The 144,179-nt window shown below is 45.0% G+C and overlaps 1 protein-coding gene across 1 annotated transcript; it reads left to right on the forward strand.

Moving 5' to 3' along the window:
* The first annotated feature begins 138,826 nt into the window (after positions 1–138,826).
* LOC145804321 (uncharacterized) lies at positions 138,827–139,841 on the forward strand. The gene is made up of 3 exons (XM_082898007.1): positions 138,827–138,927; positions 139,008–139,106; positions 139,315–139,841. Exons 1-3 carry the CDS (start codon positions 138,832–138,834, stop codon positions 139,705–139,707), a joined length of 588 nt encoding a protein of 195 aa, XP_082754133.1. The 5' UTR covers positions 138,827–138,831; the 3' UTR covers positions 139,708–139,841.
* Positions 139,842–144,179: the final 4,338 nt, after the last annotated feature.

Raw genomic sequence — 144,179 nt, forward strand, 5'->3', positions numbered from 1 at the left:
CACTAGGCTCCCAAACGCAACCAACCTGTAACAAACCTGCCCAACACAACCCATAACTCAAAATACAAAGTAAAGAGGATGCAAACTAGGAAATAAACAACTACCAACCTTCACGGACACATGTCCGGATCATTGTACAACAAGGGTAAACCCGGGATCGCTATACTCGAAATACGTGCACACGGGCATGCACTATGCTGTAAAAAAGAGATGCCTCGAAATGTGTGCATACGGGCACGCAAACCAAGGAAATGCAGAATGCGATCTAAGATACAACCTAGTATGCACTATGCTGTAAAAAAGAGATGCCTCGAAATGCGTGCATACGGGCACGCAAACCGAGGCAATGCATGAATGCGATCTAAATGACATGGAAATGTGATATGGGCTTATACCAACATGAGTGAGCCTCAGCCACACTCGTATAGGATGCCGACGGATGAAAATGGAGTGCCTTGAAATGCGTGCACACGGGTACGCAAACCGAGGCAATGGCAGAATGCGATGCAATGACATAGAAAATGTGATATGGGCTTATACCAACATGAGTGAGCCTCAGCCACACTCACATAGGATGCCGGTGGATGAAAATGAAGTGCCTCGAAATGCGTGCACACGGGCACGCAAACCGAGGCAATGGCAGAATGCGATGCAATGACATGAAAATGTGATATGGGCTTATACCAACATGAGTGAACCTCAGCCACACTCACATAGGATGCCGGTAGATGAAAATGAAGTTCCTCGAAATGCGTGCACACGGGCACGCAAACTGAGGCAATGGCAGAATGCGATGCAATGACATAAGAAATGTGATATGGGCTTATACCAACATGAGTGAGCCTCAGCCACACTCACATAAGATGCCGGTAGATGAAAATGAAGTGCCTCGAAATGCGTGCACACGGGCACGCAAATCGAGGCAATGGCAGAATGCGATGCAATGACATGAAAATGGCAAGCAATCATTCTAATGGAATTTCAGCACTAAAATATGGGGGAAAACAGTCCCGAAATGAGGCGAAATGACACCAAATGCATGAAATAGTTCCGAAATGCGAATTTAGGCACCCGAAATGGCCTATAGCTATGCAATGCGTGCACAATATGGACATGTAATGCAAAGACAGAAGCTAGGCAGTCCCAAAAAAGGCACTTTCACAGTTATAAACATGGCCAAACAGCAAGCATAGGTATGGCAAAAATGGCATGCAAGAATAGGGGCCAAGAGAGGGTTAATGAAGCAAGTGATATAAGAAAAATCCAAACTGAAACATTTCCTTCTACAACATTGAAGAGGGACCAAAAATATGAATGTTTATAGTATATGGCAAGCCTCAAATCAATACACAAACATGCTAAAAAAATGGCACAAGATTGAGGCTCAAAAGGTGCTATAACATGAAGTATAGAAAATAATCACCAAACAGAAAAAAAATGTTAATGAAACATGAATTATAGGCCAAAATAAGGCCACTTTCAGTTCTGTGGAAAAGCCAAAAACAGAAGCAAAGGGGGCTGCCAATTTATGCCAAAAATGGGGCCAAATAAGGGATATAACTACAAGTGGCACATGGAAGCATCAAATGGTGAGGGGCCCTTCAACAATGTTGAATAAGGGCCCAAAATAAGCACATTCACAGATTACATCATGCTCAAAAACAGATTACTCATGGGCCAAAAATAGCATGCAAGATTATGACATATAAGAGGATCAATGAAGCAAGTGCATCATGGAGGGCTCAAACAGGGTTGAGTCCTTAATGAAAAGTGAAAATGAGCTTAAAAGAAGGCCACTTTCAGTTAGGGCCGGAGCTTGAAACAATAAGCATATAGGGCTTACAAATGGATCAAGAAAAAGGGTCAAAAGAGGAGAAATGTCACTCACCCTTGAAGACCAAAGCTTTTGTTTCTTCTTGGACCAATTTGCAGCTCCTTTAGCCTTTGAGAAGCCCTCCTTGTTGCTGGAAATGAAGTGGTGATGGTAGAGCTTGGTGGTGATGAAGAAAACAAGGTGTAGGACTTAAGGATTTTTAGGAAAATGAGAAGGAAGGAGGGAGATATGGATCTTGAGGCTTCAAGACAATTTTTTCTAACCCCAAAATGTGATGTTGGCTGCTGGTTATATGGCTCAAAAAGGGGGTGTAAAGGTGGGGGAAATGGAGGCCAACTTTCCCCCACAAAATATCCCCCGGATATAGATATTTTCTGGGAGATAAAGCCATACAGCTGTAAAGTGAACAGTGTGAGGATCTCGGCCGGCCAGTTATTTTGGTTGCAGGTGGCCGGCCGGCCACACCCCCTAGCCGGCGGGCTAGGGGTCAAAAGGGTCAAGCTGATTTAGTGGCCGGCCACCACATGATGGCGTCCTCCCATGTGTGTACAACACAACCCTGTGGTTCAAAGTCCAAGAAAGTGGCTCAAGGGTGTTCAACATTAGCTCGGAAAGAGGGGTTCAAAAGGGTCAGGTGGAATTACTGGCCGGCCACCAACTTTTAGGGTCCTCTCATGTGTGTACATCACAAATATGTGGTTCAAAGTTCAAGAATGTGACCCCAAGGTGTTCAACATTAGCCCGGAAGGAGGGGTTCAAAAGGGTCAGGTGGAATTACTGGCTGGCCACCAACTTTTAGGGTCCTCTCATGTGTGTACATCACAAATATGTGGTTCAAAGTTCAAGAATGTGACCCCAAGGTGTTCAACATTAGCCCGGAAGTGTGAAAAACGGGCGCCGGAGGGCGTCGGAGGATGTATAACTGGTTGCTGCAACAATTACTGGCCTCCCACCCTTCAGTGACCTCCCTGGTGATAAAACAGAGGTACCTGCCCAAAATGAACGAAAACCGTTGCAAAACGAATGTTCGGGGGCCAAAACACGCAGTTCGGGGCCCCGGAAAACTGCCCGTTAAACACCGAAAATGGTATTCGACCTCGAAGTGGGTTTCTCAGACCCTAGTGTCCCTCAAAAGGGATTAAATAAGATGCATGCCAAAAATCAGAGCAAACGGAGATGGTTAGGCGGTCCCGAATCAAGGCACACGGCCAACGATCCCGAAAACCGGGAACCAGACTCCGAAATGGGCAAAATGGCCTACGGCCACCAAATGTAGCCTACGGCCACTGAGAGATGGTCTACGGGACCTCTCCCTTCCCTCGGGGAAAGAAACAGAGAAAACCGAGCCTGGTTCGCAAACCGAGACAAGGCACAAAAGAGGATTCGGAAGTCCGGAGGCAGGGCTCACGGCCGCAACTCTGAAGGTTCTGAACAAGCACATTATGCAACATCACCAAGCGCTCAATCGGTGACGTCTGAGTCTTAAGGTCGGTCAAAAATGGGGTGTCTACACTTGGAGAATGAGGGAACCTTCAGCCGTTTTGTGATCAGCCTCAGTGGTGCCCTTTTCTGGCGAATATGGTGCCCTTTCGGTAAGTAGAGTTCCCTTCCTGGCAAGTAAGTTGACAACAGGAGGAAGACAGAACATCTGACTCAACTGTGCCCCTATTTCATCATTTTGACCATTTTTTATTTTGGTTTTAAAACAATTTTGACCAACATGAAAGTTAGATTAACATGCTTGTTCAATTTTTGATTTGAAAATCATGCAAGTCAGGCTATGAGCACTTAAAATTTTCCTTTTTTGGTCCAAGAAATGGTCCAGTTTTTGGAAAAGATGAAACATTTTTCGAGAAAATTAGTCAACCTCAGTAAAAATTCTCAAAAACTATTTTCGCAAACGGCCGATGCTTAACAAGCGCGGAACTTACTCTTGAGACGTACAACCTCGGATCTGGACGAAAATTGCCCCCCTTGCTCGAAGAGAGCTGCATGGCAACGGAAAGTTGCCCCTTGTTTGAACGGCGCCACGGCGCATTGAATGGCAACGGAAAGTTGCCCCTTGTTTGAACGGCGCCACGGCGCATTGAATGGCAACGGAAACTTGCCCCTTGTCTGAATGGCCCCGCAGCGCATTGTAGTCCGTCCTCAGAGTGATGAACACAACCAGACTCTCAGATACAGAGAAGACAAAGATGATCAGAACCATCGCATGGACACAGTCGATTTGGAAGTGTTTATGGCTGGACTTCAGAATGAAGTTGCCTACGTATCCCAAAGATGGGAATCAAGCCTCACGTAGTTCGGGGTTAAGGTACACTCGGGTATTAACCTCTCCTTTTGAGGCTCTAACTTTTGCCAAGGTGCCTGTTGCGGGTTTTCGACCTTGCGAGCTTTGTTTTTTTTTCTTTTCTTTTCAATTCTTTTCATTTCTTTTCTTTTTTTTTGATATTCTTTTCTTTTCTTTTCTTTGCATCTTTCTTTTTTGTTCTCTTTTTTTCTTTTCTTTTGCATTTTTTTTTTCTTGCTTTTTTATATTTTTCTCTTGTTCTAACTTTTGCCTGGGTCGCCTTTCCGGGTTTTCGGCCCAGCGAGCCTCTCAAGGGTAAAAGTGTAGCTTTGTCCATGTCAAATGGTTTTGAGATCCTGAAGTCATCTGAATCCAGGAGAATGGCTGCTATTTTGCTTTGTAAGCTTCTTCTGATGAGATCTGATCTTCTTGACCTGACTTTCCTGGCCTCTTGTTCGAGGGCTGCTTCAAATCCGGCCACACAGGCCTCACATCATAGTTGACCGTTGAACCTTCTGAATTCAAGTTTCAAGGTTTGGAAGCGAAGGGGTTGAGTCTCGAGGCTGAGAGCGATCCTAGGCTGCACGATCTCAGGAGTGATTCCACATAGGTCTTCGCAAGGCCGCGCAAAACATTTTGTTCTTTTTTTGAAAATTTTTTAAGAAAGCGACAAATCGCTCATGCTGAAGGTAGTGTGGAACCAATGTGGATCAAGCCAGGGTCCTTCTCAGTGCTCACGCTAACAAGCATGATTTCATTCATTAAGGGCTTAGCACGCCTCTCTTTCTCTCAATTTGATCAAAGTTTCACAAATCCCGAGGAATTCATCCCTCTTTGTTTTCACCGCAGTGTTCAAAAAGTTTTGAAAAACTTAGGTCGATACAATGATTTCAAGGCACAGAAAAGACAGAGTTCTCGTCAGATACTGCCATTTCTTTTGGAATTTCTGGTACAACTGGCACATGGCAGAAGCAAGCACAAAAGCATGAAAATTACCGCTGTTCTATTCAAATCTGTTGGTACAACTGGCTCCAAGGCAGAAACAGACTCACAAGGAAGCGAAAAGACAGACGCAAAACAAAATAATGATATCCGAGGTAACACCCCCGGAATCATCCGACTTCTGTACAACAGGACTGACTCGATACAACAAGACAGACCCTACTGACTCAGTAAGAAAAGACTGACTCTGTACAAAATAACAAGACTGACCCAATACCCATGTCAGAAAGCACAAAAGCTAGCATTCGCAAATGCTCAAAACAGTGCATGCCATCCACCATATCTGGAGTAAACTGAGCGCTGCCCGCAGGTGGTTCATCCCTCCAATCACATCACATTATCCCCCAAGTTCACTGATCAAGTGCCGATAGACTTTGTAGGGCCTGGTGCGGGGATGACCCCGTTGTCGATCAGATCTTGTATTTCGTGGCGGAGACGAAAGCACATGTCAGTGTCATGGCCAGCTCGCTGATGGAAGGCACAGTAGTCGGCTGGGTTGTGCGAGAGAGGGAGGTTCTTTGGTAATGGATGCGGCTCCAAGGGCTTCAAATCCCCCTCTCTAATCAAGATCCTAAAGGCCGCTGATAGAGACATGTATAGTGGTGCGAACACCCTCTGGCCTCGAGGTGGGTATTTTGAGGTTTGTGGATTTTTACTGGGCGCACCAGCAAAGGGATTGGCAGGTGCTGGCCTGGTTTGCCGATCTCTTCCGAGTGGAGGATTAGAGATAGCAGGATCGTCTCTGGTATGACAGTCCTTCTCCCGATGTTCCCTTTGATTCAGACCGCCCCCAACTTGAACAGCGAAAGTGTCATCCACAGCTTTTGCAACAACTGCGAGGACTTGCTCTTTGTTTAGTCCCTCGGCTTTCAAGGCCTCAACAGCCAACAGAAGACGTTCATTGAGATCCATGTCCGCCCCTATCTTGTTCCTCCCACTCACCTCCACTCCGCCATGGGATTGGCTTTCCTCAAATGCAGCCCGTCCCAACATCAGGGAGTCTTTTGACATGAAGTTCCCGGTATGTGGTGTGGTCGATGATGGAGCCAATGTCCCGGAGGCCAGATCCGTCACGGTTTTTTGAAGATCTTTAATCATTCCCATCAACTCAGAAGTAGTGGGTTCACGGGTTTGAGATGGTTGAGGTTCAGGTGCACCCATCATGCATAAGTCCATGCTTTCTGGGATAAACACCTCAGGCTTGGGTAGATGGGCCAGGGTGATGTATATGCTGGGGTCAAAGGTGGATGGCAGTATGTGGATGTGATTGAGGTAGGTAGGAGATGTTTGGTCATTGGGGTCTGAAGGTGGAGCTATCGTCCGGTTGTCGATGAGATTTTGGACCTCATGACGAAGGCGGTAGCAACGGTCGGTGCCATGACCGCGCTGCTGATGGTACACACAGTACTTGGCGGGGTTATGCCTGGCTGGGAGTGGGTCGGGAAGAGGTTGAGGATCGAGGGGTGTGAAAGTTCTACCCTGAGCTCGGGCTGGGCCAGCTGTTTGTAGGCTTGGTTTGGCAAAAGGGTCGGCTGTGGCGACTGTATTGATTTCGGTGGGTTTGGGAATAGTGCTACTACCAGCGTTGGTACTCCTTGAAATCACCTTCCTTGTCAGTTCCCTTGTCCTGGGAATGATCCCGCTGTTGAACGCATTTTCGACTTGAACCCCCAGTTCATGCAAACTTTTGAAAGTGAATAGTGGAGCGACTATCAACTTTTGCAACATATCATGCTCAAGGTTTCGGACCATCATCTGCACTTGATCCCTCTCAGAAGGGCGACGATCTGTCATTTGTGCTGCCTTTGCTCTCCACCTTGCAACAAATTCCACAAAAGGCTCTGTTGGGTTCTGGCGAGTTGCTTCAAGCTCTTGGATGGTCATTTCAACTTGGGTATTGTAGGAATACTGATCGACAAAGGCCTCAGCCAGTTCTTCCCAGTTTTGCTTCACTGTATCCCCCAATTTGGCATACCAAGTGGCTGCTACACCCGACAGGGTTCTTCCATACAGAGAGAGTTTTTGTGGCTTAGTCAGACCCATCGGCTTCAGGACATCTAAGAAAAGTCGGATATGTACCATTGGATCTCCAGACCCGTCGAAACGGTCGATATATGGCATTTTGAATCTGTCTGGGAGCCGGATGGCAGCCTTGGTGCGCCCATCCTCAATGTCAGGAATGAAGTTAAGGCCCTGTGCCTTTTTGAATTGCTTCTCAAGGTTTGCAATTTTCACTGTAGTCAGATTGAACTCATCAACATGAAAGGGTTGAGTTCTCTCATTAGGCTGCACCAGGGGTCTGAGCACCTGAGCTTGAGCCAACCCTTCTCGCGGATTCAGACACTGCAAATCTTCAACTGGCGGAATTGGGTCAAAGTTCGGCTGGGGTCCCAAAGCTGGATGTGAGGCAGATGCCCCAGATGGGCGCTGCGTTTCAATAATGGTCTCAGCCTGCATGGCAGTTCCCTGATTTAGCGCTGCTATCACGGCCGCAAATTCTTCCGAACCTTGTGCCATCACGGTCTGCTGAGTCTGAACAAAGGTGATGTGATTGGCAACTGACGGATTAGATGAACAGATGAGCCCTGACCGGCTTTTCTTTACCTTGCCTCAGCAAAAGAACACTAGTTGCCCTTGAATTGAATTTCTGACCTAACAAAGTCTATCGACACTAGTCCAATGTACCCGGGGGATATCGAAGCCTTCTGAAGCTATGGTTCCAAGACTACCTAGCAAAAGAGAAAACAGACAGCACCTCAGCCTGATTTCACGATAACCCACATGAGCAAAGCTGAGTGAGTGTACTCTCTACTGAATTCTGCCCCCAAAATTCTGCCCCGAATCTGAGTCTGATACCCACAGGTAAAGCTGACTCCCAAATACTGATAGTAATGCCCGCAGGCCTGATGCCCAGACTTCCAAACTGATACATGCATTCCTGTAGAGACGCACTCTAAAGCACATAACAGATAAGTGAGAGTCAAAACACCCCTATGTTGGGGTAGGGTTTCCCTGTCCTATTTTGTCAGGAGCTAGGGTTTCACTACGCACACAGCGGTTTCAAACAACCTATAAACGGGTAAGCAACCTGTCCTAGTTTGGAATGGTCACTATGGATCCGAATATGCACTAGGTCGAATGGTCAAAGAGGGTGCCTCGATAAAACCGGGGTTTGTGTTCCCATACTGGCAGAGCCCACAACCGGTCAGCCTTATGGTCATGCCTTGACAAGACAAGCCTCCGGCAAACCGTTCAGGAATAGCAGATGGCAAACACGGTGTCCTAGGCGCATCAATGCAAATGCAAATGCAAAGAAACACACAAGTGTAGTCAAAAACAGATATCAAGAGTTCGAGTCAAGTTCTCTAAATCCCCAGCAGAGTCGCCAGAAACTGTAGACGTCTCCGAACGCCCCGGGAGGAACGAGCTCCCGTTCTGTTCATTTTGGGGTCACTACAACTCAGGACTCTCCAAATTTGTCACGGTTCTAAGTCTGAACCAAAGAGTCCAAATCCGGCAAATCGTTTTGAGAAAAACAAATTTTTGAAAGAAGTGCCAAACATGGACTGCTTTGCCAGATACAGAGTCGCCACCTAAATATTTTATTTTGGGAAATTTAGGAAACCCTGACTCGTTGCCAAAGGCCACGTGTCCGTCATCACCAAAGTTGCCTCGGCTCGGGAACTTGGGTACGATTGGGGAAGGTCACTTCGTGAGCACCCCCGCTCGCCCGGTCATAGACCGGCCTCTACTAACCATGATATCTATTTTTGAAAACTTTCTATGTTCTTATTCCGGTTATTAGCCTAGGTTACTATGTGATACACACAGCATATAAGTATAGACTGGGTCGCCCGAATTGGAACAAAACATTTCATGCTTGTTTATTTGAAAGATGGTTTGCTACTTGCAAGTAGGCTTAAAATGCAGATTTTGCCACCCGCAGGTGGGCTTAGAGAAGATGGTTTTTGCCACTATCTAGTGGGCTTAAAACTCGCAGTCAATGATTTGTTCCAATCCAAACAACCCAACCTTCACCCACAGGCATTCAGGCAGATATATCACATAAGCAATTAGCCTCATGGTAAGCATGCTATTCATGGCAATCACTCACACGCATGCAAGGGTGCTAAAGCATAAAAACTCACCGAGTACTCCGAGCCAAAACAGAAACTACATTAGAAATCTATGCATGAATCCTAAGTATACAGAAATGCCTCATGCAACACATGCAAGAATGCAAACTATAGCAGGCTCGGCTATTCTAAACATGGCATATGGAATGCTACAGCTAACATGTATTCAACTTGGAATTGAAATACAAATGCAGTTAGTATGATGCGCCGAGCCCGGTGCATGCAAAACAGATGAATGATGCAAACATGCTGTCATACTGTATGCTAATTGAAACATGCCCTAATCTAACCATCACAAGCAGGTAAATAAAAGGGAAGAAAGACGTGGGGTTGGAAGACATACATCACACTCACCCACACTTATTACAGCATTGCCCTCGCGCAGAGGGTGCGAATAAATAATACAGTCCCAAATGAAAGAATAGTACAGTCCAAATAATACAGTCCGAATAATATACAAATTCCTAATTAATTAACAAATTAACTAAGAAAATAAATAAAACTGGCATGCAAGCCAGGGACTGCCTCGCTTCTGACGGATGATGCATGTCCGGGTTGTCTTGCGCGCAAATCCACCAGGATGCCCCAATTAGCCTCTGTTTAGCAGTTAATCTTGGAAAGCGTGCCGAGCTCCGAAAAGTTTTTGATTCTTCATTTTACAGTAACAGAGAGCAGGAAAGGGGCATAGCAATGTATTTTCACAGATATATGCATGCCTCGATCCTCGTGCCACCAATCACGCATACCGAGGCATGATGGCCGAGGAGTCGAAATGCACAATTCAATATAGGATGAATGCACATGAAAACACAATAAAACCTAACTCCATCATGGGTAATCCGGAGTGTCGGTGGCTCGGGAATTGAGACACATTCCGTCACTCGGAGTACGAAATGCACCTCGTTTCCCGCGCCCGGGCTAACTCCTATCCCGAACACGATGCAATATGCATGATATGTATGAAATGCAACTAAGATATAATCCAGTATGCACAATGCTATGAAAATGAGATGCCTCGAAGTGCGTACGCACGGGCACGCAAACCGAGGAAATGCGTGAATGCGATCCAAGATACAACCTAGTATGCACTATGCTGTGAAAATGAGATGCCTCGAAATGCGTGCACACGGGCACGCAAACTGAGAAAATGCATGAATGCGATCTAAGATACAACCTAGTATGCACTATGCTGTGAAAATGAGATGCCTCGAAATGCGTGCACACGGGCACGCAAACCGAGAAAATGACATACACAATGCAAATGACATGGAAATATGATATGGGCTTACACTAACATGAGAGAGCCTCAGCCACACTCACATAAGAGGCTGATGGATGAAAATGAAGTGCCTCGAAATGCGTGCATACGGGCACGCAAACCGAGGCGATGGCATACGCAATGCAAATGACATGGAAATATGATATAGGCTTACACTAACATGAGAGAGCCTCAGCCACACTCACATAGGATGCCGATGGATGAAAATGAAGTGCCTCGAAATGCGTGCATACGGGCACGCAAACAGAGGCGATGGCATATGCAATGCAAATGCATGGAAAATGATATGCAAACATGTTAATGTATTTTCAGCAATGAAATGTGGGGGAAAACAGCCCCGAAATGAGGCGAAAACACACCCGATGCATGGAATCTCTCCCGAAATGCAAAAGTAGGCACATAGAATGAACTACAGCTATACAAAGCATGCACAATTGGTACATGGAATGAAAAGACAGAAGCAAGGCAGCCCCAAAATAAGCATTTTATCAGTACAAATCATGGCCAAACAGCAAGCAAAGATAGGGCAACAATGGCATGCAAAAATGGCCCTAAACATGAGATTATGAAGCAACTCACAGCTGCTAACTCCAAATAGGTTAGGGCCCTTCAACAACATTGAAGAGGGGCCAAAAATAAGCCACTTTACAGAACTGTAAAAACCCTAAAAACAAACATAGATATGGCTAAGCTCTTATGCAAGAAAAAGGGCCAAAAGGTGGCCAAAGAGGCAAGTGGTATATGCAAAGCCCAAACTGAAAAATTCCCTTCTACAACATTGAAGAGGGACCAAAAATATGCACATTTACAGAACTGTAAAAACCCCAAAACAGTATACAAACACGCTAAAAATGCAATGCAAAAAGAGGCTCAAAAGTGGCTTATAACACAAAGTATACAAAATATTCATCAAACAGCCAAAGACCCCGAATGAAACATGTTAATAAGGTCAAAATAAGACTACTTCTAGGCCTGTAAAAAGACCAAAAATAGAAGCATGATAGGCTGCCAAAGCATGCAAGAAAACGGTATTTAAGGAAGACATTGAAGCAAGTGCAAGATGGGGGGCTCAAGCAGGGTTGAGCCCTTAAGAAAAAGTGAAAAAGGGCTCAAAAAAATTCCCTTTTCAGTTTTGGTCGGAGCTCAAATATACAAGAAAGAGAGGCTAAGAAATGTTGCAAAAATGAGCTAGAAAAGAGGGAAAGTGAACTTACCCTTGAAGACTTGACTTTGGTTGCCTCTTGGCTTGAGTTTGTGGCTCCTTAGGCCTTGGAGAACACCTTCAATCTTCTGGAATGGAGGATGGAAGGGTGGGGGGTGGTGGTGTAGAAGGAATGGTGGTGTAGGACTTGGAAGTTTTTCAAGGAAATGAGAGAGATGAAGAGGGATTCTTGTATTCAAGCTTGAAGAGCAAATTTTCTAACCCCTATCCCCAATGCCACCTGCTGGTTATATGAACAAAAAAGAGGGAGCAAAGGGAGGCAAAAGGTGGAGGAAAAGTAGGCAAGCTTTCCCCCACAAAATATCCCCCGGATTGGGATATTTTCTAGGGGAAACAGCTATACAGCTGTAAAGTGTGTTTGGTGAGGATGATGGCCGGCCCATTTTTGGGCTTGCATGTGGCCGGCCGGCCATCTCCCCTAGCCGGCCGGCCAAGGGTCAAAAAGGCCAAGTTGCTTTAATGGCCGGCCACCACATATTGGTGGCCTCCCAGGTCTCCTCTTCACAACCCTGTGGTTCTAATTTAGAAATTCTAAAACAGGAGAGAGAACAAGCCACTTCTAGGGGGGGTCAAAAGGGTCAGGTGACATTAGTGGCCGGCCACCAACTTTTAGGGTCCTCCCATGTGTGTACATCACAAATATGTGGTTTGGGGTTGAAGAAAATGGCTCCAAGGTGTTCAACATTGGCTCGGAAGGAGGGGTTCAAAAGGGTCAAGCAACATTAGTGGCCGGCCATAAACTTTTAGGGTCCTCCCATGTGTGTACATCACAAATATGTGGTTTGGGGTTGAAGAAAATGGCTCCAAGGTGTTCAACATTGGCTGGGAAGCGCGAAAAACGGGCGTCGGAGGGCGAAAATGGAATATAACTGGTTGCCGAGATAATTGCTGGCCTCCCCCCCTCCAGTGACCTTCCTGGTGATAAAACAGGAGCACCTGCCAAAAATGAACGAAAACCGATGCAAAACGAATGCTCGGGGGTCGAAACACGCAGTTCGGGGTCCCGAAAACTGCCTGTTAAGCACCGAAAGTGGCGTTCGGCCACGAAGTGGGTTTCTCAGGCCCCAGTGTCCCTTGAAAGGGAGAAAATAAGATGTATGCCAAAATTTAGAGCAAACGGAGATGGTTAAGCGGTCCCGAACCGAGGCACACAGCCAACGGTCTCGAAAAACCGGAAACCGGGCTCCGAAATGGGAAAAATGGCCTACGGCCACAAAATGTAGCCCGCGGCCACTGAGAGATGGTCTACAGGACCTCTCCCTCCCCTCAGGAAAAGAAACAGAGAAAACCGAGTCTGGTTCGCAAACCGAGGCAAGGCACAGAAGAGGGTTCGGAAGTCCGGAGGCGGGGCTCACGGCCGCGACTCTGAAACTTCTGAACGAGCACATTATGCAATATCACCAAGTGCTCAATTGGTGACGTCTGAGTCTCAAGGTCGGTCAAAAATCAGGTGTCTACAGTTGCCCCTCTTTGACAGAACTCGGAAGTCATAAGAACGACGGGAGTGAATGTCAAAGCCCAGAGACGACCCATTTTTGACAAGGCCGAAGACTTAGACAGAGCAGACAGGATAGACAAAGATGTGCCCGCAGGCATGCCCGCAGGGAGGGGCAAAATGCAAATGATATGCAGAAAAAATTTGAAGATTGGACTTATACGCTACGCGAAGCCGGTTCGAAAATTGAGGATTCATGCAATGCACTGTAATGTAGTGGCTAAAATGCAATGTAATGGCTAAGAGGTAATGGCGATGACTTACCTCATGCTGCTGGGAATCTTTCGCTTCTTCTTGGTTGAACTGCAGGTACTACTTTTCTCCCTAACTATGGTCGCAACTTTCCCTATTCTCCGACAGGGTGACAAACTAGGTTGGTTCAGTATCCAGAATTGAGGTGCATACAGATGCTATCTCAATCTATGGGGCTGCCATACAGATTTCAAGCCGAGGATATACCCCTGGGTATTTAAACCAGACTTTAATCTCGGAAATTCCGAACCTTTGCGTTCTAGACATAAGCCATTCGAACTCTAGTTTCCACCGTCTCAGTTGGTCTCCTAGGAACTCACCGCAAACACAGGCAGGTGGCTATACCAGACCATCGAAAGTCGTTCGGGCATGACAAACACCAAAGGAATTGCACCTTTAGAGGATTTAAGGTCTCCTAGACCGGGGAGTGCACAAGACAGTGCGACGCAGAGTGAATGCACAAAACAGTGCTAAACAGATAAGGTGCGCGAGATAGCGCGATACCATGCACTAACAAGTACAGGTGAGATGCGCAAGATAGCGCGATGGAATGCGTGCAAAATGCAAGTAAGGTGCACAAAACAGTGCAATGCGCAAGAAAACGCGAGTGATTTTGAAATGCACTAAACAGTGTGATACACTAAACAGCGCGATTGAAATGCACTAAACAGTGCGATACGCTAAACAGCGCGATTGAAATGAAATGCACTAAACAGTGCGATACGCTAAACAGCGCGATTGAAATGAAATGCACTAAACAGTGCGATACGCTAAACAGCGCGATTGATTTGAAATGCACTAAACAGTGCGATACGCTAAACAGCGCGATTGAAATGAAATGCACTAAACAGTGCGATACGCTAAACAGCGCGATTGAAATGAAATGCACTAAACAGTGCGATACGCTAAACAGCGCGATTGATTTGAAATGCACTAAACAGTGCGATACGCTAAACAGCGCGATTGAAATGCACTAAACAGTGCGATACGCTAAACAGCGTGATTGATTTTGAAATGCACTAGACAGTGCGATACGCTAAACAGTGCGATTGAAATGCACTAAACAGTGCGATACGCTAAACAGCGTGATTGATTTTGAAATGCACTAGACAGTGCGATACGCTAAACAGAGCGATTGAAATGCACTAAACAGTGCGATACGCTAAACAGCGTGATTGATTTTGAAATGTAATGCACAAAATAGTGCGAGTGAGATACAACCACAAGATGCACAAGACAGTGCTAGTAAGATACAAAGTGTAAGTGCACAAGATAGTGCGAGTGAATGCATGTTCTATGCGAATGAGGTGCATTTTCTATGCAAGTATGGAAGAGTGCATTTTCTATGCAAAAGATACGAGCATTTTCTATGCAAGAAACAGGAGCATATTCTATGCAATATTGAAAGCAAATTCTATGCAGAATCGAAAGCAAGCATATTCTATGCATAAATCATAACGATGCGCGGCACGCATGTCACAGAAGTGTATATGAAAGTGCACATTCTATGTAGTAGAGGAGCATCAAATATGTACTCTGGTGCCTCTGATTTACCTCTTAGAGGACTTTGCAACACACTCAGCTAAAAAAGGGCACACCCTGTTCATATTGGCGAGAGATAACATCTGCTGCTGCTGCTTTAATTGCCGTTCTGACTTGAAGCATGCCTAAGCTTGGAGTAGAGGCGCACTCATTCTTCGGGGCACTGGCAAGGCCTGAAGAGGTACATATGGAATGCAATCTCAGAATTTTCTGAAGGTGAAACACACTCAGATGCTCAAAATTTTCCCTATTTTCTTTTGCTTCATAGTCCGGAACTTATATAGCTTCAGATAGGTCCTTGTTTTACCGCTCACACTTATCGGGGGTGGACCCTGCAGTTTTATGAAAGAACAAATCTTGTTTTGTAGAAATGTGGAGAATGGCACAGCACTCTAAGCACAAAAAGATTTATGGAAATTGAGAAATAAGTTCTTAACCGGGTATTGAGCCTACGACTGCATACAGTGAAAAAGACTCAGCAACGGAAAACAAAAGGTAAACAACCTAAACACATCGAGTAACACTCGAAGCGACTCACAACAAGAAACGAGACAGACAAAATAAAACACAAGACTCAAATGTGCACATGGAGCCTGTTTCCCCGGGTATTGTTTCCCACCCTTTCTCATTTGTGATCCTCACATCACTCAGCCCTCAAGCTCTATTTTTCTGAAAAAGTCCTCTTCTCACTTTTTCTCTCATCGCACATCTCTCTATTCTTCAATCTCTCATTTTTTTTAATCCCTCCCCCGGGTGGTTGATGGATAAACAGCAAATTGTGGGCTCTTGCCTCTAGCATTCTGCTAGATTCTCTTTCTTCCACTCACAGCTAGTGAATTCCTCCCGCGGAAAGGTTGCGCTACAACTGGGTGTGTAGCAAATCTGTAGCTAACATCAGTTGATGATGCCTTGCTGGGGAGTTTGGACGTGATAAGATCTGTCCAGATGATGGAGTGGAATATCTTGCCCCATTCCGGTTCGTGCTTCGCACTTGGCTTGATACCTTGTTGCTTGGTGTAACAAGCCCGCGGGGGACCTCGCTACATCTCGGACTCGACTTTGTAGTCACGGTTCTAAATCTGAACCAAAGAGTCCAAATCCGGTAAATCGTTTTGAGAAAACAGATTTTTGAAAGAAGTGCCAAACATGGACTGCTTTGCCAGATACAGAGTCGCCACCTAAATATTTTATTTTGGGAAATTTAGGAAACCCTGACTCGGTGCCAAAAGGCCACGTGTCCGTCATCACCAAAGTTGCCTCGGCTCGGGAACTTGGGTACGATTGGGGAAGGTCACTTCGTGAGCACCCCCGCTCGCCCGATCAAAGATCGGCCTCTACTAACCATGATATCTATTTTTGAAAACATTGTATGTTCTTATTCCGGTTATTAGCCTAGGTTACTATGTGATGCGCTCAGCATACAAGTATAGATCGGGTCGCCCGAATTGGAACAAAACATTTCATGTTTGTTTTTGAAAGATAGTTTGCTACTCGCAAGTAGGCTTTAAAATGCAGATTTTGCCACTCTCGGGTGGGCTTAGAAAAGATGGTTTTGCCACTATTTAGTGGGCTTAAAACTCGCAATCAATGATTTGCTCCAATTCAAATAACCCAACCTTCACCCACAGGCATTCAGGCAGTTATATCACATAAGCAATTAGCCTCATGGCAAGCATGCTATCACGACATTCACTCACACCCATGCAAGGATGCTAAAGCATAAAGCTTACCGAGTACTCCAAGCCAAAACAGAAACTTCATTAGAAATCATGCATGATCCTAAGTATACAGAAATGCCTAATGCAACACATGCAAAAATGCAACTATAGAAGGCTCAGCTATTCTAAGATGGCATATGAAATGCTACAACTATCATGTATTCAATTTGGAATTGAAAATACAATGCAGTTAGTATGATGCGCCGAGCCCGGTGCATGTAATACAGATGAATGATTGCAAACATGCTATCATACTGTATGCTAATTGAAATATGCCCTAATCTAACCATCATAAGCGGATAAATAAAAGGGAAGAAAGACGTGGGGTTGGAAGACATACAACACACACACGCACACTTATTACAGTTGTGCCCTCGCGCAGAGGGTCCGAATAAATATACAGTCCCGAATGAAAGAATATTACAGTCCAAATATTACAGTCCGAAAAATATACAAATTCCTAATTAATTAACAAATTAACTAAGAAAGCTTAATAAAATTGGCATGCAAGCCGGGGACTGCCTTGCTTCTGATGGATGATGCATGTCCGGGTTGCCTTGCGTGGAAATCCACCGGGATGCCCCAACTAGCCTTTGTTTAGCAATTATTCTTGGAAAGCGTGTCGAGCTCCGAAAAGTTGCTGATTCTTCATTTTGCTGCAACAGAGAGCAGGAAAGGGGCATAGCAATGTATTTCACAAATATATGCATGCCTCGATCCTCATGCCACCAATCACGCATACCGAGGCATGATGGCCGAGGAGTCGAAATGCACAACTCAATATAGAATGAATGCACGTATAAACCCAATAAAACCTAACTCCATCATGGATAATCCGGAGTGTCGGTGACTGGGGAATTGAGATACATTCCGTCACTCGGAGTACGAAATGCACCTCGTTTCCCGTGCCCGGGCTAACTCCTATTCCGAACACAATGCAATATGCATGATATGCATGAATGCAACTAAGATACAATCCTAACATACGCAATGCTATGAAAATGAGATGCCTCGAAGTGCGTGCACATGGGCACGCAAACCGAGAAAATGACAGAATGCGATCTAAGATGCAACCTAGTATACACTATGCTATGAAAATGAGATGCCACGCAATACAACCTAGTATGCACTATGCTGTAAAAAAGAGATGCCTCGAAGTGCGTGCATACGGGCACGCAAACTGAGGAAATGCAGAATGCGATCTAAGATACAACCTAGTATACACTATACTGTAAAAAAGAGATGCCTCGAAATGCGTGCACACGGGCACGCAAACTGAGGAAATGCAGAATGCGATCTAAGATACAACCTAGTATGCACTATGCTGTAAAAAAGAGATGCCTCGAAATGCGTGCATACGGGCACGCAAATCGAGGAAATGCAGAATGCGATCTAAGATACAACCTAGTATGCACTATGCTGTAAAAAAGAGATGCCTCGAAATGCGTGCATACGGGCATGCAAACCGAGGCAATGCATGAATGCGATCTAAATGACATGGAAATGTGATATGGGCTTATACCAACATGAGTAAGCCTCAGCCACACTCATATAGGATGCCGACGGATGAAAATGGAGTGCCTCGAAATGCGTGTACACGGGCACGCAAACTGAGGCAATGGCAGAATGCGATGCAATGACATAGAAAATGTGATATGGGCTTATACCAACATGAGTGAGCCTCAGCCACACTCACATAGGATGTCGGTAGATGAAAATGAAGTGCCTCGAAATACGTGCACACGGGCACGCAAATCGAGGCAATGGCAGAATGCGATGCAATGACATGAAAATGTGATATGGGCTTATACCAACATGAGTGAGCCTCAGCCACACTCACATAGGATGCCGGTAGATGAAAATGAAGTGCCTCGAAATGCGTGCACACGGGCACGCAAACCGAGGCAATGGCAGAATGCGATGCAATGACATAGAAAATGTGATATGGGCTTATACCAACATGAGTGAGCCTCAGCCACACTCACATAGGATGCCGGTAGATGAAAATGAAGTGCCTCGAAATGCGTGCACACGGGCACGCAAACCGAGGCAATGGCAAAATGCGATGCAATGACATGAAAATGGCAAGCAATCATTCTAATGGAATTTCAGCACTAAAATATGGGGGAAAAAAGTCCCGAAATGAGGCGAAATGACACCAAATGCATGAAATAGTTCCGAAATGCGAATTTAGGCACCCGAAATGGCCTATAGCTATGCAATGCGTGCACAATATGGACATGTAATGCAAAGACATAAGCTAGGCAGTCCCAAAAAAGGCACTTTCACAGTTATAAACATGGCCAAACAGCAAGCATAGGTATGGCAAAAATGGCATGCAAGAATAGGGGCCAAGAGAGGGTTAATGAAGCAAGTGATATAAGAAAAATCCAAACTGAAAAATTTCCTTCTACAACATTGAAGAGGGACAAAAAATATGAATGTTTACAGTATATGGAAAGCCTCAAATCAATATAAAAACATGCTAAAAAAACGGCACAAGATTGAGGCTCAAAAGGTGCTATAACATGAAGTATACAAAATAATCACCAAAAAGAAAAAAAATGTTAATGAAACATTAAGTATAGGCCAAAATAAGGCCACTTTCAGTTCTGTGGAAAAGCCAAAAACAGAAGCAAAGGGGGCTGCCAATTTATGCCAAAAATGGGGCCAAATAAGGGATATAACTACAAGTGGCACATGGAGGCATCAAATGGTGAGGGTCCCTTCAACAATGTTGAAGAAGGGCCCAAAATCAGCACATTCACAGATTACATCATGCTCAAAAACAGATTACTCATGGGCCAAAAATAGCATGCAAGATTATGACATATAAGAGGATCAATGAAGCAAGTGCATCATGGAGGGCTCAAACAGGGTTGAGTCCTTAATGAAAAGTGAAAATGAGCTCAAAATAAAGCCACTTTCAGTTAGGGCCGGAGCTTGAAACAATAAGCATATAGGGCTTACAAATGGATCAAGAAAAAGGGTCAAAAGAGGAGAAATGTCACTCACCCTTGAAGACCAAAGCTTTTGTTGTTTCTTGGACCAATTTGCAGCTCCTTTAGCCTTTGAGAAGCCCTCCTTGTTGCTGGAAATGAAGTGGTGATGGTAGAGCTTGGTGGTGATGAAGAAAACAAGGTATAGGACTTAAGGATTTTTAGGAAAATGAGAAGGATGGAGGGAGATATGGATCTTGACGCTTCAAGACAATTTTTTCTAACCCCAAAATGTGATGTTGGCTGCTGGTTATATGGCTCAAAAAGGGGGTGTAAAGGTGGGGGAAAAGGAGGCCAACTTTCCCCCACAAAATATCCCCCGGATATAGATATTTTCTGGGGGATAAAGCCATACAGCTGTAAAGTGAACAGTGTGAGGATCTCGGCCGGCCAGTTATTTTGGTTGCAGGTGGCCGGCCGGCCACACCCCCTAGCCGGCCGGCTAGGGGTCAAAAGGGTCAATCTGATTTAGTGGCCGGCCACCACATGATGGTGTCCTCCCATGTGTGTACAACACAACCCTGTGGTTCAAAGTCCAAGAAAGTGGCTCAAGGGTGTTCAACATTAGCTCGGAAAGAGGGGTTCAAAAGGGTCAGGTGGAATTACTGGCCGGCCACCAACTTTTAGGGTCCTCTCATGTGTGTACATCACAAATATGTGGTTCAAAGTTCAAGAATGTGACCCCAAGGTGTTCAACATTAGCCCGGAAGGAGGGGTTCAAAAGGGTCAGGTGGAATTACTGGCCGGCCACCAACTTTTAGGGTCCTCTCATGTGTGTACATCACAAATATGTGGTTCAAAGTTCAAGAATGTGACCCCAAGGTGTTCAACATTAGCCCGGAAGTGTGAAAAACGGGCGCCGGAGGGCGTCGGAGGATGTATAACTGGTTGCTGCAACAATTACTGGCCTCCCACCCTTCAGTGACCTCCCCGGTGATAAAACAGAGGTACCTGCCAAAAATGAACGAAAACCGTTGCAAAACGAATGTTCGGGGGCCAAAACACGCAGTTCGGGGCCCCGGAAACTGCCCGTTAAACACCGAAAATGGTATTCGACCTCGAAGTGGGTTTCTCAGACCCCAGTGTCCCTCAAAAGGGATTAAATAAGATGCATGCCAAAAATCAGAGCAAACGGAGATGGTTAGGCGGTCCCGAATCGAGGCACACGGCCAACGATCCCGAAAACCGGGAACCAGACTCCGAAATGGGCAAAATGGCCTACGGCCACCAAATGTAGCCTACGGCCACTGAGAGATGGTCTACGGGACCTCTCCCTCCCCTCGGGGAAGGAAATAGAGAAAACCGAGCCTGGTTCGCAAACCGAGACAAGGCACAAAAGAGGATTCGGAAGTCCGGAGGCAGGGCTCACGGCCGCAACTCTGAAGCTTCTGAACAAGCACATTATGCAACATCACCAAGCGCTCAATCGGTGACGTTTAAGTCTTAAGGTCGGTCAAAAATGGGGTGTCTACAGTTGCCCCTCTTTGACAGAACTCGGAAGTCACAAGTGACGGGAGTGAATGTCAAAGCCCAGAGACGACCCATTTTTGACAAGGCCGAAGACTTAGACAAACGTACAAGATAAACAGAGATGTGCCCGCAGGCAGGGGCAAAATACAAATGATATGCAAGAAGCCGAACATAACTCAAAGATCATGCAAATGCAACAAGCTGTAATGAGGCAAATATTCGTAAATAGATGCAACAGTTTTAAGCAAGAATGCAAAGCAACAACTACATTTCATGCAGTTAAGAATGCGGAGGATTATTCAATCCCCGCCACATCTCACACGGAGAAGATACGATACCTGCGCGATTCGTCTGGTCGCACCAGCCTCAATTGAACCGTACATACAATATCGTGCCTGCAAAAAGAGAGAAATTGCAACAAGTACAATATGCTACCAACATATATTCAATGTGATTCTGGAAGTTTGACATACGCAGTGCCGGTGAGTGAATGCATCGCAATGCAAGAGTGGAACATGTGTGACAACGCATGCTCAAGCACAGAAGTATGGTCAACATCAAGGAATGTGCATAAAAATGAGAGTATGCTCATGAGAATGCAAGTTATGTGCATGATAGTGCGAAACGAGCATGAATCAGGGTGCCCGTTTGTCATGAAATAACGAGTACGGAAACGCGTGTTTCGGCGAAGGCAACTCGATCACGGCCTCCGATCCGTTTCCCGGAAAGGCTACAACTCATTCAAAAAGGATACACTTCGATTTCGATGAATGATGATGAGACATATGTCAGAACTTGAAGCTGAAGTCCCGGCGGATCATTTCGCGACCGGAAGTGTACTTTTCTAGAACTTTTTCAGGTCCCGGGAACTCCAATCTTCCTCAAAATTTGCAGAGAGCTAGGTGAGCCTGTGAGGGATATGGCCGGCCGGTTTTATGGGAAGGGGGAGGTGGCCAACCGGTTTTCCAAAAAGAAAATGGCTGGCCGGCCGGTTTTCCAAAAAGGAAATGGCTGGCCGGCTAGAAAAGGTGGCCGGCCGGCCATATGCCCAAATCCGAGGGCATTTTGGTCTTTTCACCTCCTTCTTCATGCTTATTTATCCCATGACTTGGAGCCTATATAATGCAGCCGAGATCTTCTCCTCTCTTGCCTCCTACAACACTTTCTTCTCCAGATCTGAGTTCCATACGCGTTTTCCAACGCCCCACGCAAATTGTTTTCGCAAAAATATTCAGTTTCAAGCACTTTGAAGCGATTAAATTTTGGTTTCGGAGCTTCTTTTCTCATTTTCGCCACTTGAGGTAAGTTTGTCTCAATATTTGGAAGATTTTCTCGGGAGTTGACTTTGGTTGACTTTTTCATTTCCCGAGAGTTGACTTTTGTTGACTTTTTCCAATTTTGGCTCATTTTCGCTCATTTTGCAGATTCTTTGAAAATGGCGGGTAATTCTCCCCACGGCGGAGGTTTTCCGGGTGCCGGGGACGATTTTGATCCCATGACTTTGCCCCCGAGGACCCGACCTTTTATTCTTGGGAGGTACAATCCGCCAGCACATGTCCTTCCGCGTGCCGTTTTCCGTCACTTCACTAGCTTTGACGAGCGAGCACCTAGGGATCTGCTTCTCCGAGAGCCGGAGCATCACCTCTCTCATGAGGCCCGAGAGGTATTTACATCGTTTTCTGCATTTTTCGTACATTTCGCACCTTTGCCATGCTTGAACACGCAGTTTAGCTTATGACATAGTACTTTGCTTGCATCCTGAACATGTAGTTTAAACACTCGAATTTCTGAACACTCGGCTTATTAATTAATTGCGAACACACAGTACACTAGTTAAGAAATGAACACACGGCTCAATACGCTTATTTTTCGAACACACAGCCCGAATTCGAAAGTGAACACACGGCCCACACTTTAAATTTTCTGAACACACAGCCCAGATTAGAATAGTGAACACGCAGCCCACACTGATTGAAAGTTGAACACGCAGCCCAAACTTAAATTTTCTGAACACGTAGCCCAGATTAGAATAGTGAACACGCAGCCCACACTGATTGAAAGTTGAACACGCAGCCCAAACTTAAATTTTCTGAACACGCAGCCCAGATTGATAGTGAACACGCAGCCCACACTGATTGAAAGTTGAACACGCAGCCCAAACTTAAATTTTCTGAACACGCAGCCCAGATTGATAGTGAACACGCAGCCCACACTGATTGAAAGTTGAACACGCAGCCCAAACTTTAAATTTTCTGAACACGCAGCCCAGATTAGAATAGTGAACACGCAGCCCACACTGATTGAAAGTTGAACACGCAGCCCAAACTTTAAATTTTCTGAACACGCAGCCCAGATTAGAATAGTGAACACGCAGCCCACACTGATTGAAAGTTGAACACGCAGCCCAAACTTTAAATTTTCTGAACACGCAGCCCAGATTAGAATAGTGAACACGCAGCCCACACTGATTGAAAGTTGAACACGCAGCCCAAACTTTAAATTTTCTGAACACGCAGCCCAGATTAGAATAGTGAACACGCAGCCCACACTGATTGAAAGTTGAACACGCAGCCCAAACTTTAAATTTTCTGAACACGCAGCCCAGATTAGAATAGTGAACACGCAGCCCACACTGATTGAAAGTTGAACACGCAGCCCAAACTTCAAATTTTCTGAACACACATCCCAGATTGATTGAAAGTTGCTTATACTGAACACACAGTTCGTACACTTCACTTTTGAACACACGGCTACTTCATTTTATTTGCATGCAGCTTATTTCACTTCATCGGCACACAGCCCATTTCATTTCATTGGCACGCAGCACAGTTCATTTCATTGGCACGCAGCCCTTTTCATTTCATCGGCACACAGCCCATTTCATTTCATTGGCACACAGCCCATTCATTTCATCGGCACACAGCCCATTCATTTCATTATTGACACATGTAATGTATTCATTCTGAATGCAGGTTGGTTCTCGCAGTGTGCGGGGGTATGGCTCCACCGCCGCGCGGGACTGGTACGCTGAGCTCCCGGAGGGTGTCCGGGATTTAGTAGACTTGGCAGGATTCGGGGCTTTCTGCGTTGGGTTGTCACGTTGTTCCGCCAGGAGGACACTGATGGCAGCCTTGGTAGAGAGATGGTGGGACACCACCAACTCCTTTCATTTCTCTGCTACTGGAGACATGACCATGACGCCTCTAGATTTTGCCGTACTGACCGGCCTAGACATAGGAGGCTGGCCCATCCCCTATGACGAGGACATGGACGAGTGGGAGGCTGCTTGGACATATCTATTGGGGGCTCGCCCGCCTGTTGACAGGGTTTCTGGGAGAGTCCGATACACTTGGTTCTCTTCCCACTTCCGGCGGGCGGAGATGGTGCTCGAGACTCCTGAGGAGACGGAGCAGTACGCCCGTGGTTTCCTTATGTTCCTCTTCGGGACTACCCTGTTCGCCGATAGAGGGAACACAGTCGGGTTATATCTGCTGAGCGCTCTGGTTGACCTATCACAGGTCAGTAGATATGACTGGGGTGGCGCCGGCCTGGCTACCCTTTACTTTTATATGAGCGCGACCTCCCGCGGGCGGGGCGATTTACTTGGCGGCTACTGGAGAGCCTGGGAGGTACTTTTCTGTCCCTTTGATTTACATTTCTGCTTTTCATTACTTGTACATTGCACACACAGCGCACTTTTACAGTCCGTATTTTGCTCTCAGCATTTCGTACTTACATTCTGCACTGCTTTTCTCACCTATGGGTCTATGTATACTTCCCAGCATTAGCCCCAGAGTTGGAGGTGGCAGGGCTTCTCATGACCCCATATTCACTAGTGTTCGAGGGCCCGCACCGGCCGAGAGCCCGAGAGACTCTCATTTACCTGCGACAGTATTTTGACACTGTGCGGCATTCGGAGGTACTTCAGAACTTTCAGTTCCTTTCATTTTCATCTTTGATTTGCTCTGTATATTCTCGATTTCTGATTGGTTTATGCATTCATCATCCGCAGATCTCATGGCAGCCTTGGGCGCCCCTGGGTGATGGTCTCCGACTTCAGTATACCGGAGGGTCAGACACTTCCCAGTATAGGGTCCTGCTCGAAGGGCCGGTTGGCAGGGCATGGTTTCTGGGGGAACGCTTTCTGCGTCAGGTATGGGGGTATCTTTCTCAGGATCCTCCCGCAGTCCCCCCAGTCAGTATGCGGACTGCTGACAGGCTCTCTTTCTCGGAGGTAGTCGGCGCCATGCTGGGTAGCGATGCTTTACTATATCTTGAGGAGGGGGACTATGCCACTTACCGTCACATATATTTGATGCCTCCATTGACGGGAGCTCGCACCCCGATGACGAGGCCTGCTGGTATGTCATCCTCGGGCCAGGCCCGGGCTCGGGCTGCAGACGCCCCTTCCGCCAGCGGGGCTGGTGCATCTAGAGGTGGGGGCAGACCGGTTCCTCCGATTCCGTCGACCTATCCTCATCCTGGATGGCCAGACATGCCCACTGAGTTGATGGCGTGGTAGTATGGGGCTATTTCCCCGACTCCGATCCCGCTAGAGCCTCCGATGCCCAGTGATCGATACGCCATTGATCCTGACTCACCGCTGGTATGCTCCACTGTTTTTCATTCATCATTCAGATGTTTAGACATTCTTTTGTTCACTGATGATTATGAGCTCATATTTGCAGCCACCGCGAGGGTACATGGAGGAGGTGGTTGGACTGGTGGCCACACTCGAGGGCATGGTCCTGCGGAGGGAGGCACAGTTGTCTGTCGCGGGCATTCAGGTACCCTTCAGTTTTCTGGCATTTATCATACTTCTGATGACATGCTGATTTCTACTGCATCGATAGACTACTTGTGTAGAGCACATCTGACACACACCCCACTTGTACACTGTATTTACATGCACCTACTTCACGTAGCCTTTGCTTGTATCTGCATCTGATGTATATATTTGGACTGATGTATTTGAATTGAACTCTTTATTCTGAGATGCCTTCATGGTCCAGTCAGCCGCAGACCAGGCCACCTGGGCCTCCTTGGGGAGCTGGGCCATCTGGGCCTTTTCAGGGAGTTGGGTCATCCGGGCCTTTTCAGGGGGCTGGGCCATCTCGGCCTTCCCGAGGAGTCGGGCCATCTAGGCCTTTTCGAGGAGCTCGAGGAGGGCCTGTCCGCAGACGCAGGGCTCACGTTGTAGAGGTGGAGCCTGATGAGGAAGAGGAGGAGGATGATGAGGAGGAGGAGGAGGCTACCGACCATCAGTCAGAGACATCTGCTGAGGAGGGGGGCTCCGGTCTTGGTTCGGGGAACAGAGGTGAGGCTGAGGGGGATCCTGAGGATGACAGCTCTGACTCAGATGATGATGATGGTGCAGAGGTTGTCCCGCAGAAGCGGATGAGGAGTGGTTCTCATTCCCGTTCCCGAGGACATTGATGCTGCTGTTTCCTGCTTTATTTTTCTTTTTGCCAGTAGTTTGTAGCACTTTGCACATTGTTAGGTAGTTTTATTTTTCGTAAAACTTGTACCTTTGTTCGTTGTAAAGCATGATGGAATGAAATAGCTTTTGAAAAGGTGTTTGTATTTTAAACTTTTAGCATCGTATCGCATCATTTTATTTCGTACAAAAAATGAATTTGAATGGGAATGTGCATTGTGTAATCACCAAGTCAGGTAGTGAACCGACGCAACAAACTAAGCAACTCAACCTACTAAGATATAACAGAACCTTAGGAAATTTACAACTCGATAAGCAAAATGCAACAATGTTGACAACGTAAATAAACAAGACTTTAAACAAAGATTGTTTAAACAGAGAACAATGACTCGAAAACACGAAACACGTCCGCTCGACAAACAACTCGATGAGCAAAACAACAACTCGATAATCAAAACAACAACTCAATAAACAAAACTCAGCAATAACAGAGTGTACTTCGGACGACCTGGGCACCGGAACGCATCCGAAACGGAGGGAGATGAAGGCCTTTGACTCTCCCGTTGCATGGAAATGCTTGAAACTTTCCCTCGAAGAGTAAAACAGGGCCAAGGAGATACACTGCAGCATTGTCGGCCACCTTTGGGAGCCGGCCGGCCAATTTTGTGGAGAGAGACAGCTGGCCGGCCATTTTTGAAAAAGAGAATGGCTGGCCAGCCAGAAAAGGTGGCCGGCCGGCCACTTATTCCTGCAGCCACCTAGTTTTTGACACGTGTCCCCGTGAATAGTGTTTTTCCTTTTATAAAAGCCTCAACTTCGGGAACATTCATTTCATCTTAGTTTTAGACAAAGATGGAGGCGTTTCTCGCGGAAAATCTCACATCTTGGATCTCTTCTCTAGATGGTTCGGAAAAGCTGAACTTCCGGGGTTTTGGTCTGGATGCACTATTCACACTGAGCCGTACTCTGCTACATCTCCCTTTTCTACATGCCGCGGCAAGGTTCTGGAACCTAGTGACGCACGTTTTTAGCTTCGGCGGCCAAGAGGTATGTCCCACTTTCGAAGATTTTCAGGTTTTGATGGAGTCTGAATGCTCTGAAGTGATCTTGCCCCAGCTCTGTTTTGGCCATGCCCAGGCTTTAGGGCGGATGTGTGGGCTCACGGCGCATGACGCTCGATCTCTAATCTGCAGTGGGGAACTGGACATCCTCGGCTTGATCCATCGTTTTTCCGACGCCGGTGACCGCAGCAACCATTATTGGCAGGGTCTCCGGCAACACGCCCTCTGCTTATGTTTGTTGTCTCACTTTCTGCTTTCCTCGGGCTTCGGCGGGGCTAGCATTCGCCTGATTGAAGTCGCCCAAGGCTTGAGAGAAGGAAAGAGCTGTATTGCCATGACCTTGGCCGAGACACTGATGGGCTTAGATTCTGTCTATCGCCGGGAGGCGACTAGGTTTGCTGGAAGTCCACTGCTGCTGCAGGTAATGTTTCCCACCCGACCTCACATATATATTTGCTCACATCACTCGACCCTCAGGCTCAGTTTTTCTCACAAAACCCCTGTCTTACTTTTCTCTCATCGTACATCTCTCTGTTATTTATTCTCTCATTTTCCATCCCTCCCCTAAGTATGGTTAATGGATAAGTTGCAGGTTGTGGACTCTTGCCCGGCCTATTCAGCTCGAGGCTACTTCTTTCGGCAGCGCCTAGTCAATGCTCTTGACGAAAGGTGGTGGTTTGATTGGATGTGTAATTTGTCCGCAGACCACATCGCTTGGCGTTGTCCTTGGCTCAACCTCCCAGCAATGAGCTATAGTATGTCTCGGCTGATTGGGATCCAATTGATTGGTCTAACCCACTGCGTATTTTATTTTCCGTTCCGGTTCCTGCGTCAGTTTGGTCATGAACAGACCTGCCCACCTGAGGGGATTGAGTACCCAGCTGCTTTCCCGGTCCGGGGTGCACAGCTTGCCCGATATGCCACAGCATGGAGGACTAGAGAGCTCCTGGCCCCTACTTCTACTTTCAGTTGCACTTTGTCCGATGAGTGCTTGGATTGGCTCAATGAGGAGGCACAGGTTGGGCCTAGCTTGGCATCAGATGCTTCGTCTAGCTTTGGGAGGGGACGCAGAGATACTTGATTCAACTATGCCCCAAATTTATTGCTTATTTAGCATTTTCAAGTTTTCTTTATGAATGTACTAAAAAAAGCAACCTCGATTGTAATGCAAGAGCAGGAGAACTCAGTTTTGAAATCAATGAAATTGAAGGTTAGGGTACTGAAAATTTTTCGCTTAGGGTCCAAAAATGGTCTTAGTCGTAAAAAGATTAATTTGAACAAAGTCAACTTTTATCAAAACTTTTGAAAACTATTTTCGATGTGGATCAGAACTGGACACGCCGAAGATCTGTCACTGAGATGCACAACCCCAGATCCCTGCAACTGGAAAGTTGCCCCTAGTCTGAAGAACAATGCGGCACTTCATGGCAACAAAAAGTTGCCCCTAGTCTGAGTAACTTTGCACCATCGCGGCAACGGAAAGTTGCCCCTAGTTTGAACAGCACTGTACCGGAGATCGCGATAAATGCTGATGGATAAAGATGACTGAGATGATCGAAATGGACAGAGTTGATCGGGGAAAAGTTTATGGCTGAACTTCAATGTGAAGTTGCCTACGTATCCCAAAGATGGGAATCAAGCCTTACGCAGTTCAGGCCAAGGTTCACTCGAGTATTTTCACTCTCCTTTTGCGCTCTAACTTTTGCCAAGGCCGCCCTTTGCGGGTTTTCAACCTTGCGAGCTCAGTTTTTATATTTTCTAATTTTTTGTGCTCTGACTTTTGCCTAGGTCGCCCTTTCGGGTTTTCGGCCTAGCGAGCCTCTCAAGGATAGTATTTCTTCAACTTGTCCATATTGATCGGTTGTGAGAACTCCAAGCCATCTAGATCCATCAGAACCACAGCTCCACCTGACCAGATAGCTTTGATGATGTAAGGACCAGTCCAATTGGGTTTGAACTTGCCCCTTGGGTCGTGGATGGGAGCTCGGTTGTCTTTGAGCACCAAATCTCCTTCTTTCAGATTCCTGGACTTAACCTTCTTGTTGAAAGCCCGGGCAATTCTGCGTTGATAGCCTTGGATGTGGTACAGTGCTTTCAGTCTTCTTTCATCAAAGAGCATGAGTTCTTCGAATCTGCTTTGCTGCCAATCTGCTTCGGCTATTTGGCAATCAGCCAATACTCGTAACGACGGAACCTCGATCTCGATGGGTAGAACAACCTCCATTCCATAGACCAATGAATATGGAGTCGCCCCAGTAGAAGTTCTGATTGAAGTCCTGTAGCCCCACAGAGCAAATGGCAGCTTGTCTGGCCAATCCCGATAGGTTCCCACCATCTTCTGCAGTATATGCTTGATATTCTTGTTGGCGGCCTCAACCACTCCGTTGGTTTGCTGCCGGTATGTAGATGACTTATGGAAAGCCACATTGTATTTCTCCAACAAGTCTATCACTTCTTTCTTGAAGTGGGAACCATTATCTGAAATTATCTCGTTTGGCACCCCGTAGCGACAGATGATGTTGTTTCTAATGAACTTTGCGACGTGCGACGCCTTCAACACCGCGTATAATTGGGCCTCGACCCACTTTGTAAAATAATCTATCGCTACCAGGATAAACTCATGCCCGTTTGACCCCTTCGGGGTAACAGCTCCGATCACATCAATTCCCCAAACTGAAAAAGGCCATGGTGAAGTCATGTTGTACAGCTTTGACGGCGGGATGTTCATGCGGTTTGCATGAATTTGACACTTGTGGCATCGCCGAACAAAACTAATACAATCCTCCTCCATGGTTGACCAGTAGTAGCCCTGTCTGAGGATCTTTCTGGCCAGCATTACTCCATTCATGTGTTCACCGCACTCTCCCCCATGGATGGCCCCTATCAGGCGCTTTGACTCTTCAGCTTTTACACAAAGCTTATGCATTCCCAGATGACCCCTTTTGTACAGCTTACCCCCGCAGATGATAAACTGAGCAGCCATTCTTCTGATGGCCCTCTTATCCTTGGCATTTGTCCCTAGTGGATAGGTCTCCTTTTCCAAGAAGTTCCAGATGTCGTAATACCAAGGGTTGCCGTCTTGAGCCTCATCTATGGCGGAAATCGACTCGTATGCTGGCGCAAACTTCTGATCAATAATGACTGGACGCATCCGGACTCCGGACGGGATGTCTATCATAGAAGATAGAGCTGCTAATGAATCTGCAAACCTGTTGTTCTCTCTTACGAGGTGGGTGAAATTTAGCTTCTCAAACCGAGGAATTAACAGATCCAAGGTTTGGTGGTAAATTATCATCCTTTCCTCCTTGACTTTCCAATCTCCTTTTGCTTGAGATACAACTAGGTTTGAGTCCCCAATGATGTCCAACCGTCTTGCCCCTAGTTCTAGGGCTGCTTCCAGACCAGCAATACATGCCTCATACTCTGCCACATTGTTCAAGACTTTGAACCGGAGCTTGAATGCTAAAGGGATACGGGAATCGTCAGGCTCTATCAGCAACACCCCTATCCCATACCCATACTGGTTTAACGCCCCGTCAAAGTACATCGTCCAAGTTTCATCTTCGACGTGCAGAATGGCTTCATCTGGAAATAGATACTCAACCGCTTCATCCCCCTCAACCGGGTGGTCGGCAAGGAACTCCGCTACCACTCTCCCTTTTACTGACTTGCGCGTTACATACTTCAAATCAAATTCGGAGAGCAACAGCAGCCAACGAGCTAGCCTACCCGTAAGTGCTGGTTTCTCGAAAAGATATTTGATGGGATCCAAACGCGAAACCAACATTACAGAGTGAGCTAACAGGTAGTGCCGCAGCTTCCTGGTAGCCCATACCAAGGCCAAACAAGCCTTCTCCAGCGGTGTATAGCGGGTCTCGTAATCCAGCATCTTTTTGCTCAGATAGTAAATGGCTTTTTCCACTTTGTCTTCTGACTCCTGCGCGAGCATGCAGCCCATGGAAGTCTCAGTTACCGAAAGGTACAATATCAACGGTCTCCCCGGCTCTGGTGGTGACAACACGGGTGGGTTCTGTAGATACTCTTTGATCTATTCAAAAGCTGCTTGACATCGGCCGTCCCATTGGAATTTCTTTCCTTTCTTCAGGAGACCAAAAAGTGGTTCACAAGTCAAGGTTAATTTAGAAATAAACCGTCTTATGAATTACACTTTAACCAGAAAGCCTCGCACCTCCTTTTCAGTCCTTGGTGGTGGCATTTCTAAGATGGCCTTGATTTTAGAAGGGTCGACCTCGATGCCCCTTTGTGTAATCAGAAACCCTAGCATCTTCCCTGCTGTAACACCAAACGTGCACTTCTGGGGATTCAATCGCAGCCGAAACTCTCTGATCCTTTGAAAGAATTTTTGTAAGGCGGTGTAGTGGCCCTCTCTATCTTTGGACTTGACAATCATGTCGTCCACATACACCTCGACCTCCTTATGGATCATATCATGCAATATTGTAGTTGCTTCCCGTTGATACGTAGCTCCAGCATTTTTCAACCCGAATGGCATCACTCTATAACAATATGTACCCCACGGGGTAGTGAATGCAGTCTTCTCCCGGTCTTCGGGTGCCATTACTATCTGATTATATCCTGAGAAACCATCCATAAATGAAAGCAAGGCGTGTCCTGCCGTGAAATCTACCAATTCATCAATGTGTGGCAAGGGAAAGTCGTCCTTCGGACTGGCCTTGTTCAAATCTCTGAAGTCTACACAGACCCGAATTCTGCCATCCTTCTTTGGCACCGGAACAATGTTGGCCAACCAAGTTGGGTATTCAGATACCAAAAGGAACCCTGCGTCAATTTGCTTGGTGACCTCTTCCTTGATCTTGAGGGCCCAGTCCGGGCGGATCCTTCTGAGTTTTTGTTTGACAGGTCGGGCCTCGGGATCAAGAGGGATCCAGTGCTGTACAATCTCAGGATCGTTTCCAGGCATGTCTTCGTAGGACCACGCGAAAACATCTTTGAAATCTTTTAATAAAGCGACTAAGCGCTCGCGCTCCTCCGAAGACAACGTGGACCCGATCTGGACCAGCCGCGGGTCCTTCTCAGCACCAACATTCACAGTAGTGATTTCATCCATTAAAGGTTTAACAAATCTTTCCTGCTCTTGATCAATTAACCGTTGCAAAACTGGGGGAATTTCTCCCTCGTTGTTTTCATCAAAATTTTGAAAATCCTGATTTAAGCAATAAATCAAAGGCACAGAAAAATACTCAGAAACCACATCCACATCATTCTCATTAAATATTTCCAAGCCGTCAGATTCCTCTGTTACAACAGACTCAAAAGAAAATGAAAATGACGACCTAGACAGGACTGTGGCATCCGGGTTATCACCCCCAGGAATACCGGACTCAGACTCAGTCGAGCTGGAATCTGATTCTGACGCACAAGATTCGGTAGAATCAGATTCCGGCTCACTACCTGACCCGGAGCTGTTAGATAAAAAGCCTTCTTCATATTGCCAGATGAGAGAAGGTGCGATAGATGCATCCAAGATCGGCGCCAGAAAGCCCGCAGCTATTTCATCTCCAATCATAGAAACCGAAGAGTTATCCCCCAAGCACTCTTGGCCGATCGGAGGATCTGATAGTAGACACGCCAGTGCTACCCCCATTTCAAGCTCTGTGCTCTCAGGATCCACTGCTTCACACTGCTCAACCTCAGTTGGTGGGTCTGCCTGCGCTTCGGCAACGTCATCCCCAGATAATTGTATGTTGAAGAAGATTTCAAAACCAGGCACGCGCTTCCCCTCCGCGTTTAGCCACGGCTCCGGGAAGCCGCAGAATGGAAAATCTTCCCCCTCCCGGACGAAGCGTCCATTTAGGGTACCCCAGATGGGCCTATGCATTAACTCAAATGGCTTCCCGGCCTTCTTTGCCCTGGCTCTTCCGGCCATTTCTTTTCCTTTCCTCACCCAGTCCTCTTTGGTGGGCAGATAACCCAGTCCAAAGGTGTGAGGGTTGTGTGGCACTTCGGCCAATACTGAGACGCCCTTCCGGCCGCTTCTCCCTAATCCCATCCCGGGGGTATGTTTTAGCTTGTTCATGAGGTAGATAGATTGAGCACTAACGTACATACCCTCATTCACAGCCATGACATTTTGCACAATTCGGGCCTCCGCCAAAGTGAACCCCGATAAAAACACATCCTCCGTGCCGTGCTCGATCTCCAAGACAAGTGTGGACACTTCCGGCGGCGGATGGATTGATGAATTCCCAAAAACGATCGCTACCCCTTTCCCGTGAGGGTACTTTAGCATCTGATGTAGAGTGGAAGAGACTGCCTTGACCTGGTGCAACCACGGTCGCCCCAAAAGTAGGTTAAAGGTTGTGGGAACGTCCAAGATGTGAAATTCAATGTTGTGTTGTCCTGGACCTACCTTGGTTTGAATTTTAACAGTCCCCATCACTTCTCTGCTGGTATTGTCGTATGCTCTGATCACTGGGGTGGTTGGGACGAAATCTACGGGCTTCAACCCGATTGCATATGCCGTTCTGGTCGGGCAAACATTAATCGCAGACCCTGTATCGACAAGTACCACCGGTATCCACTTATCTCTACACTCCACAGAAATATAGAGAGGGTTAATGAAGCAAGTGATATAAGAAAAATCCAAACTGAAAAATTTCCTTCTACAACATTGAAGAGGGACCAAAAATATGAATGTTTACAGTATATGGCAAGCCTCAAATCAATATACAAACATGCTAAAAAAACGGCACAAGATTGAGGCTCAAAAGGTGCTATAACATGAAGTATACAAAATAATCACCAAACAGAAAAAAAAATGTTAATGAAACATTAAGTATAGGCCAAAATAAGGCCACTTTCAGTTCTGTGGAAAAGCCAAAAACAGAAGCAAAGGGGGCTGCCAATTTATGCCAAAAATGGGGCCAAATATGGGATATAACTACAAGTGGCACATGCAGGCATCAAATGGTGAGGGGCCTTTCAACAATGTTGAAGAAGGGCCAAAAATAAGCACATTCACAGATTACATCATGCTCAAAAACAGATTACTCATGGGCCAAAAATAGCATGCAAGATTATGACATATAAGAGGATCAATGAAGCAAGTGCATCATGGAGGGCTCAAACAGGGTTGAGTCCTTAATGAAAAGTGAAAATGAGCTCAAAATAAGGCCACTTTCAGTTAGGGCCGGAGCTTGAAACAATAAGCATATAGGGCTTACAAATGGATCAAGAAAAAGGGTCAAAAGAGGAGAAATGTCACTCACCCTTGAAGACCAAAGCTTTTGTTGCTTCTTGGACCAATTTGCAGCTCCTTTAGCCTTTGAGAAGCCCTCCTTGTTGCTGGAAATGAAGTGGTGATGGTAGAGCTTGGTGGTGATGAAGAAAACAAGGTGTAGGACTTAAGGATTTTTAGGAAAATGAGAAGGATGGAGGGAGATATGGATCTTGAGGCTTCAAGACAATTTTTTCTAACCCCAAAATGTGATGTTGGCTGCTGGTTATATGGCTCAAAAAGGGGGTGTAAAGGTGGGGGAAAAGGAGGCCAACTTTCCCCCACAAAATATCCCCCGGATATAGATATTTTCTGGGGGATAAAGCCATACAGCTGTAAAGTGAACAGTGTGAGGATCTCGGCCGGCCAGTTATTTTGGTTGCAGGTGGCCGGCCGGCCACACCCCCTAGCCGGCCGGCTAGGGGTCAAAAGGGTCAAGCTGATTTAGTGGCCGGCCACCACATGATGGTGTCCTCCCATGTGTGTACAACACAACCCTGTGGTTCAAAGTCCAAGAAAGTGGCTCAAGGGTGTTCAACATTAGCTCGGAAAGAGGGGTTCAAAAGGGTCAGGTGGAATTACTGGCCGGCCACCAACTTTTAGGGTCCTCTCATGTGTGTACATCACAAATATGTGGTTCAAAGTTCAAGAATGTGACCCCAAGGTGTTCAACATTAGCCCGGAAGGAGGGGTTCAAAAGGGTCAGGTGGAATTACTGGCCGGCCACCAACTTTTAGGGTCCTCTCATGTGTGTACATCACAAATATGTGGTTCAAAGTTCAAGAATGTGACCCCAAGGTGTTCAACATTAGCCCGGAAGTGTGAAAAACGGGCGCCGGAGGACGTCGGAGGATGTATAACTGGTTGCTGCAACAATTACTGGCCTCCCACCCTTCAGTGACCTCCCCGGTGATAAAACAGAGGTACCTGCCAAAAATGAACGAAAACCGTTGCAAAATGAATGTTCGGGGGCCAAAACACGCAGTTCGGGGCCCCGGAAACTGCCCGTTAAACACCGAAAATGGTATTCGACCTCGAAGTGGGTTTCTCAGACCCCAGTGTCCCTCAAAAGGGATTAAATAAGATGCATGCCAAAAATCAGAGCAAACGGAGATGGTTAGGCGGTCCCGAATCGAGGCACACGGCCAACGATCCCGAAAACCGGGAACCAGACTCCGAAATGGGCAAAATGGCCTACGGCCACCAAATGTAGCCCACGGCCACTGAGAGATGGTCTACGGGACCTCTCCCTCCCCTCGGGGAAAGAAACAGAGAAAACCGAGCCTGGTTCGCAAATCGAGACAAGGCACAAAAGAGGATTCGGAAGTCCGGAGGCAGGGCTCACGGCCGCAACTCTGAAGCTTCTGAACAAGCACATTATGCAACATCACCAAGCGCTCAATCGGTGACGTCTGAGTCTTAAGGTCAGTCAAAAATGGGGTGTCTACACTTGGAGAATGAGGGAACCTTCAGCCGTTTTGTGATCAGCCTCAGTGGTGCCCTTTTCTGGCGAATATGGTGCCCTTTCAGTAAGTAGAGTTCCCTTCCTGGCAAGTAAGTTGACAACAGGAGGAAGACAGAACATCTGACTCAACTGTGTCCCTATTTCCTCATTTTGACCATTTTTTATTTTGGTTTTAAAACAATTTTGACCAACATGAAAGTTAGATTAACATGCTTGTTCAATTTTTGATTTGAAAATCATGCAAGTCAGGCTCTGAGCACTGAAAATTTTCCTTTTTTGGTCCAAGAAATGGTCCAGTTTTTGGAAAAGATGAAACATTTTTCGAGAAAATTAGTCAACCTCAGTAAAAATTCTCAAAGACTATTTTCGCAAACGGCCGATGCTTAACAAGCGCGGAACTTACTCTTGAGACGTACAACCTCGGATCTGGACGAAAATTGCCCCCTTGCTCGAAGAGAGCTGCATGGCAACGGAAAGTTGCCCCTTGTTTGAACGGCGCCACGGCGCATTGAATGGCAACGGAAAGTTGCCCCTTGTTTGAACGGCGCCACGGCGCATTGAATGGCAACGAAAACTTGCCCCTTGTCTGAATGGCCCCGCAGCGCATTGTAGTCCGTCCTCAGAGTGACGAACACAACCAGACTCTCAGATACAGAGAAGACAAAGATGATCAGAACCATCGCATAGACACAGTCGATTTGGAAGTGTTTATGGCTGGACTTCAGAATGAAGTTGCCTACGTATCCCAAAGATGGGAATCAAGCCTCACGTAGTTCGGGGTTAAGGTACACTCGGGTATTAACCTCTCCTTTTTAGGCTCTAACTTTTGCCAAGGCGCCTGTTGCGGGTTTTCGACCTTGCGAGCTTTGTTTTTTTTTCTTTTCTTTTCAATTCTTTTCATTTCTTTTCTTTTTTTTTTTGATATTCTTTTCTTTTCTTTTCTTTGCATCTTTCTTTTTTGTTCTCTTTTTTTCTTTTCTTTTACATTTTTTTTTCTTGCTTTTTTATATTTTTCTCTTGTTCTAACTTTTGCCTGGGTCGCCTTTCCGGGTTTTCGGCCCAGCGAGCCTCTCAAGGGTAAAAGCGTAGCTTTGTCCATGTCAAATGGTTTTGAGATCCTGAAGTCATCTGAATCCAGGAGAATGGCTGTTGTTTTGCTTTGTAAGCTTCTTCTGATGAGATCTGATCTTCTTGACCTGACTTTCCTGGCCTCTTGTTCGAGGGCTGCTTCAAATCCGGCCACACAAGCCTCACATCATAGTTGACCGTTGAACCTTCTGAATTCAAGTTTCAAGGTTTGGAAGCGAAGGGGTTGAGTCTCGAGGCTGAGAGCGATCCTAGGCTGCACGATCTCAGGAGTGATTCCACACAGGTCTTCGCAAGGCCGCGCAAAACATTTTGTTCTTTTTTTGAAAATTTTTTAAGAAAGCGACAAATCGCTCATGCTGAAGGTAGTGTGGAACCAATCTGGATCAAGCCAGGGTCCTTCTCAGTACTCACGCTAACAAGCATGATTTCATTCATTAAGGGCTTAGCACGCCTCTCTTTCTCTCAATTTGATCAAAGTTTCACAAATCCCGAGGAATTCATCCCTCTTTGTTTTCACCGCAGTGTTCAAAAAGTTTTGAAAAACTTAGGTCGATACAATGATTTCAAGGCACAGAAAAGACAGAGTTCTCGTCAGATACTGCCATTTCTTTTGGAATTTCTGGTACAACTGGCACATGGCAGAAGCAAGCACAAAAGCATGAAAATTACCGCTGTTCTATTCAAATCTGTTGGTACAACTGGCTCCAAGGCAGAAACAGACTCACAAGGAAGCGAAAAGACAGACGCAAAACAAAATAATGATATCCGAGGTAACACCCCCGGAATCATCCGACTTCTGTACAACAGGACTGACTCGATACAACAAGACAGACCCTACTGACTCAGTAAGAAAAGACTGACTCTGTACAAAATAACAAGACTGACCCAATACCCATGTCAGAAAGCACAAAAGCTAGCATTCGCAAATGCTCAAAACAGTGCATGCCATCCACCATATCTGGAGTAAACTGAGCGCTGCCCGCAGGTGGTTCATCCCTCCAATCACATCACATTATCCCCCAAGTTCACTGATCAAGTGCCGATAGACTTTGTAGGGCCTGGTGCGGGGATGACCCCGTTGTCGATCAGATCTTGTATTTCGTGGCGGAGACGAAAGCACATGTCAGTGTCATGGCCAGCTCGCTGATGGAAGGCATAGTAGTCGGCTGGGTTGTGCGAGAGAGGGAGGTTCTTTGGTAATGGCTGTGGCTCCAGGGGCTTCAAATCCCCCTCTCTAATCAAGATCCTAAAGGCCGCTGATAGAGACATGTATAGTGGTGCGAACACCCTCTGGCCTCGAGGTGGGTATTTTGAGGTTTGTGGATTTTTACTGGGCGCACCAGCAAAGGGATTGGCAGGTGCTGGCCTGGTTTGCCGATCTCTTCCGAGTGGAGGATTAGAGATAGCAGGATCGTCTCTGGTATGACAGTCCTTCTCCCGATGTTCCCTTTGATTCAGACCGCCCCCAACTTGAACAGCGAAAGTGTCATCCGCAGCTTTTGCAACAACTGCGAGGACTTGCTCTTTGTTTAGTCCCTCAGCTTTCAAGGCCTCAACAGCCAACAGAAGGCGTTCATTGAGATCCATGTCCGCCCCTATCTTGTTCCTCCCACTCACCTCCACTCCGCCATGGGATTGGCTTTCCTCAAATGCAGCCCGTCCCAACATCGGGGAGTCTTTTGACATGAAGTTCCCGGTATGTGGTGTGGTCGATGATGGAGCCAATTTCCCGGAGGCCAGATCCGTCACGGTTTTTTGAAGATCTTTAATCCTTCCCATCAACTCAGAAGTAGTGGGTTCACGGGTTTGAGATGGTTGAGGTTCAGGTGCACCCATCATGCATAAGTCCATGCTTTCTGGGATAAACACCTCAGGCTTGAGTAGATGGGCCGGGGCGATGTATATGCTGGGGTCAAAGGTGGATGGCAGTATGTGGATGTGATTGAGGTAGGCAGGAGATGTTTGGTCATTGGGGTCTGAAGGTGGAGCTATCGTCCGGCTGTCGATGAGATTTTGGACCTCATGACGAAGGCGGTAGCAACGGTCGGTGCCATGACCGCGCTGCTGATGGTACACACAGTACTTGGCGGGGTTATGCCTGGCTGGGAGTGGGTCGGGAAGAGGTTGAGGATCGAGGGGTTTGAGATGCCCTTTTTCCATCAAGGCTTTTAGTGCGCTAGTCAGGCTCATATAGAGGGGGGTGAAAGTTCTACCCTGAGCTCGGGCTGGGCCAGCTGTTTGTAGGCTTGGTTTGGCAAAAGGGTCGGCTGTGGCGACTGTATTGATTTCGGTGGGTTTGGGAATAGTGCTACTACCAGCGTTGGTACTCCCTGAAATCACCTTCCTTGTCAGTTCCCTTGTCCTGGGAATGATCCCGCTGTTGAACGCATTTTCGACTTGAACCCCCAGTTCATGCAAACTTTTGAAAGTGAATAGTGGAGCGACTATCAACTTTTGCAACATATCATGCTCAAGGTTTCGGACCATCATCTGCACTTGATCCCTCTCAGAAGGGCGACGATCTGTCATTTGTGCTGCCTTTGCTCTCCACCTTGCAACAAATTCCACAAAAGGCTCTGTTGGGTTCTGGCGAGTTGCTTCAAGCTCTTGGATGGTCATTTCAACTTGGGTATTGTAGGAATACTGATCGACAAAGGCCTCAGCCAGTTCTTCCTAGTTTTGCTTCACTGTATCCCCCAATTTGGCATACCAAGTGGCTGCTACACCCGACAAGGTTCTTCCATACAGAGAGAGTTTCTGTGGCTTAGTCAGACCCATCGGCTTCAGGACATCTAAGAAAAGTCGGATATGTACCATTGGATCTCCAGACCCGTCGAAACGGTCGATATATGGCATTTTGAATCTGTCTGGGAGCCGAATGGCAGCCTTGGTGCGCCCATCCTCAATGTCAGGAATGAAGTTAAGGCCCTGTGCCTTTTTGAATTGCTTCTCAAGGTTTGCAATTTTCACTGTAGTCAGATTGAACTCATCAACATGAAAGGGTTGAGTTCTCTCATTAGGCTGCACCAGGGGTCTGAGCACCTGAGCTTGAGCCAACCCTTCTCGAGGATTCAGACACTGCAAATCTTCAACTGGTGGAATTGGGTCAAAGTTCGGCTGGGGTCCCAAAGCTGGATGTGAGGCAGATGCCCCAGATGGGCGCTGCGTTTCAATAATGGTCTCAGCCTGCATGGCAGTTCCCTGATTTAGCGCTGCTATCACGGCCGCAAATTCTTCCGAACCTTGTGCCATCACGGTCTGCTGAGTCTGAACAAAGGTGATGTGATTGGCGACTGACGGATTAGATGAACAGATGAGCCCTGACCGGCTTTTCTTTACCTTGCCTCAGCGAAAGAACACTAGTTGCCCTTGAATTGAATTTCTGACCTAAGAAAGTCTATCGGCACTAGTCCAATGTACCCGGGGGATATCGAAGCCTTCTGAAGCTATGGTTCCAAGACTACCTAGCAAAAGAGAAAACAGACAGCACCTCAGCCTGATTTCACGATAACCCACATGAGCAAAGCTGAGTGAGTGTACTCTCTACTGAATTCTGCCCCCAAAATTCTGCCCCGAATCTGAGTCTGATACCCACAGGTAAAGCTGACTCCCAAATACTGATAGTAATGCCCGCAGGCCTGATGCCCAGACTTCCAAACTGATACATGCATTCCTGTAGAGACGCACTCTAAAGCACATAACAGATAAGTGAGAGTCAAAACACCCCTATGTTGGGGTAGGGTTTCCCTGTCCTATTTTGTCAGGAGCTAGGGTTTCACTACGCACACAGCGGTTTCAAACAACCTATAAACGGGTAAGAACCTGTCCTAGTTTGGAATGGTCACTATGGATCCGAATATGCACTAGGTCGAATGGTCAAAGAGGGTGCCCCGGTAAAACCGGGGTTTGTGTTCCCATACTGGCAGAGCCCACAACCGGTCAGCCTTATGGTCATGCCTTGACAAGACAAGCCTCCGGCAAACCGTTCAGGAATAGCAGATGGCAAACACGGTGTCCTAGGCGCATCAATGCAAATGCAAATGCAAAGAAACACACAAGTGTAGTCAAAAACAGATATCAAGAGTTCGAGTCAAGTTCTCTAAATCCCCAGCAGAGTCGCCAGAAACTGTAGACGTCTTCGAACGCCCCGGGAGGAACGAGCTCCCGTTCTGTTCATTTTGGGGTCACTACAGCTCAGGACTCTCAAAATTTGTCACGGTTCTAAGTCTGAACCAAAGAGTCCAAATCCGGCAAATCGTTTTGAGAAAAACAAATTTTTGAAAGAAGTGCCAAACATGGACTGCTTTGCTAGATACAGAGTCGCCACCTAAATATTTTATTTTGGGAAATTTAGGAAACCCTGACTCGTTGCCAAAGGCCACGTGTCCGTCATCACCAAAGTTGCCTCGGCTCGGAAACTTGGGTACGATTGGGGAAGGTCACTTCGTGAGCACCCCCGCTCGCCCGGTCATAGACCGGCCTCTACTAACCATGATATCTATTTTTGAAAACTTTGTATGTTCTTATTCCGATTATTAGCCTAGGTTACTATGTGATGCACACAGCATATAAGTATAGACTGGGTCGCCCGAATTGGAACAAAACATTTCATGCTTGTTTATTTGAAAGATGGTTTGCTACTCGCAAGTAGGCTTAAAATGCAGATTTTGCCACCCGCAGGTGGGCTTAGAGAAGATGGTTTTTGCCACTATCTAGTGGGCTTAAAACTCGCAGTCAATGATTTGTTCCAATCCAAACAACCCAACCTTCACCCACAGGCATTCAGGCAGATATATCACATAAGCAATTAGCCTCATGGTAAGCATGCTATTCATGGCAATCACTCACACGCATGCGAGGGTGCTAAAGCATAAAAACTCACCGAGTACTCCGAGCCAAAACAGAAACTACATTAGAAATCTATGCATGAATCCTAAGTATACAGAAATGCCTAATGCAACACATGCAAGAATGCAAACTATAGCAGGCTCGGCTACTCTAAACATGGCATATGGAATGCTACAGCTAACATGTATTCAACTTGGAATTGAAATACAAATGCAGTTAGTATGATGCGCCGAGCCCGGTGCATGCAAAACAGATGAATGATGCAAACATGCTGTCATACTGTATGCTAATTGAAACATGCCCTAATCTAACCATCACAAGCAGGTAAATAAAAGGGAAGAAAGACGTGGGGTTGGAAGACATACATCACACTCACCCACACTTATTACAGCATTGCCCTCGCGCAGAGGGTCCGAATAAATAATACAGTCCCAAATGAAAGAATAGTACAGTCCAAATAATACAGTCCAAATAATATATAAATTCCTAATTAATTAACAAATTAACTAAGAAAATAAATAAAACTGGCATGCAAGCCAGGGACTGCCTCGCTTCTGACGGATGATGCATGTCCGGGTTATCTTGCGCGCAAATCCACTGGGATGCCCCAATTAGCCTCTGTTTAGCAGTTAATCTTGGAAAGCGTGCCGAGCTCCGAAAATTTATTGATTCTTCATTTTGCAGTAACAGAGAGCAGGAAAGGGGCATAGTAATGTATTTTCACAGATATATGCATTCCTCGATCCTCGTGCCACCAATCACGCATACCGAGACATGATGGCCGAGGAGTCGAAATGCACAATTCAATATAGGATGAATGCACATGAAAACACAATAAAACCAAACTCCATCATGGGTAATCCGGAGTGTCGGTGGCTCGGGAATTGAGACACATTCCGTCACTCGGAGTACGAAATGCACCTCGTTTTCCGCGCCCGGGCTAACTCCTATCCCGAACACGATGCAATATGCATGATATGCATGAAATGCAACTAAGATATAATCCAGTATGCACAATGCTATGAAAATGAGATGCCTCGAAGTGCGTGCGCACGGGCACGCAAACCGAGGAAATGCGTGAATGCGATCTAAGATACAACCTAGTATGCACTATGTTGTGAAAATGAGATGCCTCGAAATGCGTGCACACGGGCACGCAAACTGAGAAAATGCATGAATGCGATCTAAGATACAACCTAGTATGCACTATGCTGTGAAAATGAGATGCCTCGAAATGCGTGCACACGGGCACACAAACTGAGAAAATGACATACGCAATGCAAATGACATGGAAATATGATATGGGCTTACACTAACATGAGAGAGCCTTAGCCACACTCACATAAGAGGCCGATGGATGAAAATGAAGTGCCTCGAAATGCGTGCATACGGGCACGCAAACCGAGGCGATGGCATACGCAATGCAAATGACATGGAAATATGATATGGGCTTACACTAACATGAGAGAGCCTCAGCCACACTCACATAGGATGCCGATGGATGAAAATGAAGTGCCTCGAAATGCGTGCATACGGGCACGCAAACCGAGGCGATGGCATATGCAATGCAAATGCATGGAAAATGATATGCAAACATGTTAATGTATTTTCAGCAATGAAATGTGGGGGAAAACAGCCCCGAAATGAGGCGAAAACACACCCGATGCATGGAATCTCTCCCGAAATGCAAAAGTAGGCACATAGAATGAACTACAGCTATACAAAGCATGCATAATTGGTACATGGAATGAAAAGACAGAAGCAAGGCAGCCCCAAAATAAGCATTTTACTAGTACAAATCATGGCCAAACAGCAAGCAAAGATAGGGCAACAATGGCATGCAAAAATGGCCCTAAACATGAGATTATGAAGCAACTCACTGCTGCTAACTCCAAATAGGTTAGGGCCCTTCAACAACATTGAAGAGGGGCCAAAAATAAGCCACTTTACAGAACTGTAAAAACCCTAAAAACAAACATAGATATGGCTAAGCTCTTATGCAAGAAAAAGGGCCAAAAGGTGGCCAAAGAGGCAAGTGGTATATGCAAAGCCCAAACTGAAAAATTCCCTTCTACAACATTGAAGAGGGACCAAAAATATGCACATTTACAGAACTGTAAAAACCCCAAAACAGTATACAAACACGCTAAAAATGCAATGCAAAAAGAGGCTCAAAAGTGGCTTATAACACAAAGTATACAAAATATTCATCAAACAGCCAAAGACCCTTAATGAAACATGTTAATAAGGTCAAAATAAGACTACTTCTAGGCATGTAAAAAGACCAAAAATAGAAGCATGATAGGCTGCCAAAGCATGCAAGAAAACGATATTTAAGGAAGACATTGAAGCAAGTGCAAGATGGGGGGCTCAAACAGGGTTGAGCCCTTAAGAAAAAGTGAAAAAGGGCTCAAAAAAATTCCCTTTTCAGTTTTGGTCGGAGCTCAAATATACAAGAAAGAGAGGCTAAGAAATGTTGCAAAAATGAGCTAGAAAAGAGGGAAAGTGAACTTACCCTTGAAGACTTGACTTTGGTTGCCTCTTGGCTTGAGTTTGTGGCTCCTTAGGCCTTGGAGAACACCTTCAATCTCCTGGAATGGAGGATGGAAGGGTGGGGGGTGGTGGTGTAGAAGGAATGGTGGTGTAGGACTTGGAAGTTTTTCAAGGAAATGAGAGAGATGAAGAGGGATTCTTGTATTCAAGCCTGAAGAGCAAATTTTCTAACCCCTATCCCCAATGCCACCTGCTGGTTATATGAACAAAAAAGAGGGAGCAAAGGGAGGCAAAAGGTGGAGGAAAAGTAGGCAAGCTTTCCCCCACAAAATATCCCCCGGATTGGGATATTTTCTGGGGGAAACAGCTATACAGCTGTAAAGTGTGTTTGGTGAGGATCATGGCCGGCCCATTTTTGGGCTTGCATGTGGCCGGCCGGCCACCTCCCCTAGCCGGCCGGCCAAGGGTCAAAAAGGCCAAGTTGCTTTAATGGCCGGCCACCACATATTGGTGGCCTCCCAGGTCTCCTCTTCACAACCCTGTGGTTCGAATTTGGAAATTCTAAAACAGGAGAGAGAACAAGCCACTTCTAGGGGGGTCAAAAGGGTCAGGTGACATTAGTGGCCGGCCACCAACTTTTAGGGTCCTCCCATGTGTGTACATCACAAATATGTGGTTTGGGGTTGAAGAAAATGGCTCCAAGGTGTTCAACATTGGCTTGGAAGGAGGGGTTCAAAAGGGTCAAGCAACATTAGTGACCGGCCATAAACTTTTAGGGTCCTCCCATGTGTGTACATCACAAATATGTGGTTTGGGGTTGAAGAAAATGGCTCCAAGGTGTTCAACATTGTCTCGGAAGCGCGAAAAACGGGCGTCGGAGGGCGAAAATGGAATATAACTGGTTGCCGAGATAATTGCTGGCCTCCCCCCCTCCAGTGACCGTCCTGGTGATAAAACAGGAGCACCTGCCAAAAATGAACGAAAACCGATGCAAAACGAATGCTCGGGGGTCAAAACACGCAGTTCGGGGTCCCGAAAACTGCCTGTTAAGCACCGAAAGTGGCGTTCGGCCACGAAGTGGGTTTCTCAGGCCCCAGTGTCCCTTGAAAGGGAGAAAATAAGATGTATGCCAAAATTTAGAGCAAACGGAGATGGTTAAGCGGTCCCGAACCGAGGCACACGGCCAACGGTCTCGAAAAATCGGAAACCAGGCTCCGAAATGGGAAAAATGGCCTACGGCCACAAAATGTAGCCCGCGGCCACTGGGAGATGGTCTACAGGACCTCTCCCTCCCCTCAGGAAAAGAAACAGAGAAAACCGAGTCTGGTTCGCAAACCGAGGCAAGGCACAGAAGAGGGTTCGGAAGTCCGGAGGCGGGGCTCACGGCCGCGACTCTGAAACTTCTGAACGAGCACATTATGCAATATCACCAAGTGCTCAATTGGTGACGTCTGAGTCTCAAGGTCGGTCAAGTAAGGTTCACAAAACAGTGCACAAACACCAAAGGAATTGCACCTTTAGAGGATTTAAGGTCTCCTAGACCGGGGAGTGCACAAGACAGTGCGATGCAGAGTGAATGCACAAAACAGTGCTAAACAGATAAGGTGCGCGAGATAGCGCGATACCATGCACTAACAAGTACAGGTGAGATGCGCAAGATAGCGCGATGGAATGCGTGCAAAATGCAAGTAAGGTGCACAAAACAGTGCAATGCGCAAGAAAACGCGAGTGATTTTGAAATGCACTAAACAGTGTGATACACTAAACAGCGCGATTGAAATGCACTAAACAGTGCGATACGCTAAACAGCGCGATTGAAATGAAATGCACTAAACAGTGCGATACGCTAAACAACGCGATTGATTTGAAATGCACTAAACAGTGCGATACGCTAAACAGCGCGATTGAAATGCACTAAACAGTGCGATACGCTAAACAGCGTGATTGATTTTGAAATGCACTAGACAGTGCGATACGCTAAACAGCGCGATTGAAATGCACTAAACAGTGCGATACGCTAAACAGCGTGATTGATTTTGAAATGCACTAGACAGTGCGATACGCTAAACAGCGCGATTGAAATGCACTAAACAGTGCGATACGCTAAACAGCGTGTTTGATTTTGAAATGTAATGCACAAAATAGTGCGAGTGAGATACAACCACAAGATGCACAAGACAGTGCTAGTAAGATACAAAGTGTAAGTGCACAAGATAGTGCGAGTGAATGCATGTTCTATGCGAATGAGGTGCATTTTCTATGCAAGTATGGAAGAGTGCATTTTCTATGCAAAAGATACGAGCATTTTTTATGCAAGAAACAGGAGCATATTCTATGCAATATTGAAAGCAAATTCTATGCAGAATTGAAAGCAAGCATATTCTATGCATAAATCATAACGATGCGCGGCACGCATGTCACAGAAGTGTATATGAAAGTGCACATTCTATGTAGTAGAGGGGCATCAAATATGTACTCTGGTGCCTCTGATTTACCTCTTAGAGGACTTTGCAACACACTCAGCTAAAAAAGGGCACACCCTGTTCATATTGGCGAGAGATAACATCTGCTGCTGCTGCTTTAATTGCCGTTCTGACTTGAAGCATGCCTAAGCTTGGAGTAGAGGCACACTCATTCTTCGGGGCACTGGCAAGGCCTGAAGAGGTACATATGGAATGCAATCTCAGAATTTTCTGAAGGTGAAACACACTCAGATGCTCAAAATTTTCCCTATTTTCTTTTGCTTCATAGTCCGGAACTTATATAGCTTCAGATAGGTCCTTGTTTTACCGCTCACACTTATCGGGGGTGGACCCTGCAGTTTTATGAAAGAACAAATCTTGTTTTGTACAAATGTGGAGAATGGCACAGCACTCTAAGCACAAAAAGATTTATGGAAATTGAGAAATAAGTTCTTAACCGGGTATTGAGCCTACGACTGCATACAGTGAAAAAGACTCAGCAACGGAAAACAAAAGGTAAACAACCTAAACACATCGAGTAACACTCGAAGCGACTCACAACAAGAAACGAGACAGACAAAATAAAACACAAGACTCAAATGTGCACATGGAGCCTGTTTCCCCGGATATTGTTTCCCACCCTTTCTCATTTGTGATCCTCACATCACTCAGCCCTCAAGCTCTATTTTTCTGAAAAAGCCCTCTTCTCACTTTTTCTCTCATCGCACATCTCTGTATTCTTCAATCTCTCATTTTTTTTAATCCCTCCCCCGGGTGGTTGATGGATAAACAGCAAATTGTGGGCTCTTGCCTCTAGCATTCTGCTAGATTCTCTTTCTTCCACTCACAGCTAGTGAATTCCTCCCGCGGAAAGGTTGCGCTACAACTGGGTGTGTAGCAAATCTGTAGCTAACATCAGTTGATGATGCCTTGCTGGGGAGTTTGGACGTGATAAGATCTGTCCAGATGATGGAGTGGAATATCTTGCCCCATTCCGGTTCGTGCTTCGCACTTGGCTTGATACCTTGTTGCTTGGTGTAACAAGCCCACGGGGGACCTCGCTACAGCTCGGACTCGACTTTGTAGTCACGGTTCTAAATCTGAACCAAAGAGTCCAAATCCGGTAAATCGTTTTGAGAAAACAGATTTTTGAAAGAAGTGCCAAACATGGACTGTTTTACCAGATACAGAGTCGCCACCTAAATATTTTATTTTGGGAAATTTAGGAAACCCTGACTCGGTGCCAAAAGGCCACGTGTCCGTCATCACCAAAGTTGCCTCGGCTCGGGAACTTGGGTACGATTGGGGAAGGTCACTTCGTGAGCACCCCCGCTCGCCCGATCAAAGATCGGCCTCTACTAACCATGATATCTATTTTTGAAAACATTGTATGTTCTTATTCCGGTTATTAGCCTAGGTTACTATGTGATGCGCGCAGCATACAAGTATAGATCGGGTCGCCCGAATTGGAACAAAACATTTCATGTTTGTTTTTGAAAGATAGTTTGCTACTCGCAAGTAGGCTTTAAAATGCAGATTTTGCCACCCTCGGGTGGGCTTAGAAAAGATGGTTTTGCCACTATTTAGTGGGCTTAAAACTCGCAGTCAATGATTTGCTCCAATTCAAATAACCCAACCTTCACCCACAGGCATTCAGGCAGTTATATCACATAAGCAATTAGCCTCATGGCAAGCATGCTATCATGGCATTCACTCACACGCATGCAAGGATGCTAAAGCATAAAGCTTACCGAGTACTCCAAGCCAAAACAGAAACTTCATTAGAAATCATGCATGGTCCTAAGTATACAGAAATGCCTAATGCAACACATGCAAAAATGCAACTATAGCAGGCTCGGCTATTCTAAGATGGCATATGAAATGCTACAACTATCATGTATTCAATTTGGAATTGAAAATACAATGCAGTTAGTATGATGCGCCGAGCCCAGTGCATGTAATACAGATGAATGATTGCAAACATGCTATCATACTGTATGCTAATTGAAATATGCCCTAATCTAACCATCATAAGCGGATAAATAAAAGGGAAGAAAGACGTGGGGTTGGAAGACATACAACACACACACGCACACTTATTACAGTTGTGCCCTCGCGTAGAGGGTCCGAATAAATATACAGTCCCGAATGAAAGAATATTATAGTCCAAATATTACAGTCCGAAAAATATACAAATTCCTAATTAATTGACAAATTAACTAAGAAAGCTTAATAAAACTGGCATGCAAGCCGGGGACTGTCTTGCTTCTGATGGATGATGCATGTCCGGGTTGCCTTGCGTGGAAATCCACCGGGATGCCCCAACTAGCCTCTGTTTAGCAGTTATTCTTGGAAAGCGTGCCGAGCTCCGAAAAGTTGCTGATTCTTCATTTTGCTGCAACAGAGAGCAGGAAAGGGGCATAGCAATGTATTTCACAAATATATGCATGCCTCGATCCTCGTGCCACCAATCACGCATACCGAGGCATGATGGCCGAGGAGTCGAAATGCACAACTCAATATAGAATGAATGCACGAATAAACCCAATAAAACCTAACTCCATCATGGATAATCCGGAGTGTCGGTGACTGGGGAATTGAGATACATTCCGTCACTCGGAGTACGAAATGCACCTCGTTTCCCGTGCCCGGGCTAATTCCTATTCCGAACACAATGCAATATGCATGATATGCATGAATGCAACTAAGATACAATCCTAACATACGCAATGCTATGAAAATGAGATGCCTCGAAGTGCGTGCACATGGGCACGCAAACCGAAAAAATGACAGAATGCGATCTAAGATGCAACCTAGTATACACTATGCGATGAAAATGAGATGCCACGCGATACAACGTAGTATGCACTATGCTATAAAAAAGAGATGCCTCGAAGTGCGTGCATACGGGCACGCAAACCGAGGAAATGCGGAATGCGATCTAAGATACAACCTAGTATACACTATGCTGTAAAAAAGAGATGCCTCGAATTGCGTGCACACGGGCACGCAAACCGAGAAAATGCAGAATGCGATCTAAGATACAACCTAGTATGCACTATGCTGTAAAAAAGAGATGCCTCGAAATGCGTGCATACGGGCACGCAAACCGAGGAAATGCAGAATGCGATCTAAGATACAACCTAGTATGCACTATGTTGTAAAAAAGAGATGCCTCGAAATGCGTGCATACGGGCACGCAAATCGAGGCGATGCATGAATGCGATCTAAATGACATGGAAATGTGATATGGGCTTATACCAACATGAGTGAGCCTCAGCCACACTCATATAGGATGCCGACGGATGAAAATGGAGTGCCTCGAAATGCGTGCACACGGGCACGCAAACCGAGGCAATGGCAGAATGCGATGCAATGACATAGAAAATGTGATATGGGCTTATACCAACATGAGTGAGCCTCAGCCACACTCACATAGGATGCCGGTGGATGAAAATGAAGTGCCTCGAAATGCGTGCACACGGGCACGCAAACCGTGGCAATGGCAGAATGCGATGCAATGACATGAAAATGTGATATGGGCTTATACCAACATGAGTGAGCCTCAGCCACACTCACATAGGATGCCGGTAGATGAAAATGAAGTGCCTCGAAATGCGTGCACACGGGCACCCAAACCGAGGCAATGGTAGAATGCGATGCAATGACATAGAAAATGTGATATGGGCTTATGCCAACATGAGTGAGCCTCAGCCACACTCACATAGGATGCCGGTAGATGAAAATGAAGTGCCTCAAAATGCGTGCACACGGGCACGCAAATCGAGGCAATGGCAGAATGCGATGCAATGACATGAAAATGGAAAGCAATCATTCTAATGGAATTTCAGCACTAAAATATTGGGGAAAACAGTCCCGAAATGAGGCGAAATGACACCAAATGCATGAAATAGTTCCGAAATGCGAATTGAGGCACCCGAAATGGCCTATAGCTATGCAATGCGTGCACAATATGGACATGTAATGCAAAGACGGAAGCTAGGCAGTCCCCAAAAAGGCACTTTCACAGTTATAAACATGGCCAAACAGCAAGCATAGGTATGGCAAAAATGGCATGCAAGAATAGGGGCCAAGAGAGGGTTAATGAAGCAAGTGATATAAGAAAAATCCAAACTGAAAAATTTCCTTCTACAACATTGAAGAGGGACCAAAAATATGAATGTTTACAGTATATGGCAAGCCTCAAATCAATATACAAACATGCTAAAAAAACGGCACAAGATTGAGGCTCAAAAGGTGCTATAACATGAAGTATACAAAATAATCACCAAACAGAAAAAAAAAATGTTAATGAAACATTAAGTATAGGCCAAAATAAGGCCACTTTCAGTTCTGTGGAAAAGCCAAAAAAGAAGCAAAGGGGGCTGCCAATTTATGCCAAAAATGGGGCCAAATAAGGGATATAACTACAAGTGGCACATGCAGGCATCAAATGGTGAGGGGCCTTTCAACAATGTTGAAGAAGGGCCAAAAATAAGCACATTCACAGATTACATCATGCTCAAAAACAGATTACTCATGGGCCAAAAATAGCATGCAAGATTATGACATATAAGAGGATCAATGAAGCAAGTGCATCATGGAGGGCTCAAACAGGGTTGAGTCCTTAATGAAAAGTGAAAATGAGCTCAAAATAAGGCCACTTTCAGTTAGGGCCGGAGCTTGAAACAATAAGCATATAGGGCTTACAAATGGATCAAGAAAAAGGGTCAAAAGAGGAGAAATGTCACTCACCCTTGAAGACCAAAGCTTTTGTTGCTTCTTGGACCAATTTTCAGCTCCTTTAGCCTTTGAGAAGCCCTCCTTGTTGCTGGAAATGAAGTGGTGATGGTAGAGCTTGGTGGTGATGAAGAAAACAAGGTGTAGGACTTAAGGATTTTTAGGAAAATGAGAAGGATGGAGGGAGATATGGATCTTGAGGCTTCAAGACAATTTTTTCTAACCCCAAAATGTGATGTTGGCTGCTGGTTATATGGCTCAAAAACGGGGTGTAAAGGTGGGGGAAAAGGAGGCCAACTTTCCCCCACAAAATATCCCCCGGATATAGATATTTTCTGGGGGATAAAGCCATACAGCTGTAAAGTGAACAGGGTGAGGATCTCGGCCGGCCAGTTATTTTGGTTGCAGGTGGCCGGCCGGCCACACCCCCTAGCCGGCCGGCTAGGGGTCAAAAGGGTCAAGCTGATTTAGTGGCCGGCCACCACATGATGGTGTCCTCCCATGTGTGTACAACACAACCCTGTGGTTCAAAGTCCAAGAAAGTGGCTCAAGGGTGTTCAACATTAGCTCGGAAAGAGGGGTTCAAAAGGGTCAGGTGGAATTACTGGCCGGCCACCAACTTTTAGGGTCCTCTCATGTGTGTACATCACAAATATGTGGTTCAAAGTTCAAGAGTGTGACCCCAAGGTGTTCAACATTAGCCTGGAAGGAGGGGTTCAAAAGGGTCAGGTGGAATTACTGGCCGGCCACCAACTTTTAGGGTCCTCTCATGTGTGTACATCAAAAATATGTGGTTCAAAGTTCAAGAATGTGACCCCAAGGTGTTCAACATTAGCCCGGAAGTGTGAAAAACGGGCGCCGGAGGGCGTCGGAGGATGTATAACTGGTTGCTGCAACAATTACTGGCCTCCCACCCTTCAGTGACCTCCCCGGTGATGAAACAGAGGTACCTGCCAAAAATGAACGAAAACCATTGCAAAACGAATGTTCGGGGGCCAAAACACGCAGTTCGGGGCCCCGGAAACTGCCCGTTAAACACCGAAAATGGTATTCGACCTCGAAGTGGGTTTCTCAGACCCCAGTGTCCCTCAAAAGGGATTAAATAAGATGCATGCCAAAAATCAGAGCAAACGGAGATGGTTAGGCGGTCCCGAATCGAGGCACACGGCCAACGATCCCGAAAACCGGGAACCAGACTCCGAAATGGGCAAAATGGCCTACGGCCACCAAATGTAGCCTACGGCCACTGAGAGATGGTCTACGGGACCTCTCCCTCCCCTCGGGGAAAGAAACAGAGAAAATTGAGCCTGGTTCGCAAACCGAGACAAGGCACAAAAGAGGATTTGGAAGTCCGGAGGCAGGGCTCACGGCCGCAACTCTGAAGCTTCTGAACAAGCACATTATGCAACATCACCAAGCGCTCAATCGGTGACGTCTGAGTCTTAAGGTCGGTCAAAAATGGGGTGTCTACAGTTGCCCCTCTTTGACAGAACTCGGATGTCACAAGTGACGGGAGTGAATGTCAAAGCCCAGAGACGACCCATTTTTGACAAGGCCGAAGACTTAGACAAATGTACAAGATAAACAGAGATGTGCCCGCAGGCAGGGGCAAAATACAAATGATATGCAAGAAGCCGAACATAACTCAAAGATCATGCAAATGCAACAAGCTGTAATGAGGCAAATATTCGTAAATAGATGCAACAGTTTTAAGTAAGAATGCAAAGCAACAACTACATTTCATGCAGTTAAGAATGCGGAGGATTATTCAATCCCCGCCACATCTCACACGGAGAAGATACGATACCTGCGCGATTCGTCTGGTCGCACCAGCCTCAATTGAACCGTACATACAATATCGTGCCTGCAAAAAGAGAGAAATTGCAACAAGTACAATATGCTACCAACATATATTCAATGTGATTCTGGAAGTTTGACACATGCAGTGCCGGTGAGTGAATGCATCGCAATGCAAGAGTGGAACATGTGTGACAACGCATGCTCAAGCACAGAAGTATGGTCAACATCAAGGAATGTGCATAAAAATGAGAGTATGCTCATGAGAATGCAAGTTATGTGCATGATAGTGCGAAACGAGCATGAATCAGGGTGCCCGTTTGTCATGAAATAACGAGTACGGAAACGCGTGTTTCGGCGAAGGCAACTCGATCACGGCCTCCGATCCGTTTCCCGGAAAGGCTACAACTCATTCAAAAAGGATACACTTCGATTTCGATGAATGATGATGAGACATATGTCAGAACTTGAAGCTGAAGTCCCGGCGGATCATTTCGCGACCGGAAGTGTACTTTTCTTGAACTTTTTCAGGTCCCGGGAACTCCAATCTTCCTCAAAATTTGCAGAGAGCTAGGTGAGCCTGTGAGGGATATGGCTGGCCGGTTTTATGGGAAGGGGGAGGTGGCCAACCGGTTTTCCAAAAAGCAAATGGCTGGCCGGCCGGTTTTCCAAAAAGGAAATGGCTGGCCGGCTAGAAAAGGTGGCCGGCCGGCCATATGCCCAAATCCGAGGGCATTTTGGTCTTTTCACCTCCTTTCTTCATGCTTCTTTATCCCATGACTTGGAGCCTATATAATGCAGCCGAGATCTTCTCCTCTCTTGCCTCCTACAACACTTTCTTCTCCAGATCTGAGTTCCATACGCGTTTTCCAACGCCCCACGCAAATTGTTTCGGCAAAAATATTCAGTTTCAAGCACTTTGAAGTGATTAAATTTTGGTTTCGGAGCTTCTTTTCTCATTTTCGCCACTTGAGGTAAGTTTGTCTCAATATTTGGAAGATTTTCTCGGGAGTTGACTTTTGTTGACTTTTTCATTTCCCGAGAGTTGACTTTTGTTGACTTTTTCCAATTTTGGCTCATTTTCGCTCATTTTGCAGATTCTTTGAAAATGGCGGGTAATTCTCCCCACGGCGGAGGTTTTCCGGGTGCCGGGGACGATTTTGATCCCATGACTTTGCCCCCGAGGACCCGACCTTTTATTCCTGGGAGGTACAATTCGCCAGCACATGTCCTTCCGCGTGCCGTTTTCCGTCACTTCACTAGCTTTGCCGAGCGAGCACCTGGGGATCTGCTTCTCCGAGAGCCGGAGCATCACCTCTCTCATGAGGCCCGAGAGGTATTTACTTCGTTTTCTGCATTTTTCGTACATTTCGCACCTTTGCCATGCTTGAACACGCAGTTTAGCTTATGACATAGTACTTTGCTTGCATCCTGAACATGTAGTTTAAACACTCGAATTTCTGAACACTCGGCTTATTAATTAATTGCGAACGCACAGTACACTAGTTAAGAAATGAACACACGGCTCAATACGCTGATTTGTCGAACACACAGCCCGAATTCGAAAGTGAACACACGGCCCACACTTTAAATTTTCTGAACACACAGCCCATATTAGAATAGTGAACACGCAGCCCACACTGATTGAAAGTTGAACACGCAGCCCAAACTTAAATTTTCTGAACACGTAGCCCAGATTAGAATAGTGAACACACAGCCCACACTGATTGAAAGTTGAACACGCAGCCCAAACTTAAATTTTCTGAACACGCAGCCCAGATTGATAGTGAACACGCAGCCCACACAGATTGAAAGTTGAACACGCAGCCTAAACTTAAATTTTCTGAACACGCAGCCCAGATTGATAGTGAACACGCAGCCCACACTGATTGAAAGTTGAACACGCAGCCCAAACTTTAAATTTTCTGAACACGCAGCCCAGATTAGAATAGTGAACACGCAGCCCACACTGATTGAAAGTTGAACACGCAGCCCAAACTTTAAATTTTCTGAACACGCAGCCCAGATTAGAATAGTGAACACGCAGCCCACACTGATTGAAAGTTGAACACGCAGCCCAAACTTTAAATTTTATGAACACGCAGCCCAGATTAGAATAGTGAACACGCAGCCCACACTGATTGAAAGTTGAACACGCAGCCCAAACTTCAAATTTTCTGAACACGCATCCCAGATTGATTGAAAGTTGCTTATACTGAACACACAGTTCGTACACTTCACTTCTGAACACACGACTACTTCATTTTATTTGCATGCAGCTTATTTCACTTCATCGGCACACAGCCCATTTCATTTCATTGGCACGCAGCCCAGTTCATTTCATTGGCACGCAACCCTTTTCATTTCATCGGCACACAGCCCATTTCATTTCATTGGCACACAGCCCATTCATTTCATCGGCACACAGCCCATTCATTTCATTATTGACACATGTATTCATTCTGAATGCAGGTTGGTTCTCGCAGTGTGCGGGGGTATGGCTCCACCGCCCCGCGGGACTGGTACGCTGAGCTCCCGGAGGGTGTCCAGGATTTAGTAGACTTGGCAGGATTCGGGGCTTTCTGCGTTGGGTTGTCACGTTGTTCCGCCAGGAGGACACTGATGGCAGCCTTGGTAGAGAGATGGTGGGACACCACCAACTCCTTTCATTTCTCTGCTACTGGAGACATGACCATGACGCCTCTAGATTTTGCCGTACTGACCGGCCTGGACATAGGAGGCTGGCCCATCCCCTATGACGAGGACATGGGCGAGTGGGAGGCTGCTTGGACATATCTATTGGGGGCTCGCCCGCCTGTTGACAGGGTTTCTGGGAGAGTCCGATACACTTGGTTCTCTTCCCACTTCCGGCGGGCGGAGATGGTGCCCGAGACTCCTGAGGAGACGGAGCAATACGCCCGTGGTTTCCTTATGTTCCTCTTCGGGACTACCCTGTTCACCGATAGAGGGAACACAGTCGGGTTATATCTGCTGAGCGCTCTGGTTGACCTATCACAGGTCAGTAGATATGACTGGGGTGGCGCTGGCCTGGCTACCCTTTACTTTTATATGAGCGCGACCTCCCGCGGGCGGGGCGATTTACTTGGCGGCTACTGGAGAGCCTGGGAGGTACTTTTCTGTCCCTTTGATTTACATTTCTGCTTTTCATTACTTGTACATTGCACACACAGCGCACTTTTACAGTCCGTATTTTGCTCTCAGCATTTCGTACTTACATTCTGCACTGCTTTTCTCAGCTATGGGTCTATGTATACTTCCCAGCATTAGCCCCAGAGTTGGAGGTGGCAGGGCTTTTCATGACCCCATATTCACTAGTGTTCGAGGGCCCGCACCGGCCGAGACCCCGAGAGACTCTCATTTACCTGCGACAGTATTTCGACACTGTGCGGCATTCAGAGGTACTTCAGAACTTTCAGTTCCTTTCATTTTCATCTTTGATTTGCTCTGTATATTCTCGATTTCTAATTGGTTTTTGCATTCATCATCCGCAGATCTCATGGCAGCCTTGGGCGCCCCTGGGTGATGGTCTCCGACTTCAGTATACCGGAGGGTCAGACACTTCCCAATATAGGGTCCTGCTCGAAGGGCCGGTTGGCAGGGCATGGTTTCTGGGGGAACGCTTTCTGTGTCAGGTATGGGGGTATCTTTCTCAGGATCCTCCCGCAGTCCCCCCAGTCAGTATGCGGACTGCTGACAGGCTCTCTTTCTCAGAGGTAGTCGGCGCCATGCTGGGTAGCGATGCTTTACTATATCTTGAGGAGGGGGACTATGCCACTTACCGTCACATATATTTGATGCCTCCATTGACGGGAGCTCGCACCCCGATGACGAGGCCTGCTGGTATGTCATCCTCGGGCCAGGCCCGGGCTCGGGCTGCAGACGCCCCTTCCGCCAGCGGGGCTGGTGCATCTAGAGGTGGGGGCAGACCGGTTCCTCCGATTCCGTCGACCTATCCTCATCCTGGATGGCCAGACATGCCCACTGAGTTGATGGCGTGGCAGTATGGGGCTATTTCCCCGACTCCGATCCCGCTAGAGCCTCCGATGCCCAGTGATCGATACGCCATTGATCCTGAATCACCGCTGGTATGCTCCATTATTTTTCATTCATCATTCAGATGTTTAGACATTCTTTTGTTCACTGATGATTATGAGCTCATATTTGCAGCCACCGCGAGGGTACATGGAGGAGGTGGTTGGACTGGTGGCCACACTCGAGGGCATGGTCCTGCGGAGGGAGGCACAGTTGTCTGTCGCGGGCATTCAAGTACCCTTCAGTTTTCTGGCATTTATCATACTTCTGATGACATGCTGATTTCTACTGCATCGATAGACTACTTGTGTAGAGCACATCTGACACACACCCCACTTGTACACTGTATTTACATGCACCCACTTCACGTAGCCTTTGCTTGTATCTGCATCTGATGTATATATTTGGACTGATGTATTTGAATTGAACTCTTTATTCTCAGATGCCTTCATGGTCCGGTCAGCCGCAGACCAGGCCACCTGGGCCTCCTTGGGGAGCTGGGCCATCTGGGCCTTTTCAGGGAGTTGGGTCATCCGGGCCTTTTCAGGGGGCTGGGCCATCTCGGCCTTCCCGAGGATCCAGGCCATCTAGGCCTTTTCGAGGAGCTCGAGGAGGGCCTGTCCGCAGACGCAGGGCTCACGTTGTAGAGGTGGAGCCTGATGAGGAGGAGGAGGAGGATGATGAGGAGGAGGAGGAGGAGGCTACCGACCATCAGTCAGAGACATCTGCTGAGGAGGGGGGCTCCGGTCTTGGTTCGGGGAACAAAGGTGAGGCTGAGGGGGATCCTGAGGATGACAGCTCTGACCCAGATGATGATGATGGTGCAGAGGTTGTCCCGCAGAAGCGGATGAGGAGTGGTTCTCATTCCCGTTCCCGAGGACATTGATGCTGCTGTTTCCTACTTTATTTTTCTTTTTGCTAGTAGTTTGTAGCACTTTGCACATTGTTAGGTAGTTTTATTTTTCGTAAAACTTGTACCTTTGTTCGTTGTAAAGCATGATGGAATGAAATAGCTTTTGAAAAGGTGTTTGTATTTTAAACTTTTAGCATCGTATCGCATCATTTTATTTCGCACAAAAAATGAATTTGAATGGGAATGTGCATTGTGTAATCACCAAGTCAGGTAGTGAACCGACGCAACAAACTAAGCAACTCAACCTACTAAGATATAACAGAACCTTAGGAAGTTTATAACTCGATAAGCAAAATGCAACAATGTTGACAACGTAAATAAACAAGACTTTAAACAAAGATTGTTTAAATAGAGAACAATGACTCAAAAACACGAAACACGTCCGCTCGACAAACAACTCGATGAGCAAAACAACAACTCGATAATCAAAACAACAACTCGATAAACAAAACTCAGCAATAACAGAGTGTACTTCGGACGACCTGGGCACCGGAACGCATCCGAAATGGAGGGAGATGAAGGCCTTTGACTCTCCCGTTGCATGGAAATGCTTGAAACTTTCCCTCGAAGAGTAAAACAGGGCCAAGGAGATACACTGCAGCATTGTCGGCCACCTTTGGGAGCCGGCCGGCCAATTTTGTGGAGAGAGACAGCTGGCCGGCCATTTTTGAAAAAGTGAATGGCTGGCCAGCCAGAAAAGGTGGCCGGCCGGCCACTTATTCCTGCAGCCACCTAGTTTTTGACACGTGTCCCCATGAATAGTGTTTTTCCTTTTATAAAAGCCTCAACTTCGGGAACATTCATTTCATCTTAGTTTTAGACAAAGATGGAGGCGTTTCTCGCGAAAAATCTCACATCTTGGATCTCTTCTCTAGATGGTTCGGAAAAGCTGAACTTCCGGGGTTTTGGTCTGAATGCACTATTCACACTGAGCCGTACTCCGCTACATGTCCCTTTTCTACATGCTGCGGCAAGGTTCTGGAACCTAGTGACGCACGTTTTTAGCTTCGGCGGCCAAGAGGTATGTCCCACTTTCGAAGATTTTCAGGTTTTGATGGAGTCTGAATGCTCTGAAGTGATCTTGCCCCAGCTCCGTTTTGGCCATGCCCAGGCTTTAGGGCGGATGTGTGGGCTCACGGCGCATGACGCTCGATCTCTGATCTGCAGTGGGGAACTGGACATCCTCGGCTTGATCCATCGTTTTTCCGACGCCGGTGACCGCAGCAACCATTATTGGCAGGGTCTCCGGCAACACGCCCTCTGCTTATGTTTGTTGTCTCACTTTCTGCTTTCCTCGGGCTTCGGCGGGGCTAGCATTCGCCTGATTGAAGTCGCCCAAGGCTTGAGAGAAGGAAAGAGCTGTATTGCCATGACCTTGGCCGAGACACTGATGGGCTTAGATTCTGTCTATCGCCGGGAGGCGACTAGGTTTGCTGGAAGTCAACTGCTGCTGCAGGTAATGTTTCCCACCCGACCTCACATATATATTTGCTCACATCACTCGACCCTCAGGCTCGGTTTTTCTCACAAAACCCCTGTCTTACTTTTCTCTCATCGTACATCTCTCTGTTATTTATTCTCTCATTTTCCATCCCTCCCCTAGGTATGGTTAATGGATAAGTTGCAGGTTGTGGACTCTTGCCCGGCCTATTCAGCTCGAGGCTACTTCTTTCGGCAGCGCCTAGTCAATGCTCTTGACGAAAGGTGGTGGTTTGATTGGATGTGTAATTTGTCCGCAGACCACATCGCTTGGCGTTGTCCTTGGCTCAACCTCCCGGCAATGAGCTATAGTATGTCTCGGCTGATTGGGATCCAATTGATTGGTCTAACCCACTGCGTATTTTATTTTCCGTTTCGGTTCCTGCGTCAGTTTGGTCATGATCAGACCTGCCCACCTGAGGGGATTGAGTACCCAGCTGCTTTCCCGGTCCGGGGTGCACAACTTGCCCGATATGCCACAGCATGGAGGACTAGAGAGCTCTTGGCCCCTACTTCTACTTTCAGTTGCACTTTGTCCGATGAGTGCTTGGATTGGCTCAATGAGGAGGCACAGGTTGGGCCTAGCTTGGCATCAGATGCTTCGTCTAGCTTTGGGAGGGGACGCAGAGATACTTGATTCAACTATGCCCCAAATTTATTGCTTATTTAGCATTTTCAAGTTTTCTTTATGAATGTACTAAAAAAAGCAACCTCGATTGTAATGCAAGAGCAGGAGAACTCAGTTTTGAAATCAATGAAATTGAAGGTCAGGGTACTGAAAATTTTCCGCTTAGGGTCCAAAAATGGTCTTAGTCGTAAAAAGATTAATTTGAACAAAGTCAACTTTTATCAAAACTTTTCAAAACTATTTTCGATGTGGATCAGAACTGGACACGCCGAAGATCTGTCACTGAGATGCACAACCCCAGATCCCTGCAACTGGAAAGTTGCCCCTAGTCTGAAGAACAATGCGGCACTTCATGGCAACGGAAAGTTGCCCCTAGTCTGAGTAACTTTGCACCATCGCGGCAACGGAAAGTTGCCCCTAGTTTGAACAGCACTGTACCGGAGATCGCGATAAATGCTGATGGATAAAGATGACTGAGATGATCGAAATGGACAGAGTTGATCGGGGAAAAGTTTATGGCTGAACTTCAATGTGAAGTTGCCTACGTATCCCAAAGATGGGAATCAAGCCTTACGCAGTTCAGGCCAAGGTTCACTCGAGTATTTTCACTCTCCTTTTGCGCTCTAACTTTTGCCAAGGCCGCCCTTTGCGGGTTTTCAACCTTGCGAGCTCAGTTTTTATATTTTCTAATTTTTTGTGCTCTGACTTTTGCCTAGGTCGCCCTTTCGGGTTTTCGGCCTAGCGAGCCTCTCAAGGATAGTATTTCTTCAACTTGTCCATATTGATCGGTTGTGAGAACTCCAAGCCATCTAGATCCATCAGAACCACAGCTCCACCTGACCAGATAGCTTTGATGATGTAAGGATCAGTCCAATTGGGTTTGAACTTGCCCCTTGGGTCGTGGATGGGAGCTCGGTTGTCTTTGAGCACCAAATCTCCTTCTTTCAGATTCCTGGACTTAACCTTCTTGTTGAAAGCCCGGGCAATTCTGCGTTGATAGCCTTGGATGTGGTACAGTGCTTTCAGTCTTCTTTCATCAAAGAGCATGAGTTCTTCGAATCTGCTTTGCTGCCAATCTGCTTCGGCTATTTGGCATTCAGCCAATACTCGTAACGACGGAACCTCGATCTCGATGGGTAGAACAGCCTCCATTCCATAGACCAATGAATATGGAGTCGCCCCAATAGAAGTTCTGATTGAAGTCCTGTAGCCCCACAGAGCAAATGGCAGCTTGTCTGGCCAATCCCGATAGGTTCCCACCATCTTCTGCAGTATATGCTTGATATTCTTGTTGGCGGCCTCAACCGCTCCGTTGGTTTGCGGCCGGTATGTAGATGACTTATGGAAAGCCACATTGTATTTCTCCAACAAGTCTATCACTTCTTTCTTGAAGTGGGAACCATTATCTGAAATTATCTCGTTTGGCACCCCGTAGCGACATATGATGTTGTTTCTAATGAACTTTGCGTCGTGCGACGCCTTCAACACCGCGTATGATTGGGCCTCGACCCACTTTGTAAAATAATCTATCTCTACCAGGATAAACTCATGCCCGTTTGACCCCTTCGGGGTAACAGCTCCGATCACATCAATTCCCCAAACTGAAAAAGGCCATGGTGAAGTCATGTTGTACAGCTTTGACGGCGGGATGTTCATGCGGTTTGCATGAATTTGACACTTGTGGCATCGCCGAACAAAACTAATACAATCCTCTTCCATGGTTGACCAGTAGTAGCCCTGTCTGAGGATCTTTCTGGCCAGCATTACTCCATTCATGTGTGCACCGCACTCTCCCCCATGGATGGCCTCCATCAGGCGCTTTGACTCTTCAGCTTCTACACAGAGCTTATGCATTCCCAGATGACCACTTTTGTACAGCTTACCCCCGCAGATGATAAACTGAGCAGCCATTCTTCTGATGGCCCTCTTATCCTTGGCATTTGTCCCTAGTGGATAGGTCTCCTTTTCCAAGAAGTTCCAGATGTCGTAATACCAAGGGTTGTCGTCTTGAGCCTCATCTATGGCGGAAATCGACTCGTATGCTGGCGCAAACTTCTGATCAATAATGACTGGACGCATCCGGACTCCGGACGGGATGTCTATCATAGAAGATAGAGTTGCTAATGAATCTGCAAACCTGTTGTTCTCTCTTACGAGGTGGGTGAAATTTAGCTTCTCAAACCGAGGAATTAACAGATCCAAGGTTTGGTGGTAAATTATCATCCTTTCCTCCTTGACTTTCCAATCTCCTTTTGCTTGAGATACAACTAGGTTTGAGTCCCCAATGACGTCCAACCGTCTTGCCCCTAGTTCTAGGGCTGCTTCCAGACCAGCAATACATGCCTCATACTCTGCCTCATTGTTCGAGACTTTGAACCGGAGCTTGAATGCTAAAGGGATACGGGAATCGTCAGGCTCTATCAGCAACACCCCTATCCCATACCCATACTGGTTTGACGCCCCGTCAAAGTACATCGTCCAAGTTTCATCTTCGACGTGCAGAATGGCTTCATCTGGAAATAGATACTCAACTGCTTCATCCCCCTCAACCGGGTGGTCGGCAAGGAACTCCGCTACCGCTCTCCCTTTTACTGACTTGCGCGTTACATACTTCAAATCAAATTCGGAGAGCAACAGCAGCCAACGAGCTAGCCTACCCGTAAGTGCTGGTTTCTCGAAAAGATATTTGATGGGATCCAAACGCGAAACCAACATTACAGAGTGAGCTAACAGGTAGTGCCGCAGCTTCCTGGTAGCCCATACCAAGGCCAAACAAGCCTTCTCCAGCGGTGTATAGCGGGTCTCATAATCTAGCATCTTTTTGCTCAGATAGTAAATGGCTCTTTCCACTTTGTCTTCTGACTCCTGCGCGAGCATGCAGCCCATGGTAGTCTCAGTTACCGAAAGGTACAATATCAACGGTCTCCCCGTCTCTGGTGGTGACAACACGGGTGGGTTCTGTAGATACTCTTTGATCTGTTCAAAAGCTGCTTGACATCGGCCGTCCCATTGGAATTTCTTTCCTTTCTTCAGGAGACCAAAAAGTGGTTCACAAGTCAAGGTTAATTTAGAAATAAACCGTCTTATGAATTACACTTTACCCAGAAAGCCTCGCACCTCCTTTTCAGTCCTTGGTGGTGGCATTTCTAAGATGGCCTTGATTTTAGAAGGGTCGACCTCGATGCCCCTTTGTGTAATCAGCAACCCTAGCATCTTCCCTGCTGTAACACCAAACGTGCACTTCTGGGGATTCAATCGCAGCCGAAACTCTCTGATCCTTTGAAAGAATTTTTGTAAGGCGGTGTAGTGGCCCTCTCTATCTTTGGACTTGACAATCATGTCGTCCACATACACCTCGACCTCCTTATGGATCATATCATGCAATATTGTAGTTGCTGCCCGTTGATACGTAGCTCCAGCATTTTTCAACCCGAATGGCATCACTCTATAACAATATGTACCCCACGGGGTAGTGAATGCAGTCTTCTCCCGGTCTTCGGGTGCCATTACTATCTGATTATAGCCTGAGAAACCATCCATAAATGAAAGCAAGGCGTGTCCTGCCGTGAAATCCACCAATTCATCAATGTGTGGCAAGGGAAAGTCGTCCTTCGGACTGGCCCTGTTCAAATCTCTGAAGTCTACACAGACCCGAATTCTGCCATCCTTCTTTGGCACCGGAACAATGTTGGCCAACCAAGTTGGGTATTCAGATACCAAAAGGAACCCTGCGTCAATATGCTTGGTGACCTCTTCCTTGATCTTGAGGGCCCAGTCCGGGCGGATCCTTCTGAGTTTTTGTTTGATAGGCCGGGCCTCGGGATCAAGAGGGATCCGGTGCTGTACAATCTCAGGATCGATTCCAGGCATGTCTTCGTAGGACCACGCGAAAACATCTTTGAAATCTTTTAATACAGCGACTAAGCGCTCGCGCTCCTCCGAAGACAACGTGCACCCGATCTGGACCAGCCGCGGGTCCTTCTCAGCACCAACATTCACAGTAGTGATTTCATCCATTAAAGGTTTAACAAATCTTTCCTGCTCTTGATCAATTAACCGTTGCAAAACTGGGGGAATTTCTCCCTCGTTGTTTTCATCAAAATTTTGAAAATCCTGATTTAAGCAATAAATCAAAGGCACAGAAAAATACTCAGAAACCACATCCACATCATTCTCATTAAATATTTCCAAGCCGTCAGATTCCTCTGTTACAACAGACTCAAAAGAAAATGAAAATGACGACCTAGACAGGACTGTGGCATCCGGGTTATCACCCCCAGGAATACCGGACTCAGACTCAGTCGAGCCGGAATCTGATTCCGACGCACAAGATTCGGTAGAATCAGATTCCGGCTCACTACCTGACCCGGAGCTGTTAGATAAAAAGCCTTCTTCATATTGCCAGATGAGAGAAGGTGCGATAGATGCATCCAAGATCGGCGCCGGAAAGCCCGCAGCTATTTCATCTCCAATCATAGAAACCGAAGAGTTATCCCCCAAGCACTCTTGGCCGATCGGAGGATCTGATAGTAGACACGCCAGTGCTACCCCCATTTCAAGCTCTGTGCTCTCAGGATCCACTGCTTCGCACTGCTCAACCTCAGTTGGTGGGTCTGTCTGCGCTTCGGCAACGTCATCCCCAGATAATTGTATGTCGAAGAAGATTTCAAAACCAGGCACGCGCTTCCCCTCCGCGTTTAGCCACGGCTCCGGGAAGCCGCAGAATGGAAAATCTTCCCCCTCCCGGACGAAGCGTCCATTTAGGGTACCCCAGATGGGCCTATGCATTAACTCAAATGGCTTCCCGGCCTTCTTTGCCCTGGCTCTTCCGGCCATTTCTTTTCCTTTCCTCACCCAGTCCTCTTTGGTGGGCAGATAACCCAGTCCAAAGGTGTGAGGGTTGTGTGGCACTTCGGCCAATACTGAGACGCCCTTCCGGCCGCTTCTCCCTAATCCCATCCCGGGGGTATGTTTTAGCTTGTTCATGAGGTAGATAGATTGAGCACTAACGTACATACCCTCATTCACAGCCATGACATTCTGCACAATTCGGGCCTCCGCCAAAGTGAACCCCGATAAAAACACATCCTCCGTGCCGTGCTCGATCTCCAAGACAAGTGTGGACACTTCCGGCGGCGGATGGATTGATGAATTCCCAAAAACGATCGCTACCCCTTTCCCGTGAGGGTACTTTAGCATCTGATGTAGAGTGGAAGAGACTGCCTTGACCTGGTGCAACCACGGTCGCCCCAAAAGTAGGTTAAAGGTTGCGGGAACGTCCAAGATGTGAAATTCAATGTTGTGTTGTCCTGGACCTACCTTGGTTTGAATTTTAACAGTCCTCATCACTTCTCTGCTGGTATTGTCGTATGCTCTGATCACTTGGGTGGTTGGGACGAAATCTACGGGCTTCAACCCGATTGCATATGCCGTTCTGGTCGGGCAGACATTAATCGCAGACCCGGTATCGACAAGTACCACCGGTATCCACTTATCTCTACACTCCACAGAAATATAGACAGGTTTGTTATGATTTGTGCCCTCAGGCGGTAGTTCCTTGTTCGAAAAGGTTAATGCCGGGGAACCTCCTCCCGGAAAAACCAGCCCAACCAGCTGTTCAGGCGTGGTGTCTATGGAGAGCTTGGATTTGTCCATAGCAGACAGGACAGCTTCCCTATGTACTCGTGATGCCATTAGCAGTCCCCAGATGGAGATGTCTTCTTGTATCTTCTTTAACTGTTTCAGCACAGCTTCCTCTTCAATCTGCTTCTCCTTCTGTTTCTCCGCTTCTCTATCCTTCCCGGATGCCTCGGGTTGGTCCAGGTGTGGGGGTTTGAAGTACCATCCACTTCTCGTCATATGGTCAACCTCATCGAGGTACCAAGTGTCATCCGGTTGATTATTTCCCCAGTCTTCATCCGTGTGGGCAAGACATAAGTCATCGTCTTCCCACCACATTCCATCGGCAGCCAACAGACACCTGTCTGTCTCCGGTTTAGTTGCACTCGCAGTACTCCCTGTCCACATGCTCGCAGCATTCTCTATCTTCGTGCACACAGCACTTTCAGTCCCCTCAGGGCCTTTAGCTTTCCTAATTCTCTCAGCCTCCTCAAACTTTTCTCGTTCCAGCTGCATCAGTACAGCTGGTTGTTCAACAATTCCTGTATCCATAATGCCCAAGTGTCGAGCGGAATTCTTAGCACCGGCGCTCTCCGGCGATACAACTTGACTTTCGGCCATTCCGGCCACAGCTGATACTCCTGCCCCTGCCGGGCTCTATTCTGGTTGGGTTTCACCCACTTCATCTAGTTGATCCTCAAGCCATCCAGTGGCCTCCACCGATTCCTCATTGTCGAACCAGTTGATTGACGCATCCCCCGGTTCCTGGTCATTGAAAAATTGCAGGTTGGCAAAGTCCTCCTCTACGGCTGTCAGATCATCTGCCCATAGCCCAGATCCATCCCCCCGGATCATGCATAGCTCTCCTGTCTCTGGCAATTCTATACCTAGCCCAATTCGGCTCGTTGATAGGATATACTCGCTTGGATCATAGGCTCCCCCAGCAAAACTCTGTCCAGTCCCAGATTCAACAATCTCATTCTCTCCCAAAATCTGCCCTGCCCTATCTTCGACGGTCACCACCATCGGTTCTGGTTGGGTTTTGGAGATGTCCACCATGCACAAGAAGTCAGTGCAATCGGGGAGGAGCACCTCCAGCTTGGGTAGGTGGGTGGGCGTAATATAGATGCTAGGATTGTAAGATGCGACCCCAGTCTGGATAAAATTGATTCTATTGGGAGGAGGAGCTTGGTTATGTGGTGGGAGAGGGTTGGTTGTGACATTGGGTTTATCGGGAGGCGCGATCACCTGTTTGTCGATAAGATCTTGGATCTCATGACGCAATCTGAAACAACGGTCTGTGTCGTGACCGTGTTGTTGGTGATACGCGCAGTACTTTGATGGGTCATGAGAGGGAGGGAGTGGATTTGGTAGTGGCTTTGGCTCCAGAGGTTTCAAATGCTTCTTTCTGATCAATACCCCTAGAGCCTTGGTCAGGGGCATGTATAGTGGGGTAAAGGTTCTTTGGCCTCGCGGTTGGAATCTGTTGGTTGTGTGTTGCTTCCGGACACGCCGGAGAAAGGTGTGGCAGCCATGGGCCTTGGAGGGGGAGGGGGAGTGGTGGTGACCATACTGACTTCCGAGGCTCTTGTATTTGCAGCGCCACTCGGGCCCGCATTGTTATTACGGTTGAAAGTCCTCCTCGGTTGTTCCCTGTCGTGGTCAAACAGACCTTGTTTCATTGCGTCTTCGATTTGCACCCCCATCTCGTGTAAATCTGCGAAAGTAGGAAAGGGGACTACAATCATTCTCTGCATCAACTTTGGGTGGAGATTGCGTACAATCATCCGGATTTGATCTTTGTCTGTGGGCCTTAAAGTCATCATTGACGCCTTTTCCCTCCATCGGATTACAAAGTACGAGAAAGTTTCCTTGGGCTCTTGCCTTGTCATTTCGAGATCACGAGTTGTAATCTCGATCTGAGTGTTGTACGAATATTGCGTGACAAAGGCCTCAGCCATTTTATCCCAATTCTTCTTCACTTCATCTTGTAACTTTGCGTACCAGTGGGCGGCCACACCCGACAGGGTTCGACCGAATAGTGAAAGCTTCTGTGGTCGTGTTAGGCCCATTGGCCGCAAGATGTCTGCAAACAGTCGGAGATGGACCATGGGGTCGCCGGTCCCGTCAAAGCGGTCGATTTGTGGCATTTTGAACCTATCGGGGAGTGTTACGGCCTCCTCGGTATATCCGTCTTCGATATCCGGCATAGCCTTGACCCCTTGGGATTTTTTGAAGAGTTTCTCAAGTTTGCTCAATTTTAGAGCTGTATGATCAACCTCGAACTCGAAGGGAGAGTCGGGGCGATTGGGTGCATGGACCTTGGACAGTTGTGGTGGAAGCGGGGGCGGAGCTGGCCCCGTTGGAAGACTCGTGTCCTCTTGTAAGTTTTGGATATTTGGCAGGGTATTCTGGGCATTTGGTGGGGCGTTCTGAACAGTAGGTGCCTGCTCAGGTAATGGAGCCCCTGCTGGAGGAGGGATTTGTTGTGAAGCAGACGCTGTATTCTGTTGTTGCAGTCTGGTAATCAGCTCAGCCTGCTGGGTCATAATCTCGGATTGTTGCTTGGCGAGTTCATCCTGGCGAACGGCATCCTGTTGCATGGCCCGCATGGTTTCTTGCATTTGGCGCATCATCTCCTCAACTCCTGTTGGTGCCGTCATACTGTTTCGATTTGTCTGAACTACTGGCAGATCTGTCTCAATGGGGATCTCAATCCGACTGTCCACTGATGGGGGAAACCACTGTTCTGGTGATCTCTGTTCAGATACACTGCGCTTTTCCTGCTTTCTTCTAGTAACAGGGGGTAGAGAATGGAACACTGGCTGTCCATCGATTAGATCCTCAGATCGATGGAGTCGACGACCTCGTGTCCAAAGTGCTTGGGGAATGCCTGCTGGGTTGGAAGCAATTGTGCTAAAACTGACCTAGCAAAAGATAAATAAAGCGAAAAGGAAATAAATAAACAGATAAACGGACAGCATAACAGCTTAAAATAAAATGCATGACACACAGCCGGGCATAACAACACACAGTCAACAAGCTGAATACACACTGTCCTCAGACACTAATTATTATCCCTGTATCATTGTCCCCTAAAATAGAATCTGATATCCGCAAACAACTAATTCTCAAATACTGGCTGATGCCCGCAGGCCTGATACCCATAATACTGAACTGATGCCCGCAGGCCTGATGCCCAAACTCATATACTGAACCGATGCCCGCAGGCCTAATATTGACAATACTGAACTGATGCCCGCAGGCCTGATGCCCAAACTCATATACTGATACATGCATTCCTGTAGAGACGCACTCTAAAGCACATAACAGATAAGTGAGAGCCAAAACACCCCTATGTTGGGGTAGGGTTTCCCTGTCCTATTTTGTCAGGAACTAGGGTTTCACTATGCACGCAGCGGTTTCAAACAACCTATAGACGGGTAAGCAACCTGTCCTAGTTTGGAATAGTCACTATGGATCCGAATATGCACTAGGTCGAAAGGTCAAAGAGGGTGCCCCGGTAAAACCGGGGTTTGTGTTCCTATACTGGCAGAGCCCACAACCGGTCAGCCTTATGGTCATGCCTTGACAAGACAAGCCTCCGGCAAACCGTTCAGGAATAGCAGATGGCAAACACAGTGTCCTAGGCGCACCAATGCAAATGCAATGGAAAGAAAGACACAAGTGTAGTCAAAAACAGATATCATGAGTTCGAGTCAAGTTCTCTAAATCCCCAGCAGAGTCGCCAGAAACTGTAACAAGCCCGCGGGGGACCTCGCTACAGCTCAGACTCGACTTTGTAGTCACGGTTCTAAATCTGAACCAAAGAGTCCAAATCCGGTAAATCGTTTTGAGAAAACAGATTTTTGAAAGAAGTGCCAAACATGGACTGCTTTGCCAGATACAGAGTCGCCACCTAAATATTTTATTTTTGGAAATTTAGGAAACCCTGACTCGGTGCCAAAAGGCCACGTGTCCGTCATCACCAAAGTTGCCTCGGCTCGGGAACTTGGGTATGATTGGGGAAGGTCACTTCGTGAGCACCCCCGCTCGCCCGATCAAAGATCGGCCTCTACTAACCATGATATCTATTTTTGAAAACATTGTATGTTCTTATTCCGGTTATTAGCCTAGGTTACTATGTGATGCGCGCAGCATACAAGTATAGATCGGGTCGCCCGAATTGGAACAAAACATTTTGATGTTTGTTTTTGAAAGATAGTTTGCTACTCGCAAGTAGGCTTTAAAATGCAGATTTTGCCACCCTCGGGTGGGCTTAGAAAAGATGGTTTTGCCACTATTTAGTGGGCTTAAAACTCGCAGTCAATGATTTGCTCCAATTCAAATAACCCAACCTTCACCCACAGGAATTCAGGCAGTTATATCACATAAGCAATTAGCCTCATGGCAAGCATGCTATCATGGCATTCACTCACACGCATGCAAGGATGCTAAAGCATAAAGCTTACCGAGTACTCCAAGCCAAAACAGAAACTTCATTAGAAATCATGCATGATCCTAATTATACAGAAATGCCTAATGCAACACATGCAAAAATGCAACTATAGCAGGCTCGGCTATTCTAAGATGGCATATGAAATGCTACAGCTATCATGTATTCAATTTGGAATTGAAAATACAATGCAATTAGTATGATGCGCCGAGCCCGGTGCATGTAATACAGATGAATGATTGCAAACATGCTATCATACTGTATGCTAATTGAAATATGCCCTAATCTAACCATCATAAGCGGATAAATAAAAGGGAAGAAAGACGTGGGGTTGAAAGACATACAACACACACACGCACACTTATTACAGTTGTGCCCTCGCGCAGAGGGTCCGAATAAATATACAGTCCCGAATGAAAGAATATTACAGTCCAAATATTACAGTCCGAAAAATATACAAATTCCTAATTAATTAACAAATTAACTAACAAAGCTTAATAAAACTGGCATGCAAGCCGGGGACTGCCTTGCTTCTGATGGATGATGCATGTCCGGGTTGCCTTGCGTGGAAATCCACCGGGATGCCCCAACTAGCCTCTGTTTAGCAGTTATTCTTGGAAAGCGTGCCGAGCTCCGAAAAGTTGCTGATTCTTCATTTTGCTGCAACAGAGAGCAGGAAAGGGGCATAGCAATGTATTTCACAAATATATGCATGCCTCGATCCTCGTGCCACCAATCACGCATACTGAGGCATGATGGCCGAGGAGTCGAAATGCACAACTCAATATAGAATGAATGCACGTATAAACCCAATAAAACCTAACTCCATCATGGATAATCCGGAGTGTCGGTGACTGGGGAATTGAGATACATTCCGTCACTCGGAGTACGAAATGCACCTCGTTTCCCGTGCCCGGGCTAATTCCTATTCCGAACACAATGCAATATGCATGATATGCATGAATGCAACTAAGATACAATCCTAACATATGGAATGCTATGAAAATGAGATGCCTCGAAGTGCGTGCACATGGGCACGCAAACCGAGAAAATGACAGAATGCAATCTAAGATGCAACCTAGTATACACTATGCTATGAAAATGAGATGCCACGCAATACAACCTCGTATGCACTATGCTGTAAAAAAGAGACGCCTTGAAGTGCGTGCATACGGGCATGCAAACTGAGGAAATGCAGAATGCGATCTAAGATACAACCTAGTATACACTATGCTGTAAAAAAGAGATGCCTCGAAATGCGTGCACACGGGCACGCAAACCGAGGAAATGCAGAATGCGATCTAAGATACAACCTAGTATGCACTATGCTGTAAAAAAGAGATGCCTCGAAATGCGTGCACACGGGCACGCAAACTGAGGAAATGCAGAATGCGATCTAAGATACAACCTAGTATGCACTATGCTGTAAAAAAGAGATGCCTCGAAATGCGTGCATACGGGCACGCAAACCGAGGCAATGCATGAATGCGAGCTAAATGACATGGAAATGTGATATAGGCTTATACCAACATAAGTGAGCCTCAGCCACACTCATATAGGATGCCGACGGATGAAAATGGAGTGCCTCAAAATGCGTGCACACGGGCACGCAAACCGAGGCAATGGCAGAATGCGATGCAATGACATAGAAAATGTGATATGGACTTATACCAACATGAGTGAGCCTCAGCCACACTCACATAGGATGCCGGTGGATAAAAATGAAGTGCCTCGAAATGCGTGCACACGGGCACGCAAACTGAGGCAATGGCAGAATGCGATGCAATGACATGAAAATGTGATATGGGCTTATACCAACATGAGTGAGCCTCAGCCACACTCACATAGGATGCCGGTAGATGAAAATGAAGTGCCTCAAAATGCGTGCACACGGGCACGCAAATCGAGACAATGGCAGAATGCGATGCAATGACATAGAAAATCTGATATGGGCTTATACCAACATGAGTGAGCCTCAGCCACACTCACATAGGATGCCGGTAGATGAAAATGAAGTGCCTCGAAATGCGTGCACACGGGCACGCAAACCGAGGCAATGACAGAATGCGATGCAATGACATGAAAATGGCAAGCAATCATTCTAATGGAATTTCAGCACTAAAATATGGGGGAAAAAAGTCCCGAAATGAGGCGAAATGACACCAAATGCATGAAATAGTTCCGAAATGCGAATTTAGGCACCCGAAATGGCCTATAGCTATGCAATGCGTGCACAATATGGACATGTAATGCAAAGACAGAAGCTAGGAAGTCCCAAAAAAGGCACTTTCACAGTTATAAACATGGCCAAACAGCAAGCATAGCTATGGCAAAAATGGCATGCAAGAATACGGGCCAAGAGAGGGTTAATGAAGCAAGTGATATAAGAAAAATCCAAACTGAAAAATTTCCTTCTACAACATTGAAGAGGAACCAAAAATATGAATGTTTACAGTATATGGCAAGCCTCAAATCAATAAACAAACATGCTAAAAAAATGGCACAAGATTGAGGCTCAAAAGGTGCTATAACATGAAGTATACAAAATAATCACCAAACAGAAAAAAAATGTTAATGAAACATGAATTATAGGCCAAAATAAGGCCACTTTCAGTTCTGTGGAAAAGCCAAAAACAGAAGCAAAGGGGGCTGCCAATTTATGCCAAAAATGGGGCCTAATAAGGGATATAACTACAAGTGGCACATGGAAGCATCAAATGGTGAGGGGCCCTTCAACAATGTTGAATAAGGGCCAAAAATAAGCACATTCACAGATTACATCATGCTCAAAAACAGATTACTCATGGGCCAAAAATAGCATGCAAGATTATGACATATAAGAGGATGAATGAAGCAAGTGCATCATGGAGGGCTCAAACAGGGTCGAGTCCTTAATGAAAAGTGAAAATGAGCTCAAAAGAAGGCCACTTTCAGTTAGGGCCGGAGCTTGAAACAATAAGCATATAGGGCTTACAAATGGATCAAGAAAAAAAGGGTCAAAAGAGGAGAAATGTCACTCACCCTTGAAGACCAAAGCTTTTGTTGCTTCTTGGACCAATTTGCAGCTCCTTTAGCCTTTGAGAAGCCCTCCTTGTTGCTGGAAATGAAGTGGTGATGGTAGAGCTTGGTGGTGATGAAGAAAACAAGGTGTAGGACTTAAGGATTTTTAGGAAAATGAGAAGGATGGAGGGAGATATGGATCTTGAGGCTTCAAGACAATTTTTTCTAACCCCAAAATGTGATGTTGGCTGCTGGTTATATGGCTCAAAAAGGGGGTGTAAAGGTGGGGGAAAAGGAGGCCAACTTTCCCCCACAAAATATCCCCCGGATATAGATATTTTCTGGGGGATAAAGCCATACAGCTGTAAAGTGAACAGTGTGAGGATCTCGGCCGGCCAGTTATTTTGGTTGCAGGTGGCCGGCCGGCCACACCCCCTAGCCGGCCGGCTAGGGGTCAAAAGGGTCAAGCTGATTTAGTGGCCGGCCACCACATGATGGTGTCCTCCCATGTGTGTACAACACAACCCTGGGGTTCAAAGTCCAAGAAAGTGGCTCAAGGGTGTTCAACATTAGCTCGGAAAGAGGGGTTCAAAAGGGTCAGGTGGAATTACTGGCCGGCCACCAACTTTTAGGGTCCTCTCATGTGTGTACATCACAAATATGTGGTTCAAAGTTCAAGAATGTGACCCCAAGGTGTTCAACATTAGCCCGGAAGGAGGGGTTCAAAAGGGTCAGGTGGAATTACTGGCCGGCCACCAACTTTTAGGGTCCTCTCATGTGTGTACATCACAAATATGTGGTTCAAAGTTCAAGAATGTGACCCCAAGGTGTTCAACATTAGCCCGGAAGTGTGAAAAACGGGCGCCGGAGGGCGTCGGAGGATGTATAACTGGTTGCTGCAACAATTACTGGCCTCCCACCCTTTAGTGACCTCCCCGGTGATAAAACAGAGGTACCTGCCAAAAATGAACGAAAACCGTTGCAAAACGAATGTTCGGGGGCCAAAACACGCAGTTCGGGGCCCCGGAAACTGCTCGTTAAACACCGAAAATGGTATTCGACCTCGAAGTGGGTTTCTCAGACCCCAGTGTCCCTCAAAAGGGATTAAATAAGATGCATGCCAAAAATCAGAGCAAACGGAGATGGTTAGGCGGTCCCGAATCGAGGCACACGGCCAACGATCCTGAAAACTGGGAACCAGACTCCGAAATGGGCAAAATGGCCTACGGCCACCAAATGTAGCCTACGGCCACTGAGAGATGGTCTACGGGACCTCTCCCTCCCCTCGGGGAAAGAAACAGAGAAAACCGAGCCTAGTTCGCAAACCGAGACAAGGCACAAAAGAGGATTCGGAAGTCCGGAGGCAGGGCTCACGGCCGCAACTCTGAAGCTTCTGAACAAGCACATTATGCAACATCACCAAGCGCTCAATCGGTGACGTCTGAGTCTTAAGGTCGGTCAAAAATGGGGTGTCTACACTTGGAGAATGAGGGAACCTTCAGCCGTTTTGTGATCAGCCTCAGTGGTGCCCTTTTCTGGCGAATATGGTGCCCTTTCGGTAAGTAGAGTTCCCTTCCTGGCAAGTAAGTTGACAACAGGAGGAAGACAGAACATCTGACTCAACTGTGCCCCTATTTCATCATTTTGACCATTTTTTATTTTGGTTTTAAAACAATTTTGACCAACATGAAAGTTAGATTAACATGCTTGTTCAATTTTTGATTTGAAAATCATGCAAGTCAGGCTATGAGCACTGAAAATTTTCCTTTTTTGGTCCAAGAAATGGTTCAGTTTTTGGAAAAGATGAAACATTTTTTGAGAAAATTAGTCAACCTCAGTAAAAATTCTCAAAGACTATTTTCGCAAACGGCCGATGCTTAACAAGTGCGGAACTTACTCTTGAGACGTACAACCTCGGATCTGGACGAAAATTGCCCCCTTGCTCGAAGAGAGCTGCATGGCAACGGAAAGTTGCCCCTTGTTTGAACGGCCCCACGGCGCATTGAATGGCAACGGAAAGTTGCCCCTTGTTTGAACGGCGCCACGGCGCATTGAATGGCAACGGAAACTTGCCCCTTTTCTGAATGGCCCCGCAGCGCATTGTAGTCCGTCCTCAGAGTGACGAACACAACCAGACTCTCAGATACAGAGAAGACAAAGATGATCAGAACCATCGCATGGACACAGTCGATTTGGAAGTGTTTATGGCTGGACTTCAGAATGAAGTTGCCTACGTATCCCAAAGATGGGAATCAAGCCTCACGTAGTTCGGGGTTAAGGTACACTCGGGTATTAACCTCTCCTTTTTAGGCTCTAACTTTTGCCAAGGCGCCTGTTGCGGGTTTTCGACCTTGCGAGCTTTGTTTTTTTTTCTTTTCTTTTCAATTCTTTTCATTTCTTTTCTTTTTTTTTGATATTCTTTTCTTTTCTTTTCTTTGCATCTTTCTTTTTTGTTCTCTTTTTTTCTTTTCTTTTGCATTTTTTTTTCTTGCTTTTTTATATTTTTCTCTTGTTCTAACTTTTGCCTGGGTCGCCTTTCCGGGTTTTCGGCCCAGCGAGCCTCTCAAGGGTAAAAGCGTAGCTTTGTCCATGTCAAATGGTTTTGAGATCCTGAAGTCATCTGAATCCAGGAGAATGGCTGTTGTTTTGCTTTGTAAGCTTCTTCTGATGAGATCTGATCTTCTTGACCTGACTTTCCTGGCCTCTTGTTCGAGGGCTGCTTCAAATCCGGCCACACAAGCCTCACATCATAGTTGACCGTTGAACCTTCTGAATTCAAGTTTCAAGGTTTGGAAGCGAAGGGGTTGAGTCTCGAGGCTGAGAGCGATCCTAGGCTGCACGATCTCAGGAGTGATTCCACACAGGTCTTCGCAAGGCCGCGCAAAACATTTTGTTCTTTTTTTGAAAATTTTTTAAGAAAGCGACAAATCGCTCATGCTGAAGGTAGTGTGGAACCAATCTGGATCAAGCCAGGGTCCTTCTCAGTACTCACGCTAACAAGCATGATTTCATTCATTAAGGGCTTAGCACGCCTCTCTTTCTCTCAATTTGATCAAAGTTTCACAAATCCCGAGGAATTCATCCCTCTTTGTTTTCACCGCAGTGTTCAAAAAGTTTTGAAAAACTTAGGTCGATACAATGATTTCAAGGCACAGAAAAGACAGAGTTCTCGTCAGATACTGCCATTTCTTTTGGAATTTCTGGTACAACTGGCACATGGCAGAAGCAAGCACAAAAGCATGAAAATTACCGCTGTTCTATTCAAATCTGTTGGTACAACTGGCTCCAAGGCAGAAACAGACTCACAAGGAAGCGAAAAGACAGACGCAAAACAAAATAATGATATCCGAGGTAACACCCCCGGAATCATCCGACTTCTGTACAACAGGACTGACTCGATACAACAAGACAGACCCTACTGACTCAGTAAGAAAAGACTGACTCTGTACAAAATAACAAGACTGACCCAATACCCAGATCAGAAAGCACAAAAACTAGCATTCGCAAGTGCTCAAAACAGTGCATGCGATCCACCATATCTAGAGTAAACTGAGCGCTGCCCGCAGGTGGTTCATCCCTCCAATCATATCACATTATCCCCCAAGTTCACTGATCAAGTGCCGATAGACTTTGTAGGGCCTGGTGTGGGGATGACCCCGTGGTCGATCAGATCTTGTATTTCGTGGCGGAGACGAAAGCACATGTCAGTGTCATGGCCAGCTCGCTGATGGAAGGCACAGTAGTCGGCTGGGTTGTGCGAGAGAGGGAGGTTCTTTGGTAATGGCTGCGGCTCCAGGGGCTTCAAATCCCCCTCTCTAATCAAGATCCTAAAGGCCGCTGATAGAGACATGTATAGTGGTGCGAACACCCTCTGGCCTCGAGGTGGGTATTTTGAGGTTTGTGGATTTTTACTGGGCGCACCAGCAAAGGGATTGGCAGGTGCTGGCCTGGTTTGCCGATCTCTTCCGAGTGGAGGATTAGAGATAGCAGGATCGTCTCTGGTATGACAGTCCTTCTCCCGATGTTCCCTTTGATTCAGACCGCCCCCAACTTGAACAGCGAAAGTGTCATCCACAGCTTTTGCAACAACTGCGAGGACTTGCTCTTTGTTTAGTCCCTCGGCTTTCAAGGCCTCAACAGCCAACAGAAGACGTTCATTGAGATCCATGTCCGCCCCTATCTTGTTCCTCCCACTCACCTCCACTCCGCCATGGGATTGGCTTTCCTCAAATGCAGTCCGTCCCAACATCGGGGAGTCTTTTGGCATGAAGTTCCCGGTATGTGGTGTGGTCGATGATGGAGCCAATGTCCCGGAGGCCAGATCCGTCACGATTTTTTGAAGATCTTTAATCATTCCCATCAACTCAGAAGTAGTAGGTTCACAGGTTTGAGATGGTTGAGGTTCAGGTGCACCCATCATGCATAAGTCCATGCTTTCTGGGATAAACACCTCAGGCTTGGGTAGATGGGCCGGGGTGATGTATATGCTGGGGTCAAAGGTGGATGGCAGTATGTGGATGTGATTGAGGTAGGCAGGAGATGTTTGGTCATTGGGGTCTGAAGGTGGAGCTATCGTCCGGTTGTCGATGAGATTTTGGACCTCATGACGAAGGCGGTAGCAACAGTCGGTGCCATGACCGCGCTGCTGATGGTACACACAGTACTTGGCGGGGTTATGCCTGGCTGGGAGTGGGTCGGGAAGAGGTTGAGGATCGAGGGGTTTGAGATGCCCTTTTTCCATCAAGGCTTTTAGTGCGCTAGTCAGGCTCATATAGAGGGGGGTGAAAGTTTTACCCTGAGCTCGGGCTGGGCCAGCTGTTTGTAGGCTTGGTTTGGCAAAAGGGTCGGCTGTGGCGACTGTATTGATTTCGGTGGGTTTGGGAATAGCGCTACTACCAGCGTTGGTACTCCCTGAAATCACCTTCCTTGTCAGTTCCCTTGTCCTGGGAATGATCCCGCTGTTGAACGCATTTTCGACTTGAACCCCCAGTTCATGCAAACTTTTGAAAGTGAATAGTGGAGCGACTATCAACTTTTGCAACATATCATGCTCAAGGTTTCGGACCATCATCTGTACTTGATCCCTCTCAGAAGGGCGACGATCTGTCATTTGTGCTGCCTTTGCTCTCCACCTTGCAACAAATTCCACAAAAGGCTCTGTTGGGTTCTGGCGAGTTGCTTCAAGCTCTTGGATGGTCATTTCAACTTGGGTATTGTAGGAATACTGATCGACAAAGGCCTCAGCCAGTTCTTCCCAGTTTTACTTCACTGTATCCCCCAATTTGGCATACCAAGTGGCTGCTACACCCGACAGGGTTCTTCCATACAGAGAGAGTTTCTGTAGCTTAGTCAGACCCATCGGCTTCAGGACATCTAAGAAAAGTCGGATATGTACCATTGGATCTCCAGACCCGTCGAAACGGTCGATATATGGCATTTTGAATCTGTCTGGGAGCCGGATGGCAGCCTCGGTGCGCCCATCCTCAATGTCAGGAATGAAGTTAAGGCCCTGTGCCTTTTTGAATTGCTTCTCAAGGTTTGCAATTTTCACTGTAGTCAGATTGAACTCATCAACATGAAAGGGTTGAGTTCTCTCATTAGGCTGCAGCAGGGGTCTGAGCACCTGAGCTTGAGCCAACCCTTCTCGAGGATTCAGACACTGCAAATCTTCAACTGGCGGAATTGGGTCAAAGTTCGGCTGGGGTCCCAAAGCTGGATGTGAGGCAGATGCCCCAGATGGGCGCTGCGTTTCAATATTGGTCTCAGCCTGCATGGCAGTTCCCTGATTTAGCGCTGCTATCACGGCTGCAAATTCTTCCGAACCTTGTGCCATCACGGTCTGCTGAGTCTGAACAAAGGTGATGTGATTGGCGACTGACGGATTAGATTAACAGATGAGCCCTGACCGGCTTTTCTTTACCTTGCCTCAGCGAAAGAACACTAGTTGCCCTTGAATTGAATTTCTGACCTAACAAAGTCTATCGGCACTAGTCCAATGTACCCGAGGGATATCGAAGCCTTCTGAAGCTATGGTTCCAAGACTACATAGCAAAAGAGAAAACAAACAGCACCTTAGCCTGATTTCACGATAACCCACATGAGCAAAGCTGAGTGAGTGTACTCTCTACTGAATTCTGCCCCCAAAATTCTGCCCCGAATCTGAGTCTGATACCCACAGGTAAAGCTGACTCCCAAATACTGATAGTAATGCCCGCAGGCCTGATGCCCAGACTTCCAAACTGATACATGCATTCCTGTAGAGACGCACTCTAAAGCACATAACAGATAAGTGAGAGTCAAAACACCCCTATGTTGGGGTAGGGTTTCCCTGTCCTATTTTGTCAGGAGCTAGGATTTCACTACGCACACAGCGGTTTCAAACAACCTATAAACGGGTAAGCAACCTGTCCTAGTTTGGAATGGTCACTATGGATCCGAATATGCACTAGGTCGAATGGTCAAAGAGGGTGCCCCGGTAAAACCGGGGTTTGTGTTCCCATACTGGCAGAGCCCACAACCGGTCAGCCTTATGGTCATGCCTTGACAAGACAAGCCTCCGGCAAACCGTTCAGGAATAGCAGATGGCAAACACGGTGTCCTAGGCGCATCAATGCAAATGCAAATGCAAAGAAACACACAAGTGTAGTCAAAAACAGATATCAAGAGTTCGAGTCAAGTTCTCTAAATCCCCAGCAGAGTCGCCAGAAACTATAGACGTCTCCGAACGCCCCGGGAGGAACGAGCTCCCGTTCTGTTCATTTTGGGGTCACTACAGCTCAGGACTCTCAAAATTTGTCACAGTTCTAAGTCTGAACCAAAGAGTCCAAATCCGGCAAATCGTTTTGAGAAAAACAAATTTTTGAAAGAAGTGCCAAACGTGGACTGCTTTGCCAGATACAGAGTCGCCACCTAAATATTTTATTTTGGGAAATTTAGGAAACCCTGACTCGTTGCCAAAGGCCACGTGTCCGTCATCACCAAAGTTGCCTCGGCTCGGGAACTTGGGTACGATTGGGGAAGGTCACTTCGTGAGCACCCCCGCTCGCCCGGTCATAGACCGGCCTCTACTAACCATGATATCTATTTTTGAAAACTTTGTATGTTCTTATTCCGGTTATTAGCCTAGGTTACTATGTGATGCACACAACATATAAGTATAGACTGGGTCGCCCGAATTGGAACAAAACATTTCATGCTTGTTTATTTGAAAGATGGTTTGCTACTCGCAAGTAGGCTTAAAATGCAGATTTTGCCACCCGCAGGTGGGCTTAGAGAAGATGGCTTTTGCCACTATCTAGTGGGCTTAAAACTCGCAGTCAATGATTTGTTCCAATCCAAACAACCCAACCTTCACCCACAGGCATTCAGGCAGATATATCACATAAGCAATTAGCCTCATGGTAAGCATGCTATTCATGGCAATCACTCACACGCATGCAAGGGTGCTAAAGCATAAAAACTCACCGAGTACTCCGAGCCAAAACAGAAACTACATTAGAAATCTATGCATGAATCCTAAGTATACAGAAATGCCTAATGCAACACATGCAAGAATGCAAACTATAGCAGGCTCGGCTATTCTAAACATGGCATATGGAATGCTACAGCTAACATGTATTCAACTTGGAATTGAAATACAAATGCAGTTAGTATGATGCGCCGAGCCCGGTGCATGCAAAACAGATGAATGATGCAAACATGTTGTCATACTGTATGCTAATTGAAACATGCCCTAATCTAACCATCACAAGCAGGTAAATAAAAGGGAAGAAAGACGTGGGGTTGGAAGACATACATCACACTCACCCACACTTATTACGGCATTGCCCTCGCGCAGAGGGTCCGAATAAATAATACAGTCCCAAATGAAAGAATAGTACAGTCCAAATAATACAGTCTGAATAATATACAAATTCCTAATTAATTAACAAATTAACTAAGAAAATAAATAAAACTGGCATGCAAGCCAGGGACTGCCTCGCTTCTGACGGATGATGCATGTCCGGGTTGTCTTGCGCGCAAATCCACCGGGATGCCCCAATTAGCCTCTGTTTAGCAGTTAATCTTGGAAAGCGTGCCGAGCTCCGAAAAGTTGTTGATTCTTCATTTTGCAGTAACAGAGAGCAGGAAAGGGGCATAGCAATGTATTTTCAAAGATATATGCATGCCCCGATCCTCGTGCCACCAATTACGCATACCGAGGCATGATGGCCGAGGAGTCAAAATGCACAATTCAATATAGGATGAATGCACATGAAAACACAATAAAACCTAACTCCATCATGGGTAATCCGGAGTGTCGGTGGCTCGAGAATTGAGACACATTCCGTCACTCAGAGTACGAAATGCACCTCGTTTCCCGCGCCCGGGCTAACTCCTATCCCGAACACGATGCAATATGCATGATATACATGAAATGCAACTAAGATATAATCCAGTATGCACAATGCTATGAAAATGAGATGCCTCAAAGTGCGTGCGCACGGGCACGCAAACCGAGGAAATGCGTGAATGCGATCTAAGATACAACCTAGTATGCACTATGCTGTGAAAATGAGATGCCTCGAAATGCGTGCACACAGGCACGCAAACTGAGAAAACACATGAATGTGATCTAAGATACAACCTAGTATGCACTATGCTGTGAAAATGAGATGCCTCGAAATGCGTGCACACGGGCACGCAAACCGAGAAAATGACATACGCAATGCAAATGACATGGAAATATGATATGGGCTTACACTAACATGAGAGAGCCTCAGCCACACTCACATAAGAGGCCGATGGATGAAAATGAAGTGCCTCGAAATGCGTGCATACGGGCACGCAAACCGAGGCAATGGCATACGCAATGCAAATGACATGGAAATATGATATGGGCTTACACTAACATGAGAGAGCCTCAGCCACACTCACATAGGATGCCGATGGATGAAAATGAAGTGCCTCGAAATGCGTGCATACGGGCACGCAAACTGAGGCGATGGCATATGCAATGCAAATGCATGGAAAATGATATGCAAACATGTTAATGTATTTTCAGCAATGAAATGTGGGGGAAAACAGCCCCGAAATGAGGCGAAAACACACCCGATGCATGGAATCTCTCCCGAAATGCAAAAGTAGGCACGTAGAATGAACTACAGCTATACAAAGCATGCATAATTGGTACATGGAATGAAAAGACAGAAGCAAGGCAGCCCCAAAATAAGCATTTTACCAGTACAAATCATGGCCAAACAGCAAGCAAAGATAGGGCAACAATGGCATGCAAAAATGGCCCTAAACATGAGATTATGAAGCAACTCACAGCTGCTAACTCCAAATAGGTTAGGGCCCTTCAACAACATTGAAGAGGGGCAAAAAATAAGCCACTTTACAGAACTGTAAAAACCCTAAAAACAAACATAGATATGGCTAAGCTCTTATGCAAGAAAAAGGGCCAAAAGGTGGCCAAAGAGGCAAGTGGTATATGCAAAGCCCAAACTGAAACATTCCCTTCTACAACATTGAAGAGGGACCAAAAATATGCACATTTACAGAACTGTAAAAACCCCAAAACAGTATACAAACACGCTAAAAATGCAATGCAAAAAGAGGCTCAAAAGTGGCTTATAACACAAAGTATACAAAATATTCATCAAACAGCCAAAGACCCTTAATGAAACATGTTAATAAGGTCAAAATAAGACTACGTATAGGCCTGTAAAAAGACCAAAAATAGAAGCATGATAGGCTGCCAAAGCATGCAAGAAAACGGTATTTAAGGAAGACATTGAAGCAAGTGCAAGATGGGGGGCTCAAACAGGGTTGAGCCCTTAAGAAAAAGTGAAAAAGGGCTCAAAAAAATTCCCTTTTCAGTTTTGGTCGGAGCTCAAATATACAAGAAAGAGAGGCTAAGAAATGTTGCAAAAATGAGATAGAAAAGAGGGAAAGTGAACTTACCCTTGAAGACTTGACTTTGGTTGCCTCTTGGCTTGAGTTTGTGGCTCCTTAGGCCTTGGAGAACACCTTCAATCTTCTGGAATGGAGGATGGAAGGGTGGGGGGTGGTGGTGTAGAAGGAATGGTGGTGTAGGACTTGGAAGTTTTTCAAGGAAATGAGAGAGATGAAGAGGGATTCCTGTATTCAAGCTTGAAGAGAAATTTTTCTAACCCCTATCCCCAATGCCACCTGCTGGTTATATGAACAAAAAAGAGGGAGCAAAGGGAGGCAAAAGGTGGAGGAAAAGTATGCAAGCTTTCCCCCACAAAATATCCCCCGGATTGGGATATTTTCTGGGGGAAACAGCTATATAGCTGTAAAGTGTGTTTGGTGAGGGTCATGGCCGGCCCATTTTTGGGCTTGCATGTGGCCGGCCGGCCACCTCCCCTAGCCGGCCGGCCAAGGGTCAAAAAGGCCAAGTTGCTTTAATGGCCGGCCACCACATATTGGTGGCCTCCCAGGTCTCCTCTTCACAACCCTGTGGTTCGAATTTGGAAATTCTAAAACAGGAGAGAGAACAAGCCACTTCTAGGGGGGGTCAAAAGGGTCAGGTGACATTAGTGGCCGGCCACCAACTTTTAGGGTCCTCCCATGTGTGTACATCACAAATATGTGGTTTGGGGTTGAAGAAAATGGCTCCAAGGTGTTCAACATTGGCTCGGAAGGAGGGGTTCAAAAGGGTCAAGCAACATTAGTGGCCGGCCATAAACTTTTAGGGTCCTCCCATGTGTGTACATCACAAATATGTGGTTTGGGGTTGAAGAAAATGGCTCCAAGGTGTTCAACATTGGCTCGGAAGCGCGAAAAACGGGCGTCGGAGGGCGAAAATGGAATATAACTGGTTGCTGAGATAATTGCTGGCCTCCCCCCATCCAGTGACCTTCCTGGTGATAAAACAGGAGCAGCTGCCAAAAATGAACAAAAACCGATGCAAAACGAATGCTCGGGGGTCGAAACACGCAGTTCGGGATCCCGAAAATTGCCTGTTAAGCACCGAAAGTGGCGTTCGGCCACGAAGTGTGTTTCTCAGGCCCCAGTGTCCCTTGAAAGGGAGAAAATAAGATGTATGCCAAAATTTAGAGCAAACGGAGATGGTTAAGCGGTCCCGAACCGAGGCACACGGCCAACGGTCTCGAAAAACCGGAAACCGGGCTCCGAAATGGGAAAAATGGCCTACGGCCACAAAATGTAGCCCGCGGCCACTGAGAGATGGTCTACAGGACCTCTCCCTCCCCTCAGGAAAAGAAACAGAGAAAACTGAGTCTGGTTCGCAAACCGAGGCAAGGCACAGAAGAGGGTTCGGAAGTCCGGAGGCGGGGCTCACGGCCGCGACTCTGAAACTTCTGAACAAGCACATTATGCAATATCACCAAGTGCTCAATTGGTGACGTCTGAGTCTCAAGGTCGGTCAAAAATGGGGTGTCTACACCCTAATGCCTGAGAAATGGCAAGTAAACACTATAATTACATATCTGCCATCAAGCAAGAGGGTCCGAATAAGTGTACTAGTGTTTAAACCCTAATGCATGAGAAATGACAAGTAAACACTGTAATTTCATATCTATCATCATGCAAGATGGTCCGAATAAGTGTCCTAGTGTTCGAACCCTAATGCATGAGAAATGGCAAGTAAACACCATAATTACATATCTGCCATCATGCAAGAGGGTCCGAAAAAGTGTCCGAGTGTTCGAACCCTAATGGATGAGAAATGGCAACTAAACACTGTAATTACATATCTGACATCATGCAAGAGGATCCGAATAAGTGTTCGATTGTTCGAACCCTAATGCATGAGAAATGGCAAGTAAACACCATAATTACATATCTGCCATCATGCAAGAGGGTCTGAATAAGTGTCTGGGTGTTCGAACCCTAATGCATGAGAAATCTCAAGTAAACACCATAATTGCATATCTGCCATCATGCAAGAGGGTCTGACTTAGTGTCCGAGTGTTTAAACCCTAATGCATGAGACATGGCAAGTAAACACCGTAATTACATTTCTGCCATCATGCAAGAGGGTGTCCGAATAAGTGACTGAGTGTTCGAACCCTAATGCATGAGAAATGGAAAGTAAACACCAAATTCACATATCTGCAATCATGCAAGAGGGTCCGAATAAGTGTCCGAGTGTTCGAGCCCTAATGCTTGTGAAATGGCAAGTAAACACCATAATTACATATCTGCCATCATGTAAGAGGGTTTGAATAAGTGTCCGAGTGTTCGAACCCTAATGTATGAGAAATGGCAAGTAAACACCATAATTACATATCTGTCATCACGCAAGAGGGTCCGAATAAGTGACCGAGTGTTCGAACCCTAATGCAAGAGAAATGGCAAGTAAACACCATAATTACATATCTGCCATCATGCAAGAGGTTCCAAATAAGTGTCGGAGTGTTCGAACCATAATGCATGAGAAATGGCAAGTAAATACCGTAATTACATATCTGTCATCATGCAAGAGGGTCCGAACAAGTGTCGGAGTGTTCGAACCCTAATGCATGAGAAATGGCAAGTAAACACCATAATTACATATCTGCCATCATGCAAGCGGGTCCGAATAATTTTCCGAGTGTTCGAACCCTAATGCATGAGAAATGCCCAGTAAACACCATAATTACATATCTGCCATCATGCAAGAGGGTCCGAATAAGTACTGGGTGTCTAAACCCTAATGCCTGAAAAATGCCAACTAAACACCTAATTACATATCTGCCATCTTGCAAGGGGGTCTGAAGAAGTGCTGGGTGTCTAAGCCCTAATGCATGAGAAATGGCAAGTAAACATCATAATTACATATCTGCCATCATGCAAGAGGGTCCGAATAAGTGTACGAGTGTTCGAACCCCAATGTATGAGAAATGATAAGTAAACACCATAATTACATATCTGCCATCATGCAGGAGGGTCCGAATAAGTGTCCGTGTGTTCGAACCCTAATGCCAAATAAACACCATAATTACATATCTGCCATTATGCGAGAGGGTCCGAATAAGTTTCCGAGTGTTCGAACCCTAATGGATGAGAAATGGCAGGTAAACACCATAATTACATATCTGCCATCATGCAGGAAGGTCCGAATAAGTGTCGGAGTGTTTGAACCCTAATGTATGAGAAATGGCAAATAAACACCATAATTACATATCTGCCATCATGCAAGAGGGTTTGAATAAGTGTCCGAGTGTTCGAACCCTAATGTATGAGAAATGGCAAGTAAACACCATGATTACATTTCTGCCATCTTGCAAGAGGGTCCGAATAGGTGTACGAGTGTTTAACCCCCATTGCATGAGAAATGACACGTAAATACTGTAATTACATATCTGTCATCAAGCAAGAGGATCCGAATAAGTGTCCGAGTGTTCGAAGCCTAATGCATGAGAAATGGCAAGTAAACACTGTAATTACATATCTGCCATCATGGTAGAGGGTCCGAATAAGTGTTCGAATTTTCGAACCATAATGCGTAAGAAATGGCAAACAAATAACATAATTACATATCTGCCATCATGCAAGAGGATCCAAATTAGTGCTGGGTGTCTAAATCGTAATGCATGAGAAATACCAAGGAAACACCATAATTACATATTTCCCATCATGCAAGCGGTCCAAATAAGTGTCCGAGTGTTTAAATCTGAATGCATGAGAAATGGTAAGTAAACACCATAATTACATATCAGCCATCATGCAAGAGGGTCTGAATAAGTGTCCGAGTGTCCGAACCCTAATCCATGAGAAATACCAAGTAAACACCATAATTACATATCCGCCATCGTCAAAGAGGGTCTGAAAATGTGTCCGATTGTTTAAACCCTAATGCATAAGAAATGGCAAGTAAACACCATAATTACATATCTGCCATCATGCAAGAGGGTCCGAAAAGGTGTTTCACTGTTCGAACCCTAATATATGAGAAATGGCATGAAAACACCATAATTACATATCTGCGATCATGCAAGAGGGTCCGAATAAGTGCTGGGTGTCTAAATCGTAATGCATGAGAAATACCAAGGAAACACCATAATTACATACCTGCCGTGATGCAAGTGGGTCCGACTAAGTGTCCAAGTGTTCGAATCCTAGTGGATGAGAAATGGCTGGTAAACACCATAATTACATATCTGCCATCATGCAAGAGGGTTCGAATAAGTGTCCGAGTGTTCGAACCCTAATGCATGAGAAATGGCAAGCAAACACCATAATTACATATCTGCCATCGTGTAAGAGGGTTTGAATAAGTGTCCGAGTGATCGAACCCTAATGTTTGAGAAATGGCAACTAAACACCATAATTACATATCTGCCATCATGCAAAAGGATTCGAATAAGTGTACGAGAGTTTAAACCCTAGTGCATGGGAAATGAGAAGTAAACACTGTAATTTCATCTCTGTCATCATGCAAGATGGTCCGAATAAGTGTCCGAGTGTTCGAACCCTAATGCATGAGAAATGGCAAGTAAACACCATAATTACATATCTGCCATCATGCAAGAGGGTCCGAATAAGTGTCCGAGTGTTCGAATCCTAATGCATGAGAATTGGCAAGTAAACACTGTAATTATATATCTGCCATCATGCAAGAGGTCCGAATAAGTGTTCGAGTGTTCGAACCCTAATGCATTAGAAATGGGAAGTAAACACCATAATTACATATCTGCCATCATGCAAGAGAGTCCGAATAAGTGTCCGAGTGTTCGAACCCTAATGCATGAGAAATGGCAAGTGAACACCATAATTACATATCTGCCATCATGCAAGATGGTCTGACTTAGTGTCCGAGTGTTTAAACCCTAATGCATGAGACATGGCATGTGAACACCGTAATTACACTTCTGCCATCATGCAAGAGGGTGTTCGAATAAGTGACTGAGTGTTCGAACCCTAATGCATGAGAAATGGCAAGTAAACAACATATTTACATATCTGCCACCATGCATGAGGGTTCGAATAAGTGTCCGAGTGTTCGAGCCCTAATGCTTGTGAAATGGCAAGTAAACACCATAATTACAAATCTGCCATCATGTAAGAGGGCTTGAATAAGTGTCCGAGTGTTCGAACCCTAATGTATGAGAAATGGAAAGTAAACACCATAATTACATATCTGCCATCATGCAAGAGGGTCCGAATAGGTGTCCGAGTGTTCAAACCCTAATGCAAGAGAAATGGCAAGTAAACACCATAATTACATATCTGCCATCATGCAAGAGGGTCCAAATAAGTGTCGTATTGTTCGAACCCTAATGCATGAGAAATGGCAAGTAAACACCATAATTACATATCTGCCATCATGCAAGAGGGTCCGAAAAAGTGTAGTAGTGTTTAAACCCTAATGCATGAGAAATGTCAAGTAAACACTGTAATTTCATATCTGTCATCATGCAAGATGGTCCGAATAAGTGTCCTTGTATTCGAACCCTAATGGAAGAGAAATGGCAAGTAAACACCATAATTACATATCTGCCATCATGCAAGAGGGTCCGAATAAGTGTCCAAGTGTTCGAACCCTAATGCTTGAGAAATGGCAAGTAAACACTGTAATTACATATCTGCCATCATACAAGAGGGTCCGAATAAGTGTTCAAGTGTTCGAACCCTAATGCATGAGAAATGGCAAGAAAACACCATAATTACATATCTGCCATCATACAAGTGGATCCGAATAAGTGTCCGAGTGTTCGAACCCTAATGCATGAGACATGTCAAGTAAACACCATAATTACATATCTGCCATCATGCAAGAGTGCCTGACATAGTGTCCGAGTGTTTAAACCCTAATGCATGAGAAATCGCAAGTAAACACCGTAATTACAAATCTGCCATCATACAAGAGAGCCCGAATAAGTGTCCGAGTGTTCGAACCCTAATGCATGAGAAATGCCAAATAAACACCATAATTACATATCTGCCATTATGCGAGAGGGTCCGAATAAGTTTCCGAGTGTTCGAACCCTAATGGATGAGAAATGGTAGGTAAACACCATAATTACATATCTGTCATCATGCAGGAAGGTCCGAATAAGTGTCGGAGTGTTTGAACCCTAATGTATGAGAAATGGCAAATAAACACCATAATTACATATCTGCCATCGTGCAAGGGGGTTTGAATAAGTGTTCGAGTGTTCGAACCCTAATGTATGAGAAATGGCAAGTAAACACCATGATTACATTTCTGCCATCTTGCAAGAGGGTCCGAATAGGTGTACGAGTGTTTAACCCCCATTGCATGAGAAATGGAAGTAAACACTGTAATTACATATCTGTCATCAAGCAAGAGGATCCGAATAAGTGTCCGAGTGTTCGAACCATAATGCATGAGAAATGGCAAGTAAACACTGTAATTGCATATCTGCCATCATGGTAGAGGGTCCGAATAAGTGTCCGAATGTTCGAACCATAATGCGTAAGAAATGGCAAACAAATAACATAATTACATATCTGCCATCATACAAGAGGATCCAAATTAGTGCTGGGTGTCTAAATCGTAATGCATGAGAAATACCAAGGAAACACCATAATTACATATCTTCCATCATGCAAGAGGGTCCGAATAAGTGTCTGAGTGTTTAAATCCGAATGCATGAGAAATGGTAAGTAAACACCATAATTACATATCAGCCATCATGCAAGAGGGTCCGAATAAGTGTCCGAGTGTCCGAACCCTAATCCATGAGAAATACCAAGTAAACACCATAATTACATATCCGCCATCGTCAAAGAGGGTCTGAAAATGTGTCCGATTGTTTAAACCCTAATGCATGAGAAATGGCAAGTAAACATCATAATTACATATCTGCGATCATGCAAGAGGGTCCGAATAAGTGCTGGGTGTCTAAATCGTAATGCATGAGAAATACCAAGGAAACACCATAATTACATATCTGCCATGATGCAAGAGGGTCCGAATAAGTGTCCGAGTGTTCGAACCCTAATGGATGAGAAATGGCCGGTAAACACCATAATTACATATCTGCCATCATGCAAGAGGGTTCGAATAAGTGTCCGAGTGTTCGAACCCTAATGCATGAGAAATGGCAAGCAAACACCATAATTACATATCTGCCATCGTGTAAGAGTGTTTGAATAAGTGTCCGAGTGTTCGAACCCTAATGTTTGAGAAATGGCAAGTAAACACCATAATTACATATCTGCCATCATGCAAAAGGATCCGAATAAGTGTACGAGAGTTTAAACCCTAATGCATGAGAAATGAGAAGTAAACACTGTAATTTCATATCTGTCATCATGCAAGATGGTCCGAATAAGTGTCCGAGTGTTCGAACCCTAATGCATGAGAAATGGCAAGTAAACACCATTATTACATATCTGCCATCATGCAAGAGGGTCCGAATAAGTGTCCGAGTGTTCGAATCCTAATGCATGAGAATTGGCAAGTAAACACTGTAATTATATATCTGCCATCATGCAAGAGGGTCCGAATAAGTGTTCGAGTGTTCGAACCCTAATGCATGAGAAATGGCAAGTAAACACCATAATTACATATCTGCCATCATGCAAGAGGGTCCGAATAAGTGTCCGAGTGTTCGAACCCTAATGCATGAGAAATGGCAAGTGAACACCATAATTACATATCTGCCATCATGCAAGAGGGTCTGACTTAGTGTCCGAGTGTTTAAACCCTAATGCATGAGACATGGCATGTGAACACCGTAATTACACTTCTGCCATCATGCAAGAGGGTGTTCGAATAAGTGACTGAGTGTTCGAACCCTAATGCATGAGAAATGGCAAGTAAACAACATATTTACATATCTGCCACCATGCATGAGGGTTCGAATAAGTGTCCGAGTGTTCGAGCCCTAATGCTTGTGAAATGGCAAGTAAACACCATAATTACAAATCTGCCATCATGTAAGAGGGCTTGAATAAGTGTCCGAGTGTTCGAACCCTAATGCATTAGAAATGGAAAGTAAACACCATAATTACATATCTGCCATCATGCAAGAGGGTCCGAATAAGTGTCCGAGTGTTCGAACCTAATGCAAGAGAAATGGCAAGTAAACACCATAATTACATATCTGCCATCACGCAAGAGGGTCGAAATAAGTGTCATAGTGTTCGAACCCTAATGCATGAGAAATGGCAAGTAAACACCATAATTACATATCTGCCATCACGCAAGAGGGTCCGAAAAAGTGTAGTAGTGTTTAAACCCTAATGCATGAGAAATGTCAAGTAAACACTGTAATTTCATATCTGTCATCATGCAAGATGGTCCGAATAAGTGTCCTAGTGTTCGAACCCTAATGGATGAGAAATGGCAAGTAAACACCATAATTACATATCTGCCATCATGCAAGAGGGTCCGAATAACTGTCCAAGTGTTCGAACCCTAATGCTTGAGAAATGGCAAGTAAACACTGTAATTACAAATCTGCCATCATACAAGAGGGTCCGAATAAGTGTTCGAGTGTTCGAACCCTAATGCATGAGAAATGGCAAGCAAACACCATAATTACATATCTGCCATCATGCAAGAGGGTCCGAATAAGTGTCTGAGTGTTCAAACCCTAATGCATGGGATATGTCAAGTAAACACCATAATTACATATCTGCCATCATGCAAGAGTGTCTGACATAGTGTCCGAGTGTTTAAACCCTAATGCATGAGACATTGCAAGTAAACACCGTAATTAAATTTCTGCCATCATGCAAGAGGGTGTCCGAATAAGTGACCGAGTGTTCGAACCCTAATGCATGAGAAATGGCAAGTAAACACCATATTTACATATCTGCCATCATGCAAGAGGGTCCGAATAAGTGTCCGAGTGTTCGAACCCTAATGTTTGTGAAATGGCAAGTAAACACCATAATTACATATCTGCCATCATGCAAGAGGGTCCGAATAAGTGTCCGAGTGTTCAAACCATAATGCCAGAGAAATGGCAAGTAAACACCATAATTACATATCTGCCATCACGCAAGAGGGTCCAAATAAGTGTCGAAGTGTTCGAACCATAATGCCTGAGAAATGGCAATTAAACACCATAATTACATATCTGCCATCATGCAAGAGGGTCCGAATAAGTGTACTAGTGTTTAAACCCTAATGCATGGGAAATGACAAGTAAACACTGTAATTTCATATCTGCCATCATGCGAGATGGTCCGAATAAGTGTCCGAGTGTTCGAACCCTAATGCATGAGAAATGGCAAGTAAACACTGTAATTACATATCTGCAATCATGCAAGAGGGTCCGAATAAGTGTTCGAGTGTTCAAACCCTAATGCATGAGAAATGGCAAGTAAACACCATAATTACATATTTGCCATCATGCAAGAGGGTCCGAATAAGTGTCCGAGTGTTCAAACCCTAATGCATGAGAAATGTCAAGTAAACACCATAATTACATATCTGCCATCATGCAAGAGGGTCTGACTTAGTGTCCGAGTGTTTAAACCCAAATGCATGAGACATTGCAAGTGAACACCGTAATTACATTTCTGCCATCATGCAAGAGGGTGTCCGAATAAGTGACCGAGTGTTCGAACCCTAATGCATGAGAAATGGCAAGTAAACACCATATTTACATATCTGTCATCATGCAAGAGGGTCCGAATAAGTGTCCGAGTATTCGAGCCCTAATGCTTGTGAAATGGCAAGTAAACACCATAATTACATATCTGCCATCACGTAAGAGGGTTTGAATAAGTGTCCGAGTGTTCGAACCCTAATGTACGAGAAATGGCAAGTAAACACCATAATTACATATCTGCCATCATGCGAGAGGGTCCGAATAAGTGTCCGAGTGTTCGAACCCTAATGCAAGAGAAATGGCAAGCAAACACCATAATTACATATCTGCCATCATGCAAGAGGGTCCAAATAAGCGTCGGAGTGTTCGAACCATAATGCCTGAGAAATGGCAAGTAAACACCGTAATTACATATCTGCCATCATGAAAGAGGGTCCGAATAAGTGTCGGAGTGTTCGAACCCTAATGCATGAGAAATGGCAAGTAAACAACATAATTACATATCTGCCATCATGCAAGAGGGTCCGAATAAGTGTCCGAGTGTTCGAACCCTAATGCATGAGAAATGGCGAGTAAACACCATAATTACAAATCTGCCATCACGCAAGAGGGTCTGAATTAGTGTCCGGGTGTTTAAACCGTAATGCATAAGACATGGCAAGTAAACACCGTAATTACATATCTGCGACCATGCAAGAGGGTCCGAATAAGTGTCCGAGTGTTCGAACCCTAATGCATGAGAAATGGCAAGAAAACACCATAATCACATATCCGCCATCATCCAAGAGGGTCCGAATATGCGTCCGATTGTTTAGACCATAATACATGAGAAATTCCAAGTAAACACCATAATTAAATATCTGCCATCATGCAAGAGGGTCCGAATAAGTGCTGGGCGTCTAAACTCTAATGCCTGAAAAATGACAACTAAACACCTAATTACATATCTGCCATCTTGCAAGGGGGTCCGAAGATGTGCTGTGTGTCTAAACCCTAATGCATGAGAAATGGCAAGTAAACACCATAATTACATATCTGCCATCATGCAAGAGGGTCTGAATTAGTGTCCGAGTGTTTAAACCCTAATGCATAAGACATGGCAAGTAAACACCGTAATTACATATCTGCCATCGTTCAAGAGGGTCCGAATAAGTGTCCGAGTGTTTGAACCCTAATGCATGAGAAAGGGCAAGAAAATAAGATAATTACATATCCGCCATCATCCAAGAGGGTCCGAATATGCGTCCGATTGTCTAGACAATAATGCATGAGAAATGCCAAGTAAACACCAGAATTACATATTTGCCATCATGCAAGAGGGTCCGAATACGTGCTGGGTGTCTAAACCCTAATGCCTGAAAAATGACAACTAAACACCTAATTACATATCTGCCATCTTGCAAGGGGGTCTGAAGAAGTGCTGGGTGTCTAAACCGTAATGCATGAGAAATGGCAAGTAAACACCATAATTACATTTCTGCCATCATGCAAGAGGGTCTGAATTAGTGTCCGAGTGCTTAAACCCTAATGCATAAGACATGGCAAGTAAACACCGTAATTACATTTCTGCCATCATGCAAGAGGGTCCGAATATGTGTCCGAGTGTTCGAACCCAAATGCATGAGAAAAGGCAAGAAAACAACATAATTACATATCCGCCATCATCCAAGAGGGTCCGAATATGCGTCCGATTGTTTAGACAATAATGCATGAGAAATGCCAAGTAAACACCATAATTACTTATCTGCCATCATGGAAGAGGGTCCGAATAAGTGCTGGGTGTCAAAACCCTAATGCCTGAAAAATGCCAACTAAACACCTAATTACATATCTGCCATCATACAAGAGGGTCGGAAGAAGTGCCGGTTGTCTAAATCATATTGCATGAGAAATACCAAGGAAACACCATAATTACATATCTGCCATCATGCAAGAGGGTCCGAATAAGTGTCCGAGTGTTTAAAGCCGAATGCATGAGAAATGGTAAGTAAACACCATAATTACATATTTGCCATCATGCAAGAGGGTCCGAATATGTGTCCGAGTGTTCGAACCCTAACGGATGAGAAATGGCAGGTAAACACCATAATTACATATCTGCCATCATACAAGAGGGTCCGAATAAGTTTCCGAGTGTTCGAACCCTAATGCATGAGAAATGGCAAGTAAACACCATAATTACATATCTGTCATCATGTAAGAGTGTGTGAATAAGTGTCTGAGTGTTCGAACCCTAATGTTTGAGAAATGGCAAGTAAACACCATAATTACATATCTGCCATCATGCAAGAGGTTCCGAATAAGTGTACAAGTGTTTAAACCCTAATGCATGAGAAATGACAAGTAAACACTGTAATTGCATATCTGTCATCATGCAAGAGGGTCTGAACAAGTGTCCGAGTGTTCGAACCCTAATGCATGAGAAATGGCAAGTAAACACCATAATTACATAACTGCCATCATGCAAGAGGGTCCGAATAAGTGTCCGATTGTTCGAACTCTAATGCAAGAGAAATGGCAAGTAAACACCATAATTACATATCAGCCATCATGAAAAGGGTCCGAATAAGTGTGCGAGTGTTCGAACCTTAATGCATGAGAAATGGCAAGTAAACACCGTAATCACATATCTGCCATCATGCAAGGGGGTCCGAATAAGTGTCGGAGTGTTCGAACCCTAATGTATGAGAAATGTCAAGCAAACACCATAATTACATATCTGCCATCATGCAAAAGGGTCCGAATAAGTGTCCGAGTGCTCGAACCCTAATGCATGAGAAATGGCAAGTGAACACGATAATTACATATCTGCCATCAGGCAAGAGGGTCTGAATTAGTGTCTGAGTGTTTAAACCCTAATGCATGAGACATGGCAAGTAAACACCGTAATTACATATCTGCCTTCATGCATGAGGGTCTGAATAAGTGTCCGAGTGTTCGAACCCTAATGCATTAGAAATGGCAAGTAAACACCATAATTACATATCTGCCATCATGTATGAGGGTTTGAATAAGTGTCCAAGTGTTCGAACCCTAATGTATGAGAAATGGCAAGTGAACACCATAATTACATATCTGCCATCATGCAAGAGGTTCCGAATATGTGTACGAGTGTTTAAACCCTAATGCATGAGAAATGACAAGTAAACACTGTAATTACATATCTGTCATCATACAAGAGGGTCCGAATAAGTGTCCGAGTGTTTGAACCCTAACACATGAGAAATGGCATGCAAACACCATAATTACATAGCTGCCATCATGTAAGAGGGTTTGAATAAGTGTCCGAGTGTTCGAACCATAATGTATGAGAAATGGCAAGTAAACACCATAATTACATATCTGCCATCATGCAAAAGGGTCCGAATAAGTGTACGAGTGTTTAAACCCTAATGCGTGAGAAATGATAAGTAAACACTGTAATTTCCTATCTGTCATCATGCAAGATGGTCCGAATAAGTGTCCGAGTGTTCGAACCCTAATGCCTGAGAAATGGCAAGTAAACACGATAATTACATATCTGCCATCATGCAAGAAGGTCCGAATAAGTGTCCGAGTGTTCGAACCCTAATGCATGTGAAATGGCAAGTGAACACGATAATTACATATCTGCCATCATGCAAGAGGGTCTGAATTAGTGTCTGAGTGTTTAAACCCTAATGCATGAGGCATGGCAAGTAAACACCATAATTACATATCTGCCTTCATGCAAGAGGGTCCGAATAAGTGTCCGAGTGTTCGAACCCTAATGCATTAGAAATGGCAAGTAAACACCATAATTGCATATCTGCCATCATGTATGAGGGTTTGAATAAGTGTCCAAGTGTTCGAACCCTATTGTATGAGAAATGGCAAGTAAACACCATAATTACATATCTGCCATCATGCAAGAGGTTCCGAATAAGTGTACGAGTGTTTAAACCCTAATGCATGAGAAATGGCAAGTAAACACCATAATTGCATATCTGCCATCATGCAAGAGGGTCTGACTTAGTGTCCGAGTGTTTAAACCCCAATGCATGAGACATGGCAAGTAAACACCGTAATTACGTTTCTGCCATCACGCAAGAGGGTGTCCGAATAAGTGACCGAGTGTTCCCACCCTAATGCATGTGAAATGGCAAGTAAACACCATATTTATATATCTGCCATCATGCAAGAGCTTTTGAATAAGTGTCCGAGTGTTCGAACCCTAATGTAAGAGAAATGGCAAGTAAACACCATAATTACATATCTGCCATCATGCAAGAGGGTCCGAATAAGTGTCCAAGTGTTCGGACCCTAATGCAAGAGAAATGGCAAGCAAACACCATAATTACATATCTGCCATCATGCAAGAGCGTCCAAATAAGTGTCGGAGTGTTCGAACCCTAATGCATGAGAAATGGCAAGTAAACACCATAATTACATATCTGCCATCATGCAAGAGGGTCCGAATAAGTGTACGAGTGTTTAAACCCTAATGCGTGACAAAAGACATGTAAACACTGTAATTTCATATCTGTCATCATGCAAGATGGTCCGAATAAGTGTCCTAGTGTTCGAACCCTAATGTATGAGAAATGACAAGTGAACGCCATAATTACATATCTGCCATCATGCAAGAGGGTCCGAATAAGTGTAAGAGTGTTTGAACCCTAATGCATGAGAAATGGCAAGTAAACACTGTAATTACATATCTGCCGTCATGCAAGAGGGTCCAAATAAGTGTTCCGGTGTTCGAACCCTAATGCTTGAGAAATGTCAAGTAAACACCATAATTACATATCTGCCATCACGCAAGAGGGTCCGAATAAGTGTCCGAGTGTTCGAACCCTAATGCAAGAGAAATGGCAAGTAAACACCATAATTACATATCTGCCATCATGCAAGAGGGTCCAAATAACCGTCGGAGTGTTCGAACCATAATGCTTGAGAAATGGCAAGTAAACACCGTAATTACATATCTGCCATCATGCAAGAGGGACCGAATAAGTGTCGGAGTGTGCGAACCCTAATGCATGAGAAATGGCAAGTAAACACCATAATTACAAATCTGCCATCATGCAAGAGGGTCTGAATTAGTGTCCGGGTGTTTAAACCGTAATGCATAAGACATGGAGAGTAAACACCGTAATTACATATCTGCCACCATGCAAGAGGGTCCGAATAAGTGTCCGAGTGTTCGAACCCTAATGCATGAGAAATGGCAAGAAAACACCATAATCACATATCCGCCATCATCCAAGAGGTTCTGAATATGCGTCCGATTGTGTAGACCATAATACGTGAGAAATGCCAAGTAAACACCATAATTACATATCTGCCATCATGCAAGAGGGTCTGAATAAGTGCTGGGTGTCTAAACCCTAACGCCTGAAAAATGACAACTAAACACCTAATTACATATCTGCCATCTTGCAAGGGGGTCCGAATAAGTGTCCGAGTGTTCGAACCCCAATGCATTAGAAATGGCAAGTAAACACCATAATTACATATCTGCCATCATGTAAGAGTCTGTGAATAAGTGTCCGAGTGTTCGAACCCTATTGTATGAGAAATGGCAAGTAAACACCATAATTACATATCTGCCATCATGCAAGAGGTTCTGAATAAGTGTACGAGTGTTTAAACCCTAATGCATGAGAAATGACAAGTAAGCGCCGTAATTACATATCTGTCATCATACAAGAGGGTCCGAATAAGTGTCCGAGTGTTTGAACCCTAATACATGAGAAATGGCATGCAAACACCATAATTACATATCTACCATCATGTAAGAGGGTTGGAATATGTGTCTGAGTGTTCGGACCCTAATGTATGAGAAATGGCAAGTAAACACCTTAATTACATATCTGCCATCATGCAAAGGGGTCCGAATAAGTGTACGAGTGTTTAAACCCTAATGCATGAGAAATGATAAGTAAACACTGTAATTTCCTATCTGTCATCATGCAAGACGGTCCGAATAAGTGTCCAAGTGTTCGAACCCTAATGCATGAGAAATGGCAAGTAAACACGATAATTACATATCTGCCATCATGCAAGAAGGTCCGAATAAGTGTCCGAGTGTTCGAACCCTAATGCATGTGAAATGGCAAGTAAACACTGTAATTACATATCTGCCATCATGCCCGAGGGTCCGAGTAAGTGTTCGAGTGTTCGAACCCTAATGCATGAGAAATGGCAAGCAAACACCATAATTACATATCTGCCATTATGCAAGAGGGTCTGAATAAGTATCCGAGTGTTCGAACCCTAATGCATGGGAAATGGCAAGTAACCACCATAATTACATATCTGCCATCATGCAAGAGGGTCTGACTTAGTGTCCGAGTGTTTAAACCCCAATGCATGAGACATGGCAAGTAAACACCGTAACTACGTTTCTGCCATCACGCAAGAGGGTGTCCGAATAAGTGACCGAGTGTTCCAACCCTAATGCATGTGAAATGGCAAGTAAACACCACATTTACATATCTGCCATCATGCAAGAGCTTTTGAATAAGTGTCCGAGTGTTCGAACCCTAATGTATGAGAAATGGCAAGTAAACACCATAATTACATATCTGCCATCATGTAAGAGGGTCTGAATAAGTGTCCGAGTGTTCGAACCCTAATGCAAGAGAAATGGCAAGTAAACACCATAATTACATATTTGCCATCATGCAACAGCGTCCAAATAAGTGTCGGAGTGTTCGAACCCTAATGCATGAGAAATGGCAAGTAAACACCATAATTACATATCTGCCATCATGCAAGAGGGTCCGAATAAGTGTACGAGTGTTTAAACCCTAATGCATGAGAAATGACATGTAAACACTGTAATTTCATATCTGTCATCATGCAAGATGGTCCGAATAAGTGTCCTAGTGTTCGAACCCTAATGCATGAGAAATGACAAGTGAACACCATAATTACATATCTGCCATCATGCAAGAGGGTCCGAATAAGTGTCAGAGTGTTCGAACCCTAATGCATGAGAAATGGCAAGTAAACACTGTAATTACATATCTGCCATCATGCAAGAGGGTCCGAATTAGTGTTCCAGTGTTCGAACCCTAATGCATGAGAAATGGCAAGTAAACACCATAATTACATATCTGCCATCATGCTAGAGGGTCTGACTTAGTGCCCGAGTGTTTAAACCCTAATGCATGAGACATGGCAAGTAAACACCGTAATTACATTTCTGCCATCAAGCAAGAGGGTGTCCGAATAAGTGACCGAGTGTTCGAACCCTAATGCATGAGAAATGGCAAGCAAACACCATATTTACATATCTGCCATCATGCAAGAGGGTCCGAATAAGTGTCTGAGTGTTCGAGCCCTAATGCTTGTGAAATGACAAGTAAACACCATAATTACATATCTGCCATTATGTAAGAGGGTTTGAATAAGTGTTCGAGTGTTCGAGCCCTAATGTATGAGAAATGGCAAGTAAACACCATAATTACATATCTGCCATCATGCAAGAGGGTCCGAATAAGTGTCCGATTGTTCGAACCCTAATGCAAGAGAAATGGCAAGTAAACACCATAATTACATATCTGCCATCATGCAAGAGGGTCCAAATAAGTGTCGAAGTGTTCGAACCATAATGCATGAGAAATGGCTAGTAAACACCGTAATTACATATCTGCCATCATGCAAGAGGGTGCGAATAAGTGTCGGAGTGTTCGACCCCTAAGGCATGAGAAATGGCAAGTAAACACCATAATTACATATCTGCCATCATGTAAGAGGGTCTGAATAAGTGTCCGAGTGTTCGAACCCTAATGCAAGAGAAATGGCAAGTAAACACCATAATTACATATTTGCCATCATGCAACAGCGTCCAAATAAGTGTCGGAGTGTTCGAACCCTAATGCATGAGAAATGGCAAGTAAACACCATAATTACATATCTGCCATCATGCAAGAGGGTCCGAATAAGTGTACGAGTGTTTAAACCCTAATGCATGAGAAATGACATGTAAACACTGTAATTTCATATCTGTCATCATGCAAGATGGTCCGAATAAGTGTCCTAGTGTTCGAACCCTAATGCATGAGAAATGACAAGTGAACACCATAATTACATATCTGCCATCATGCAAGAGGGTCCGAATAAGTGTCAGAGTGTTCGAACCCTAATGCATGAGAAATGGCAAGTAAACACTGTAATTACATATCTGCCATCATGCAAGAGGGTCCGAATTAGTGTTCCAGTGTTCGAACCCTAATGCATGAGAAATGGCAAGTAAACACCATAATTACATATCTGCCTTCATGCTAGAGGGACTGACTTAGTGCCCGAGTGTTTAAACCCTAATGCATGAGACATGGCAAGTAAACACCGTAATTACATTTCTGCCATCATGCAAGAGGGTGTCCGAATAAGTGACCGAGTGTTCGAACCCTAATGCATGAGAAATGGCAAGCAAACACCATATTTACATATCTGCCATCATGCAAGAGGGTCCGAATAAGTGTCTGAGTGTTCGAGCCCTAATGCTTGTGAAATGACAAGTAAACACCATAATTACATATCTGCCATTATGTAAGAGGGTTTTAATAAGTGTTCGAGTGTTCGAGCCCTAATGTATGAGAAATGGCAAGTAAACACCATAATTACATATCTGCCATCATGCAAGAGGGTCCGAATAAGTGTCCGATTGTTCGAACCCTAATGCAAGAGAAATGGCAAGTAAACACCATAATTACATATCTGCCATCATGCAAGAGGGTCCAAATAAGTGTCGAAGTGTTCGAACCATAATGCATGAGAAATGGCTAGTAAACACCGTAATTACATATCTGCCATCATGCAAGAGGGTGCGAATAAGTGTCGGAGTGTTCGACCCCTAAGGCATGAGAAATGGCAAGTAAACACCATAATTACATATCTGCCATCATGCAAGATGGTCCGAATAAGTGTCCGAGTGTTCGAACCCTAATGCATGAGAAATGGTAAGTAAACACCCTAATTACATATCTGCCATCATGCAAGAGGGTCTGAATTTGTGTCCGAGTGTTTAAACCGTAATGCATAAGACATGGCAAGTAAACACCGTAATTACATATCTGCCATCATGGAAGAGGGTCCGAATAAGTGTCCGAGTGTTCGAACCCTAATGCATGAGAAATGGAAAGAAACCACCATAATTACATATCCGCCATCATCCAAGAGGGTCCGAATATTCGTCCGATTGTTTAGACCATAATGCATGAGAAATGCCAAGTAAACACCATAATTACATATCTGCCACCATGCAAGAGGGTCCGAATAAGTGCTGGGTGTCCAAACCCTAATGCCTGAAAAATGCCAACTAAACACCTAATTATATATCTGCTATCTTGCAAGGGGGTCTGAAGAAGTGCTGGGTGTCTAAACCCTAATGCATGAGAAATGGCAAGTAAACACCATAATTACATATCTGCCATCATGCAAGAGGGGCTGAATTAGTGTCCGAGTGTTTAAACCCTAATGCATAAGACATGGCAAGTAAACACCGTATTTACATAGCTGCCATCATGAAAGAGGGTTTGAATAAGTGTCCGAGTGTTCGAACCCTAATGCGTGAGAAAAGGCGTGAAAACACCATAATTACATCTCCGCCATCATCCAAGAGGGTCCGAATATGCGTCGGATTGTTTAGACCATAATGCATGAGAAATGCCAAGTAAACACCATAATTAGATATCTGCCATCATGCAAGAGGGTACGAATAAGTACTGGGTGTCTAAACCCTAATGCCTGAAAAATGCAAACTAAACACCTAATTACATATCTGCCATCTTGCAAGGGGGTCTGAAGAAGTGCTGGGTGTGTAAATCGTAATGCATGAGAAATACCAAGGACACACCATAATTACATACCTGCCATCATGCAAGAGGGTCCGAATAAGTGTCCGAGTGTTTAAAGCCGAATGCATAAGAAATGGAAAGTAAACACCATAATTACATATTTTCCATCGCGCAAAGGGGTCCGAATAAGTGTCCGAGTGTTCGAACCCTAATGGATGAGAAACAGCAGGTAAACACCATAATTACATATCTGCCATCATGCAAGGGGGTCCGAACAGGTGTCCGATTGATCGAACCCTAATGCGTGAGAAATGGCAAGTAAACACCATAATTAGATATCTGCCATCGTGTAAAAGTGTGTGAATAAGTGTCCGAGTGTTCGAACCCTAATGTATGAGAAATGGCAAGTAAACACCATAATTACATATCTGCCATCATGCAAGAGGTTCCGAATAAGTGTACGAGTGTTTAAACCGTAATGCATGAGAAACGACAAGTAAACACTGTAATTACATATCTGTCATCATACAAGAGGGTCCGAATAAGTGTCCGAGTGTTCGAACCCTAATGCGTGAGAAATGGCAAGTAAACACCATAATTACATATCTGCCATCATGCAAGAGGGTCCGAATAAGTGTCCGAGTGTTCGAACCCTAATGCAAGAGAAACGGCAAGTAAACACCATAATTAGATGTCTGCCATCATGCAAGAGGGTCCGAATAGGTGTCCGAGTGTTCGAACCCTAATGCATGAGAAATGGCAAGTAAACACCGTAATTACATATCTGCCATCATGCAAGAGGGTCCGAATAAGTTTCGGAGTGTTCGAACCCTAATGCATGAGAAATGGCAAGTAAACACCATAATTACATATCTTCCATCATGCAAGAGGGTCCGAATAAGTGTACGAGTGTTTAAACCCTAATGCATGAGAAATGACATGTAAACACTGTAATTTCATATCTGTCATCATGCAAGATGGTCCGAATAAGTGTCCTAGTGTTCGAACCCTAATGCATGAGAAATGAGAAGTGAACACCATAATTACATATCTGCCATCTTGCAAGAGGGTCCGAATAAGTGTCAGAGTGTTTGAACCCTAATGCATGAGAAATGGCAAGTAAACACTGTAATTACATATCTGCCATCATGCAAGAGGGTCCGAATAAGTGTTCCAGTATTCGAACCCTAATGCATAACAAATGGCAAGTAAACACCATAATTACATATCTGCCATCACGCAAGAGGATCCGAATAAGTGTCCGAGTGTTCGAACGCTAATGCATGAGAAATGGCAAGCAAACACCATAATTACATATCTGCCATCATACAAGAGGGTCTGACTTAGTGCCCGAGTGTTTAAACCCCAATGCATGAGACATGGCAAGTAAACACCGTAATTACATCTCTGCCATCATGCAAGAAGGTGTCCGAATAAGTGACCGAGTGTTCGAACCCTAATGCATGAGAAATGGCAAGTAAACACCATATTTACATATCTTCCATCATGCAAGAGGTTCCGAATAACTGTCCGAGTGTTCGAGCCCTAATGCTTGTGAAATGGCAAGTAAACACCATAATTACATATCTGCCATCATGCAAGTGGGTCTGAATAAGTGTCCGAGTGTTCGAGCCCTAATGCTTGTGAAATGACAAGTAAACACCATAATTACATATCTGCCATTATGTAAGAGGGTTTGAATAAGTGTTCGAGTGTTCGAGCCCTAATGTATGAGAAATGGCAAGTAAACACCATAATTACATATCTGCCATCATGCAAGAGGGTCCGAATAAGTGTCCGATTGTTCGAACCCAAATGCAAGAGAAATGGCAAGTAAACACCATAATTACATATCTGCCATCATGCAAGAGGGTCCAAATAAGTGTCGGAGTGTTCGAACCATAATGCATGAGAAATGGCTAGTAAACACCGTAATTACATATCTGCCATCATGCAAGAGGGTGCGAATAAGTGTCAGAGTGTTCGAACCCTAAGGCATGAGAAATGGCAAGTAAACACCATAATTACATATCTGCCATCATGCAAGATGGTCCGAATAAGTGTCCGAGTGTTCGAACCCTAATGCATGAGAAATGGCAAGTAAACACCCTAATTACATATCTGCCATCATGCAAGAGGGTCTGAATTAGTGTCCGGGTGTTTAAACCGTAATGCATAAGACATGGCAAGTAAACACCGTAATTACATATCTGCCATCATGGAAGAGGGTCCGAATAAGTGTCCGAGTGTTCGAACCCTAATGCATGAGAAATGGAAAGAAACCACCATAATTACATATCCGCCATCATCCAAGAGGGTCCGAATAGTCGTCCGATTGTTTAGACCATAATGCATAAGAAATGCCAAGTAAACACCATAATTACATATCTGCCACCATGCAAGAGGGTCCGAATAAGTGCTGGGTGTCCAAACCGTAATGCCTGAAAAATGTCAACTAAACACCTAATTACATATCTGCTATCTTGCAAGGGGGTCTGAAGAAGTGCTGGGTGTCTAAACCCTAATGCATGAGAAATGGCAAGTAAACACCATAATTACATATCTGCCATCATGCAAGAGGGGCTGAATTAGTGTCCGAGTGTTTAAACCCTAATGCATAAGACATGGCAAGTAAACACCGTATTTGCATAGCTGCCATCATGAAAGAGGGTCTAAATAAGTGTCCGAGTGTTCGAACCCTAGTGCGTGAGAAAAGGCACGAAAACACCATAATTACATCTCCGCCATCATCCAAGAGGGTCCGAATATGCGTCGGATTGTTTAGACCATAATGCATGAGAAATGCCAAGTAAACACCATAATTAGATATCTGCCATCATGCAAGAGGGTACGAATAAGTACTGGGTGTCTAAACCCTAATGCCTGAAAGATGCCAACTAAACACCTAATTACATATCTGCCGTCTTGCAAGGGGGTCTGAAGAAGTGCTGGGTGTGTAAATCGTAATGCATGAGAAATACCAAGGACACACCATAATTACATACCTGCCATCATGCAAGAGGGTCCGAATAAGTGTCCGAGTGTTTAAAGCCGAATGCATGAGAAATGGTAAGTAAACACCATAATTACATATTTGCCATCGCGCAAGAGGGTCCGAATAAGTGTCCGAGTGTTCGAACCCTAATGGAAGAGAAATGGCAGGTAAACACCATAATTACATATCTGCCATCATGCAAGAGGGTCCGAACAGGTGTCCGATTGATCGAACCCTAATGCGTGAGAAATGGCAAGTGAACACCATAATTAGATATCTGCCATCGTGTAAGAGTGTGTGAATAAGTGTCCGAGTGTTCGAAACCTAATGTATGAGAAATGGCAAGTAAACACCATAATTACATATCTGCCATCATGCAAGAGGTTTCGAATAAGTGTACGAGTGTTTAAACCGTAATGCATGAGAAACGACAAGTAAACACTGTTATTACATATCTGTCATCAAGCAAGAGGGTCCGAATAAGTGTCCGAGTGTTCGAACCCTAATGCGTGAGAAATGGCAAGTAAACACCATAATTACATATCTGCCATCATGCAAGAGGGTCCGAATAAGTGTCCGAGTGTTCGAACCCTAATGCAAGAGAAACGGCAAGTAAACACCATAATTACATGTCTGCCATCATGCAAGAGGGTCCGAATAGGTGTCCGAGTGTTCGAACCCTAATGCATGAGAAATGGCAAGTAAACACCGTAATTACATATCTGCCAACATGCAAGAGGGTCCGAATAAGTGTCGGAGTGTTCGAACCCTAATGCATGAGAAATGGCAAGTAAACACCATAATTACATATCTGCCATCATGCAAGAGGGTCCGAATAAGTGTACGAGTGTTTAAACCCTAATGCATGAGAAATGACATGTAAACACTGTAATTTCATATCTGTCATCATGCAAGATGGTCCGAATAAGTGTCCTAGTGTTCGAACCTTAATGCATGAGAAATGACAAGTGAACACCATAATTACATATCTGTCATCTTGCAAGAGGGTCCGAATAAGTGTCAGAGTGTCCGAACCCTAATGCAAGAGAAATGGCAAGTAAACATTGTAATTACATATCTGCCATCATGCAAGAGGGTCCGAATAAGTGTTCCAGTGTTGAACCCTAATGCATGACAAATGGAAAGTAAACACCATAATTACATATCTGCCATCACGCAAGAGGGTCCGAATAAGTGTCCGAGTGTTCGAACGCTAATGCATGAGAAATGGCAAGTAAACACCATAATTAGATATCTGCCATCGTGTAAGAGTGTGTGAATAAGTGTCCGAGTGTTCGAACCCTAATGTATGAGAAATGACAAGTAAACACCATAATTATATATCTGCCATCACGCAAGAGGTTCCGAATAAGTGTACGAGTGTTTAAACCCTAATGCATGAGAAACGACAAGTAAACACTGTAATTACATATCTGTCATCATGCAAGAGGGTCCGAATAAGTGTCAGAGTGTTCGAACCCTAATGCGTGAGAAATTGCAAGTAAACACCATAATTACAGAACTGCCATCATGCAAGAGGGTCCGAATAATTGTCCGAGTGTGTCGAACCCTAATGCAAGAGAAACGGCAAGTAAACACCATAATTACATGTCTGCCATCATGCAAGAGGGTCCGAATAGGTGTCCGAGTGTTCGAACCCTAATGCATGAGAAATAGCAAGTAAACACCGTAATTACATATCTGCCATCATGCAAGAGGGTTCGAATAAGTGTCGGAGTGTTCGAACCCTAATGCAAGAGAAATTGCAAGTAAACACCATAATTACATTTCTGCCATCATGCAAAAGGGTCCGAATAAGTGTCCGTGTGTTCGAACCCCAATGCATGAGAAATGGCAAGTGAACACGATAATTACATATCTGCCATCATGCAAGAGGGTCTGAATTAGTGTCCGAGGGTTTAAACCCTAATGCATGAGACATGGCAAGTAAACACCGTAATTACATATCTGCCATCATGCAAGAGGGTCCGAATAAGTGTCCGAGTGTTCGAACACTAATGCACGAGAAATGGCAAGTAAACACCATAATTACATATCTGCCATCATGTATGAAGGTTTGAATAAGTGTCTGAGTGTTCGAACCCTAATGTATGAGAAATGGCAAGTAAACACCATAATTACATATCTGCCATCATGCAAGAGGTTCCGAATAAGTGTACGAGTGTTTAAACCCCAATGCATGAGAAATGACAAGTAAACACTGTAATTACATATCTGTCATCATGCAAGAGGGTCCGAATAAGTGTCCGAGTGTTCGAACCCTAATGCATGAGAAATGGCAAGTAAACACTGTAATTACATATCTGCCATCATGCAAGAGGGTCCGAATAAGTGTCGTGGTGTTCAAACCCTAATGCATGAGAAATGGCAAGTAAACACCACAATTACATATCTGCCATCATGCAAGAGGGTCCGAATAAGTGTCCGAGTGTTCGAACCCTAATGCAAGAGAAATGGAAAGTAAACACCACAATTACATATCTGCCATCATGCAATAGGGTCCGAATAAGTGTCCGAGTGTTCGAACCCTAATACATGAGAAATGGCAAGTGAACACGATAATTACATAGCTGCCATCATGCAAGAGGGTCTGAATTAGTGTCCGAGGGTTTAAACCCTAATGCATGAGACATGGCAAGTAAACACCGTAATTACATATCTGCCATCATGCAAGAGGGTCCAAATAAGTGTCCGAGTGTTCGAACCCTAATGCATGAGAAATGGCAAGTAATACCAGTAATTACATATATGCCATCATGTATGAGGGTTTGAATAAGTGTCCGAGTGTTCGAACCCTAATGTATGAGAAATGGCAAGTAAACACCATAATTACATATCTGCCATCATGCAAGAGGTTCCGAATAAGTGTACGACTGTGTAAACCCTAATGCATGAGAAATGACAAGAAAACACTGTAATTACATATCTGTCGTTATGCAAGAGGGTCCGAATAAGTGTCCGAGTGTTCGAACCCTAATGCGTGAGAAATCCCAAGTAAACATCATAATTACATATCTGCCATCATGCAAGAGGGTTCGAATAAGTATCCGAGGGGTCGAACCCTAATGCGTGAGAAGTGGCAAGTAAACACCATAATTGCATATCTGCCATCATGCAAGAGGGTCCAAATAACTCTCCGAGTGTTCGAACCCTAATGCATGAGAAATGGAAAGTAAACACTGTAATTACATATTTGCCACCATGCAAGAGGGTCCGAATAAGAGCCCGAGTGTTGAAACCCTAATGCATGAGAAATGGCAAGTAAACACCATAATTACATATCTGCCAATATGCAAGAGGGTCCGAATAAGTGTCCGAGTGTTCGAACCCTAATGCATGAGAAATGGCAAGTAAACACCATAATTACATATCTGCCATAATGCAAGAGGGTCTGAATTAGTGTCCGAGTGTTTAAACCCTAATGCATGAGACATTGCAAGTAAACACCGTAATTACATTTCTGCCATCATGCAAGAGGGTCCGAATAAGTGTCCGAGTGTTCGAACCCTAATGCAAGAGAAATGGAAAGTAAACACCACAATTACATATCTGCCATCATGCAATAGGGTCTGAATAAGTGTCCGAGTGTTCGAACCCTAATACATGAGAAATGGCAAGTGAACACGATAATTACATATCTGCCATCATGCAAGAGGGTCTGAATTAGTGTCCGAGGGTTTAAACCCTAATGCATGAGACATGGCAAGTAAACACCGTAATTACATATCTGCCATCATGCAAGAGGGTCCAAATAAGTGTCCGAGTGTTCGAACCCTAATGCATGAGAAATGGCAAGTAAACACAGTAATTACATATATGCCATCATGTATGAGGGTTTGAATAAGTGTCCGAGTGTTCGAACCCTAATGTATGAGAAATGGCAAGTAAACACCATAATTACATATCTGCCATCATGCAAGAGGTTCCGAATAAGTGTACGACTGTGTAAACCCTAATGCATGAGAAATGACAAGAAAACACTGTAATTACATATCTGTCGTTATGCAAGAGGGTCCGAATAAGTGTCCGAGTGTTCGAACCCTAATGCATGAGAAATCCCAAGTAAACATCATAATTTCATATCTGCCATCATGCAAGAGGGTTCGAATAAGTATCCGAGGGGTCGAACCCTAATGCGTGAGAAGTGGCAAGTAAACACCATAATTGCATATCTGCCATCATGCAAGAGGGTCCAAATAACTCTCCGAGTGTTCGAACCCTAATGCATGAGAAATGGAAAGTAAACACTGTAATTACATATTTGCCACCATGCAAGAGGGTCCGAATAAGAGCCCGAGTGTTGAAACCCTAATGCATGAGAAATGGCAAGTAAACACCATAATTACATATCTGCCAATATGCAAGAGGGTCCGAATAACTGTCCGAGTGTTCGAACCCTAATGCATGAGAAATGGCAAGTAAACACCATAATTACATATCTGCCATCATACAAGAGGGTCCAAATAAGTGTCCGAGTGTTCAAACCCTAATGCATGAGAAATGGCAAGTAAACACCATAATTACATATCTGCCATCATGCAAGAGGGTCCAAATAAGTGTCCGAGTGTTCAAACCCTAATGCATGAGAAATGGCAAGTAAACACCATAATTACATATCTGCCATCACGCAAGAGGGTCTGAATTAGTCTCCGAGTGTTTAAACCTTAATGCATGAGACATTGCAAGTAAACACCGTAATTACATTTCTGCCATCATGCAAGAGGGTCCGAATAAGTGTCCGAGTGTTCGAACCCTAATGCATGAGAAATCCCAAGTAAACATCATAATTACATATCTGCCATCATGCAAGAGGGTTCGAATAAGTATCCGAGGGGTCGAACCCTAATGCGTGAGAAATCCCAAGTAAACATCATAATTACATATCTGCCATCATGCAAGAGGGTTCGAATAAGTATCCGAGGGGTCGAACCCTAATGCGTGAGAAGTGGCAAGTAAACACCATAATTGCATATCTGCCATCATGCAAGAGGGTCCAAATAACTCTCCGAGTGTTCGAACCCTAATGCATGAGAAATGGAAAGTAAACACTGTAATTACATATTTGCCACCATGCAAGAGGGTCCGAATAAGAGCCCGAGTGTTGAAACCCTAATGCATGAGAAATGGCAAGTAAACACCATAATTACATATCTGCCAATATGCAAGAGGGTCCGAATAAGTGTCCGAGTGTTCGAACCCTAATGCATGAGAAATGGCAAGTAAACACCATAATTACATATCTGCCATAATGCAAGAGGGTCTGAATTAGTGTCCGAGTGTTTAAACCCTAATGCATGAGACATTGCAAGTAAACACCGTAATTACATTTCTGCCATCATGCAAGAGGGTCCGAATAAGTGTCCGAGTGTTCGAACCCTAATGCAAGAGAAATGGAAAGTAAACACCACAATTACATATCTGCCATCATGCAATAGGGTCTGAATAAGTGTCCGAGTGTTCGAACCCTAATACATGAGAAATGGCAAGTGAACACGATAATTACATATCTGCCATCATGCAAGAGGGTCTGAATTAGTGTCCGAGGGTTTAAACCCTAATGCATGAGACATGGCAAGTAAACACCGTAATTACATATCTGCCATCATGCAAGAGGGTCCAAATAAGTGTCCGAGTGTTCGAACCCTAATGCATGAGAAATGGCAAGTAAACACAGTAATTACATATATGCCATCATGTATGAGGGTTTGAATAAGTGTCCGAGTGTTCGAACCCTAATGTATGAGAAATGGCAAGTAAACACCATAATTACATATCTGCCATCATGCAAGAGGTTCCGAATAAGTGTACGACTGTGTAAACCCTAATGCATGAGAAATGACAAGAAAACACTGTAATTACATATCTGTCGTTATGCAAGAGGGTCCGAATAAGTGTCCGAGTGTTCGAACCCTAATGCATGAGAAATCCCAAGTAAACATCATAATTTCATATCTGCCATCATGCAAGAGGGTTCGAATAAGTATCCGAGGGGTCGAACCCTAATGCGTGAGAAGTGGCAAGTAAACACCATAATTGCATATCTGCCATCATGCAAGAGGGTCCAAATAACTCTCCGAGTGTTCGAACCCTAATGCATGAGAAATGGAAAGTAAACACTGTAATTACATATTTGCCACCATGCAAGAGGGTCCGAATAAGAGCCCGAGTGTTGAAACCCTAATGCATGAGAAATGGCAAGTAAACACCATAATTACATATCTGCCAATATGCAAGAGGGTCCGAATAACTGTCCGAGTGTTCGAACCCTAATGCATGAGAAATGGCAAGTAAACACCATAATTACATATCTGCCATCATACAAGAGGGTCCAAATAAGTGTCCGAGTGTTCAAACCCTAATGCATGAGAAATGGCAAGTAAACACCATAATTACATATCTGCCATCATGCAAGAGGGTCCAAATAAGTGTCCGAGTGTTCAAACCCTAATGCATGAGAAATGGCAAGTAAACACCATAATTACATATCTGCCATCACGCAAGAGGGTCTGAATTAGTCTCCGAGTGTTTAAACCTTAATGCATGAGACATTGCAAGTAAACACCGTAATTACATTTCTGCCATCATGCAAGAGGGTCCGAATAAGTGTCCGAGTGTTCGAACCCTAATGCATGAGAAATCCCAAGTAAACATCATAATTACATATCTGCCATCATGCAAGAGGGTTCGAATAAGTATCCGAGGGGTCGAACCCTAATGCGTGAGAAATGGCAAGTAAACACCATAATTACATATCTGCCATCATGCAAGAGGGTCCAAATAACTCTCCGAGTGTTCGAACCCTAATGCATGAGAAATGGAAAGTAAACACTGTAATTACATATTTGCCACCATGCAAGAGGGTCTGAATTAGTGTCTGAGTGTTTAAACCCTAATGCATGAGACATGGCAAGTAAACACCGTAATTACATATCTGCCCTCATGCAAGATGGTCCGAATAAGTGTCCGAGTGTTCGAACCCTAATGCATGAGAAATGGAAAGTAAACAACATAATTACCTATCTGCCATCATGCAAGAGTGTCTGAATTAGTGTCCGAGTGTTTAAACCCTAATGCATGAGACATGGCAAGTAAACACTGTAATTATATTTCTGCCATCATGCAAGAGGGTCCGAATAAGTGTCCGAGTGTTCGAACCCTAATGTATGAGAAATGGCAAGTAAACACCATAATTACATATTTGCCATCATGCAAGAGTGTCCGAATAAGTGTCCGAGTGTTCGAGCCCTAATGCATGAGAAATGGCAAGTAAACACCATAATTACATATCTGCCATCATGTAAGAGGGTTTGAATAAGTGTCCGAGTGTTCGAACCCTAATGTATGATAAATGGCAGGTAAACACCATAATTACATATCTGCCGTCATGCATGAGGGTCCGAATAGGTGTACGAGTGTTTAAACCCTAATGCATGGGAAATGACAAGTAAACACCATAATTACATATCTGTCGTCATGCAAGAGGGTCCGAATAACTGTCCGACTGTTCAAATGCTAATGCATGAGAAATGGCAAGTAAAAACCAGAATGACATATCTGCCATCATGCTAGAGGGTTTGAATAAGTGTCCGAGTGTTCGAACTGTAATGCATGAGAAATGGCAAATAAAGACCACAATTACATACCTGCCACCATGTAAGAGGGTTTGAATAAGTGTCCGAGTGTTAGAACCCTAATGTTTGAGAAATGGCAAGTAAACACCATAACTACAGATCTGCCATCATGCAGGAGGGTCCGAATAGGTGTACGAGGGTTTAAACACTATCGCATGAGAAATGACATGTAGACACTGTAATTACATATCTGTCATCATGGAAGAGAATCCGAAGAAGTGCCTGAGTGTTCGAACCCTAATGCATGTGAAATGGCAAGTAAACACCATAATTACGTATCTGCCATCCTGCAAAAGGGTCCGAATAAGTGTCCGAGTGTTCGAACCCTAATGCATGAGAAATGGCAAGTAAACACTATAATTACGTATCTGCCATTATGAAAGAGGGTCCGAATAAGTGTCCGAGTGTTCGAACCCAAATGCATGAGAAATGGCAAGTGAACACGATAATTACATATCTGCCATCATGCAAGAGGGTCTGAATTAGTGTCCGAGTGTTTAAACCCAAATGCATGAGACATGGCAAGTAAACACCGTAATTACATATCTTCCATCATGCAAGAGGGTCCGAATAAGTGTCCGAGTGTTCGAATCCTAATGCATGAGAAATTGCAAGTAAACACCATAATTACGTATCTGCCATCATGTATGAGGGTTTGAATAAGTGTCCGAGTGTTCGAACCCTAATGTATGAGAAATGGCAAGTAAACACCATAATTACATATCTGCCATCATGCAAGAGGTTCCGAATAAGTTTACGAGTGTTTAAACCCTAATGCATGAGAAATAACAAGTAAACACTGTAATTACATATCTGTCATCATGCAAGAGGGTCCGATTAAGTGTCCGAGTGTTCGAACCCTAATGCATGAGAAATGGCAAGTAAACACCATAATTACATATCTGCCATCATGCCAGAGAGTCCAAATAACAGTCCGAGTGTTTGAACCCTAATGCGTGAGAAATGGCAAGTAAACACTGTAATTTCATATCTGCCATCATGAAAGAGGGTCCGAATAAGTGTCCTGGTGTTCAAACCCTAATGCATGAGAAATGACAAGTAAGCACCATAATTACATATTTGCCATCATGCAAGAGGGTCCGAATAAGTGTCCGAGGGTTCGAACCCTAATGCCTGAGAAATGGCAAGTAAACACCATAATTATATATCTGCCATCATGCAAAAGGGTCTGAATTAGTGTTCGAGTGTTTAAACCCTAATGCATGAGGCATGGCAAGTAAACACCGTAATTACATTTCTGCCATCATGCAAGGGGGTCCGAATAAGTGTCCGACTGTTCGAACCCTGATGCATGAGAAATGGCAAGTAAACACCATAATTACATATTTGGCATCATACAAGAGTGTCCGAATAAGTGTCCGAGTGTTCGAGCCCCAATGCATGAGAAATGGAAAGTAAACACCATAATTACATATCTGCCATCAAGTAAGAGGGTTTGAATAAGTGTCCGAGTGTTCGAACCCTAATGTATGAGAAATGGCAAGTAAACACCATAATTACATATCTGCTGTCATGCAAGAGGGTCCGAATAAGTGTACGAGTGTTTAAACCCTAATGCATGGGAAACGACAAGTAAATACCGTAATTACATATCTGTCATCATGCAAGAGAGTCTGAATAAGTGCCCGAATGTTCGAACTGTAATGCATGAGAAATGGCAGATAAAGACCATAACTACATATCTGCCATCATGTAAGTGGGTTTGAATAAGTGTCCGAGTGTTCGAACCCTAATGCATGAGACATGACAATTAAACACTGTAATTACATATCTGCCATCATGCAAGATGTTCCGAATAAGTGTACGAGTGTTTAAACCCTAATGCATGTGAAATGGCAAGTAAACACCATAATTACATATCTGTCGTCATGAAAGAGTGTCCGAATAAGTGTCCGAATGTTCGAACCCTAATGCGTGAGAAATGGCAAACAAATACCGTAATTAGATATCTGCCATCATGCAAGAGGATCCGAATAAGTGTCCGAGTGTTCGAACCCTAATGCATGAGAAATGGCAAGTAAACACCATAATTACATATCTGTCATCATGCAAGAGGGTCTGAATTAGTGTCCGAGTGTTTAAAACCTAATGCATGAGACATGACAAGTAAACACCGTAATTACATATCTGCCATCATGCAAGAGGGTAGGAATGAGTGTCTGAGTGTTCGAACCCTAATGCATGAGAAATGCCAATTAAACACCATAATTACATAGCCGCCATCATCCAAGAGGGTCTGAATATGTATCCGATTGTTTAAACCCTAATGCATGAGAAATGACAAGTAAACACCATAATTACATATCTGCCATCATGCAAGAGGGTCTGAAAAAGTGTTTGAGTGTTCGAGCCTTAATATATGAGAAATGGTAAGTAAACACCATAATTACATATCTGCGATCATGCAAGAGGGTCCGAATAAGTGCTGGGTGTCTAAATCGTAATGCATGAGAAATACCAAGGAAACACCATAATTACATATCTGCCATCATGCAAGAGGGTCCAAAAAAGTGTCCGGGTGTTCGAACCCTAACGCATGAGAAATGGCAACTAAACACCATAATTACATATCTGCCATCATGTAATAGGGTTTGAATAGGTGTCCGAGTGTTCGAACCCTAATGTATGAGAAATGGCATGTAAACACCATAATTACATATGTGCCATCATGCAAGAGGGTCCGAATAAGTGTTCGAGTGTTCGAACCCTAATGTATGAGAAATGGCATGTAAACACCATAATTACATATCTGTCATCATGCAAGAGGGTCCGAATAAGTGTTCGAGTGTTCGAACCCTAATGCATGAGAAATGGCAAGTAAACACCACAATTACATATCTGCCATTATGCAAGAGGGTTCAAATAAGTGTCCGAGTGTTCGAACCCTAATGCATGAGAAATGGCAAGTAAACACCATAATTACATATCCGCCATCTTGCAAGAAGGTCCAAATAAGTATCCTAGTGTTCGAACCCTAATGCATGAGAAATGGCAAGTAAACACTGTAATTACATATCTGCCATCTTGCAAGAGGGTCCGAATAAGTGTTCGAGTGTTCGAACCCTAATGCTCGAGAAATGGCAAGTAAACACCATATTTACATATCTGCCATCATGTAAGAGGGTCCGAGTAAGTGTCCGAGTGTTCGAACCTTAATGCATGAGAAATGGCAAGTAAACACCATAATTACATATGTGCCAACAAGTTAGTGGGTTTGAATAAGTGTCCGAGTGTTCGAACACTAATGTATGAGAAATGGCAAGTAAACACCATAATTACATATCTGCCATCATCCAAGAAGGTCCGAATAAGTGTCCGAGTGTTCGAACCCTAATGCGTGAGAAATGGCAAGTAAACACCATAATTGCATATCTGCCATCATGCAAGAGGGTCCAAATAACTCTCCGAGTGTTCGAACCCTAATGCATGAGAAATGGAAAGTAAACACTGTAATTACATATTTGCCACCATGCAAGAGGGTCTGAATTAGTGTCTGAGTGTTTAAACCCTAATGCATGAGACATGGCAAGTAAACACCGTAATTACATATCTGCCCTCATGCAAGATGGTCCGAATAAGTGTCCGAGTGTTCGAACCCTAATGCATGAGAAATGGAAAGTAAACAACATAATTACCTATCTGCCATCATGCAAGAGTGTCTGAATTAGTGTCCGAGTGTTTAAACCCTAATGCATGAGACATGGCAAGTAAACACTGTAATTATATTTCTGCCATCATGCAAGAGGGTCCGAATAAGTGTCCGAGTGTTCGAACCCTAATGTATGAGAAATGGCAAGTAAACACCATAATTACATATTTGCCATCATGCAAGAGTGTCCGAATAAGTGTCCGAGTGTTCGAGCCCTAATGCATGAGAAATGGCAAGTAAACAACGTAATTACATATCTGCCATCATGTAAGAGGGTTTGAATAAGTGTCCGAGTGTTCGAACCCTAATGTATGATAAATGGCAGGTAAAAACCATAATTACATATCTGCCGTCATGCATGAGGGTCCGAATAGGTGTACGAGTGTTTAAACCCTAATGCATGGGAAATGACAAGTAAACACCATAATTACATATCTGTCGTCATGCAAGAGGGTCCGAATAACTGTCCGACTGTTCAAATGCTAATGCATGAGAAATGGCAAGTAAAAACCATAATTACATATCTGCCATCATGCTAGAGGGTTTGAATAAGTGTCCGAGTGTTCGAACTGTAATGCATGAGAAATGGCAAATAAAGACCATAATTACATATCTGCCACCATGTAAGAGGGTTTGAATAAGTGTCCGAGTGTTAGAACCCTAATGTATGAGAAATGGCAAGTAAACACCATAACTACAGATCTGCCATCATGCAGGAGGGTCCGAATAGGTGTACGAGGGTTTAAACACTATCGCATGAGAAATGACATGTAGACACTGTAATTACATATCTGTCATCATGGAAGAGAATCCGAAGAAGTGTCTGATTGTTCGAACCCTAATGCATGTGAAATGGCAAGTAAACACCATAATTACGTATCTGCCATCCTGCAAAAGGGTCCGAATAAGTGTCCGAGTGTTCGAACCCTAATGCATGAGAAATGGCAAGTAAACACTGTAATTATGTATCTGCCATCATGAAAGAGGGTCCGAATAAGTGTCCGAGTGTTCGAACCCAAATGCATGAGAAATGGCAAGTGAACACGATAATTACATATCTGCCATCATGGAAGAGGGTCTGAATTAGTGTCCGAGTGTTTAAACCCAAATGCATGAGACATGGCAAGTAAACACCGTAATTACATATCTTCCATCATGCAAGAGGGTCCGAATAAGTGTCCGAGTGTTCGAATCCTAATGCATGAGAAATTGCAAGTAAACACCATAATTACGTATCTGCCATCATGTATGAGGGTTTGAATAAGTGTCCGAGTGTTCGAACCCTAATGTATGAGAAATGGCAAGTAAACACCATAATTACATATCTGCCATCATGCAAGAGGTTCCGAATAAGTTTACGAGTGTTTAAACCCTAATGCATGAGAAATAACAAGTAAACACTGTAATTACATATCTGTCATCATGCAAGAGGGTCCGATTAAGTGTCCGAGTGTTCGAACCCTAATGCATGAGAAATGGCAAGTAAACACCACAATTACATATCTGCCATCATGCTAGAGAGTCCAAATAACTGTCCGAGTGTTTGAACCCTAATGCGTGAGAAATGGCAAGTAAACACTGTAATTTCATATCTGCCATCATGAAAGAGGGTCCGAATAAGTGTCCTGGTGTTCAAACCCTAATGCATGAGAAATGACAAGTAAACACCATAATTACATATCTGCCATCATGCAAGAGGGTCCGAATAAGTGTCCGAGGGTTCGAACCCTAATGCCTGAGAAATGGCAAGTAAACACCATAATTATATATCTGCCATCATGCAAGAGGGTCTGAATTAGTGTTCGAGTGTTTAAACCCTAATGCATGAGGCATGGCAAGTAAACACCGTAATTACATTTCTGCCATCATGCAAGGGGGTCCGAATAAGTGTCCGACTGTTCGAACCCTGATGCATGAGAAATGGCAAGTAAACACCATAATTACATATTTGCCATCATACAAGAGTGTCCGAATAAGTGTCCGAGTGTTCGAGCCCCAATGCATGAGAAATGGAAAGTAAACACCATAATTACATATCTGCCATCAAGTAAGAGGGTTTGAATAAGTGTCCGAGTGTTCGAACCCTAATGTATGAGAAATGGCAAGTAAACACCATAATTACATATCTGCTGTCATGCAAGAGGGTCCGAATAAGGGTACGAGTGTTTAAACCCTAATGCATGGGAAACGACAAGTAAATACCGTAATTACATATCTGTCATCATGCAAGAGGGTCCGAATAAGTGTCCGAGTGTTCAAACGCTAATGAATGAGAAATGGCAAGTAAAAACCATAATTACATATCTGCCATCATGCAAGAGAGGCTGAATAAGTGCCCGAATGTTCGAACTGTAATGCTTGAGAAATGGCAGATAAAGACCATAACTATATATCTGCCATCATGTAAGTGGGTTTGAATAAGTGTCCGAGTGTTCGAACCCTAATGCATGAGACATGACAATTAAACACTGTAATTACATATCTGCCATCATGCAAGAGGTTCCGAATAAGTGTACGAGTGTTTAAACCCTAATGCACGTGAAATGGCAAGTAAACACCATAATTACATATCTGTCGTCCTGAAAGAGTGTCCGAATAAGTGTACGAATGTTCGAACCCTAATGCGTGAGAAATGGCAAACAAATACCGTAATTAGATATCTGCCATCATGCAAGAGGGTCCGAATAAGTGTCCGAGTGTTCGAACCCTAATGCATGAGAAATGGCAAGTAAACACCATAATTACATATCTGTCATCATGCAAGAGGGTCTGAATTAGTGTCCGAGTGTTTAAAACCTAATGCATGAGACATGGCAAGTAAACACCGTAATTACATATCTGCCATCATGCAAGAGGGTAGGAATGACTGTCCGAGTGTTCGAACCCTAATGCATGAGAAATGCCAATTAAACACCATAATTACATAGCCGCCATCATCCAAGAGGGTCTGAATATGTATCCGATTGTTTAAACCCTAATGCATGAGAAATGACAAGTAAACACCATAATTACATATCTGTCATCATGCAAGAGGGTCTGAAAAAGTGTTTGAGTGTTCGAGCCTTAATATATGAGAAATGGTAAGTAAACACCATAATTACATATCTGCGATCATGCAAGAGGGTCCGAATAAGTGCTGGGTGTCTAAATCGTAATGCATGAGAAATACCAAGGAAACACCATAATTACATATCTGCCATCATGCAAGAGGGTCCAAAAAAGTGTCCGGGTGTTCGAACCCTAACGCATGAGAAATGGCAACTAAACACCATAATTACATATCTGCCATCATGTAATAGGGTTTGAATAGGTGTCCGATTGTTCGAACCCTAATGTATGAGAAATGGCATGTAAACACCATAATTACATATGTACCATCATGCAAGAGGGTCCGAATTAGTGTTCGAGTGTTCGAACCCTAATGTATGAGAAATGGCATGTAAACACCATAATTACATATCTGTCATCATGCAAGAGGGTCCGAATAAGTGTTCGAGTGTTCGAACCCTAATGCATGAGAAATGGCAAGTAAACACCATAATTACATATCTGCCATTATGCAAGAGGGTTCGAATAAGTGTCCGAGTGTTCGAACCCTAATGCATGAGAAATGGCAAGTAAACACCATAATTACATATCCGCCATCTTGCAAGAAGGTCCAAATAACTATCCAAGTGTTCGAACCCTAATGCATGAGAAATGGCAAGTAAACACTGTAATTACATATCTGCCATCTTGCAAGAGGGTCCGAATAAGTGTTCGAGTGTTCGAACCCTAATGCTCGAGAAATGGCAAGTAAACACCATATTTACATATCTGCCATCATGTAAGAGGGTCCGAGTAAGTGTCCGAGTGTTCGAACCTTAATGCATGAGAAATGGCAAGTAAACACCATAATTACATATGTGCCAACAAGTTAGTGGGTTTGAATAAGTGTCCGAGTGTTCGAACACTAATGTATGAGAAATGGCAAGTAAACACCATAATTACATATCTGCCATCATGCAAGAAGGTCCGAATAAGTGTCCGAGTGTTCGAACCCTAATGCATGGGAAATGGCAAGTAAACACCGTAATTACATATCTGCCATCATGCAAGAGGGTCCGAATTAGTGTCGCGGTGTTCGAACCCTAATGCATGAGAAATGGCAAGTAAACACCATAATTACATATCTGCCATCATGCAGGAGGGCCCGAATAAGTGTCCGAGTATTCGAACCCTAATGCATGAGAAATGGAAAGTAAAGACTATAATTACATATCTGCCATCATGCAAGACGGTCTGAATTATTGTCCGAGTGTTTAACCGCTAATGCATGAGACATGGCAAGTAAACACGGTAATTACATATCTGCCATCATGGAAGAGGGTCCAAATAAGTGTCTGAGTGTTCGAATCCTAATGCATGAGAAATGGCAAGTAAACACCATAATTACATGTCTGCCATCATGCAAGAGGGTCCGAATAAGTGCTGGGTGTCTAAACCCTAATGCTTGAGAAATGCCAACTAAACACCTAATTACATATCTGCCATCATGCAAGGGGGTCTGAAGAAGTGCTGGGTGTCTAAACCCTAATGCATGGGAAATGGCAAGTAAACACCATAATTACATATATGCCATCATGCAGGAGCGTCCGAAAAAAGTGTCTGAGTATTCGAACCCTAATGCATGAGAAATGGCAAGTAAACAGCATAATTACATATCGGCGATCATGCAAGAGGGTCCGAAGAAGTGCTGGGTGTCTAAATCATAATGAATGAGAAATAACAAGGAAACACCATAATTACATATCTGCCATCATGCAAGAGGGTCCGAATAAGTGTTCGAGTATTCGAACCCTAATGTATGAGAAATGGCATGTAAACACCATAATTACATATCTGGCATCATGCAAGAGGGTCCGAATAAGTGTTCGAGTGTTCGAACCCTAATGCATGAGAAATGGCAAGTAAACACCATAATTACATATTTGCCATTATGCAAGAGGGTTCGAATAAGTGTTCGAGTGTTCGAACCCTAATGCATGAGAAATGGCAAGTAAACACCATAATTACATATCCGCCCTCTTGCAAGAAGGTCCAAATAAGTGTCCGAGTGTTCGAACCCTAATGCATGAGAAATGGCAAGTAAACACTGTAATTACATATCTGCCATCTTGCAAGAGGGTCCGAATATGTGTTCGAGTGTTCGAACCCTAATGCACGAGAAATGGCAAGTAAACACCATATTTACATATCTGCCATCATGTAAGAGGGTCCGAGTAAGTGTCCGAGTGTTCGAACCTTAATGCATGAGAAATGGCAAGCAAACACCATAATTAGATATCCGCCCTCATGCAAGAGGGTCTGACTTAGTGTTCGAGTGTTTAAACCCTAATGCATGAGACATGGCAAGTAAACACCGTAATTACATTTTTGCCATCATGCAAGAGGGTCCGATTAAGTGATCGAGTGTTCGAACACTGATGCATGAGAAATGGCAAGTAAACACCATAATTACATATCTGCCATCATACAAGAGGGTCCGAATAAGTGTCCGAGTGTTCGAGCCCTAATGCATGTGAAATGGCAAGTAAACACCCTAATTACATATGTGCCAACAAGTTAGTGGGTTTGAATAAGTGTCCGAGTGTTCGAACACTAATGTATGAGAAATGGCAAGTAAACACCATAATTACATATCTGCTATCATGCTAGAAGGTCCGAATAAGTGTCCGAGTGTTCGAACCCTAATGCATGGGAAATGGCAAGTAAACACTGTAATTACATATCTGCCATCATGCAAGAGGGTCCGAATTAGTGTCGCGGTGTTCGAACCCTAATGCATGAGAAATGGCAAGTAAACACCATAATTACATATCTGCCATCGTGCAAGAGGGTCCGAATAAGTGTCCGAGTATTCGAACCCTAATGCTTGAGAAATGGAAAGTAAAGACTATAATTACATATCTGCCATCATGCAAGACGGTCTGAATTAGTGTCCGAGTGTTTAAACGCTAATGCATGAGACATGGCAAGTAAACACCGTAATTACATATCTGCCATCATGGAAGAGGGTCCAAATAAGTGTCTGAGTGTTCGAACCCTAATGCATGAGAAATGGCAAGTAAACACCATAATTACATGTCTGCCATCATGCAAGAGGGTCCGCATAAGTGCTGGGTGTCTAAACCCTAATGCCTGAGAAATGCCAACTAAACACCTAATTACATATCTGCCATCATGCAAGGGGGTCTGAAGAAGTGCTGGGTGTCTAAACCCTAATGCTTGGGAAATGGCAAGTAAACACCATAATTACATATCTGCCATCATGCAAGAGCGTCCGAAAAAAGTGTCTGAGTATTCGAACCCTAATGTATGAGAAATGGCAAGTAAACACCATAATTACATATCTGCGATCATGCAAGAGGGTCCGAAGAAGTGCTGGGTTTCTAAATCATAATGCATGAGAAATAACAAGGAAACACCATAATTACATATCTGCCATCATGCAAGAGGGTCCGAATAAGTGTCCGAATGTTTAAAGCCGATTGCTTGAGAAATGGTAAGTAAACACAAGAATTACATATCTGCCATCATGGAAGAGGGTCCGAATAAGTATCCGAGTGTTCGAACTCTAATGGATGAGAAATGGCAGGTAAGCACCATAATTACATATCTGCCATCATGCAAGAGGGTCCGAATAAGTGTCCGAGCGTTCGAACCCTAATGCATGAGAAATGGCAAGTAAACACCATAATTACATATCTGCCTTCATGCGAGAGGGTCCGAATAAGTGTATGAGTGTTTAAACCCTAATGCATGAGAAATGACAAGTAAACATTGCAATTACATATCTGTCATCATGCAAGACGGTCCGAATAAGTGTCCGAATAAGGGTCCGAGTGTTCGAACCCTAATGCATGAGAAATGGCAAGTAAACACCATAATTACATATCTGCCGTCATGCAAGAGGGTCCAAATAAGTGTCCGAGTGTTCGAACCCTAATGCACAAGAAATGGCAAGTGAACACTGTAATTACATATCTGCCATCATACAAGAGGGTCCGAATAAGTGTCTGATTGTTTAAACCCTAATGCACGAGAAATGGCAAGTGAACACCATAATTACATATCTGCCGTCATGCAAGTGGGTCCGAATAAGTGTCTGAGAGTTTAAGCCCTAATGCATGAGAAATCGCAAGTAAACACCGTAATTACATATCCGCCATCATAAAAGAGAGACCGAATAAGTGTCCGAGTGTTCGAACCCCAATGCATGAGAAATGGCAAGGAAACACCATAATTACATATCTGCCATCATGCAAGAGGGTCCGAATAAGTGTCCGAGTTTTCGAACCCTAATGGATGAGAAATAGCAGGTAAACACCATAATTACATATTGGCCATCACGCAAGAGGGTATAAATATGTGTCCCAGTGTTCGAACCCTAATGCATGAGAAATGGCAAATAAACACCATAATTACATATCTGCCATCATGTAAGAGGGTTTGAATAAGTGTCCGAGTGTTTGAACCCTAATGTATGAGAAATGGCAAGTAAACACCATAATTACATATCTGCCATCATTCAAAATGTTCGAATAAGTGTACGAGTGTTTAAACCCCAATGCCAAAGAAATGAAAAGTAAACACTGTAATTACATAACAGTCATCATGCAAGAGGGTCCGAATAAGTGTCCGAGTGTTCGAACCCTAATGCATGTGAAATGGCAAGTGAACACCATAATTACATATGTGCCAACAAGTTAGTGGGTTTGAATAAGTGTCCGAGTGTTTGAACACTAATGTATGAGAAATGGCAAGTAACACCATAATTACATATTTGCCACCATGCAAGAAGTTCCGAATAAGTGTCCGAGTGTTCGAACCCTAATGCATGGGAAATGGCAAGTAAACACCGTAATTACTTATCTGCCATCATGCAAGAGGGTCCGAATTAGTGTCGCGGTGTTCGAACCCTAATGCATGAGAAATGGCAAGTAAACACCATAATTACATATCTGCCATCATGCAAGAGGGTCCGAATAAGTGTCCGAGTATTCGAACCCTAATGCAAGAGAAATGGCAAGTAAAGACTATAATTACATATCTGCCATCATGCAAGACGGTCTGAATTAGTGTCCGAGTGTTTAAACCCCAATGCATGAGACATGGCAAGTAACACCGTAATTACATATCTGCCATCATGGAAGAGGGTCCAAATAAGTGTCTGAGTGTTCGAACCCTAATGCATGTGAAATGGCAAGTAAACACCATAATTACATATCTGCCATCGTGGAAGAAGGTCCGAATAAGTGCTGGGTGTCTAAACCCTAATGCCTGAGAAATGCCAACTAAACACCTAATTACATATCTGCCATCATGCAAGGGGGTCTGAAGAAGTGCTGGGTATCTAAACCCTAATGCACGAGAAATGGCAAGTAAACACCATAATTACATATCTGCCATCATGCAAGAGCGTCCGAAAAAGTGTCTGAGTATTTGTAACAAGCCCGCGGGGGACCTCGCTACAGCTCGGACTCGACTATGTAGTCACGGTTCTAAATCTGAACCAAAGAGTCCAAATCTGGCAAATCGTTTTGAGAAACTGATTTTTGAAAAAAGTAGTGCCAAACATGGACTGCTTTGCCAGATACAGAGTCGCCACCTAAATATTTTATTTTGGGAAATTTAGGAAACCCTGACTCGCTGCCAAAAGGCCACGTGTCCGTCATCACCAAAGTTGCCTCGGCTCGGGAACTTGGGTACGATTGGGGAAGGTCACTTCGTGAGCACCCCCGCTCGCCCGGTCATAGACCGGCCTCTACTAACCATGATATCAATTTTTGAAAAACATTGCGAGTTCTTATTCCGGTTATTAGCCTAGATTTACTATGTGATGCGCACAGCATACAAGTATAGACTGGATCGCCTGAATTGGAAGGAAACATTTCATGTTTGTTTTTGAAAATGGTTTGCTACCCGCTGGTAGGCTTGAAACATTTGACGATTTACTCCAATTCAGATAACCCAACCTTCACCCACAGGCATTCAGGCAGTTATATCAGATAAACACATAGCCTCATGGTAAACATGCTATTCATGGCAGCACTCACACGCATGCAAGGATGCTAAAGCATAAAACTTACCGGGTACTCCAAGCCAAAATAGAAACTACATTAGAAATCATGCATGATCCTAAGTATACAGAAATGCCTAATGCAACACATGCAAAATGTAACTATAGCAGGCTCGGCTATTCTAAGATGGCATATGAAATGCTACAACTATCACGTACTCAATTTTGAAATTGAAAATACAATGCAGTTAGTATGATGCGCCGAGCCCAGTGCATGCAATACAGATGAATGAATGCAAACATGCTGTCATACTGTATGCTAATTTAAACATGCCCTAATCTAACCATCATAAGCGGATAAATAAAAGGGAGAAAGACGTGGGGTTGGAAGACATACATCACACTCACGCACACTTATTACAGTTACGCCCTCGCGCAGAGGGTCCAAATAAATATACAGTCCAAATATTACAGTCCCGAATAAAAGAATATTACAGTCCAAAATATTACAAAATTCTAATTAATTAACAAATTAACTATGAAAGCAAATAAAACTGGCGTGCAAGCCAGGGACCGCCTTGCTTCTGATGGATGATGCATGTCCGGGTTGTCTTGCGCGGAAATCCACCGGAATGCCCCAATTAGCCTCTGTTTACACCTGTTCTTGAAATGCGTGCCAAGCCCCAAAAGGTTGCTGATTCTTCGTTTTGCTGCAACAGAGAGCAGGAAAGGGGCATAGCAATGTATTTGCACAGATATATGCATGTCTCGATCCTCGTGCCACCAATCACGCATACCGAGGCATGATGGCCGAGGAGTCGAAATGCACAACTCAATATAGGATGAATGCACATGAAACTACAGCTAAAACCTAACTCCATCATGGGTAATCCGGAGTGTCGGTGACTGGGGAATTGAGACACATTCCGTCACTCGGAGTACGAAATGTACCTCGTTTCCCATGCCCGGGCTAACTCCTATTCCGGACACGATGCAATATGCATGATATGCATGAAATGCAACTAAGATACAATCCTAACATACACAATGCTGTGCAAACGAGATGTCTCGAAGTGCGTGCACACGGGCACGTAAACCGAGGTGATGACAGAATGCTATGAAAATGAGATGCCTCGAAGTGCGTGCACATGGGCACGCAAACTGAGGCGATGACAGAATGTAATGAAAATGAGATGCCTTGAAGTGCGTGCACACGGGCACGCAAACCGAGGCGATGATAAATGAGATGCCTCGAAGTGCGTGCACACAGGCACGCAAACCGAGGCGATGATAAATGCAATGAAAATGAGATGCCTCGAAGTGCGTGCACACGGGCACGCAAACCGAGGCGATGATAAATGTGATGAAAATGAGATGCCTCGAAGTGCGTGCACACGGGCATGCAAACCGAGGCAATGGCAAAATGCAATGAAATGACATGGAAATGACAAATGGGCTTATACCAACATGAGTGAGCCTCAGCCACACTCACATCGGATGCCAGCGGATAAAAATGAAGTGCCTCGAAATGCGTGCACACGGGCACGCAAATCGAGGCAATGGCAAAATGCAATGAAATGACATGGAAAGGATGGCAATCATTCTAACAGAATTTCAGCAACAAAATATGGGGGAAAACAGTCCCGAAATGAAGCGAAATGACACCGAATGCATGAAATTGTCCCGAAATGCAACATTAGGCACCCGAAATGGCCTATAGCTATGCTAAACATGCACAACATGGACATGCAATGCAAAGACAGAAGCTAGACAGTCCCAATAAAGGCACTTTCACAGTTATAAACATGGCCAAACAGCAAGCATAGGTGGGGGAAAAATAGCATGCAAGAATAGGGGCCAAAAGAAGGGTAATGAAGCAAGTGATATAAGAAAAACCCAAACTGAAAAATTTCCTTCTACAACACTGAAGAGGGACCAAAAATAGGAATATTGACAGTATATGGCAGCCTCAAAATCAATATAAAAACATGATAGAAATGTGATGCAAAATAAAGCTCAAAAGGTGCTATAACATGAAGTATACAAAATAATCACCAAACAGACAAAAAATGTTAATGAAACATGAAGTATAGGCCAAAATAAGGCCACTTTCAATTCGGACCAAGGTCCAAAAACAGAAGCAAAGAGGGCTTCCAATTTATGCAAAAATGGGGCCAAATAAGGGATATAACTACAAGTGACACATGGAGGCACCAAACAATGTTGAGCCCTTCTCCAATGTTGAAGAGGGGATCAAAATAAGCCTAATATCAATTTACAACATGCTCAAAAACAGATTTCTCATGGGTCAAAAATAGCATGCAAAATCATGACATCTAAGAGGATCAATGAAGCAAGTGTATTATGGAGGGCTCAAACAGGGTTGAGCCCTTAATGAAGAGTGAAGATGAGCTCAAAATAGAGCCCTTTTCAGTTAGGGCCGGAGCTTGAAACAAAAAGCATAGAGGACTTACAAATAGATCAAGAAAAAGGGTCAAAAGGGTAAAAGTATTACTTACCCTTGAAGACTCAAACTTTTGTTGCTTCTTGGATGAATTTGCAGCTTCTTTGGCCTTTGAGAAACCTTCCTTGTTGCTGGAAATGAGATGGTGGTGGTAGAGCTTGGTGGTGTAGAAGGAATGATGGTTAGGGACTTAGGGTTTTTTGAAGAAATGAGAAGGATGAAGATGGAGTTGGCAATGGAAGCTTGAAGGAGAGTTTTTCTAACCCCAATTTACTACAAGGCTTGCTTGCTATATAGGCCAAAGAAGGGGTGTAAAGGTGGGGGAAAAGGAGAGTAATATTCCCCCACAAAATATCCCCCGGATAAAGATCTTGTCTGGGGGATATTGCCCCACAACTGTAAAGTGCACAGTGCAAGGAAGCAGGCCGGCCTGGTACTTTTGTTGCAGGTGGCCGGCCGGCCACACCCCCTAGCCGGCCGGCTAGGGGTCAAAAGGTTCAATGAGATTTTCTGGCCGGCCACCAACTGGTGAGGTCCCCCTATGTGTGTACAACACAACTATGTGGTTAAAACTCCAAGAAAGTGGGTCCAAGGGGTTCAACATTAGCTCGGAAAGAGGGGTTCAAAAGGGTCAATTCGAATTACTGGCCGGCCATGAACTTTTAGGGGCCTCTCATGTGTGTACATCACAGATATGTGGTTCAAAGTTCAAGAATGTGGGCCCAAGGGGTTCAACATTAGCCCGGAAGGAGGGGGTCAAAAGGGTCAGGTAGCATTAATGGCCGGCCACCAACTTTTAGGGGCCTCCCATGTGTGTACATCACAGATATGTGGTTGAAAGTTGGCAACATTAACTCCAAGGTGTTCAACATTAGCCCGGAAGTCAGAAAAACGGGCGCCGGAGGGCTTCGGAGGAGATATAACTGGCTGCTGCAACAATTACAAGCCTCCCATCCTTCAGTGACCTTCCTCGTGATAAAACAGAGGTACCTGCCAAAAATGAACGAAAACTGTTGCAAAACGAATGTTCCGGGGCCAAAACACGCAGTTCGGAGTCCCGAAAATGGGCTGTTTAGCACCGAAAGTGGCATTCGGCCACGAAGTGGGCTTCTCAGCCCCCAGTGTCCCTCAAAAGGGAGCAAATAGGAAGTATGCCAAAAATTAGAGCAATAGGAGATGGTTAAGCGGTCCCGAACCGAGGCACACGGCCTGACGGCCTACGGCCACCAAATGTAGCCTACGAACATTGAGAGTTGGTCTACGGGACCTCTCTCTTCCCTCAGGAAAAGAAACAAAGAAAACCGAGTCTGGTTCGCAAACCGAGACAAGGCACAGAAGAGGGTTCGGAAGTCCGGAGGCAGGGCTCACGGCGGCAACTCTGAAACTTCTGAACGAGCACATTATGCAACATCACCAAGCGCTCAATCGGTGACGTCTGAGTCTTAAGGTCGGTCAAAAATGGGGTGTCTACAGTTGCCCCTCTTTGATAGAACTCAGAAGTCATAAGTGACGGGAGTGAATGTCAAAGCCTAGAGACGACCCATTTTTGACAAGGCCGAAGACTTAGACAAACATACGGGATAGACAGAGATGTGCCCGCAGGCATGCCCGCAGGCAGGGGGCAAAATGCAAATGATATGCAAGAAACCGAAGGTAACCCAATGATCATGCAAATGCAGCAAGCTGTAATGAAGCAAGTATTCGCAAATAGGTGCAACAGTTTTAAGCAAGAATGCAAAGCAACAACTACATTTCATGCAGTTAAGAATGCGGAGGGTTATTCAATTCCCGCCACGTCTCACACGGAGAAGATACGATACCTGCTCGATTCGTCTGGTCGCACCAGCCTCAATTGAACCGTACATACAATAACGTGCCTGCAAAAGAGAGAAATTGCAACAAGTACAACATGCTACCAACATATATTTAATGTGATTTCGAAAGTTCGACATACGCAGTGCCGGTGAGTGAATGCATCACAATGCAAGAGTGGAACATGCGTGACAACGCATGCTCAAACACAGAGGTATGCCAATATCAAGAAATGTACATGACAATGTGAGTATGCTCATGAGAATGCAAGTTATGTGCACGATAGTACAAAACGAGCATAAATCAGGGTGTCCGTTTGTCATGAAACAACGAGTACGGAAATGCGTGTTTCGGCGAAGGTAACTCGACCACGGCCTCCGATCCGCTTCCTTGAAAGGTTACAACTCATTCAAAAAGGATATACTTTGATTTCGATGAATGATGATGAGACACATGTCAGAACTTGAAACCGAAGTCCCGACGGAGCTATTTCGCGACCGGAAGTGTACTTTTCTTGAACTTTTTCAGGTCCCGGGAACTCCGATCTTCCTCAAAATTTGCAGAGAGCTAGGTGAGCATGTGGGGAACATGGCCGGCCATTTATCTTCCCAAGGGGGGGTGGCCAACCGGTTTCCAATAAAGCCAATGGCTGGCCGGCCATTTCTGCAAAAAGCAGACAGCTGGCCGGCTAGAAGTAGGGGCCGGCCGGCCATGTGCTTTTTCCGGGGGTATTTTGGTCTTTTTCCCTCCTTTTTGCATGCTTCTTCAACCTAGACTTGAGGCTTATAAAAGGCAGCCGAGGCTTCTTCATTTCTTGCCTCCTTCAACACTTTTCTCTCCAGATCTGAGTTTCACGCGCGTTTCCAACGCCCCGCGCAAATTGTTTTCGAAAAAAACATTCAGTCTTAAGCACTTTGGAGCGATTAAATTCCGGCTTCGGAGCTTCCATTTGCATTTTCACCACTTGAGGTAAGTTTATTTGGAATATTTTCTCGGGAGTTGACTTTTGTTGACTTTTTATTTCCCGAGAGTTGACTTTTGTTGATTTTTTCCAATTTTGGCCCATTTTGCTCATTTTTGCTCCCTTTTGCAGATTCTCTGAAAATGGCGGGCAATTCTCCCCACGGCGGAGGTTTTCCAGGTGCCAGAGATAATTTCGATCCCATGACTCTACCCCCGAGGACGCGACCTTTCATTCCCGGGAGGTACCGTCCGCCAGCACACGTCCTCCCTCGTGCTGTCTTCCGTCACTTTACCAGCTTTGACGAGCGAGCACCCGGGGATCTGCTTCTCAGAGAGCCGGAGCAGCATCTCTCTCACGAGGCCCGAGAGGTATTTACCTCATCTTCTGTATTTTACATTTCGCACCTTTGCCATGCTTGAACATGCAGTTTAGCTTATGACACAGTACTTTGCTTGCATCCTGAATATGTAATTTCAACATTCGAATTTCTGAACACTCGGCTCATTAATTAATTACGAACGCACAGCCCACATTAGTTAAGAGGCGAACACACGGTTCAAACACTGATTTGTCGAACACACAGCCCGAATTGGAAAGTGAAAACACAGCCCACACTTTACATTTTCTGAACACACAGCCCAGATTTAGATAGTGAACACGCAGCCCACAATAGTTGAAATTTGAACACGCAGCCCAAACTTCGAATTTTCTGAACACGCAGCCCAGATAGATAGTGAACACGCAGCCCACAATTTAACCGAAAGTTGAACACGCAGCCCAAATTTCAAATTTTCTGAACACGCAGCCCAGGTAGATAGTGAACACGCAGCCCACAATTTAACAGAAAGTTGAACACGCAGCCCAAATTTCAAATTTTCTGAACACGCAGCCCAGGTAGATAGTGAACACGCAGCCCACAATTTAACTGAAAGTTGAACACGCAGCCCAAATTTCAAACTTTCAGAACACGCAGCCCAGGTAGATAGTGAACACGCAGCCCACAATTTAACTGAAAGATGAACACGCAGAGCAAATTTCAAATTTTCTGAACACGCAGCCCAGGTAGATAGTGAACACGCAGCCCACAATTTCAAATTTTCTGAACACGCAGCCCACAATTTAACTGAAAGTTGAACACGCAGCCCAAATTTCAAATTTTCGGAACACGCAGCCCAGGTAGATAGTGAACACGCAGCCCACAATTTAACTGAAAGTTGAACACGTAGCCCAAATTTCAAATTTTCTGAACACGCAGCCCAGGTAGATAGTGAACACGCAGCCCACAATTTAACTGAAAGTTGAACACGCAGCCCAAATTTCAAATTTTCTGAACACGCAGCCCAGGTAGATAGTGAACACGCAGCCCACAATTTAACTGAAAGTTGAACACGCAGCCCAAATTTCAAATTTTCTGAACACGCAGCCCAGGTAGATAGTGAACACGCAGCCCACAATTTAACTGAAAGTTAAACACGCAGCCCAAATTTCAAATTTTCTGAACACGCAGCCCAGGTAGATAGTGAACACGCAGCCCACAATTTCAAATTTTCTGAACACGCAGCCCAGGTAGATAGTGAACACGCAGCCCACAATTTAACTGAAAGTTGAACACGCAGCCCAAATTTCAAATTTTCGGAACACGCAGCCCAGGTAGATAGTGAACACGCAGCCCACAATTTAACTGAAAGTTGAACACGTAGCCCAAATTTCAAATTTTCTGAACACGCAGCCCAGGTAGATAGTGAACACGCAGCCCACAATTTAACTGAAAGTTGAACACGCAGCCCAAATTTCAAATTTTCTGAACACGCAGCCCAGGTAGATAGTGAACACGCAGCCCACAATTTAACTGAAAGTTGAACACGCAGCCCAAATTTCAAATTTTCTGAACACGCAGCCCAGGTAGATAGTGAACACGCAGCCCACAATTTAACTGAAAGTTGAACACGCAGCCCAAATTTCAAATTTTCTGAACACGCAGCCCAGGTAGATAGTGAACACGCAGCCCACAATTTGAAATTTTCTGAACACGCAGCCCAGGTAGATAGTGAACACGCAGCCCACAATTTAACTGAAAGTTGAACACGCAGCCCGAATTTCAAATTTTCTGAACACGCAGCCCAGGTAGATAGTGAACACGCAGCCCACAATTTAACTGAAAGTTGAACACGCAGCCCAAATTTCAAATTTTCTGAACACGCAGCCCAGGTAGATAGTGAACACGCAGCCCACAATTTAACTGAAAGTTGAACACGCAGCCCAAATTTCAAATTTTCTGAACACGCAGCCCAGGTAGATAGTGAACACGCAGCCCACAATTTAACTGAAAGTTGAACACGCAGCCCAAATTTCAAATTTTCTGAACACGCAGCCCAGGTAGATAGTGAACACGCAGCCCACAATTTAACAGAAAGTTGAACACGCAGCCCAAATTTCAAATTTTCTGAACACGCAGCCCAGGTAGATAGTGAACACGCAGCCCACAATTTAACTGAAAGTTGAACACGCAGCCCAAATTTCAAACTTTCAGAACACGCAGCCCAGGTAGATAGTGAACACGCAGCCCACAATTTAACTGAAAGATGAACACGCAGAGCAAATTTCAAATTTTCTGAACACGCAGCCCAGGTAGATAGTGAACACGCAGCCCACAATTTCAAATTTTCTGAACACGCAGCCCACAATTTAACTGAAAGTTGAACACGCAGCCCAAATTTCAAATTTTCGGAACACGCAGCCCAGGTAGATAGTGAACACGCAGCCCACAATTTAACTGAAAGTTGAACACGTAGCCCAAATTTCAAATTTTCTGAACACGCAGCCCAGGTAGATAGTGAACACGCAGCCCACAATTTAACTGAAAGTTGAACACGCAGCCCAAATTTCAAATTTTCTGAACACGCAGCCCAGGTAGATAGTGAACACGCAGCCCACAATTTAACTGAAAGTTGAACACGCAGCCCAAATTTCAAATTTTCTGAACACGCAGCCCAGGTAGATAGTGAACACGCAGCCCACAATTTAACTGAAAGTTAAACACGCAGCCCAAATTTCAAATTTTCTGAACACGCAGCCCAGGTAGATAGTGAACACGCAGCCCACAATTTCAAATTTTCTGAACACGCAGCCCAGGTAGATAGTGAACACGCAGCCCACAATTTAACTGAAAGTTGAACACGCAGCCCAAATTTCAAATTTTCGGAACACGCAGCCCAGGTAGATAGTGAACACGCAGCCCACAATTTAACTGAAAGTTGAACACGTAGCCCAAATTTCAAATTTTCTGAACACGCAGCCCAGGTAGATAGTGAACACGCAGCCCACAATTTAACTGAAAGTTGAACACGCAGCCCAAATTTCAAATTTTCTGAACACGCAGCCCAGGTAGATAGTGAACACGCAGCCCACAATTTAACTGAAAGTTGAACACGCAGCCCAAATTTCAAATTTTCTGAACACGCAGCCCAGGTAGATAGTGAACACGCAGCCCACAATTTAACTGAAAGTTGAACACGCAGCCCAAATTTCAAATTTTCTGAACACGCAGCCCAGGTAGATAGTGAACACGCAGCCCACAATTTGAAATTTTCTGAACACGCAGCCCAGGTAGATAGTGAACACGCAGCCCACAATTTAACTGAAAGTTGAACACGCAGCCCGAATTTCAAATTTTCTGAACACGCAGCCCAGGTAGATAGTGAACACGCAGCCCACAATTTAACTGAAAGTTGAACACGCAGCCCAAATTTCAAATTTTCTGAACACGCAGCCCAGGTAGATAGTGAACACGCAGCCCACAATTTAACTGAAAGTTGAACACGCAGCCCAAATTTCAAATTTTCTGAACACGCAGCCCAGGTAGATAGTGAACACGCAGCCCACAATTTAACTGAAAGTTGAACACGCAGCCCAAATTTCAAATTTTCTGAACACGCAGCCCAGGTAGATAGTGAACACGCAGCCCACAATTTGAAATTTTCTGAACACACAGCCCAGGTAGATAGTGAACACGCAGCCCACAATTTAACTGAAAGTTGAACACGCAGCCCAAATTTTAAATTTTCTGAACACGCAGCCCAAGTAGATAGTGAACACACAGCCCACAATTTAACTGAAAGTTGAACACGTTGCCCAAATTTCAAATTTTCTGAACACGCAGCCCAGGTAGATAGTGAACACGCAGCCCACAATTTAACAGAAAGTTGAACACGCAGCCCAAATTTCAAATTTTCTGAACACGCAGCCCAGGTAGATAGTGAACACGCAGCCCACAATTTAACTGAAAGTTGAACACGCAGCCCAAATTTCAAATTTTCTGAACACGCAGCCCAGGTAGATAGTGAACACGCAGCCCACAATTTAACTGAAAGTTGAACACGCAGCCCGAATTTCAAATTTTCTGAACACGCAGCCCAGGTAGATAGTGAACACGCAGCCCACAATTTAACTGAAAGTTGAACACGCAGCCTAAATTTGAAATTTTCTGAACACGCAGCCCAGGTAGATAGTGAACACGCAGCCCACAATTTAACTGAAAGTTGAACACGCAGCCCAAATTTCAAATTTTCTGAACACGCAGCCCAGGTAGATAGTGAACACGCAGCCCACAATTTAACTGAAAGTTGAACACGCAGCCCGAATTTCAAATTTTCTGAACACGCAGCCCAGGTAGATAGTGAACACGCAGCCCACAATTTAACTGAAAGTTGAACACGCAGCCCGAATTTCAAATTTTCTGAACACGCAGCCCAGGTAGATAGTGAACATGCAGCCCACAATTTAACTGAAAGTTGAACACGCAGCCCAAATTTCAAATTTTCTGAACACGCAGCCCAGGTAGATAGTGAACACGCAACCCACAATTTAACTGAAAGTTGAACACGCAGCCCAAATTTCAAATTTTCTGAACACGCAGCCCAGGTAGATAGTGAACACGCAGCCCACAATTTAACTGAAAGTTGAACACGCAGCCCAAATTTCAAATTTTCTGAACACGCAGCCCAGGTAGATAGTGAACACGCAGCCCACAATTTAACTTAAAGTTGAACACGCAGCCCAAATTTCAAATTTTCTGAACACGCAGCCCGGGTAGATAGTGAACACGCAGCCCACAATTTAACTGAAAGTTGAACATGCAGCCCAAATTTCAAATTTTCTGAACACGCAGCCCAGGTAGATAGTGAACACGCAGCCCACAATTTCAAATTTTCTGAACACGCAGCCCAGGTAGATTTGCATGTTGCTTATTTCACTTCATCGGCATACAGCCCACTTCATCTCATTGGCACACAGCCCATTTCATTTTATTGGCACATAGCCCATTCCATTTTATTGGCACACAGCCCATTCCATCCCATTATTGACACATGTATTCATTCTGAATGTAGGTTTGCTCCCGCAGTGTGCGGGGGTATGGTTCCACCATTGCGCGGGACTGGTATGCCGAGCTCCCGGAGGCCGTCCGAGACTTAGTGGACTTGGCAGGATTTGGACCCTTCTGCGTCGGGTTGTCACGTTGTCCTGCCAGGAGGACACTGATGGCAGCCTTGGTAGAGAGATGGTGGGACACCCCCAACTCTTTTCATTTCTCTGCTACCGGGGATATGACCATGACCCCTTTTGACTTTGCTGTATTGACCGGCTTAGACGTCGGAGGTTGGTCCATTCCCTACGACGAGGACATGGGCGAGTGGGAGGCCGCCTGGATGTATCTGTTGGGGGCTCGCCCGCCTGTTGATAGGGTTTCAGGGAGAGTCCGATACACTTGGTTCTCTTCCCATTTCCGGCGGGCGGAGATGGTGCCTGAAAGTCCCGAGGAGACGGAGCAGTACCCCCGTGGTTTCCTGATGTTCCTCTTCGGGACCACCCTGTTCGCCGACAGAGGGAACACCGTTGGGCTATATCTGCTGAGTGCTCTAGTCGACCTATCGCAGGTCCATAGATATGATTGGGGCGGCGCCGGCCTGGCTACCCTTTACTTTTATATGAGCGCGACCTCCCGCGGGCGGGGCAATTTACTTGGCGGCTACTGGAGAGCCTGGGAGGTACTCTTTTGTCCCTTTGATTTACATTTCTGCTTCTCATTTCTTGTACATTGCACACACAGCGCACTTTTACAGTCTGTATTTTGCTCTCAGCATTTCGTACTTACATTCTGCACTACTTTTCTCAGTTATGGGTCTATGTATACTTCCCATCATTAGCCCCAGAGCTGGAGGTGGTAGGGATTCCCATGACCCCATATTCATTGATGTTCGAGGGCCCGCACCGGCCGAGACCTCGAGAGACCCTCCTTCGCCTGCGACAGTACTTTGACACTGTGCGACATTCAGAGGTACTTCAGAACTTTCAGTTCTTTTCATTTTCATCTTTGATTTGCCCTGTATATTCTTGATTTCTGATCGATTTATGCATTTGTCATCCGCAGATCACATGGCAGCCCTGGGTGTGTTTGGGTGATGGTCTTCGACTTCAGTACATCGGAGCGTCGGACATCTCCCAATATAGGGTCCTGCTCGAAGGGCCGGTTGGTAGGGCCTGGTTCCTGGGGGAACGCTTTCTGCGCCAGGTATGGGGGTATCTTTCTCAAGATATTCCCGCAGTACCCCCAGCTGGTATGCGGACCGCTGACTGGCTCTCTTACTCGGAGGTAGTCGGCGCCATGCTGGGCAGTGATGCTTTGCTATATATTGAGGAGGGGGACTACGCCACTTACCGTCACATATATTTGATGCCTCCATTGATGGGAGCTCATATCCCGATGATGAGACCTGCCGGTATGTCATCCTCGGACCAGGCTCGGGCTCGAGCTACGGACATCCCTTCTTCTAGCAGGGCTGGTACATCTAGAGGCGGGAGTAGACCGGTTCCTCCGACCCCTTCGGCTCATCCTCACCCAGGATGGCCAGATATGCCGACTGAGTTGATGGCGTGGCAGTATGGGGCTATCTCCCCGACCCCGATCCCCCTAGAGCCTCCGATGCCCAGTGATCGATATGCCATTGATCCGGACTCACCGCCGGTATGCTCCACTTTTTCATTCATCATTCAGATGTTTAGACACTCTTTTGTTCACTGATGATTATGAGCTCATTTTTGCAGCCATCGCGAGGGTACATGGAGGAGGTGGTTGGACTGGTGGCCACACTCGAGGGCATGGTCCTGCGCAGGGAGGCACAGTTGTCTGTCGCGGGCATTCAGGTACCCTTCAGTTTTCTAGCATTTATCATGCTTCTGATGACATGCTGATTTCTACTGCATCGATAGACCACTTGTGTAGAGCACATCTGACACACACCCCATTTGCACACTGTACTTTCATGCACCCACTTCATGTAGCCTTTGCTTGTATCTGCATCTGATGTACATATTTGGACTGATGTATTTGAATTGAATTCTTTATTTTCAGATGCCTTCATGGTCCGGTCAGCCGCAGACCAGGCCACCTGGGCCTCATTGGGGAGCTGGGCCATCTGGGCCTTTTCAGGGAGCGGGGTCATCTCGGCCTTCCCGAGGAGCCGGGCCATCTAGGCCTTTTCGAGGAGCTCGGGGAGGGCCCGTCCGCAGACGCAGGGCTCACGTTGTGGAGGTGGAGCCTGATGAGGAGGAGGAGGAGGCTACCGACCGTCAGTCAGAGACATCTGCTGAGGAGGGAGGCTCCGGTTTTGGCTCGGGGAACAGAGGCGAGGCTGAGGAGGATCCTGAGGATGACAACTCCGACTCAGATGATGATGATGGTGCGGAGATTGTCCCGCAGAAGAGGATGAGGCGCGCTTCTCGTTCCCGCTCCCGAGGACTTTGATGTTGCTATTTCCTGCTTTATTTTTCTTTTTTGCTAGTAGTTTGTAGCACTTTGCACATTGTTAGGCAGTTTTATTTTTTTGTAAAACTTGTACCTTTGTTTGTTGTAAAGCATGATGAAATGAAATAGCTTTTGAAAAAGGTGTTTGTATTTTAAACTTTTAGCATCGTATCGCATCAATTTACTTTGCACAAGAATAAAAATTGAATGGTAATGCGCAATGTGTAATCACCAAGTCAGGTAGTGAACCGACGCAACAAACTAAGCAACTCGACTCACTAAGATATAACAGAATCTTTAGTAAGTTTACAACTCGATAAGCAAAATGCAACAACGCAAATAAACAAGACTTTAACAAAGATTGCTTAAACAGAGAGCAATGACTCGAAAACACGAAACACGTCCGCTCGACAAACAACTCGATAAGCAGAACAACAACTCGATAATCAAAGCTACAACTCGATAAACAAAACGATAGCAGAGTGTACTTCTGGCGATCTGGGCATCGGAACGCATCCGAAATGAAGGCCTTTGACTCTCCCGTTGCATGGAAATGTTTGAAACTTTCCTCAAAAGGGTAAAACAGGGCCAAGGGGATACACTGCAGCATTGCCAGCCACCTCTGGGAGCCGGCCGGCCATTTTTGTACAAAGTAAATGGCTGGCCAGCCAGAAAAGGTGGCCGGCTGGCCACTCAGTCTTGCAGCCTCCAGATTTTTGACACGTGTCCCCGTGAATAGTGTTTTTCCTTCTATAAAAGCCTCAACTTCAGGAACATTCATTTCATCTTAGTTTTAGACAAAGATGGAAGCGTTTCTCGTAGAAAATGTCACATCTTGGATCTCTTCTCTAGATGGCTCGGAAAAGCTGAATTTCCGGGGTTTCGGCTTGAATGCACTATTCACGCTGAGCCGTACTCCGCTACATCTCCCTTTTCTCCATGCCGCGGCAAGGTTCTGGAATCCAGTGACGCATGTTTTTAGCTTCGGCGGCCAAGAGATGTGCCCCACTTTCGAAGATTTTCAGGTTTTGATGGAGTCTGAATGCTCTGAAGTGATCTTGCCCCAGCTCCGTTTTGGTCACGCTCAGGCTTTAGGGCGGATGTGTGGGCTCACGGCGCATGACGCTCGATCTTTGATCTGCAGTGGGGAGCTGGACATCCTCGACTTGATCCATCATTTTTCCGACGCCGGTGACCGCAGCAACCATTATTGGCAGGGTTTCCGGCAACACGCCCTCTGCTTATGTTTGTTGTCTCACTTTCTGCTTTCCTCGGGCTTCGGCGGGGCTAGCATTCGCCTGATTGAAGTCGCCCAAGGTTTGAGAGAAGGAAAGAGCTGTATTGCCATGACCTTGGCCGAGACATTGATGGGCTTAGATTCTGTCTATCGCCGGGAGGCGACTAGGTTTGCTGGGAGTCCACTGCTGCTACAGGTAATGTTTCCCACCTGACCTTACATATATATTTGCTCACATCACTCGACCCTCAGGCTCGATTTTCTTCTCACAAAACCCTTGTCTTACTTTTCTCTCATCGTACATCTCTCTGTTCTTTATTCTCTCATTTTCCATCCCTCCCCTAGGTAAGGTTAATGGACAAGTTGCAGGTTGTGGACTCTTGCCCAGCTTATTCAGCTCGAGGCTACTTCTTTCGGCAGCGGCTAGTCAATGCTCTTGACGAAAGGTGGTGGTTCGATTGGATGTGCAATTTGTCCGCAGACCACATCGCTTGGCGTTGCCCTTGGCTCAACCTCCCGGCAATGAGCTATAGTATGTCCCGGCTGATTGGGATCCAATTGATTGGCCTAACCCACTGCGTATTCTATTTTCCGTTCCGGTTCCTGCGTCAGTTTGGTCATGATCAGACTTGTCCACCGGAGGGGATTGAGTACCCAGCTGCTTTCCCGGTCCGGGGTGCACAACTTGCCCGATATGCCACGGCATGGCGGACTAGAGAGCTCCTGGCCCCTGCTTCAACTTTCAGTTGCACTTTATCCGATGAGTGCTTGGATTGGCTTAATGAAGAGGCACAGATTGGGCCTAGCTTGGCATCGGATGCTCCGTCCAGCTCTGGGAGGGGACGCAGAGATACTTGATTCAACTATGCCCCAAATTTATTGCTTATTTAGCATTTTCAAGTTTTCTTTATGAATGTACTAAAAAAAAAAGCAACCTCGATTGTAATGCAAGAGCAGGAGAACTCTATTTTGAAATCAATGAAATTGAAAATTATGGTACTGAAAATTTTCCACTTTTGATCCAAAAATGGTCTTAGTCGTAAAAAGATTAATCTGAACAAAGTCAACTTTTATTAAAACTTTTCAAAACTATTTTTGATGTGGATCAGAATTGGACACGCTGAAAATCTGTCACTGAGATGCACAACCCCAGATCCCTGCAACTGGAAAGTTGCCCCTAGTCTGAAGAACAAAGCGGCACTTCATAGCAACGGAAAGTTGCCCCTTGTCTGAGTAACTTTGCACCATCGCGGTAACGGAAAGTTGCCCCTAGTTTGAGCAGCACTGTACCGGAGATCACGATAAATGCTGATGGATAAAGATGACTGAGATGATCGAAATGGACAGAGTTGATGGGGGAAAAGTTTATGACTGAACTTCAAGGTGAAGTTGCCTACGTATCCCAAAGATGGGAATCAAGCCTTACGTAGTTCAGGCTCAGGTTCACTCGAGTATTTTCACTCTCCTTTTGCGCTCTAACTTTTGCCAAGGCCGCCCTTTGCGGGTTTTCAACCTTGCGAGCTCAGTTTTTATATTTTCTAATTTCTTGTGCTCTGACTTTTGCCTAGGTCGCCCTTTCGGGTTTTCGGCCTAGCGAGCCTCTCAAGGATAGTATTTCTTCAACTTGTCCATATTGATCGGTTGTGAGAACTCCAAGCCATCTAGATCCATCAGAACCACAGCCCCACCTGACCAGATAGCTTTGATGATGTAAGGACCAGTCCAGTTGGGTTTGAACTTGCCTCTTGGGTCGTGGATGGGAGCTCGGTTGTCTTTGAGCACCAAATCTCCTTCTTTCAGATTCCTGGACTTAACCTTCTTGTTGAAAGCCCGGGCAATTCTGCGTTGATAGCCTTGGATGTGGTACAGTGCTTTCAGTCTTCTTTCATCAAAGAGCATGAGTTCTTCGAATCTGCTTTGCTGCCAATCTGCTTCGGCTATCTGGCATTCCGCCAATACTCATAACGACGGAACCTTAATCTCAATGGGTAGAACAGCCTCCATTCCATAGACCAATGAATATGGAGTTGCTCCAGTAGAAGTTCTGATTGAAGTCCTGTAGCCCCACAGAGCAAATGGCAGCTTGTCTGGCCAATCTCGATAGGTTTCCACCATCTTCTGTAGTATATGCTTGATATTCTTGTTGGCGGCCTCAACCGCTCCGTTGGTCTGCGGCCTGTATGTAGATGACTTATGAAAAGCCACATTGTATTTCTCCAACAAGTCTATCACTTCTTTCTTGAAGTGGGAACCATTATCTGAAATTATTTCGTTTGGCACCCCGTAGCGACAGATGATGTTGTTCCTGATGAACTTTGCGACATGTGACGCCTTCAACACCGCGTATGATTGGGCCTCGACCCACTTTGTAAAATAATCTATCGCTACTAGGATAAACTCATGCCCGTTTGACCCCTTCGGGGTAACAGCTCCGATCACATCAATTCCCCATACTGAAAAAGGCCACGGCGAAGTCATGTTGTACAGTTTTGACGGCGGGATGTTCATGCGATTTGCATGAATTTGACACTTGTGGCATCGCCGAACGAAACTAATACAATCCTCCTCCATGGTTGACCAGTAGTAGCCCTGTCTGAGGATCTTTCTGGCCAACATTACTCCATTCATGTGTGCGCCGCACTCCCCCCCGTGGATGGCTTCCATCAGGCGTTTTGACTCTTCAGCTTCTACACAGAGCTTATGCATTCCCAGATGACCCCTTTTGTACAGCTTTCCCCCGCAGATAACGAACTGAGCAGCCATTCTTCTGACAGCCCTCTTATCCTTGGCATTTGCCCCTAGTGGATATGTCTCCTTTTCCAAGAAGTTCCAGATGTCGTAATACCAGGGGTTGCCGTCTTGAACCTCATCTATGGCGGAAATTGACTCGTATACTGGCACGAACTTCTGATCAATAATGACTGGACGCATCCGGACTCCGGACGGGATGTCTATCATAGAAGATAGAGTTGCTAGTGAATCTGCAAACCTGTTGTTCTCTCTCACGAGGTGGGTGAAATTTAGCTTCTCAAACCGGGGAATTAACAAATCCAAGGTTTGGTGGTAGATTATCATCCTTTCCTCCTTGACCTTCCAATCTCCTTTTGCTTGAGACACAACAAGGTTCGAGTCCCCAATGACGTCCAACCGTCTTGCCCCTAGTTCCAGGGCTGCTTCCAGGCCAGCAATACATGCCTCATACTCTGCTTCATTGTTGGAAACTTTGAACCGGAGC

This window comes from Camellia sinensis, chromosome 12, assembly GCF_055761805.1.
Source record: "Camellia sinensis isolate YWXY chromosome 12, ASM5576180v1, whole genome shotgun sequence".
NCBI classification, from domain to species: Eukaryota; Viridiplantae; Streptophyta; class Magnoliopsida; order Ericales; family Theaceae; genus Camellia; species Camellia sinensis.

Coding starts and splice junctions, on each gene's coding strand:
- LOC145804321 (XM_082898007.1), top strand. CDS start 138,832: ATGGCGTGGCAGTATGGGGCTATCTCCCCGACCCCGATCCCCCTAGAG. Junction 138,928..139,007: donor TTGATCCGGACTCACCGCCG/GTATGCTCCACT, acceptor TCATTTTTGCAG/CCATCGCGAGGGTACATGGA. Junction 139,107..139,314: donor TGTCTGTCGCGGGCATTCAG/GTACCCTTCAGT, acceptor CTTTATTTTCAG/ATGCCTTCATGGTCCGGTCA.